Below are 128,091 nucleotides of genomic sequence, written 5' to 3'. Positions count from 1 at the left end.
GTACACGCTGTCCTAAGAATCTACGAGACCTAATTGTGAAGGCTGACATAGGCCCCTCCAAGACTATCCTGAGACAGACCTTTATGCACAAACAAAAGACAGGAACATTTCCCTGTATACACTGCCTTCAGTGCTCGAATGTATTAAAAGGACCCCAATTCTATCATCCCCAGTCAGGTAAAAGCTTCCCTATACGTGGCTTTTTTACATGTGACACCAATTTCGTGGTATACCTATTAAAATGTCCTTGTGGTAAGGTATACGTAGGAGAGACAACTCAAAAGATACGTGATCGCGTATGCCAACACAAATCGAATATCAGACGGAAAAATCTACTACTCCCAGTACCAGCACACTTCGAGTCAGCAGGACATAATCTATCACAATTAAAATATCAAGTGATTGAACAGGTGACACCGAGTAGAGGAGGCGATAGAGTAAAATTGCTAAAGACTAGGGAAGCGTACTGGATTCACACTCTTGATAGCCTGGAACCCAAGGGACTAAATAGGGAATATGAAATTCACAGCCTCATCTAATTCCTCAATTACATATAATATAATGAATTGAGAAATAATATAATGAATTGAGAAATATTATCCATTTTCCGGTATCTAAATATCTTCTCTTTTTTACTAACGTATGTCATTCCTGTCATTGTCTCTCATACAACCCATCACTCTGTATCCATAGACTCTCTTATGGTACCCTATATATGACAGGTCCTTTTGGAGTTTATGTACTCTTATACTTTAGATTTATGTATGTTTAAACATGTGTAGGCGTAATTTCCACCACCATCTTATTTATCATGTCATTTTTTTCTAGATGAATTAATAATACTGCCCTTCCTACTCTGGGGTCATCCATAGTATCCTTTTTCCATAATGGTATGTTATATGTTTTATGTCTTATGTCCGTATGTCCTATGTCCGTATGTCCTATTCATCTCTTTTATCCTTTCCTGTCTACATCCTGTCTACAACATCTAGACATGCTTTTTGCTATTATTCCCTACCCCTTATTTCCCTTCGTTCCTGCTCTGTTCAAAGCGCTAGGACTGGGTGCGCTCTAGATATCACTCACAACCAAAGCGAGGCTTGACACGCATCGGCGTACTCTGCGCATGCGCAACACCCCCTGACACCGGATATCACTCACAACCAAAAGCGAGGCTTGACACGCATCGGCGTACTCTGCGCATGCGCAACACCCCCTGACACCGGATATCACTCACAACCAAAGCGAGGCTTGACACGCATCGGCGTACTCTGCGCATGTGCAACACCCCCTGACATCGGACGCGCTCCCTTGAATAAGGGAGCGCGTCCTTTCTCACACAGGCGCTTTCTAGTCAGTGCGAATGCACTCTTACCCTGACGCCCGCATCCTGGACATCAATTCAAACAAGCGGCACAAGATAGGAAATACTTCCATCCTTCACAGACAACGATGGATACCTGCTATATACCCCCTCATATATAAGTCCAGGTTGCTGGTGATCTCAACTAGGTCTTCCCTGTACACTATGCTATATACGACTAAAAGCTAAACTGCATACTAATCTACCTATCCCTCATCCCCCCTTTTCTTTGCCTACCCATGGATCCTGTTCTGCTTATTTCATATATCTATGCTCCATTAATATGGAGATATTGACCCTTAAGCCCAGCTGGTGACTGAATTACAATATAATGATAATGCTTGGTAATGATGTTGCTCCTGTAATGCTGCTGATGTTCACGGACTATTCATGTGTGTTATGGACTTCCTTTCATCTGGACAATATACCCCTTAACATGATTCCAGCGGAGGTAGCCCTACTATGGGACCTGACCGAAATGCCTGGATCTAGGACTTATGTCTGATTATTGACTGAAATGCGGATATGATTTATGTCTGGTTATTGACTGACATGTGGATGTGATAACAGAACCTCCTGGATGCCATTCATTATGTATCATGCTTCTCTGGTTTTTTTATCTGTTTTTCCTTCTTTTCATTTTTTCATTTTCTTCATTTGCCATGGTATATTATAAAAATGTATGTAATATTTGATTACACTATTTATTTTGTTTTTTTCTTTTGCTGCAGTCTGATGAAGGCCAATGTGTGGCCGAAACGTCACATTGTACACAGCCGCAATACCAATTAAAAATATCCTTTCTTGCAACTCAATTGCTGGAGTTTCTATATTTTTTATCACTGTACATAGGCAATGTGGCCTAGGCAGAAACTCAGTCCCATTCACATGAATGGAGCTGAGCTGCAACACCAAGCACAGCCACTATACAATGTACGGCGCTGTGCTTGATAAGCTGAGAAGAGACCACAGCGCTCAGTGAAGCTCTGGTGAGCACAAAGGCCTGCTCAGAACAGCTGATAGGCAGAGGTCGCAGGCGTCAGTCCCTTGGCGAACTGATATTGACGACCTATACTGAAGATAGGCCATCAGTATGAAATTCCTGGACAACCCCACACAGCTTGTGCAATGCATATTCTAGTAACAAGAGATATAGGAAAAACAAGGTCATTTTCAAACTCACATTTGCAGAACGTATTAGGTGCATCACAGACAGAAGACATATAAAGAGGATCTGTCACCAGATCTCACAAAATAAACTGCATACTTTATTACATTTCTTAGACCTGATAAGGTTGGTGCTGTAAAAATCCATGGTAGAATGGCGGTATTATTCGTTCTTAAAGGGAACCTGTCACCTCCAACAAACATCCAAAGCCGGCAGAAGTACCCTAGAGTAGCCAGCAGCATGTTTGTAACAGAAGCAGTAAAAACGTTCTTTAATCCCCTGCCCGGCGCGCTTCTCTAGTCAGGCTTGAAGTCACGGAGGCAGCGGCCTCCTTCCTTCAAGTCACGGTAACCACGCCCCCTTCCCTGCCCATTCGCTGTCGTGTATAAGCCGAACTGTCTTGCATAAGCGCTGTCAATCACAGCAAAGGGGCAGAGAAGGGGGCGTGGTCACAATGACTTGAAGAAAGGAGGCCGCTGCCTCCGGGACTTCAAGCCTGACAAGAGAAGCGCGCCGGGCAGGGGACTAAAAAACGTTTTTACTGCTTCTGTTACAAACATGCTGCTGGCTACTCTAAGGTACTGCTGCCGGCTTGGGATGTTTGTTGGAGGTGACAGGTTCCCTTTAAAGTTTTCCTGTGGAACTAAGAGAGATGATGAGAGTCCAGGGTAATTACGAGTTAAACTCACTCCCCACCCACCGAATCTGATAAGCTCCTTACAGTGTACCTCTTCTCCTGCTGCTGCTCAAATCTCATACTTCTCAGTATACGCTGCAGTCTGTTTCTGTAGTTTTCCAGCAGAAGTGTTGGCATCTAATTACAGTTTCTAAATCCATCTACCGATTTCTTTTACTGCAGAGTCACCAGATGTAAGGCAGCTATCCAATGAGTCAATGTTCTACCCTTTAAATAAGCTTTGAGACATGACTCGGATAATAAATAAGCCAGCCTCTCATCTGCAGATAAGGTGCTGGCTTATTTATTACCCGAGTCATGTCTCAAGGCTGATTTAAAGGTCTAACATTGACTTACAGGATAGCTGTCTTACATCTGGTGGCATTAGAGGCAGAGCTTGCTATGACCTCAGTTGCATACCTTCTTCCCATAATTCCAGAGGAGCATGTATGGCCTATAAGCCTCCTCAAGGCGACTAAGGCGCTCTCTGTAAGGAGACTACAGCTTGGACAGAGCAGTGTAAGGTTTCCGCAGCTGCAGGAGAAGAGGTACACTGATAGATGCGTGGTGGAGACAGCAGACTCTCACCTCTCTCAGTCCCTAGCTGGACTCATAAAATGCTCATTATAATATCAGGCAGAAAGTATCATGCCGCCATTCTGACATGGATCTATGCAATAACGTATGCCGATTGTCTTGTGAGATCTGGTAACAGACCCTCTTTAATACGGCTGCTTCATAAAAAGTTAGCATTCATCTTCATTAATTTATTTTATGCATGATTTATTATTTCATTTTCTTTAAAAGGAGGTTATTTTACATGTCTAATATATTGATTTCAATAGTCATTTCTGTCCAGGTAGGACCGCCATTAAAATGAATGGGAAACCTAAAAGCTAATGCTTGCATTGCTAACTCCCAAGGTGCACGTGGACCCCCTGCTACTACGGGAATATGTCCTAACAGGGAATGAGATGAGCTCTTTAAAACTGCCCTCAACCCAATGATTACTACTTGGCGTACTGCATTATTATAATCAGTGTCCTGCTCCAACAGATTTACTTTAATAACCCTAAAGGTGACCGTACACATTAGATTAAAGTTAATCAAGATAGATTATTTTAACCAAAATGATCCTTTAGTGAAATTTATTGTAGCACTGAATGATCTTTTTAGCTGACTGATGAAAGCAGCCATGATTGAAATTTTCATCCATTAGTGAATACCCTAGAAAGAGCTTTCACCCCTCGCACGGTTTCATTGACTATACAGTCGGGTCCATAAATATTGGGACATCGACACAATTCTAACATTTTTGGCTCTATGCACCACCACAATGGATTTGAAATGAAACAAACAAGATGTGCTTTAACTGCAGACTGTCAGCTTTAATTTGAGATTACATCCAAATCAGGTGAACGGTGTAGGAATTACAACAGTTTGCATATGTGCCTCCCACTTGTTAAGGGATCAAAAGTAATGGAACAGAATAATAATCATAAATCAAACTTTTACTTTTTAATACTTGGTTGCAAATCCTTTGCAGTCAATTACAGCTGAAGTCTGGAACGCATAGACATCACCAGATGCTGGGTTCAGTTCCTGCTTGTTCTTGGGGCATTTTCCCTTCAGTTTTGTCTTCAGCAAGTGAAATGCATGCTCAATCGGATTCAGGTCAGGTGATTGACATTGCCATTGCATAACATTCCACTTCTTCCCCTTAAAAAACTATTTGGTTGCTTTTGCAGTATGCTTTGGGTCATTGTCCATGTGCACTGTGACGCGCAGTCCAATGAGTTCTGAAGCATTTGGCTGAATATGAGCAGATAATATTGCCCGAAACACTTCAGAATTCATCCTGCTGCTTTTGTCAGCAGTCATATCATCAATAAATACAAGAGAACCAGTTCCATTGGCAGCCATACATGCCCACGCCATGACACTACCACCACCATGTTTCACTGACGAGGTGGTATGCCTAGGACCATGAGCAGTTCCTTTCCTTCTCCATACTCTTCGCTTCCCATCACTCTGGTACAAGTTGATCACGGTCTCATCTGTCCATAGGATGTTGTTCCAGAACTGTGAAGGCTTTTTTAGATGTCGTTTGGCAAACTCTAATCTGGCCTTCCTGTTTTTGAGGCTCACCAATGGTTTACATCTTGTGGTGAACTCTCTGTATTCACTCTGGTGAAGTCTTCTCTTGATTATTGACTTGACACACACACACCTACCTCCTGGAGAGTGTTCTTGATCTGGCCAACTGTTGTGAAGGGTGTTTTCTTCACCAGGGAAAGAATTCTTCGGTCATCCACCACAGTTGTTTTCCGTGGTCTTCCGGGCCTTTAGGAGTTGCTGAGCTCACCGGTGCGTTCCTTGTTTTTAAGAATGTTCCAAACAGTTGTTTTGGCCACGCCTAATGTTTTTGCTATCTCTCTGATGGGTTTGTTGTGTTTTTTCAGCCTAATGATGGCTTGCTTCACTGATAGTGACAGCTCTTTGGATCTCATCTTGAGAGTTGACAGCAACAGACTCCAAATGCAAATAGCACACTTAAAATGAACTCTGGACCTTTTATCTGCTCATTGTAATTGGGATAATGAGGGAATAACACACACCTGGCCACGGAACAGCTGAGAAGCCAATTGTCCCATTACTTTTGGTCCCTTAACAAGTGGGAGGCACATATGCAAACTGTTGTAATTCCTACACCATTCACCTGATTTGGATGTAAATATCCTCAAATTAAAGCTGACATTCTGCAGTTAAAGCACATCTTGTTTGTTTCATTTCAAATCCATTGTGGTGGTGTATAGAGCCAAAAATGTTAGAATTGTGTCGATGTCCCAATATTTATGGACCTTGCTGTATTCTGCCAGTCTGAACAACTTTAACGGCCAATACGAACTAATATGTGTAAGGCTGCATCTGCAAAATCATCGTTAAATGGGTTGTGCAATGAAAAATATTCTCCATTTTTCACACCAGCACCTGCATCTGAATACTTTTGTAATTGTATGTAATTAAAAAAAAATTATAGTCACCAAGTTATTCAATGAAACATATCTGTATAGCACCACCTGCTGTTTGCGCTTTTTCTAAATTCCCTATCCAGCTAACTGAGGTTGACATATATGCTCAGTTCCATCCTTCAACTGCAACACTGTCATGGTCTTACCTGCTTGCTGCTCTCCTTCGTTTGACATGTGCTGGCGGCCATCTTGGTTTCTGGGTTTCTTGTAGCCTTCCACCCTGCGGCTCCTCCTTCCCCTGGGAGGAGCTGGATGCCTAGCTCATATATATAGAAGGTCTGTGGCTTCAGTTCCTTGCTTGGTCCTCTTGTGTTCACATGCTTCTAAGACTGCTGCTGCTTCTGGTTCCTGATCCTGGCTTCGTCTGACTACCCTGCTGGTTCCTGATCCTGGCCTCGTCTGACTACCCTGCTGGTTCCTGATCCTGGCTTCGTCTGACTACCCTGCTGGTTCCTGATCCTGGCTTCGTCTGACTACCCTTCTGGTTCCTGACCTCTGGCTTCGCAAAGACTCTGCTCGGTTTCACCATCCGTTTGGACTTTTGCTTTACAGCTTTATTTTCAATAAAGCCTTCTTATTTTCACTTATCTCTTGTTGTACGTCTGGTTCATGGTTCCGTGACAAACCTGAGCTGCTTCAGAAAGGGCATGTCCCCTAAGCTTCCGGATTGAAAAAAATCTAATTGAGCATTGGTGCAATGAATGTGGAGATCTCTGGAGCCATGTGAGTTACAGGGCTGGTTCTAGCTTTGTTAGAACGAGATTGTTATGTCATACAGTTGTGTTCAAAATAATAGCAGTGTGCTCAAAATCCTTCTAATAGCTTTTATTTCCAAACACACAGATGCATTGGGAACACTACACATTCTATTCCAAATCAAAACATGAAGAAAAATATATCAAATTTGTGTTGTTCCTCTAAAAAAATTGAAGAAAAGTGAATATTACACTGTTCAAAAAAAATAGCAGTGTTTGTATTCTTCTTTACAAACTAAAACATTCACTATATAAACTGAAAAATTAAGATTTTGCTTTCCTTTAGTTGTATAACCGCTGTTTCTGAGAACTGCTGTACATCTGTGTTGCATGGAGTCAACCAACTCCTGGCCCCTGTGAACAGGTATTCCAGCCCAGGATGATTGGACTACATTCCACAGTTCTTCTCTATTTCTTGGTTTTGCCTCAGAAACTGCATTTTTGATGTCACCCCACAAGTTTTCTATCGGATTAAGATCCGGGGATCGGGCTGACCGCTCCATAACGTCAATCTTGTTGGTCTGGTACCAAGATGTTGCACGTTTACTGGTGTATTTGGGGTCGTTGTCTTCAACGCCATTTCAAGGGCATTTCCTCTTCAGCATAAGGCAGCATGACCTCTTCATGTATTCTGATGTATTCAAACTGATCCATGATCCCTGGTATGCGATAAATAGGCCCAACACCGTAGTATGAGAAACATCCCCATATCATAAAGCTTGTGCCACCATGCTTCACTGTCTTCACTGTGTACTGCGGCTTGAATTCAGTGTTTGTGGGTCATCTGACAAACTGTCTGCGGCCACTAGACCCAAAAAAAGCAATCTTACTTTCATCAGTCCACAAAATGTCTCTTTAGGCCAGTCAATGTGCTTTTTGGCAAATTGTAACCTCTCTTTTTTTCAACAGTGGGACTTTGCGGGGGCTTCATGCAGATAGCTTGGCTTCACATAGGCGTCTTCTAATTGTAACAGTACTCACAGGTAACTTTAGACCTTATTTGATCTTCCTGGAGCTGATGGTTGGCTGAGTCCTTGCCATTTTGGCTATTCTTCTATCCATTCAAATGGTAGTTTTTCGCTTTCTTCCACATCTTTCAGGTTTTGGTTGCCATTTTGAAGCATTTGTGATCATTTTAGCTGAGCAGCCTATCATTTTCTGCACTTCTTTATATGTTTTCCCCTCTCCAATCAACTTTTTAATCAAGGTACGCTGTTCTTCTGAACAATGTCTGGAGCGCCCCCCTGTTCTTCAGAATTTCAGAGAGAAATGCACTGTAACCAGCATGTACAACATTTGCTGCCTTCCTTCCTTAACCACCTCAGCCCCCCTAGCTTAAACCCCCTTAATGACCAGACCACTTTTTACAATTCTGCACTACACTACTTTCACGGTTTATTGCTCGGCAACTTACCACCCAAATGAATTTTACCTCCTTTTCTTCTCACTAATAGAGCTTTCATTTGGTGGTATTTCATTGCTGCTGACATTTTTACTTTTTTTGTTATTAATCGAAATTTTGGCAAAAAAATGTCATTTTCACTTTCCGTTGTAAATTTTTTTTTTAAAAACTACATTTCTACATAAATTTTTCTAAAAATGTATTGTTCTACATGTCTTTGATAAAAAAAAATGCAATACGTGTATATTTATTGATTTGCTCAAAAGTTATAGCGTTTACAAACTATGGTACAAAAATGTGAATTTCCGCATTTTGAAGCAGCTCTGACTTTCTGAGCACCTGTCATGTTTCCTGAGGTTCTACAATGCCCAGACAGTAGAAATACCCCACAAATGACCCCATTTCGGAAAGTATACACCCTAAGGTATTCGCTGATGGGCATAGTGAGTTCATGGAAGTTTTGATTTTTTTGTCACAAGTTAGCGGAAAATGATTTATTTATTTTTATTTTTATTTTTTTCTTACAAAGTCTCATATTCCACTAACTTGTGACAAAATTTTTTTTTTTACATGAACTCACCATACCCCTCACGGAATACCTTGGGGTGTCTTCTTTCCAAAATGGGGTCACCTGTGGGGTATTTATACTTCCCTGGCATTTTAGGGGACCTAAAGCGTGAGAAGTAGTTTGGAATCCAAATGCGTAAAAAATGCCCTGTGAAATCGTAAAGATACTCTTTGGAATTTGGGCCCCTTTGCGCACCTAGGCTGCAAAAAAGTGTCACACATGTGGTATCGCCGTACTCAGGAGAAGTAGGGCAATGTGTTTTGGGGTGTATTTTTACATATACCCATGCTGGGTGAGATAAATATCTCTGTAAATTGACAACTTTGTATAAAAAAATTAAAACACATGTGTGACACATTTTTGCAGCCTAGGTGCGCAAAGGGGCCCAAATTCCAATGAGAATCTTTACGATTTCACCGGGCATTTTTTACGCATTTAGATTCCAAACTACTTCTCACGCTTTAGGTCCCCTAAAATGCCAGGGCAGTATAAATACCCCACAAGTGACCCCATTTTGGAAAGAAGATACCCCAAGGTATTCCGTGAGGGGCATGGCGAGTTCCTAGAATATTTTTTTTTTGGCACAAGTTAGCGGAAAATGATTTTTTTCTTTTTTTTTTCTCTTACAAAGTCTCATATTCCACTAAATTGTGACAAAAAATTAAATTTTACATGAACTCGCCATGCCCCTTACGAAATACCTTGGAGTGTCTTCTTTCCAAAATGGGGTCACATGTGGGGAATTTATACTGCTCTGGCATTTTAGGGGCCCTAAAGCGTGAGAAGAAGTCTGGATTATAAATGTCTAAAAAATTATACGCATCTGTATTCCGTGAGGGGTATGGTGAGTTCATGTGAGATTTTATTTTTTGGCACAAGTTAGTGGAATATGAGACTTTGTAAGAAAATAAATAAATAAAATGTCCGCTAACTTCCTGTCCTATGCAAAAAAAAAATCTATGAACTCGCCATGCCCCTCAAAAGTGATCTTTTTATAACGCAGTAGCGATTTTACGGTGTTTTTGCAGTGATCAGAAATTTTTTTATTTCTGTCACTGCGGTGGGGCGGACTGAACTCAAGTGTGCGCACAAGATCAGGCCTGATCGGGCGAACACTGTTTTTTGTAGAGCCTATAGAAAATGTCCTATTCTTGTCCGCAATTGCGGACAAGAAAAGGCATTTTCTATATAGTTCTGGCAATGTGCAGATCCGCAAAATGCGGAAAGCACATTGCCGGTGTCCGTGTTTTGCGGATCCGAGGTGTCCGTGTTTTGCGGATCCACGGTGTCCGTGTTTTGCAGATCCGCAAAACACATACGGATGTCTGAATGGAGCCTTACAGGGGGGTGATCAATGACAGGGGGGTGATCAGGGAGTCTAATTAATATGGGGTGATCAGGGGTTAATAAGGGGTTAATAAGTGACAAGGGGGGGGTGTAGTGTAGTGGTGTTTGGTGCTACTTACAGAGCTGCCTGTGTCGGGTAGCAGGTATATTAGACGCTGTTAACAAAACAGCGTCTAATATACCTTTTTGGGGTTAAAAAAATCGCATCTACAGCCTGCCAGCGAATGATCGCTGCTGGCAGGCTGTAGATGTACTCGTTTACCTCCCGATTCTGTGAACGCGCGCTCCTGTGCGCGCGCGTTCACAGGAAATCTCGCGTCTTGAGAGATGACGCGCCAGCGCGTCAAGGAGGAACAAATCGACCGCCTCCGGAACGCAATCCTGCGTTAGGCGGTCCGGAGGCGGTTAAATAAGGGCAATAATTGCCACCTGTTTTTCAATGAATGAATGACCTCACTCATTGAACTCCACACTGCTATTATTTTGAACATTCCCCTTTCAATAAGTGATTGAATTACAGAGAATCAGCAGTATGCATGTCATGACTGTTGGGTCTGTTTGATTTCTATTACTCTACTACACCTGCTAGTAAATTATTTGCCATGTAGAAATGTCATTTCTACCAAAAACAGTGATTGATCAGGTTAGTGATGTCTGACTGCTATTATTTTGAACACAACTGTATATGATTTCTGGTGTAATATGTATGGCCACCTTAATACTACTACATTTCTCCAAGCATGATAACTGCAGCCATGAATCAGTCGCTATTAAAGGGCAATTAAAGTGTCCTGAGATACGTTATATCATCAGAATACATTATATTCATTTGGAGGACAGCATTAAAACTTCTAAAGTCATACAGCAATTCATGTAAAAATGTGAAAGCAGCGATATACCTGGGTCTCATGTCAAGCAACGTGAACTCTATAGCCCTTCAGGCAATAAATGCTGAACGTTGTAGGAACATTTCATTAAAAGGGAATGTGCCATCAGAAAATGACCGATTGTTTACATCACGTATTTATGTTTTTAGAATTTTAGCTAAGATTTTTTGCGAAGATTTTTTTTTTATGTTCCATGTCACCATATTTTTAATAAAAATATATTTATTTCTGCAATTTTCACACTGGCCACTAGGTCTAATAATAGGTCATGATTTCCTGTAGCTATTATCACCACTACAGGAAGAATCACAATGACAAGTAACACCGCTGTATAGATAAGACAGGATCCACCATTCACAGAAGGTGATATCACAGCTTATCTACTCCCTCCTGACCTCTGCACAGGTCACAGAACATGCTTACGAAACTCTCCTATAGAAGTCAATGGGTCAGCTCTTGTCCACTGTGTTTGTGGCCCATATAGCTGCTCTTAAAAGACAGGAAGTCCTAACATATGTTAAGCCTAGTGGCCAGTGGAAAAACTGCAAGACTAGATACATTTTCTTAAATATAAATAGTAACATGGAAAAGTTAAAGGTTTATTCTGGTTATAACACATTATCCCGTCCACAAGATAGCCTAAAATGGGAAGCACATACCTTGTGGAGCCCCCCGGAAATGAAAGAGGCGGCTGGTCGGAAAAGCACGCCGCTGGTCCATTCATTTCTATGGAAGTGACGGAGATAACCAAATATTGCGCTCGACTAGTTGCATCATTCCCACAGACATGTAAATGAGCACTAGTGTGCAGGCATGACCATTGCTCCAATTTAATGAGGGACTCGGGAATGCTGATCATACATGTATTTCCTGTCCTATGCATAGGTGATAGATGTTGTTCCTGATCCAACCCCATTAAAAGGGTTGGCTAACCTGGGACAGAGATCGGACCCACACTTATCTCCAAACGTAGTCCCCGAAGTGAAGGCGAGCACACCGCCCATGCTTTACATTCATCACTATTGTAGTTCTGAAAATAACAGAGTGATCACCTTTAGAGATGTCCCGAATAGTTCGCCGGCGAATAGTTCCCGGCGAACATAGCCTGTTCGCGTTTGCCGCGACGGGCGAACATATGCGATGTTCGGTCCGCCCCCTATACATCATCATTGAGTAAACTTTGACCCTGTACCTCACAGTCAGCAGACACATTCCAGCCAATCAGCAGCAGACCCTCCCTCCCAGACCCTCCCAGCTCCTGGACAGCATCCATTTTAGGTTTATTCGGAAGCTGCATTCTTAGTGAGAGGAGGGAGAGTGCTGCTGCTGCTGCTGCTGATCTAATAGGGAAAGCGTTAGCTAGGGCAGTGTTCTGTGTCCACAGACTCATCTGCTGTAAGGACAGCGTCCTGACAGCACCCCAAAAAGCCCTTTTCAGGGCTGGTACATCAGTCTGCTTTTTTTTATTTTTTTATATTTATATATAATGCAGTTGCCTGCCCGTGTGTGAGAGGCTTCAGGCTCACAGACAGTACTGTGTGCACACCATTCATACAGGGTGTGACAGAAAATACCTTGCAGATAAAAAAAAATGAAATGTATTATTTCTCTGTGATATAATAGCAGTTGCAAGCCAGTGTGTGACTGTCTGGCCTACAGACAGTACTGTGTGCACACCATTCATACAGGGTGTCACTCACACATACCTTTTAGATAAAAAAAATTCTATTTAATAATTTTCTGTGATATAATCCCAGTTGCAAGCCAGTGTGTGTCTGGCCCACAGACTGTACTGTGGCCACTGGCTAGCCCACCACTCATACCGTTACAGGGTGTCACTCACAAATACCTTGCAGATAAAATAAATTCTATTTAATATTTTTCTGTGATATAATCCAAGTTGCAAGCCAGTGTGTGTACTGTGCCCACTGCCCACCACTTATAGGGTGGCACAGTACCTTGCACGCATAGTACCACTTATCTAAAAAAAAATGACAGGCAGAGGCAGGCCACCCCGCAGGGGCCGTCGTGGTCGTGGTGCTGTGATTTCCACTGACCCTGGAATAATGCCCAGTGTTCAGAGGCCACGTACCCTGAACCCAAAGAATTCTGAGAAAATAGTTGACTGGCTTACACAGGACACCCAATCTTCAACAGCTTCCGCTAAGAACCTTGACGCACCATCCTCCTCCAGCTCAGCTTTGGTCACCTGCTCTCAAGTTACCACTCTCCCGGCCGCCGCCACCACCCCCACTACCACCAAAGCCACCACAGCCGCTTCAATGGATCCCTCAGAGGAGTTATTTACACATCAGTTGGATGAAATTAGTGATGCGCAACCATTATTGACAGAGGATGTAGATAACAGGGATATGTCTCAGTCAGGCAGCATTACACACATGGACGTACAGTGTGATGATGATGATGATGTTGTACCCGCTGCTGCTTCCTTTGCTGAGGTGTCAGATACAAGTGAAGTGGTTGATGATGACGATGTGTCCGTGGATGCCACGTGGGTGCCTGCTCGAAGAGAAGAAGAGGGGGAAAGTTCAGAAGGGGAGACAGAGAGAAGGAGGAGACGAGTTGGAAGCAGGGGGAGGTCGTCGCAAGGAGCTAGTGGCACAGTCAGACAGCATGTATCGGCATCCGGGGTCAGCCAGACAGCACGCCAATCAACGCATGCTGTTGCCACCACCAGAATGCCGTCATTGCAAAGCTCAGCAGTGTGGCATTTTTTTTGTGTGTCTGCCTCTGATAACAGCAATGCCATTTGCAACCTGTGCCAAAAGAAACTGAGACGTGGGAAGTCCAACACCAACCTCGGTACAACTGCTTTGCGAAGGCACATGATCGCACATCACAAACGCCTATGGGATCAACACATGAGTACAAGCAGCACACAAACTCAAAGCCACCATCCTCCTCCTGGTCCAGCATCTTCAGCCACGTCAACCACTGCTGTCCTCCTTGCCCCCTCTCAACCACCCGCCACTCCGCCTCTCACCTTCAGCAGTTCCATCTCATCTGCCCACAGTCAGGTGTCTGTCAAGGAAATGTTTGAGCGTAAGAAGCCAATGTCACAGAGTCACTCCCTTGCCCGGCGTCTGACAGCTGGCTTGACGGAACTCTTAGCCCGCCAGCTTTTACCATACCAGCTGGTGGAGTCTGAGGCCTTCAAAAAATTTGTCGCTATTGGGACACCACAGTGGAAGGTACCCGGACAAATTTTTTTTTCAAAAAAGGCAATCCCAAACCTCTACTCAGTGATTGAAAAGGAAGTCATGGCATCTCTGGCATACAGTGTTGTGGCAAGGGTCCATCTGACCACTGATACCTGGTCTGCAAAGCACGGTCAGGGCAGGTATATCACGTACACTGCGCATTGGGTCAACCTGCTGACGGCTGCCAATCATGGAATGCGTGGCTCTGCAGCGGAGTTGGTGACACCGCCACGACTTGCAGGCAGGCCTACTGCCACCTCCTCTACTCCTCCTACTCCATCCTGTTCGATAACCTCCTCGGCTGAGTCCTCTTCTGCTGCGGCATCTGGCTGCATATCAACTGAATCCCCCCAGCTTCCCAGGGGCTATTCCACATCCCGGATACGACAGTGTCACGCTGTCTTGGGGTTGACTTGCCTGAAAGCAGAGAGCCACACCGGACCAGCACTCCTGTCCGCCCTGAACGAACAGGTGGATCAGTGGCTGACCCCGCACCAACTGGAGATCGGCAAAGTGGTGTGTGACAATGGAAGCAATTTGTTGGCGGCATTGAATTTGGGCAAGTTGTCACATGTGCCGTGCATGGCACATGTGTTGAATCTCATCGTACAATGCTTTGTGTCTAAGTACCCAGGCTTACAGGACGTCCTCAAGCAGGCCAGGAAGGTGTGTGGCCATTTCAGGCGTTCCTACATGGCTATGGCGCACTTTTCAGACATTCAGCGCCGAAACAACATGCCAGTGAGGCGCTTGATTTGCGACAGCCCGATACGTTGGAATTCAACACTCCTAATGTTCGACCGCCTGCTCCAACAAGAAAAAGCCGTCAACGAGTATTTGTATGACCGGGGTGCTAGGACAGCCTCTGCGGAGCTGGGGATTTTTTTGCCACGTTACTGGACGCTCATGCGCAATGCCTGTAGGCTCATGCGTCCTTTTGAGGAGGTGACAAACCTAGTCAGTCGCACCGAAGGCACCATCAGCAACCTCATCCCATTTGTTTTCTTCCTGGAGCGTGCCCTGCGAATAGTGCTGGATCAGGCTGTAGATGAGCAAGAAGAGGAAGTGGAAGAGTTGTGGTCACCATCACCACCAGAAACAGCCTTGTCATCATCGCTTGCCAGACCTGCGGCAACGCTGCAAGAGGAGTATGAGAAAGAGGAGTCAGAGGAGGAATGTGGCTTTGAGGAGGAGGAAGACCAACCACAGCAGGCATCCCAGGGTGCTCGTTGTTGTCACCTATCTGGGACCCGTGTTGTTGTATGTCGCTGGGGGGAAGAACAGACCGTCAATGACATCAGTGAGGACGAGCAACGGGAAATGAGTAGCTCGGCATCCAACCTTGTGCAAATGGGGTCTTTCATGCTGTCATGTCTGTTGAGGGACCCTCGTATAAAAAGGATGAAGGAGAACGACCTGTACTGGGTGGCCACGCTACTAGACCACCGGTATAAGCAAAAAGAGGCGGAAATGTTACCAAATTACCGAAAGTCAGAAAGGATGCAGCAGTTCAAAACCAAACTAAAAAATATGCTTTACACAGCTTATAAGGGGGATGTCACAGCACAACGGGAATCTAACTGGGGAAGAGGTGAAAGTAATCCTCCTCCTACCACGACCACGGCGGCAAGGACAGGACGCTTTACAGATGTGTTGTTGATGGAGGACATGCAGAGCTTTTTCAGTCCTACACATCGCCACAGCCCTTCGGGATCCAGCCTTAGAGAACGACTTGACCGACAGGTAGCAAACTACCTCGCCTTAACTGCAGATATCGACACTCTGAGGAGCGATGAACCCCTTGATTACTGGGTGTGCAGGCTTGACCTGTGGCCTGAGCTATCCCAGTTTGCGATAGAACTTCTGGCCTGCCGCCCTTCAAGTGTCCTGTCAGAAAGGACCTTCAGTGCAGCAGGAGGCATTGTCACTGACAAAAGAAGTCGCCTCGGTCAAAAAAGTGTTGATTACCTCACCTTTATTAAGATGAATGAGTCATGGATCCCGAAGGGACTGACAGTGGGGGTTACATTTGACTAACAAAAGGCCTGATGACATGCCTTGGCCTCAAAATGGTCCCCATGCTGCTGTATTTAATGTCTGCATACCGGATGACTTTCGTGAATTCTCCGCCACCAACTAGGGTTCAAGCCACAATGTTTTAGTCACCTTTCTGCCTTGAAAACATAAACTTTTCCGGCCGCTGCAAGAACAGCGGCTGCAACAATACCATTGTTTTTCAGGCATGTGTACATGCCTAATTTTTCTGGCCTCTGGTGCTGCACTGTGGCTGCAAAAACAAAACAAAAAAAAAAGGCACATGCAAGTGTCAATTCCCCTTCGTGATCGTTACCTTGTTGTGGTGAAGGGGCTTGCGTATCACAATGAAGCGATCATCACCTCTATGAGTGTGTTGGCAATGTTGCCACACCCCAGATGATAAGGCCGTTGCTTCATTATGATCAGACCAAAAGCGATTGGCTGGATAATTTTTCATAGAAAAAACATTAATGTTTTTTTTAAAGTTGTATGGGTTTTTAATACATAAAATAAAAAAATCATAATAAAGTCTCTTAATAGTTTATTAGAAATAATGCAGACAATTAAAAAAATCCCAATCAATTCCAATACAAAGCAAGTACAAAGCTCAGAACTAAATTATTGCAGGATGTCGTAATGGTTTGTTAATTCAACAATGGATAATCAATTCTACACACGTCCCCGGATAGGGGATGTAACAGGGATTAAACTGATAGGAACAGTACTAGTTAAGACACCACTCATATAGGGTGTCACAGCACATTGCTCCGTGCCCCAACTTGGGAGTAAGAGGACCGACCAAGCTGCTTTTTCCATCTCCCGGTTACTAAAATCAATTCATTTTGGTGTATCAGAGTTTGGTCTGTCACTGTGAATGAAGACAGTCGAAGGTACCCGGCCTAAATTTTTTTTCACAAAAGGCAATCCCTGATATGGGACGTAACAGGGATTAAACTGGTGAGAATAGTACTACAGAAAATACCACTCATATCGGGTGTGAGAGTAAATTGCACAGCGCAGACGCAGTGACCGTGGCATGGATTCAAACAAAGGGGAGGGAGCCAGCGTTTTTTAACCATCTCCCCGTTCGAAAAATCAATTTAATAAATGGACCCCAGATTGGGGACGTAACAGGGATTAAACTGATGAGAAGAGAGAACTACAGAAAATACCACTCATATCGGGTGTGAGAGTAAATTGCACGGCGCAGACGCAGTGACCGTGGCGTGGATTCAAGCAAAGGGGAGGGAGCCATCGTTTTTTTAACCATCTCCCCGTTCGAAAAATCTATTTAATAAACGGACCCCAGATTGGGGACGTAACAGGGATTAAACTGATGAGAAGAGAGAACTACAGAAAATACCACTCATATCGGGTGTGAGAGTAAATTGCACGGCGCAGGTGCAGACGCAGTGACCGTGGCATGGATTCAAACAAAGGGGAGGGAGCCAGCATTTTTTTAACCATCTCCCCGTTCGAAAAATCAATTTAATAAATGGACCCCAGATTTGGGACGTAACAGGGATTAAACTGATGAGAAGAAAGAACTACAGAAAATACCACTCATATCGGGTGTGAGAGTAAATTGCACGGCGCAGGCTCAGACGCAGTGACCGTGGCATGGATTCAAACAAAGGGGAGGGAGCCAGCGTTTTTTTAACCATCTCCCCGTTCGAAAAATCTATTTAATAAATGGACCCCAGATTGGGGACGTAACAGGGATTAAACTGATGAGAAGAGAGAACTACAGAAAATACCACTCATATCGGGTGTGAGAGTAAATTGCACAGCGCAGACGCAGTGACCGTGGATTCAAACAAAGGGGAGGGAGCCAGCGTTTTTTTAACCATCTCCCCGTTCGAAAAATCAATTAAATTCACCTTTCGGGGACCCTTGGTGTTGTACGGGGCTGGGTGGAGGAAGAAACCTTCAATGACATCAACGGGACATGGCTAGCTTGGTATCCAACCTTGTGCAAATGGGGAGTTTGCGGTTGGGCAAATGGACTGTTTGCGGTTGTTTGCGGTGCATTAAAAGGGGAGTTTGGTCTGTCAATGTCTGTGAAGCGGGCGTAACCCTTACACTACCTGATCGATACAACATCATACCTGATCGTATACACACACTGGATGTTTTAAAAAACGTTGCTCAAAAAAATTTAGGATTGTTAGGTGATTTATGCCCTTTATGGATTAAAACCCAACTCTGCATCAACTATGTAATTTTCCATGGGACTTTTGCCATGGATCCCCCTCCGACATGCCACAGTCCAGGTGTTAGTCCCCTTGAAACAACTTTTCCATCACTACTGTGGCTAGAAAGAGTCCCTGTGGGTTTTAAAATTTGCCTGCCTATTGAAGTCTATGGCGGTTCGCCCGGTTCGCCCGTTCGCGAACATTTGCAGAAATTCACGTTCACCGCTCGCGAACGGAAAATTTTATGTTCGCGACATCTCTAATCACCTTCAGCTATTCTCAGAAGTCCCATAGCGGTAAATGGAAAACGCACCACACAAGTGCGGCCACCTCTTCATTCGCCTCTACAAGACTGACGGAAATAGCTGATCCAGCGCTTGGTTATTTTAAGATCTCCTATAGCAGTAAACAGAAAGTGACCACGCATACACGGCTGCTCTATGTTTGCTTTGGGTGTCCCGTTCTGGACATAGGAGCGTGTCCCAGACATGGTACCTGCACCTACTTGATATTGATGGCATATCCTAGCAATATGGCATCAATGTCCCAGATAGGCCAACCCCTTAACTACAGCATTACCAAACCCTGGTGTTTCCCCCAATCGTACAATAAATAATACTGTATCTTCCATTGTAAAACTGATGAAAATGACATTGTAGAATTACAGTGGATATGTTAAAATACTCAATAGTACATTAATTAAAAAGGAAAGGAAGCAACCCCATTCCATGTTAACCCCTTCACAATAGGTTGCTGTGGAGTATGCACAGTACCAGTCACGTTCAGATTATATCATTATTTCTAGCTCACTTTTCTGTATATGGCACGGGCTCTACGTCAGGGTGATTAGTGGCCAGTCAAAATTTGTCATACCTCTTATATTTACATAACCGTGAGAGTCCTGCAGGGTGAGTAATATGTGCACCCAATGCTTGCTTCTGATGGTGTGCCAATGATTACCACCCAACTCCATAACAAACACAATACTTGTGGTCATGGCTACGGCCAAGAGAAATCCGAAGAACCCTAGGGAGAGAAACAACGGGAACAACCTAACCGAGCTAGGCGTGTCTTAGCTGACCTGACTAAATGGCTTGTTGTGTGCCCTAAGCCATGATCGTGGGTAGGCCTGTAAGTGGGCATACCCTGTGGAAATGAGAAGATATGGGAGGGAGGGTGGGGCACCTGAGAACACACGCCTGTGAGTGAGGCTGTGGCTCGTATATGAAGAGCCTCCGCCCCTCCCACAAATGCAGGCTGACTAACCAGCCTTACCAACTTGTGGTCATGGCTACGGCCAAGAGATATCCGAAGAACCCTAGGGAGAGAAACAACGGGAACAACCTAACCAAGCTAGGCGTGTCTTAGCTGACCTGACTAAATGGCTTGTTGTGTGCCCTAAGCCATGATCGTAGGTAGGCCTGTAAGTGGGCAAAAACCAAGCCAAGTAGGATAGAAAAGGAACTCTAATGGCATGTGCAAACTAATCCCCAAGCCAACTGCAAGGCGTCAGGGATCTAGAGCGAAAAATTCGGGGTGTATGAGGCAAGGTCAGAAGGAGACCTACAACCCATTTTGTGGATGACAAGGCCAGAGACATGAGGCTCAATATTGCGGATACTGCCCCAAAGCGGAATGGAGGACCGGGAATACGTTGTGAAATGGATCATGAAAACCAACTGAACCTTGTAAAGTTTTGGTTCTAGGGAGTACTGGCAATGCCCTAGCCTCAGGAGATCGTGGGACCGAAACCTAACTGCCTAGACTATGCAGGAATGAGGGCCAAAAAGAACTATGTAGATAGGAAGAGAATCCTTGAATAGTTCCCCAGACAACAGCTATCTGCTAGCCGTGGTCCGCGCGTTGTTCTACTGTGTGCCCCTGAGAATTGTTTTAACGCTTGAGACGTGAGGACCGACCTACTATCTGAATCTTCTACTGTGAGGAAATGCTGAACCTTGTCCAAAACACGATTTAACATGGTTGTAGAGAGTCTGAGGTTAGTGCGGCAAGAAGCTACGAAGCCATTATATACAAGATTCTGTCTGTGACCTCCCATGAGTGAGGGAATGCAATTGCAATGAAGCTACCGGCGAAAATGAATTCCTAGTCATGGTAAAAAGGCAAAGACTTTGCGCGGGGACCTGGTTGACAAGATATGGTCGACTACGATCGGAGACTGAAATGCTAGAGGGAATTACCCTACTTGTTCCTCCTCTGGCAGGACCTGAACGAAAGCATGAACAATTAAAGCAAGACGAAATATCTGCGTAAGACATGACAATGATGCTGTAGGGCGAACCGGACCAGTTTGCGGTCAAAACATAAAGTGAGCGATCAACATGGATTATTAGGAATTTAGGGAAGCAGGTATGTATGTGATACATACGGGCCAAATCAGCCCAGATGGACAACCAACCAGGCAATCAGCCCAGCAGGACTAAAAACAGTCATCGGGCCCCCGAAGCCATGGGGCCGAAGCAGTCATCGGGCCCCCGAAACCATGGGGCCGAAGCCATCATCGGGCCCCCGAAGCCATGGGGCCGAAGCAGTCATCGGGCCCCCCGAAGCCATGGGGCCGAAGCCGTCGTCGGGCCCCCGAAGCCATGGGGCCGAAGCCGTCGTCGGGCCCCCAAAGCCATGGGGCCGAAGCAGTCATCGGGCCCCCGAAGCCATGGGGCCGAAGCAGTCATCGGGCCCCCGAAGCCATGCGGCAGAGTTTTTTGTTTTTTTTTAAATCAAGAAATTATGACTATAATAAGTGACCTTAATAAGGTGCAGGTGAAATTAAACCATGAGCCTGACCGATGTGGCAGGCGATACCTAAGATAAACTACGTGGCCTGAATAACATGCAAGGCGAAATATCGTTAGGAACGAGACCTGACCGACGTGGAAGGTGACCCCCAACATGAATTCAACTGCATGACCTGAAAAGACGAAGGGAAACGTGACAGAAAATGGAGATAATAACGGACATTAACTAAAATGAAACCTAAATAACATAAGTTGGCAAGCAAATAAAGATGTGAGTCATTCAAAACCAAAAGCATAGCTGCACAGGTGGACAGACAACCATTGGTCGGACCCCTGAAGCCATGGGGCCGAAGCAACCACCAGGGGCCCATGGGGCCGGGCAGCTGCCGGGGTGCGAACCTAAGAATTGAGGACGGCTGGGGAAAAGATTGGGGCTTAACCCGACGGGTTTAGTAATCAACTGGGACTCCATAACCTAGAAAGACAAAGACATGGGGTAAAGCTTCTTAATGAAATGAGGCTGAAATTAACCGCAAGTACTAATGTGTAAAATATAAATGAACAAAAGAAAACTTCTGAAAGGTGTGCCATGGAAAATAGTATCAGATGGCCGTATGACCTACCAATGTCGATGACAATTGTGAAATCCTCTAAGCCAAAAGCCACTCCAGCGAGTCCCTTATGGCGCGAGCCATGCGTGCGAGTCCCTTATGGCGGGAGCCATGCGTGCGAGTCCCTTATGGCGGGAGCCATGCGTGCAAGTCCCTTATGGCGGGAGCCATGCGTGCGAGTCTCTTATGGCGGGAGCCATGCGTGGGAGTCTCATATGGCAGAAGACATGCGTGCCAGACTCTTATGGCGGAAAAAAGTATCAGATGGCCATGCGAACTACAAGTGTCAGTGCCAATCGTGAGGTCCTATAAGCGAACAGCCACTCGGGCGAGCCTCTTATGTTTTTTTTTTTTTTGTTTTTTTTAGACCACTTATGCAGCACCAGAATGCCTTGGGGACTCGCATAGCCATGACTCCCTCCAACCGCAAACCTGGGACACTAACCAGCCTACAACCATGTTGTACCCCTAACAAACAAAACAAAACATGAAAAACGGTCAAGGGGCCCCCGGAGCCATGAGGCCGGATCAATCATAGGGCCCCCGAAGCCAGAGGGATGACGTTGCAGTGACCATAAGTAATTAAAACGTAAGCCGGACCTGATAGGATATGCAGAGGCTTGAATGATTGGATTGGCTAGAAGGTGGCCTAAGGAACATAACTGCCAACAGGCGTTGAAAATATAGACATTAGAAATCCGAAGCACATGCATACATAACACTAACCACCGCAAACCATAAATGTAAACATGAAATTGAAACAGAGATGGGAGAAAAACAAGAGCCTGAGTCATTGCAAGTTCGCTAAGAGAAGTCTCTTATCGTGACAAACAAATGAACAGCTTGTGAAAACATAGCAGGAAACTTACTCCTATTGGCCGACTGAACTCCGCTGAGGAGCTGTTTGGTGAACTGGGGCAGGAGACCAATCTAAGTAAATACGAACCAGAAGTAAAAGGAGACCAGTTTGAGTGAATATGAACCAGGATTAAGAACCAGAGCGGTGGGTGCAGACTGCCCCGGTGAGACTATTGAGTAAAACCATGACGTAGCAATGAACAGGAGAATGCAGCTTTGAGTGGAAGCAGAGTACAACACATGATGTAACAACAAATGGATGTGAGTGGTACCTAAAAACATGGTATGGGCGCAGCTCCGAGTATGGGTAGCGCATGAAAAGCATGGTATAAGCAGACGTATGAATGCAATTTGAAAGTGAGCAGAGTATTGACGTGATGCGAAGGCAGACACGTGAACGCAGCTCTAGTAGTGAATGGAGTATAGGACAAGATGTAAAAGCAGACATGCGGACGCAGCTTTGGATGTGCACGGAATATTAACTTGATGTGACAGCAGACATGGAAAGCGGCTTTGGTGAGTGGGATATACGACCTGGTGTAGCAGTATAAGTGTGAACACAACTCTGGGTATAAGCAGAGCATGAAATTTGGTATAACAGCAGCTCTGGTTGTGAACGGAGCATAACATAGATGTAACAGCGACATAAATGCAGTTCTTGAAATGGGCCTGGAAAGAACCTGTAGTAGTATAGGACGTGTGAACGCAGCTCTGGGTGCGAGTAGAGTAAACCCGATATACCGATAGAGTGGGGTATGGCAGAGACTTATTCTAACAACAAAATATGACATATAGCGTAGTATCAGCAGCGGCTGAACCTGACGGTCCAGTTGTCACCCAACATTTAGCTTGTCCTGGGCGATCCAGGTAACAAGACAAATGACATAACATGGTATCTGCAGTAGCTGAACCTGGGCGATCCAGGTGACATACAACATTTAACTTGGCCTGGGCGATCCAGGTGGCATACAACATTTAACTCGGCCTGGGCGATCCAGGTGACATACAACATTTAACGTGGCCTGGGCGATCCAGGTGGCATACAACATTTAACTCGGCCTGGGCGATCCAGGTGACATACAACATTTAACTTGGCCTGGGCGATCCAGGTGGCATACAACATTTAACTCGGCCTGGGCGATCCAGGTGACATACAACATTTAACGTGGCCTGGACGATCCAGGTGACATACAACATTTAACGTGGCCTGGACGATCCAGGTGACATGCAACATTTAACGTGGCCTGGACGATCCAGGTGACATACAACATTTAACGTGGCCTGGACGATCCAGGTGACATACAACATTTAACGTGGCCTGGACGATCCAGGTGACATACAACATTTAACGTGGCCTGGGAGATCCAGGTGACATACAACATTTAACTCGGCCTGGGCGATCCAGGTGACATACAACATTTAACTCGGCCTGGGCGATCCAGGTGACATACAACATTTAACGTGGAAAAAAGATAGATTGGTGGTTGGCTCACACCCAGGTGGTTATGGGCAGGTGCTACTAACTCGTAACTTGGGTGCCCGAACCCAAAGAAATTGTAAATAGTAGAAAAGAAAGGGAGTGAGCACTCACACCATCTGGACCATAGGATATATTTATTAAATGGTATCCAATATATCATTCATATAAATGCACTCAAATACAATAAAACTTCATAAAAGTAATGGTTGGCACCAACATATAAAATAACACTGAAAAATGGTAATTATGCAATCCTTGCGTAATTGGTATTCAAAATTAGCACTTCCACGAGAAGCAAGTGATGCCGGCTGCTACGGCGTCTCACGTCGCAAATCTCGGGTTGCTGACGTCACTGTATCGCGGGATCACGAAATTCGGCTGGTAAGAATAATAATTCGTTGGTGGCACCTGTAGTTGTATCCTGTATCCTGGAGCGGTATTCGTATTAGTGGAATTCCTTATCGCATGGCCATGCAATATCTTTAATCAAGGTCCAGTGGGTAAGGTAGTCAATCCTATTATGTTTTCAACCTAATTTTTGAAAAAACGCAACTAGGTTGAAAAAAACACAGTGTTACCGCATGAAAACCGCAATGGAGTGTATATGTCCAAAATCCGGATTTTCCAGAATACCGAATGGACTATAAAAGGTGGAGAAGGAGGACTTGCGCTTTTACCACTGAGGAAGGGGTGTAGACGCCCCGAAATGCGTCTGGTGACTGGAAGAAAAGCGCCTACCTTACCCACTGGACCTTGATTAAAGATATTGCATGGCCATGCGATAAGGAATTCCACTAATACGAATACCGCTCCAGGATACAGGATACAACTACAGGTGCCACCAACGAATTATTATTCTTACCAGCCGAATTTCGTGATCCCGCGATACAGTGACGTCAGCAACCCGAGATTTGCGACGTGAGACGCCGTAGAAGCCGGCATCACTCGCTTCTCGTGGAAGGACGGCTCAGCGTGGAACAATTTGGAATAAGGTATGAACTTGAACTGTGCATTAAGTGGCGTGAAACCTATAGTCCTGGGCTGTTACATCTAAAGAATCCTGGAGAGACTTTTCTATTGAAATATATATTTGCATGCACGAGGAGACTTGAATACCATTTTGGAGTCACAGGTACTTTTCTACGGGACATTCTAATTGCCGACTGCGGTTTGCGGTATTACCACTACCATTAGTGGTCTACTTACCGCATAATTCTAGGCGGTACAAAGTGCTAATTTTGAATACCAATTACGCAAGGATTGCACAATTACCATTTTTCAGTGTTATTTTATATGTTGGTGCCAACCATTACTTTTATGAAGTTTTATTGTATTTGAGTGCATTTATATGAATGATATATTGGATACCATTTAATAAATATATCCTATGGTCCAGATGGTGTGAGTGCTCACTCCCATTCTTTTCTAACATTTAACGTGGCCTGAGCGATCCAGGTGACATACAACATGTAACTCGGCCTGGGCGATCCAGGTAACAAGACAAATGACATAGCCGTGATCTGCCGTGGCTGAACCTGGACGATCCAGGTGACATACAACATTTAACTCGGCCTGGGCGATCCAGGTAACAAGACAAAAACATATAGTATCATCCGTGGCTGAACCTGGACGGACAAGGTAACATGCGGCCTGTGCACCTGAGAACACACGCCTGTGAGTGAGGCTGTGGCTCGTATATGAAGAGCCTCCGCCCCTCCCACAAATGCAGGCTGACTAATCAGCCTTACCAACTATGTACAAAGAAAATGGCGTGTTAGCGCGTATAGCAGAAAGCCCTCACTGCATTTCCCGTTACTTAGTAAAAGATGTTCTTTATAACTGTACATCACCTCATCTACTGTAGTAATAGTGTTACATGGAAAGCAAACTAATTAATCACCTATCATGGAATGGAGGATACAAATGTAATGGCCTGTGATTCTGTGTCATACGCCTGAATCCCAAAAATGGCTGGTGTCTGATGGCCAAGAGGGTTCCTACAGCAATTACTGTAGAATGCTGTAGGTGGGTACACTCGCTAATGGTAGTCATTAGTCCCACCTGGATCATGTGATGGGCTCCAAGAAATTTTCATTAGAGCCAAATGATCCCTCTAGTTGCTCCTACTTGACAAGAGGGATCATGAAGGAGGTGAGAAAAGCCACCGTCTATAGTGAGTGGCAGTGAGCAGCTTCATGTCAAGCCCATTAAGACTGGCCATAGATATGAGGCAGTCTCATGTCAGTTGTAACTAGCAGACCGCCCCCCGATGAAAAGGATTAGACAAGTCTGCTTTCAATCTGCCCAACCTGTCCAAATCTGGTGCCCTCTTATTCCTATGCCCACAATTATATATCCAATCCAAGGTAGTGGAGGTTGGCCATAGTCTCTTCAGTAGTAGAGTATTGAGGACCTATCCTCAGGATAGGTCATCCATATCTGATCGGTGGGGGTCCGACTCCCAGCACCACCTGATCATCTATTTGAAGTGGCTAGCTTGAGACTTCTAATGTCACCCTGGTGTGGCCTATTTCCTGGGTACAGAAGGACAGATTGGTAAAATGGTGCCAACATCCAACAGCCCAATGAGAAAAATCATACGGAACGACAAATATGTACATACGATTAAACATATAAATAAATAGGACTAAACCCCTAACATTTCAGTGATTGTTTTTTAGTCATAAAGCAGAAAATTACATTCTCTATTAAAACTCCATTTCATGAACTAAAATAGTATAAAACTGACTAAATAAAAAATGTAAAAATAAATTAGACCCATAGGCTAACCTTGTCATTATTCCTGTGTCAGTTAATGCCTGCCGGTTACAGTAACGAAAACCCTCAGAGACAAGTCTTTTTAAAAGAAAAAAAAAATCCAGAACCTAAAAAGACCCTAAAACAGTGACACAGATGAACCTCGCTAAAATGCTGTGGACTTCAAGAATGATTATTGCCAGCCGCGCTGGGGCAATCCTGGCCGCAGTGGAAACGGTGTACCAGGTCCTGTAGGAAAACCGGCAAAGGCGTCTGCTTGTGCGGTGCAATGAGCTCAAAAACAGTACTGCATGTGACTACGTAAAGAAGGAGGACAGTCCACCCGGTTTCAAGAATAAGAGTCCCTGACTTGTCTTCTGCTGCCAACTTCTCAAAATTTTTGTTTTATTTCTTAGCTTCACCGGTTTACATGACAGAAATTGACTGAACACCAATATGTCAGCCAATACAGCTCCCACATCGGGAGGTCATATACCATGTTGTTTCCTGCACTCCAAGTCTGAGAAAATATGCAAAGTCAAATAAAACAAAAATTGTAAATTCTACTGTGGGCGCTGCAGGTTTCTGGAGAAGTGGGTTCCGTTCACACCAAACTAAATTCTGAGGCAGAGCAAACCCCGCTGTTCTCAATATGCGTGAACATGCCAAACTAGTCCGAGATTCAGGAAAAGTTTAAGATTTTTCTCCGGAGTTGCCATTCACTGGTCTGCACACTATCAGGACGGCAAACCGGTTTTTAATCTTTGTTACATGCTTGTGATTTTATCCGTTCTGTAAGCACAGTAAATGCTGGATGCTTAATGGTGGTTGCGGTACTTCACTATTCTCTGCTCCTTTCTCTGGTTAATATAGGGAAATAAGGAACAGAGATTTGATTGGAGTCTACATTGTGCAGAGCAGTGATTCACTACTCCAGAGAAAAATCTTAAACTTTTCATAAATCTCGGACTGGTTTGGCCTGTTCCCGCTTATTGAGATTGAGTATTTCTCTGACTCTGAACTGAGAGAATATGCTTAGTGATGGAGCGATTTAGGAGCAGATGATATACCGTCTTTTTTGCTTTATAAGATGAACTTTTTTCCCCCCAAAAGTGGGAGGAGGGTGCATGGCAGTGCGTCTTATAAAGCAAATACTAGTGATTGCTTCCATTATGTTTAACACTCACTAGTATGTAGGCGGCACGGGGAGTGAAGCGCTCTATTCATCCTCCCTGGTCTTCCTCCAGGTACTGCGCTGCACTATCCTGACTGCCTACAGTGTCAGGACATAGGGCGCACTAGGGCCTGATGCTGTACACAGTCAGGTTACAGTGCAGTGTGGTCTCAGAGAAGACCTGAGAGCGGCGAGTGCAGTATAGACCGCCGGACATGGAAAGTAGTGGCGGAACAGGAGAGGTAAGTTAAAGAAGAGCTCCCGCCAAATATTAATTCAAAGTGTGTGGCAGGCGCAGCACTATGAAGTGACTTTTGCGCTGTGGCAGTAGAAGAATTTTGGTATCTGACTTTTAGTCTAACCAGACTGTCTATTACTCTGTAATTCCTCTAGCGCCGTTCTATGGAAACAGTAGGTTTAAAGAGCACACCAAATGCTTGAAATAACTTTTTTATTAACTTCAACTTTTCTACATATAACACTGCCGTCTCCGCAGCAGATAGTCCATTTACAAAACACGTGTTGCATAAAGATTCATAAAATGGCAGTATGCATAAGATCGTGGTTCAACTGTTCTATCTTGTCATTTAAAATAAAATGGTGGATATATTTCTCTCTTGAGTATCTGTACTCTTACTTTAAGTTATTTAAGCACTTTATGATCTCTCTGAGAGTTATATCTGAGGTCTAACTAATAGTTCACTTTCTGAATTTGGTCGCAATTTGCAATATGCAGTTAGCAGTAACTATTTGCAGATTGGTTGAGTATGATCTGGTATGGGTGTATGCAATTTGGATTGCAATATGCAATTTGGATTGTGAACTTTGTAGTTTGCAATTGTATGGTATTTGCAATTGGTGGAACTGTAAGTAAACACACATATAACTGGTTCAGTATACAGTTCTAATCACTATATTGACAGTAGGAACATTATATAACTGTTTTAAATACCTATTTTGGCCTCTCTGCTTCCATAAAACACAGCTCTTAGTGGAGTGAATGTCTGTTCAGCTTCTCTCTTTGGTGAATAATAATTTCTAGCAGCTCCTGCTAGGGAATTTCCCACACAGGCTGTGTGTGAGGCTGGCTGTGATTGGCCAAGACTCTTGCTGTGTGTGATGCTGGCTATGATTGGTCTAGACTCCTGCCCAGAAACAACTGTTTAACTCTATGCTTTCTGTTGTTTTTGCTGTGTCATTGAGCTTACCTCACATCCATATAATGAATCTTAAACCCATATTATCTTTTCTGCGTTTTGTAAACACAATATTTACAACAGTTATATGACATCCAAACATGAAGTCACTGTAAATAACTCTGCTTTTGTCTTTAACCACTTAAGGACCACAGGTTTATACCCCCCTAAAGACCAGGCCCTTTTTTACAAATCGGCACTACACTACTTTCACCGTTTATTGCTCGGTCATGCAACTTACCACCCAAATGAATTTTACCTCCTTTTCTTCTCACTAATAGAGCTTTCATTTGGTGGTATTTCATTGCTGCTGACATTTTTACTTTTTTTGTTATTAATCGAAATTTAACGATTTTTTTGCAAAAAAATGACATTTTTCACTTTCAGTTGTAAAATTTTGCAAAAAAAACGAGATCCATATAGAAATTTTGCTCTAAATTTATAGTTCTACATGTCTTTGATAAAAAAAAAATGTTTGGGTAAAAAAAAAATGGTTTGGGTAAAAGTTATAGCGTTTACAAACTATGGTACAAAAATGTGAATTTCCGCTTTTTGAAGCAGCTCTGACTTTCTGAGCACCTGTCATGTTTCCTGAGGTTCTACAATGCCCAGACAGTACAAACACCCCACAAATGACCCCATTTCGGAAAGTACACACCCTAAGGTATTCGCTGATGGGCATAGTGAGTTCATAGAACTTTTTATTTTTTGTCACAAGTTAGCGGAAAATGATGATTTTTTTTTATTTTATTTTTTTTCCTACAAAGTCTCATATTCCACTAACTTGTGACAAAAAATAAAAACTTCCATGAACTCATTATGCCCATCACGAAATACCTTGGGGTCTCTTCTTTCCAAAATGGGGTCACTTGTGGGGTAGTTATACTGCCCTGGCATTCTAGGGGCCCAAATGTGTGGTAAGGAGTTTGAAATCAAATTCTGTAAAAAATGACCAGTGAAATCCGAAAGGTGCTCTTTGGAATATGGGCCCCTTTGCCCACCTAGGCTGCAAAAAAGTGTCACACATCTGGTATCTACGTACTCAGGAGAAGTTGAGGAATGTGTTTTGGGGTGTCATTTTACATATACCCATGCTGGGTGAGATAAATATCTTGGTCAAATGCCAACTTTGTATAAAAAAATGGGAAAAGTTGTCTTTTGCCAAGATATTTCTCTCACCCAGCATGGGTATATGTAAAATGACACCCCAAAACACATTCCCCACCTTCTCCTGAGTACGGAGATACCAGATGTGTGACACTTTTTTGCAGCCTAGGTGGGCAAAGGGGCCCATATTCCAAAGAGCACCTTTCGGATTTCACTCGTCATTTTTTACAGAATTTGATTTCAAACTCCTTACCACACATTTGGGCCCCTAGAATGCCAGGGCAGTATAACTACCCCACAAGTGACCCCATTTTGGAAAGAAGACACCCCAAGGTATTCCGTGAGGGGCATGGCAAGTTCCTAGAATTTTTTATTTTTTGTCACAAGTTAGTGGAAAATGATGATTTTTTATTTTTTATTTTTTTTCATACAAAGTCTCATATTCCACTAACTTGTGACAAAAAATAAAAACTTCCATGAACTCACTATGCCCATCAGCGAATACCTTGGGGTCTCTTCTTTCCAAAATGGGGTCACTTGTGGGGTAGTTATACTGCCCTGGCATTCTAGGGGCCCGAATGTGTGGTAAGGAGTTTGAAATCAAATTCTGTAAAAAATGACCTGTGAAATCCGAAAAGTGCTCTTTGGAATATGGGCCCCTTTGCCCACCTAGGCTGCAAAAAAGTGTCACACATCTGGTATCTCTGTATTCAGGAGAAGTTGAGGAATGTGTTTTGGGGTGTCTTTTTACATATACCCATGCTGGGTGAGATAAATATCTTGGTCAAATGCCAACTTTGTATAAAAAAATGGGAAAAGTTGTCTTTTGCCAAGATATTTCTCTCACCCAGCAGGGGTATATGTAAAATGACACCCCAAAACACATTCCCCACCTTCTCCTGAGTACGGGGATACCAGATGTGTGACACTTTTTTGCAGCCTAGGTGGGCAAAGGGGCCCATATTCCAAAGAGCACCTTTCGGATTTCACAGGTCATTTTTTACAGAATTTGATTTCAAACTCCTTACCACACATTTGGGCCCCTAGAATGCCAGGGCAGTATAACTACCCCACAAGTGACCCCATTTTGGAAAGAAGAGACCCCAAGGTATTCGCTGATGGGCATAGTGAGTTCATGGAAGTTTTTATTTTTTGTCACAAGTTAGTGGAATATGAGACTTTGTATGAAAAAAAAAAAAAAAAAAAAATCTGCATTTTCCACTAACTTGTGACAAAAAATAAAAAATTCTAGGAACTTGCCATGCCCCTCACGGAATACCTTGGGGTGTCTTCTTTCCAAAATGGGGTCACTTGTGGGGTAGTTATACTGCCCTGGCATTTTCCAGGGGCCCTAATGTGTGGTAAGTAGGTAAATGACCTGTGAAATCCTAAAGGTGCTCTTTGGAATATGGGCCCCTTTGCCCACCTAGGCTGCAAAAAAGTGTCACACATGTGGTATCGCCGTATTCAGGAGAAGTTGGGGAATGTGTTTTGGGGTGTCATTTTACATATACCCTTGCTGGGTGAGAGAAATATCTTGGCAAAAGACAACTTTTCCCATTTTTTTATACAAAGTTGGCATTTGACCAAGATATTTCTCTCACCCAGCATGGGTATATGTAAAATGACACCCCAAAACACATTCCCCAACTTCTCCTGAGTACGGCGATACCAGATGTGTGACACTTTATTGCAGCCTAGATGCGCAAAGGTGCCCAAATTCCTTTTAGGAGGGCATTTTTAGACATTTGGATACCAGACTTCTTCTCACGCTTTGGGGCCCCTAGAATGCCAGGGCAGTATAAATACCCCACATGTGACCCCATTTCGGAAAGAAGACACCCCAAGGTATTCAATGAGGGGCATGGCGAGTTCATAGAAATTTTTTTTTTTTGGCACAAGTTAGCGGAAATTGATATTTTTAATTTTTTTCTCACAAAGTCTCCCTTTCCGCTAACTTGGGACAAAAATTTCAATCTTTCATGGACTCAATATGCCCCTCACGGAATACCTGGGGGTGTCTTCTTTCCGAAATGGGGTCACATGTGGGGTATTTATACTGCCCTGGCATTCTAGGGGCCCTAAAGCGTGAGAAGAAGTCTGGAATATAAATGTCTAAAAAATTTTACGCATTTGGTTTCCGTGAGGGGTATGGTGAGTTCATGTGAGATTTCATTTTTTGACACAAGTTAGTGGAATATGAGACTTTGTAAGAAAAAAAAAATAATAATTCCGCTAACTTGGGCCAAAAAAATGTCTGAATGGAGCCTTACAGAGGGGTGATCAATGACAGGGGGGTGATCAATGACAGGGGGGGTAATCAATGACAGGGGGGGGATCAATGACAGGGGGGGTGATCAATGACAGGGGGGGTGATCAATGACAGGGGGGGTGATCAATGACAGGGGGGGTGATCAATGACAGGGGGGGTGATCAATGACAGGGGGGGTGATCAATGACAGGGGGGTGATCAATGACAGGGGGGTGATCAATGACAGGGGGGGTGATCAATGACAGGGGGGGTGATCAATGACAGGGGGGTGATCAATGACAGGGGGGTGATCAGGGAGTCTATATGGGGTGATAACCACAGTCATTGATCACGCCCGTGTAAGGCTTCATTCAGACGTCCGTATGCGTTTTGCGGATCCGATCCATCTATCAGTGCATCCGTAAAAATCATGCGGACATCTGAATGGAGCTTTACAGGGGGGTAATCAATGACAGGGGGGTGATCAGGGAGTCTATATGGGGTGATCACCACAGTCATTGATCACGCCCCTGTAAGGCTTCATTCAGACGTCCGGATGCGTTTTGCGGATCCGATCCATCTATCAGTGGATCCGTAAAAATCATGCGGACATCTGAATGGAGCTTTACAGGGGGGTAATCAATGACAGGGGGGTAATCAATGACAGGGGGGTGATCAGGGAGTCTATATGGGGTGATCACCACAGTCATTGATCACGCCCCTGTAAGGCTTCATTCAGACGTCCGGATGCGTTTTGCGGATCCGATCCATCTATCAGTGGATCCGTAAAAATCATGCGGACATCTGAATGGAGCTTTACAGGGGGGTAATCAATGACAGGGGGGTAATCAATGACAGGGGGGTGATCAGGGAGTCTATATGGGGTGATCACCACAGTCATTGATCATGCCCCTGTAAGGCTTCATTCAGACGTCCGGATGCGTTTTGCGGATCCGATCCATCTATCAGTGGATCCGTAAAAATCATGCGGACATCTGAATGGAGCTTTACAGGGGGGTGATCAATGACAGGGGTGTAATCAATGACAGGGGGGTGATCAGGGAGTCTATATGGGGTGATAACCACAGTCATTGATCACGCCCCTGTAAGGCTTCATTCAGACGTCCGGATGCGTTTTGCGGATCCGATCCATCTATCAGTGCATCCGTAAAAATCATGCGGACATCTGAATGGAGCTTTACAGGGGGGTAATCAATGACAGGGGGGTAATCAATGACAGGGGGGTGATCAGGGAGTCTATATGGGGTGATCACCACAGTCATTGATCATGCCCCTGTAAGGCTTCATTCAGACGTCCGGATGCGTTTTGCGGATCCGATCCATCTATCAGTGGATCCGTAAAAATCATGCGGACATCTGAATGGAGCTTTACAGGGGGGTGATCAATGACAGGGGTGTAATCAATGACAGGGGGGTGATCAGGGAGTCTATATGGGGTGATAACCACAGTCATTGATCACGCCCCTGTAAGGCTTCATTCAGACGTCCGGATGCGTTTTGCGGATCCGATCCATCTATCAGTGCATCCGTAAAAATCATGCGGACATCTGAATGGAGCTTTACAGGGGGGTAATCAATGACAGGGGGGTGATCACCACAGTCATTGATCATGCCCCTGTAAGGCTTCATTCAGACGTCTGTATGCGTTTTGCGGATCCGATCCATCTATCAGTGCATCCGTAAAAATCATGCGGACATCTGAATGGAGCTTTACAGGGGGGTGATCAATGACAGGGGTGTAATCAATGACAGGGGGGTGATCAGGGAGTCTATATGGGGTGATCACCACAATCATTGATCATGCCCCTGTAAGGCTTCATTCAGACGTCCGGATGCGTTTTGCGGATCCGATCCATCTATCAGTGCATCCGTAAAAATCATGCGGACATCTGAATGGAGCTTTACAGGGGGGTGATCAGGGAGTCTATATGGGGTGATAACCACAGTCATTGATCATGCCCCTGTAAGGCTTCATTCAGACGTCCGGATGCGTTTTGCGGATCCGATCCATCTATCAGTGGATCCGTAAAAATCATGCGGACGTCTGAATGGAGCTTTACAGGGGGGTAATCAATGACAGGGGGGTAATCAATGACAGGGGGGTGATCAGGGAGTCTATATGGGGTGATCACCACAGTCATTGATCACGCCCCTGTAAGGCTTCATTCAGACGTCCGGATGCGTTTTGCGGATCGGATCCATCTATCAGTGGATCCGTAAAAATCATGCGGACGTCTGAATGGAGCTTTACAGGGGGGTAATCAATGACAGGGGGGTGATCAGGGAGTCTATATGGGGTGATCAGGGGTGATCAGGGGCTAATAAGGGGTTAATAAGTGACGGGGGGGGGGTGTAGTGTAGTGTAGTGGTGCTTGGTGCTACTTTACTGAGCTACCTGTGTCCTCTGGTGGTCGATCCAAACAAAGGGGACCACCAGAGGACCAGGTAGCAGGTATATTAGACGCTGTTATCAAAACAGCGTCTAATATACCTGTTAGGGGTTAAAAAAAACACATCTCCAGCCTGCCAGCGAACGATCGCCGCTGGCAGGCTGGAGATCAACTCTCTTACCTTCCGTTCCTGTGAGCGCGCGCGCCTGTGTGCGCGCGTTCACAGGAAATCTCGGCTCACGCGAGATGACGCCTATTGGCGTTAGCGTAGCCTGGGGGAGCCGCCGCAATGACGCCTTTCGGCGTTACAGTTGCGGGAAGTGGTTAACACACAAGCATAGGAACTGTATTAAGGTTATTGGCAGGTCTAGCTTTATAAATATATAAGCTATGTTAGCAACCTAGGACAGGTCTTAGCTGGCCAGCTACACTCTGACCTTTTATAAAGGTACATGATGTAATCTAGAGTGAATGTAATCTTCTTACCAGTGACTGTATTTGTGAGTTATAACCTCCCTTCTGCTTCTCACCTCTGTCATGTGACCAGCAATCAGACTCTCTAAATGACACATCTTATGTGTGGACTTCCTGTCCTGTGTCCATTGGAGATCAGAGAGTTGGTCGCATGACATCACTTTCTAGCGGGTCAGAGAATAAACTGTTTGCCAGGAGTTCTACTTTAATTTATTTATTTTAGCTCTGATGTGGGTCTGATCTGAGGTTTGATATGGGGGTCTACATCTGAGGTCTGATATGAGGGTCTAGATTTGAGGATCTGATATGGGGGTCTGATCTGAGATCTGATATGGGGGTCTGACTCAAGATCCGATATGGGGGTCTAATCTGAGATCAGATATTGGGGTCTGATCTGAGAATCTGATATGGGGGTCTGATCTAAAAATCTGATATGGGGGTCTGATCTGAGAATCTGATATGGGGGCCTGATCTTAGCATCCGATATGGGGTCTGATCTGAGAATCTGATATAGAGTTCAGATCGAGTATCTGATATGGGGGTCTGATCTGAGGATCCGATATGGGGGTGTCATCTGAGCATCCGAAATGGGTCTGATCTGAGGATCTGATATGGGGGTCTGATCTGAGGATCTGATATGGGGGTCGGATCTGAGGTCTTATAAAAAAAATAGATTTATATACTTACCGTAAAATCTGTTTCTCTTCCGTTTATTGGGGGACACAGGCTTGACCATGGGTATAGTGTAATGCCCCACTCTTTTTTCCCTTCCGCTAAGATTAATGTGAATCCTGTATTATCCTGTATCATCCTGTGTCATCACGTGCATTTATTTATATGTCCTGTGAAATGTGTATGATTTCTATACAACTGTTTATGTTAAAATGCAATTGCCTGGTTCACCAGCAGGTAGCAGCAAACTCGGCAGAGCTAGTTTCCTGGAGAGGATGCATTTTGTTCCAATCCAGCCCTCTCTAGAGAGGAGGAGTTTAGTTAGTGGAAGGTCAGTCTAGCCTTCCCCTCCAAGTGGAGAAGTTGTACAGAAGTCTAGCCTCCCCCCTTCTGGGGAAAGGTCATATGTTGGCTAGCAGAGCACTTCCTGCTCTGTTAGGCCCAGAGGCCCAGCCTCTGAAGTCTACATGGTTTCTTGACCCCTCCCGGGCTAGCATTGCCTTAAACCCTAAGCTAAGAGAGCTTGATGCCAGGAGAAGAAGTTCCTAGGATAAGAGTAAGAGACAGACTACAGCTAAACTAAGTTCCAGCAGAAGAGGAAAGTTCCTATTTAAGCCAGCCAAGCATAGCAGAGCCGAGAGAGCTACCGCATAGCAGAGCTGAGATTGCTTACATGCCAAAGTTAAGTCAATACCTAATGAAGACCAAAATACTGTTTGGATTACCGTTTATGCCAAGTAAAGTCAATGTTACTACAAGTCTGGACTCCATTTATTCTACCTCCTACACATTCCAAGTTCAACAACCCCTTTTTGCACTGCTTTGGACTACACCACTTCTGGTATCCAAAGATATCCAGGTAGGAGCACCGTGATACGTGCATACAACATGTACAGAGACATTGTAGGCCACTCTAAATCACTCTGGCAATCCTATCCTGGGTACCAACACTACCATCTACAAAGGGGACTCCAAGTCCTCGGTCCCTAACTGCAACTGGCGTCACGACTACTTGCTCTATAAGAGGGACATATTTCGTAGAAACCTCCCAGGGATACCCCAGACGCTGGTAGTGGGTCAGTTGCAATAGCTGTTGCAATTAGGAGGCGGACACTAAGCACAAAGGTGTGAGCTCCTCCCTTCAGCTATACCCTTCCTACAGGGACTAAGCTAAATCAGTTAGTGCAAAAGCAGTAGGAGAAGCAAAAACAAACAAACAGGAAGACCAAATTATGTACAAACCCAGAACCACGCAGGCCAGAAGAGGCCCATAAAAGAGAGAACGGGTGGGAGCTGTGTCCCCCAATTAACGGAAGAGAAACATATTTTACTGTAAGTACAAAAATTGTTTTCTCATCAGTATCATTGGGGGACACAGGCTTGAGCAGTCCCAAGGGTGGGCATAAACAAGAACCCGCTGGCCAATCTGAGAACCACCATCTGCAAAACTCTACGCCCCAGAGAAGCGTCAGAAGACGCAAAGGTGTGTACACTCTGTAAAATTTGGAAAAGGTGTGCAAAGACGACCAGGTAGCTGCCTTGCATACCTGAAAGGCCGAAGCCCCATGATGCACTGCCCAAGAGGCCCCCACTGCCCGAGCAGAATGAGCAGTAACCCGGAAGATTGGGGCCTGGTCACTGACGCTTCCACAATGGCCAAATTAATCCATCAGGAAATAGACGTTTTAGACGCAGCCAGCCCTCGTCTCGGCACCTCTGGAATGACGAACAGGGAATACGTCCACCGGAAAGATGACGTCTGGGATATATAGATGCGAACGGCTCATACCAAATCCAGAGTGAGGAGCAACTGCTCATGAAGATGAGATGGGGCAGAACAAAAGGAAGGTAAAATGCACTCTTCATTGAGACGGAATGCCGACACAACCTTCAGAAGGAAGGACTGAACAGGGCGAAGGACTACTTTGTCCTGATGGAGGATCAGGAAGGGCGACCGACAGAAAAGAGCCGCGAATTTCGACACCCTACGGATGGAAGTGATTGCCACCAAAAAGACCACCTTGTAGGACAGGAAGCGAAGCGAAACCTGCTGCAAAGGCTCAAACTGTGAAGACTGGAGAGCGCTGAGCACTAGATTAAGATCCCAAGGATTCAACGGAGGACGGAAAGAAGGTGCAGCATGCGCAACCCCCTGCAGAAAGGCACGAACCGCAGAAAGTTAAGCCAAGTTCCGCTGAAAAAGAATGGAAAGAGCCGTAACTTGCCCTTTGAGGAAACTGAGACCCAGATTGTGACGCTTGTACCAACTAAAGTAGGACTTCCAGGTCCGGTGTTAGATTCGGGAAGATGACGGCTTTCTGGCATGAATCATGGTCTGGACAACAGCATCCGAGAAACCCAAAGCCCTTAGTATGGCGGCTTCAACAGTAAAATGTAAAGACCCTAAATTCGGGTGGATGATCGGTCCTTGCGACAAGAGGTCCTCCAGGGTTCATCGGCGAGGAGGGTGACTAGAGATGCGTGCCACACTCCGTGTGGCCAATCGGGAGCCATGAGAATGACGGGCAGACCTTCGGACCTGATCTTCCGGAGGAGACGCGGAATGAGGGGAAGAGGAGGGAACACGTAAGGAAACATGAACTGACTCCATGGAATCACTAAGGCCTCGTACGCCAGGGCCATGGGATCCTTGGACCGTGCAACAAAGTTCTCGACCTTATGGGTGAAGCGGGAGACCATAAGATCCACGTCCGGCCGACCCCATCGCTCGCAGATGGCTAGAAAAACTTGCGGGTGAAGAGCCCATTCGCCAGGATCGAGATGCTCCCGGCTGGGGAAGTGGGCGATCTAGTTGTCGATGCCGCAGATGTGAACTGCCGACAGCGCCAGAACATGGCTATCCGCCCATCAGACCTGTTTCCGCCATGGCTGCCGGGCTATGGGTGCCGCCCTGGTGATTGAGGTACACCACAGCCGTGGAGTTGTCGGACTGAACTCGAACCGGAAGTCCCCGGAGATGGTCGGTCCAACGAAGCAGAGAGCGACGAATCGCTCTCAATTGCAGAATGTTGATTGGGAGTGAGACCTCCTCGCGTGACCACCTTTAACAAATAGATTTCCCAACACTCCACCCAACCCCTGAGGCTTGCCTCCGTTGTCAGCTTCGTCCAACGGAGAGGAAGGAAAGAGCGGCCCAACGTCAGCATTGAGGAAACCAACCACCACCTCAGGGCCCTTCGGGTCAGGGCAGGGAGCCGTATGAGCCGATACAGGGAGGCTGGAGAACGGTCCCAATTGGTTAGAATGGCTCGCTGAAGAGTCCGGGTATGGAACTGAGCATACGGAACTGCTTTGAAGGCAGAGACCATGTGACCCAGAGCCCGCATGCAGTGACGAATGGGAAGAGGACGGGGCCGCAACAAGGGGAGAATCTGAAGACAGAGAGTGGATAGCTTCTCTGGGGGAAAGAATACCTTGACCTGGAAGGTGTCGAGTAACATGCCCAGAAAGGTTAGCCACTGCGATGGATAAAGACATGACTTTTGCCGGTTCAGGATCCATCCAAAGTGTTCCAGGGTGTCCAGGACTATGCGCAGGCTGTCCGCCCATGCCCGGAATGACAGACTCTTAATCAGGATATCGTCCAAGTATGGAATTGCCACTATACCACTGGCATGGAGCAGGGTCATGACCGCCACCAGTAGCATCAGAAATTATCTTGTCATGGGTTTTGGCAAAAAGTCTGCTGCCGGTAAAGGGGAGGGCCGTCAGGGTCTGCTTTAAAGCATTATCTGCCACCCAGCAGGAGAGCCATAGGGTACGGCGAATAGCCACCAAAAGGGCTGACGAGCGGCCAATTAGCTTGGCTGTGTCCAGAGAGGCTTCCCAAATATACGCACTGGCATGGGAGAGCTGCAGGGCAATATCGGAAAGTTCCTTCGAGGGGTCCCTTGAGGAGAGACCCTGATGTAGATTGTTTGCCCACTCACCCATAGCTTTGCTCACCCATGTAGAGGCAAAAACCGGTCGCAGTGCTGTGCCCACTGCTTCAAAGAATGATTCTGCAAAATATTTCAGTTTTTTTCCCTGAAATCAGAGAAAGAAGTCCCAACCGCCATCGGCAAAGTGGTATGTTTTTCCGAGCGGGATACTGGCGGGTCAGCTATAGGTGAGGAAAATCACTTCTTAGTCAAATCCTCCGGAAATGTATAAAGGACGTCTAAGCGTTTTGGTAAGGCAAAACGTCTATCAGGAAAATCCCACTCCTTGGAAAGAGAAGAACCAAAATCCTGGTGGATGGGGAAACATTTGGGCGAGCGACGGGACCTCCTGAAGGAAAAACTCGAGCCGGCCGATGAGGGTGCGGGATCCTCAACCTGTAAGGTCGCTATAACCGCCGTAATGAGATTGTCCACCAAGGAGGACAGTTTTCAAGACTGACCCTCAGGAGAGACAAAATCGGCATCTGAAACCCTCTCCTGGGAACACGCCTTTTCCAAGGAGGACACGTCGGTGTGAGACTCTCTGGGAAGTGGTGGGGAGGCAGAGGAAATGGGAGACGCAGACACCCTTTTGGGGGAGGATGGTCTTGCCCATTTAGCGGGACGACTGTCTTCAGATTCTTACCTTGTTGAGGCCCCGTCCTCTTCCCATTCGTCACTGCATCCTGACTCTGGGTCACATGGTCTCTGCCTTCGAAGCAGTTCCCTATGCTCAGTTCCATAACAGGACTCTTCAGCAAGCCATTCTAACCAATTGGGACCGTTCTCCAGCCTCCCTGGATCGGCTCATACGGCTCCCTGCCCCGACCCGCCGGGCCCTCAGGTGGTGGTTGGTTTCCCCAAGGCTGACATTGGGCCGCTCTTTCCTTCCTCTCTGTTGGACGGAGCTGACAGGATCCCTAGAGTCGGACTGGTCAGAGGACGGTGTGGCGGACAAACGCCCCAGTATTTCCACAATGGTTTGGTTGATATGGGAGACGTCCTGTACCATCCTTGACAGGGAGCGCGCCCACTCTGGCTCTATCATAGTCTGGGCAGTAGGGGCGACTGTGTCAGGGTCAGAGCCACTTGGCGGTGGAGCAGAGCACGAAGAGCAGAGGGGATCTAACTGACCGAATCGAAATTTTGAGCGACAAGAAGAACAAGCAAAATGGCACACAGAAGTGACCGCCTGCTTTGGGGTCTGGGCTCGGACATAATGAGAACCCTGTAGTGACAGGTAGGAGGATGAGGGGTTAGGTTAAACCCTGTAGGAAGGGGAGACAGAGCTTACCCGGCCTGTGTCCCTCAATGCAGCTTGTCCAGAGGTGCCTTGAACCAGAGTCGCGCAGAGGTCCACTTGAAACAGGAAGTGGGCGGAGGCAGTAAAGGTGCCAAGATTCGCGCCAGTATACAGATGAAGGAGGGGGAGCAGGGCAAACTTCATGCCCTGCCCCTAAAATGGAGTCGGTCCCCGATGGAAACGCAGGGAAGCACAAGCCCGACCCTTCTGCTGTCCCTGCTAAAGAGGTCTCCGCCTAACCCCCCTCCCCCTCCACTTGCGGGATAGTGAAGCTACTGCTAGAGCCCCAGCCGAACGGAGATTCCAGCCGGGAGAGAAGAACCCGCGGGGAACCAATGTGGAGTAGGCCACAGAGAAGCCGGGGCATGAATTAGCAGCAGCCCCGGCGGATCACAGGACCGGGAACGCAGAGAAGAAGGAAGGGCCCTGAGGAAAGGGGGCATTGAGCTCCGGAGGCTTCTCCAGCCCCCCCAACCCCCACTCCCGACAGAAGAAAGACTCATGGAGGGGACAAGGCCTACATGGGGGAAATCACTGAAGATAATCTGAGAAGGGGAGGGAGGAGGAGGGGAGCACTTTGGGGGCCAGAAATACTCACGCATCAAGCGACTTCTGCCCCCCTGGCTCCAACCAGATCATCACCTTCGGTGTGTGGCCCCTTGGGGAGTGCCGCTTCACGGGAAATGGAGGGGACTTGTAGTGAGCAATCGTGGTGATCCGAAGGCTGGCAGGATGCAGAGGCTTTAGAAACCTCTGGATCCTCCTTGATTTCTGGACACCGGGAAGGAGCAGCGGGCTTAGGGAACCCCTGGTCTCTAGGGTGACCACATTTCCTAACTGCCATTCAGGGACACTTACTTTCACAAGTGCATTTGACCGATTCCAAACTCTCGCCTACACAGAGTACAATATGCTCTATAATTGTTACCAATCACTGCGGTTATGCAAGTGTAAGTTGTTTTCCATGAGTCTCGGAATCGGCACATTCGCTTTATCTTTTTTGATTTTGCTGCTTCTGAAGAAGTCGAAGGCCCCTGTTCATCACTGCTGCTACCCATATTGGAATGGTTTAGCACCAGTTGCGTGATTCACGTAGCAGTTGGTTCTGATCAGAAGACAAAGACAACAGAAGAGATACTTTAGGAACTTCCGGCTCTCTAACATCATGCTTCCTAACAGTCCAGATTTTAGGTTCCTGTCCCGCCATCCCAAACTTGTTCCCTGGTGTCCTGCTTTTGGAACCAAGGAACTGTCCCCAAAAACTGTAGCCAGACACACTACATCCATGTACCCTGCCAGCAAAATTATTATTATTTTATTTTTTATATAGCGTCAGCAAATTCCGTAGCGCTGTACAATGGGTCGACTAGCAGAACAAAACAATATTCCAGACTTGCATGCCCTAACATCTACATATCCATTGCTTATATGTTGCCTGAGCCTCTCTACATTTATCTTTTAATTTGCACTTACATTCCATTTCCTGCCTCTAATTCCATGTAGTAACTAACTTACTACATGTTTCACAAGTCACACAACATCCGATCCAACTTTCTAAGAAATAAATATTTGCTGCCCTAAACCCAAAGAAGAGGCAGACATCATTATTCATTGCAAAGTTAAACTTACATTTTGTCCTCTTTAATGCTGATAACGGCCGCACAGTTACAGGCACAGTAGAGATCCTGGCCAGTCCGAAGTCACGTGAGTCTAAGATCATCACGCGGCCGCGCAGCAAGGCAGGGGAGGAGCCACACACACACAGGACAGTACTATGCGATGCCGATCTGATTCGGCGATCGCATAGTATAAAGAAGTGACTGTCACAACAGCAGTGGTCGGTGGCTCAGGTCATTCCGGGACACTGCATTGTTCCGGAATGAGGGTGACCGGGACCTGGGACAGACTCTCCAAATGCGGGACTGTCCCGGGCGTTCCGGGACACGTAGTCACCCTAAGTTCTACTTGTGCAGATAACAGTCCAAGATCTTGGTGTCAGGTTCCCTTTAAAGGGGTTATCCAATAGTACAAATAACCCCCCCCCCCCCCCCCCCAATGCCAGGCCCCTCCGATACTTACCTGGTCCCCGGCACCCGCATCCCTCCGGATCTCTGCACGGCCACCTCTGAATCTCCCCGTGGCTCGGATCAAAACCTCCGGCGACGAGGGGAGCAGCCAATAGCAGGCCGTGACAGGGACCAGACTCCCTAGAGTCACCCGCGATGCTAGGGAGGCTGGTCACGGTCACAACCTGCTATTAGCTGCTTATTAACCCCTCCGTCGCGGAATGTTTTGATGTGAGCAACCAGGAGATGGAGCTGTGGCCATGCAGGGAACCGGAGGGACGCGGGTGGCAGGGACCGGGTAAGTATCTTCTATAGGAGGGGCCCGAGCATTGTGGGGTGTATTTTTACTATTGCATAACCCCTTTAAGGAATTTGTGTGTTATTTAATAATACCAATGCTTTTATTTGTTAATATGCTATTTATCAGTCTTATTTATTTCAATCATTTATAGTATTTTACATCATTACTTTAGTATAGTTTTATTTGTTTTAGTCTTTTTTTTCTTCCTTGCCCTGTGTTGCTATTGTATGTGTTTGTTTCTGAGGCTTAGATGTATTATATAAGTGTTTAAACAAGCCAGGCCACAGCCTTCACACATGTTTACAAGCTTCTGGGTCAGAGGTGCCTGTCACTTACAGCGTTTTCATCAAATAAAGCTTTGTTTGGCAGAATAGAGGTTAAAGTGATTGATGCGATTACACGAGATAACCCTATTTTCTCGGTTTTGTAAGCGTTTTATGACATATTGTGCAACTGTGTAAATAACATTTAATCCATGTATTTATTGTTTTGATAAATTTAATTTTATAAAATATCACAAGCACGCTGAAAACTTCCCAGAAGCCTCTAATTGTCTTATGAACATCTCCTCAACATATCCAGTTATGGCATATGAACGTCATAGAGAGGGATCCCCTGCTCAGCGCCCCCTGTGTGAACCAGAGAGGATAGCTGCTAACAGAGAGTAGCTCTCACTCTGGCAGGTGGGGCCCAGCTGTTTCACGGTCGGCCATATGTTTGAACAGCCAGCTTGTAATACCACACTTCACCTGCAGGACAATTGTATGGCTAGTTCAAAGGGGTTATATGACAGTAAACTTTTTTAACAGACCTCTTCAAAGTGGCTGGACCCACCATGGGGTTCATACTTACCCGGTCCCCCGTTGCTCGATTCCGGCTGCATTGCTCCACGGCAACTTCCGCAGGTCCACGGTCTCTGGGAATCAACATCACGTTGAGGGTCATCACCTGACCGTTGCAGCCAGGCACCGCAGTACGTCACGGTGTCATGTGCTGCATGGGTGACTGGTCACCACTGCAGCCAGTGATTGGCTGTAGTAGTCACGTGACTTGTCAACAGGATGTTGCGGAGGTGGCCATAGCGCAATGCAGCTGAAATCCAGCAGCGGGGGTTCAGCCACTCTGAAGAGGTCCAAGAAACAAGTTTATTGTTGGATAACCCCTTTAAACTTTCCCCAGCAGTGTCAGCTGTTCTTTTGGTGTTTCAGAATCCGATCTTATGGCCAGTGGACAATGTAAAATGTGATTTGTCTGTCAGTCGGCGGCTCAGGTCTTTCCGGGACACTGCATTGTCCCGGAATGAGGGTGACCGGGACCCGGGACAGACTCTCCAAATGCGGGACTGTCCCGGGTGACACGTGGTCACCCTACGTGGGATTTCGGACCATGCCTTCGCACCACAACATAAAAAACCTGTCCTATTTGTTTGCAGTGCGGACTGTATCTTTTTGGATCGCGGACCCATTCAAGTCAAAGAGTCCGCATCTGCAAACAGCGTGCACACGGCCAGTGCCCATGCATTGTGGATCACTATTGGCGGTCCTCAGAACGGGGCACACATGCTCGTGTGCATGAGCCCTCAACTCTGTGTCAGTCACCTACCCTGAGTGCTGTGTCTCCCATGTGTACAGAGGTGTAAATGTGACATTCCGCTTTGGAGGCCGACACCTTGCTTGCAGCGTTTTGATGTCCGTCTGACAAAACTGAGCCAAACGGATGCGTCCTGACACACAATGTAAGTCAATGGGGACAGATCCATTTCACTGACACAATCTGGTACAATGTTAAAGATAATATGGATAATGGATATGTTAAAGATAATACAAACGGATCCGTTCTGAACGGATGCATGTGATTGTATTATCTGAACGGATGCGTTTGTGCAGGAACAACACTCGGGAACAAAGTTATGATATAGTATATCCCTATACAAAACCCCATCTAGGTGTGAATTCTTACTCGTATACACTGTTTACCCTATTAATAGGGCTCTATGGGGTCTTTGTATGCATTTGTGATATAGCCACGGACTAGTACAGTGTAGGTATGATTGTGTCATAACTAGGGGATATCAGCGCCATTAACATTCTTGAGGACTATTAAAATTAAAGCAGCCATAGGCTATAAAATATTTTAACCTCTCTGGTTTCACAGATCTTAAACCTTAACTCCATTAGGATTCTTTTCTAAGTAGGCAGTCATTTCATTCCAATCGCCCCTCCTTGGGTCTTCCGATGTTCTTCACGTCACCTTGATGAGCAGTCCTTGCAGGTTTGGATATCACGCACCTGTTCCTTTATTCACCTCCAAATTGTCTTATTGTTTACCTGACGGTTCATCAGGTACAAGGAAGTTATGAGCTACACTGCCCATATGGTTGGTCAAATCTGTGATACTGTATTTTTGACCTGTAGTCTGACTTTTAAAGGTTCTGTCAGTTTGTATGACAGTGGATGGAGCTTTCTGCTTCCATCGCAGTCCATTGTGCTATTTCTGATAGCAGTGGCTGCTTAGAACAGCTTATAGGTGGAGTTGCTGTGTGTCAGACCTCTACTAACCTGATCTTGATGACCTAATGTGAGGATAGGTCATCAATGTCTAGATCCCGGACAGCCCCTTTAAGGACCCCATACACATTAGATTAGAGTATTGTCGACCAAACCTGTCCTTTTGTATGGGGATCTCCCAACTCTCTGACAGATGATGTCAGGGATGAGTAGGATCAGACACATTGAATTCAGTTCTCTCAGGAGATAAGCCACCTCCAAAGTCGGCTGACAGAAGCTTTCGCCTCTTTCCCATTGAAAACACATACGCAGCCATTCACGTTTCTGTATGGGGGAGTCCAGAGAGATTACTTTCTGGCTGACAACTACTGAAGGTCTCCAATAGGCACCATTAGTCACGATTTCACCAAGCTGCCTCCTACTTGTGTTAACTAGCATTTGGTAGGTTAACAAGTAGAGGACAGATGTTAAGGTGTGTGACTGTAGGAGACACCATGAAGATACATAGGGTCTACATAGATGCTGTAGGGAAAAGACAACGGAATATTTTTAATCAAGTTTTTGTAAAGTCGCTTCATTTCTTATTTTGCATGCAGTGGAGTAATAAAATAAACTGGTTGCAAAGTTGGACATGCTTAAAGTTGAACTTAAAAGGTAACTATTTTATAAGATTTTTTTGTTTTTAAGCAACTCCCCAAAGAACTGAGTGGAACCACATTGACTCTAATGCATCAAAGCTAGTACAGAAGTGGAGGAGTTCTGCAACAACTAACCCTATCCACCACTTTTTCTGTGCGCTAGTTATCATACAAGACTCTTTACATTTTTACATTTAGCATTATTCACATAATCCGCAGCCCTGCATGAATATGCCTACCCAACCCTCAGAGATCCATTCCATAAAATATTACACAATACCCTCCTCTGAAGTGGCTCTAGAGCCCCGTGGCCAATCATTTTTTAATAACGCCTTGCAATAGGTCAATGGGGATGGGGAATATAATTGTGGAATTGTTCTCTGTTGCAATTGTGTTCAGAGTCTGCAGGTAGCGCAGTTGTAGAGCTGCAGGGGATTCACATATCACCATGGAGGCTTCTTTCAGGGCTCGAGAGGCATTCATCTCACCTTCTGCAGCCACAACCTGTAATGGAAAACATGGGTGTTACTTTATAGTGTTCATCTCAGTCTCAGATATTTTCTTTATTACTGGTTTGTGTGACAACGTTAAGCTCGGCTTATAATCCTTCCAGGAGCACCCATAAAACCTCCAAGAAATGCCTACTTCTGGGCATATTGGCAAAGGACCACTTCAGTTTGAGTTCTGTGTCAAGGGATGTTCTAGTGAAGGACAGCATGTTTAGGAGGCACAGAATGATGTGTCCACCCTTACTGTTCCACAAATTTCAATAAGGGCCTAAATTTCTCACAATTCTAATTGTATGCTCTTAGCAAACCCCTTGACGGGCTGCAATCCACATCTCAACCATTAGGTGGCCACATGTAGCATAAACAAATTCTGAAGGAGTAGCACAAAAGCATGTCTTTTTTTTTCAAAGCTGATCATCTTGCACACACATCTCTGGATATGTCAAGCCAAGAGGACAGATAAGGAGGGAAATATTTTTAGCCTGCATGCATACTTTCCAAACAATATTATGGAGTACCACTATACAGGGTGCATTATCATGCTTCATAATGATGTCATTGCACCTGGTCATGCAATACACTGGACCCCGTATAATCCACCTTAAAGCGGTTGTCCGAGAAGCTATGATTAGGAAACCTAATAAAATAATTAATTAAACTATACACACCTTTTACAAGTCTTGCTATCCAGAAGTGATAACGTCTCATTTGTCTTTATGTCACCTCTGCAGCCAGTCACTGGCCTCAGAAGTCATGGAAAATGATTGGCTGCAGCAGTCACATGAAGACACTTGGACATCATCACTTCCGAACAGCTGGGACTGAAAATGAGGACCATAGAGCAGCAGTGGAGTGACTGGACTATTAAAAGGCTTATTTAATTATTTTATAAGTCATCCCGGTCATAGCCACCTTTGAAAACATCTCAGCCAACCCCTTTAACTCTTTTTGCTTAGACCTAGAAGATCTAGGTAGTGGAACAAAATGTATATGGGAAACATGGAATCAGTGTTAAGTAGATGAAGCTCCAGTGGATGTGAGGTGACATTTGCAGCTTGTATAGTAAGACAGTTACCTTGGCTCTGGCCTCTCGCACAGCTTCTGCCTCGGCAGCCATGGCTCTCTGCATCTGCACAGGAAGGCGCACGTCCCTCATCTCTACACGTTCCACGTTCACTCCCCATTGATGTGTAGCGTTATCAAGTATTGACTAGAAAACAAAGCATGGAATCAGGAAAGACTACAATGGTCTAGGAGAAGAGAAGTAAACCATAATACCCTAAGATTACAAATTTACGTCAGTTTTATCTAGTATACTTTATGTCGATAGGATGGGAACCAGATGTACTTAGCTTACAGGCAGTTTTAATGTTCTAATCTCTGCCCTGTTCACAAGACAGGCGATCTTTGCACATTAGGCATGGAAATAAATTCTCTCCAGCCAATGCTGTTTTATAAGAACAGATCTGCTGCAGCTATAGGTAAATCCAGCCCTGGACAGCATGAAACAAATATTAGTATCACTGCTGGGTATGAGTAGAAGTTGTTTAAATGGTTACTAAATCTTTGAGAAAAATGAAGGGGGGGCACTCTAACCCTTCAGCTTTTAGCGACTCTGCTCAGCTATGGGAGCATGCAGAGAACGGATCTAGAGAAAATATATGAGATTCATATCCATACTCTTCACGCTCCAAAAGCTGAGAATGGGCAGACGGCTCTGAACAGCACTGCTAACCCTTCAACTTTGTCATCAAACCAGCCGTTACAATTTAGTTAGACAAAGACATTATATGGAAATCTGACTATGCAAAATAAACGTGCACCCCCCTATCACCTAAACATGTTTAGTCTGTATTTAGTCTAGTAAGGCCTGGTTCACATTGGCGTTACTCATTCCACCAGGCTGTTTCGGCAGGGGAACTGCCTGCTGGATCCGTAACTACCATGTACAGCCGTGTGCTGCCTGAAGTCTGCACGGCCCAATTCGCTGTATTGGGGACCAGCGGAGATCCGGCCGCAGCACAGCAAATATGCCTTGAGGCGGCCGGACAAAAATTCATATATTACTCTTAACAAATTTTCATGAGATTAGGCTGGCCCTAATAGCCATGAACACTTACATAACCTGGACCAGATCAGATAAGAGTCATTTACTGTAAGTAGATACCATAGAAGATCACTAAAGCTACAGTGTCACACTACAGGCATAGTAAACAGTTGTGTCACAGTACAGGGATAAAAGAAAAAACAGAGTGATGTCACACTTCAATCATAAAGAACACAATGATGTCATACTACTGGGGTAATAAATACTGTGACATCACGGCACAGGAATAAACACAATGATGTCACAGTACATGGATAATAAACACAGCGATGTCACAGTACAAGTATAATAAACACAGTGATGTCACAGTACAGAGATAATAAACACAATGATGTCACAGTACAGAGATAATAAACACAGTGATGTCACAGTACATGGATAATAAACACCAGAATGTGACAGTACAGTACAGGCATCATAAACACAGTGATGTCACAGTACAGGTATCATAAACACAGTGATGTCACAGTAGAGGGATGATAAATACTGTGATGTCATAGAATACTGTGCAGCTGAACTAGCTGCACAGTTAATATGACCCCCACCCCCAAGGGTCCCCTGACTTGCTTGATTTGCATAGTGTAAAGTCTGCCCACAATTGAACAGAGCAGGCATTCTAAATTGGGACTTACCTGAATGTTGTGGGCAATCTCCTCACGGTTTGACAGGATGCTGGAAAGAGTTTGTGTTCCTAAGATGTTCCTCAACGTTGTCTGCGCCAGCTGTGCAGTGGCTAAGTGAACGTTGTTGACGTTTGCCACAGATCTGATCGCATTCTCAATCTTGTAGTACACGACCCCATCAACTGTAGTTGTCACTGAATCCTTAGTAAGGATCTAAAATAAATCACCACAGACTCATGTCACAAGAAGAGGCCTCAGAGGATATACAACCTGACCTGGTCACATACAGCCCTCTGCTGTTTTTAAAGAAGCACTTTATTAAAGACCACCAAAACTTATATTGGCCAGGCAGAGGAAAAAAGGCCAAAATATGTCTATCAAACCTAGGGTCCCAAACTCAAAAGAAACTTAAAACCAAGAGCAGTAGTGTTGGCCAGGGTTTGTACAACAAGTCCTAAGAACAAGAACATATAAAACCCAACTCAATGGTAGACATACATTATTATAAGTGCAATGTGTGCAACGGTATGAGGGCCCATAGAAAGTAGGACCCTTCTTTTAAGGTGACAATTAGATAGCATGTGAGGTACTAACTTTCATGGCTCACAATAAATGGTAGGATGTGAAATGACCTTTATTATGACCTATTAGGGGCCATTCTGCGCATTGTTTCCCTGCTGTCTTTTTTCACCCCTGAAGCAAGGGAGCAAATTATCTTTACCCGGTGGGGCTGAGTAGTTGTAGGATCATCCCAGGAGATAAAGAGCATATCTCTACAAACCTACCTCTTGTGGAGGGATTGCAAATGATATGACCCTGAGATCCACTTTAATAAAGTTATCCGTGCAGGGGAGAATGAACATCAGCCCTGAGTAGAAAGAGAGGAGTGTAAGTAAAGCACATTGTGGGCGCATATTCTTCAAGGTACAGTCAGGTCCATAAATATTGGGACATCGACACAATTCTAACATTTTTGGCTCTATACACCACCACAATAGATTTGAAATGAAACAGATAGGATGTGCTTTAACTGCAGACTGTCAGCTTTAATTTGAGGACATTTACATCCAAATCAGGTGAACGGTGTAGGAATTACAACAGTTTGCATATGTGCCTCCCACTTGTTATGGGACCAAAAGTAATGGGACAATTGGCTTCTCGGCTGTTCCATGGCCAGGTGTGTGTTATTTCCTCATTATCCCAATTACAATGAGCAGATAAAAGGTTCAGAGTTCATTTCAAGTGTGCTATCTGCATTTGGAATCTGTTGATGTCAACTCTCAAGATGAGATCCAAAGAGCTGTCACTATCAGTGAAGCAAGCCATCATTAGGCTGAAAAAACAAAACAAACCCATCAGAGAGATAGTAAAAACATTAGGTGTGGCCAAAACAACGGTTTGGAACACTTTTAAAAAGAAGGAATGCATTGGTAAACTCAGCAACACGAAAAGACCCGGAAGACCACGGAAAACAACTGTGGTGGATGACCGAAGAATTCTTTCCCTTGTGAAGAAAACACCCTTCACAACATTTGGCCAGATCAAGAACTTTCTCCAGGAGGTAGGTGTATGTTTGTCAAAGTCAACAATCAAGAGAAGACTTCACCAGAGTGAATACAGAGGGTTCACCACAAGATGTAAACCATTGGTGAGCCTCAAAAACAGGAAGGCCAGATTAGAGTTTGCCAAACGACATCTAAAAAAAGCCTTCACAGTCCTGGAACAACATCCTATGGACAGATGAGACCAAGATCAACTTGTACCAGAGTGATGGTAAGAGAAGAGTATGGAGAAGGAAAGGAACTGCTCATGATCCTAAGCATACCACCTCATCAGTGAAGCATGGTGGTGGTAGTGTCATGGCACGGGTATGTATGGCTGCCAATGGAACTGGTTCTCTTGTATTTATTGATGATGTGACTGCTGACAAAAGCAGCAGGATGAATTCTGAAGTGTTTCGGGCATTATCATCTGCTCATATTCAGCCAAATGCTTCAGAACTCATTGGACGGCGCTTCACAGTGCAGATGGACAATGACCCAAAGCATACTGCAAAAGCAACCAAAGAGTTTTTTAAGGGAAAGAAGTGGAATGTTATGCAATGGCCAAGTGAATCACCTGACCTGAATCCGATTGAGCATGCATTTCACTTGCTGAAGACAAAACTGAAGGGAAAATGCCCCAAGAACAAGCAGGAACTGAAGACAGTTGCAGTAGAGGCCTGGCAGAGCATCACCAGGGATGAAACCCAGCGTCTGGTGATGTCTATGTGCAATGAGCCGGACCGTAGGTGCAGTTACACGGACGCTAGATTATGCAGTGGGTCAGGATATGGGTATACAAGTCTATGGTTTTTGTTTGTGACGCCAATTGCAGCGTGCGCAGGGTACAGTCACAGGGCCCTTTAAGGTGTTGCAACTCACGTACCAGGTGAGGAATGCCAGAGTGGTGTAATGTCTCTGTGTGGTAGTAGTAATAGTGTCAATGGTGTCTCCTACCTTGGTACGGCTGGACTCCTGGACCCTGGCTCACTTGCAATAAAATGAGTGTTGCTAGTAGGAGTAATTGAGGAACTTGGTAGCAATGAATGAGATCCAGACTTGAAATATAATTCAAACTTGTCTTTACTTGATGCAGCAGTAATCCATGTGAGATACAGCAATAGTCTTGGGTCCCAGCAGGTATTGGCAATAGGTGGCAGGAATTACTATCTTCTGCTGTGTATGGGACTGACTAGCTGAGGAGGAATTTAGCTTCTCCTGGTCTCTGGACGGTACTCACAGTTATGCTCACAGGGTATGGTTCTTTCTGGGGTTCTGGAGGTGGCTGCTTGCTTTCTACCAGCTGAGGCTGAAGGCTCAGGCTGGGAATGATGATCTTTGGTCTCAGCCGAGACAAGATTCTGGCTTGGAACCCTAGAACGGGGAGCTCCTAACAAGCACAGCCTTCCCCATGCAGGGAGAGCTGGAACACACTGTATCTAACTGGTTTTTCCCTCCCTTGCTGCAGGGTGTGGGAAACTCCACTTCCCTTAAGCAGGGGGGCAGAACAGAACTGGAATGTTCCATTCTGAATGGCCATAACATTAACTATTCCTACCAACGATGCAGCCACCTGCTGGTAGACCTGAAACATTACAAAGAAAATATCACATTTAAAATGGTTTCATCTGCTCAGTTGTGAATGACATGAGGGAAGTCACATCAAATGACCGTGTTGATGCCCTAAGCAGATGGTAGCGGGGTAAAAGCGCTAGTAACCCCACTCTGGGGTGTTACTTTCCCCCTTACTTTGAATCAAGCAGTCCTCGGCTTGTGCTTGGGATAAGAGGAATGAGCTCTGGGGGTACCCAAATTAATACAAAGGGCTGCCTGACATTACACATAAGACAAACAAAGACCAACATAAAACGGCTACCCTGAGGTTCCTGCCCGCATGAGTAGGGTGTCCTTAATTAACAGTTTCCCTCTCGGTATAACCAGTGAACCAAATACTGCACTAAGCAAACATTACTGACTGACTATGTAGTGTTCTGGATCCTTTAAACACCAAAGGAAGCATGGGGGTGTCCTTACTCTGTAGTGCCACCATGGTGTAATGGAATGCTGGCAAATGGAAGGGTGGCTTTATCCTGTATTCCCTTTCCTGCACCAAAGTCTGAAAAATATGGCTTATAGCACGATCACTATGGTGACTAAGGGGTAGCTAAAAGGCACTAAGGCTTGAGGTACCATACCTTAGGCAAAGGCTCAGAAGAGGAGGTATTAGCGTCTCCATGCGCTTCTGGCAGTATCACAGGAGGAGGGTATGATCATCCCCTGAAACTCCTGGAAGACACACCAGGATGGGGGTTTAGAAGACCCATTACTATTCCCGGTACATACAGGGAGTGCAGAATTATTAGGCAAGTTGTATTTTTGAGGATTAATTTTATTATTGAACAACAACCATGTTCTCAATGAACCCAAAAAACTCATTAATATCAAAGCTGAATATTTTTGGAAGTAGTTTTTAGTTTGTTTTTAGTTTTAGCTATTTTAGGGGGATATCTGTGTGTGCAGGTGACTATTACTGTGCATAATTATTAGGCAACTTAACAAAAAACAAATATATACCCATTTCAATTATTTATTTTTACTAGTGAAACCAATATATCATCTCAACATTCACAAATATACATTTCTGACATTCAAAAACAAAACAAAAACAAATCAGTGACCAATATAGCCACCTTTCTTTGCAAGGACACTCAAAAGCCTGCCATCCATGGATTCTGTCAGTGTTTTGATCTGTTCACCATCAACATTGCGTGCAGCAGCAACTACAGCCTCCCAGACACTGTTCAGAGAGGTGTACTGTTTTCCCTCCTTGTAAATCTCACATTTGATGATGGACCACAGGTTCTCAATGGGGTTCAGATCAGGTGAACAAGGAGGCCATGTCATTAGATTTTCTTCTTTTATACCCTTTCTTGCCAGCCACGCTGTGGAGTACTTGGACGCGTGTGATGGAGCATTGTCCTGCATGAAAATCATGTTTTTCTTGAAGGATGCAGACTTCTTCCTGTACCACTGCTTGAAGAAGGTGTCTTCCAGAAACTGGCAGTAGGACTGGGAGTTGAGCTTGACTCCATCCTCAACCCGAAAAGGCCCCACAAGCTCATCTTTGATGATACCAGCCCAAACCAGTACTCCACCTCTACCTTGCTGGCGTCTGAGTCGGACTGGAGCTCTCTGCCCTTTACCAATCCAGCCACGGGCCCATCCATCTGGCCCATCAAGACTCACTCTCATTTCATCAGTCCATAAAACCTTAGAAAAATCAGTCTTGAGATATTTCTTGGCCCAGTCTTGACGTTTCAGCTTGTGTGTCTTGTTCAGTGGTGGTCGTCTTTCAGCCTTTCTTACCTTGGCCATGTCTCTGAGTATTGCACACCTTGTGCTTTTGGGCACTCCAGTGATGTTACAGCTCTGAAATATGGCCAAACTGGTGGCAAGTGGCATCTTGGCAGCTGCACGCTTGACTTTTCTCAGTTCATGGGCAGTTATTTTGCGCCTTGGTTTTTCCACACGCTTCTTGCAACCCTGTTGACTATTTTGAATGAAACGCTTGATTGTTCGATGATCACGCTTCAGAAGCTTTGCAATTTTAAGAGTGCTGCATCCCTCTGCAAGATATCTCACTATTTTTGACTTTTCTGAGCCTGTCAAGTCCTTCTTTTGACCCATTTTGCCAAAGGAAAGGAAGTAGCCTAATAATTATGCACACCTAATATAGGGTGTTGATGTCATTAGACCACACCCCTTCTCATTACAGAGATGCACATCACCTAATATGCTTAATTGGTAGTAGGCTTTCGAGCCTATACAGCTTGGAGTAAGACAACATGCATAAAGAGGATGATGTGGTCAAAATACTCATTTGCCTAATAATTCTGCACGCAGTGTATAACAAGCGGGAAGGAGGGGTACCTTATTCCCCTAGCCATTCCCGAGCAGCTGGGTTAACCTTGCTGGACCTGCCTAGGACTTACCACAGGGTCCTACCCTGGGTACCTAGGATATATAACACCGGGTGTAGGCCATTACAATTAAGCGTCCAGATAGGCAGTCCGTGTAAAGAGAACAGAGCTGTAAGGCAAGACACACAAAAGTAAGGTGCTACTGTTCTGGCTAAAGGCAAAAGTTAGAGCAGTTTCACAAACAGTGCATAAATCCACATTGCGGCGTCTGTAAAAGAGTCCATACAATGGGCACAAGTACTTGAACGTTGCTCAACCTGTAAACATGTAAGCAAAATTAGTGAAATATTTCAACAGTATAAGTCACAAAGAGCTCAGGTACACGTCTGAGTCCTTTCTTTGGGTGCAAGCTTATAAACGTTGCATAACTTGTATCAAGTAGGAAAAAACACAAAAATCAAAAATAATTTGTAATCCAATATGAAGCATGGTTTGGCTGATAGATGGAGTCCATTAAGTCCAGGCACAAAAAGGTGAGATGAAAAAGGCCAAAATGTCAACAATAAATAGTAGGCAATGTTTCTTACCAGTCAAAATGTGTCCATGGCTTGACTCTTGTAGTCTCTGTAGCTAAATATTTACTTTGAGAATTCCCGATAACGGACAGGTGGCACACCCTTGTTGGTCCGTTGGGATCTCCGCAAGGATAATCCAGAGTCGCCGAGGGCTGAAATAGAGTCTGGGCCTTGTGAAGGAGGATCAGCCGATGAACTTGGTTCCATAGGCGCAGTGGTCTCTGCAACTGGCATCAGGACTCGGATTAGAGGCTGAAAGAACCACTGAAGGGGGTCAAGCATGGAAGGCAACTCTGTTGGAGTCTCACTTTCTGAAGACAATGGCAGCTCAGGTGATGTATCCTCTTCTCTTGGCTGCTCTTGAACAGGTTCCTGTAGGCATTTCTTAAGTCTATTGCGATGGACTCGCTGAGTACCTTTATCCTCTCTCTGGATTTCGTAGACCTCTGATGAGGGGATGGCCACTATTGTATATGGTTCACGCTCCCAGCGACTATCCAGTTTGCTTACAGGGTGATTGTTTTTCAGCCAGACCTGGTCTCCAGGTTGTAAGGGCTCAGCATGTGCATGCATATCAAAGTCCTGTTTTTGTTTTTGTTGAGCCTTCTCTATTTTAGAGTCCACTATTTCTTTGGCGTCCTCCAGGCGTTTCTGATGCTCTTTGACCCACTCGGATTGGGGAATGAGTGGTTCAGCGCCCGGCACAGGGACGTCAAGGGCAAGATCTGCGGGTAGACGGCCATGTCTTCCGAACATAAGGTAGTATGGAGTGTACCCAGTGGAGCAATGGGTTGTATTGTTGTACAGGTACACTAGTTCAGGGAGGAGTAACGGCCATTCGGCTCTCTGGTTAGGCGGCACAGCCTTGAACATGTTGATCAGTGTCGGATTCATTTTTTCGCACAGTCCGTTTCCCTGAGGGTGGTATGCGGTAGTTCTCAGTTTTTTTGCAGTTGTACAGGGCACAAATTTCATAGAATAACTGAGACTCGAATGCAGATCCCTGATCAGTGAGTATTTTGTCAGGACACCCATATGGCAGAATGAAGCTCTTCCACATGGCAGAAGCTGTAGTTTTTGCAGTTAAGTCCTTTACAGGTACAGCCACAACGAACTTGGTATAGTGGTCTATGATTGTCATAGCATAGACATACCCGGATCTGCTGGGTTCCAGTTTCACGTGGTCGATTTCCACGATTTCAAGAGGACCTTTACTCACTATTGGATGAAGGGGGCTCTCTGATCATGTCTTTCCCCTTTTGCCACAGCACAGGTGGGACACTGTCGACACCAGGTTTCAATGTCACTTCTCATGCCAATCCAGTTGAAACGTCGTCTGATGGTGGCTTCCGTTTTTTGGATTCCAAAGTGACCAGACCGGTTATGGTACATGTCCATCACCATCTTGGCATCTCTTCGAGGCACCACTATCTGATGTAGGCGCTCACAGGTGACTGGATCAAGCGTTCTCCTGAGGAGTAGGTCTCTTTGTAGGAAGAGTAGTTTCCGTTGTCGCCAGAGACGAACTAGCTCTGAGTCAGCTCTCCGCCGTCGGATTCTCTCCAGTATGCGCCCGCAGTAAAAATAATCCAACAGTTCTCCAATGGCTCTGCTCTCTGATTGTAGTTTAATCCAGAGCTCTTTCTCAAATGGAGGTGAGGGGTCACAGGTCTGTGGAAAACAAGTGACTTTAGAGGTTGGGCGCCTAGTGTGTAGGGCCTCCTGTCGGGCAAATCGAGAGTAGAACAGTGGCATCTCCACATCTTCCCACTGATCATCGGTAGAAATTGGTTATTTCTGGGCAGGTAGCCTAGACAAAGCGTCGGCATTGTCATTAGATTTCCCAGTTCGGTACTTAATGGTAAAGTTGAAGTTCGCCAGTCTAGAGGCCCATCTTTGTTCTAGAGCTCCCAGACGTGCAGTGTTCAAGTGAGCTAGCGGATTATTGTCGGTGTAGACCGTGAAAGGTGTAGCAGCTAGGTAGTCCTTGAATTTCTCAGTTACAGCCCAGACCAAGGCTAAGAACTCCAGTTTGAACGAGTTTTTGTGTCCAAGACATCTTTCCATGAGTCTCTGAAATGTCCCAGGGGCGTTGCATAGCCCGAATGGCATGTTGTTGAACTCAAACAGACCCATTGGGGTGGCAAAAGCTGTTTTTTCTTTATCTTCTGATGCCATGGGAACTTGCCAATAGCCACTGGTTAGATCCAGCGTTGAAAAGTAAGCAGCAGATCCCAGAGCTGCCAGGGATTCTTCAATTCGTGGCAGGGGGTACGCATCCTTGTGCGTAATGTTGTTGATCTTACGGTAGTCCACACAAAAACGGATGGTTCCATCCTTCTTCTTTACCAGGACTAAGGGGGCAGCCCAGGGGCTGTGACTATCCTGGATGACATTAGCTGTCTTCATATCCTGCACCATCTTCTTCACTTGCTGGTACATGGCAGGAGGGATTGGTCGGTATCTCTCTTTGATTGGAGAATGAGTGCCGGTTGGAATGGTGTGCTGTATTAAGCGAGTCTGACCATAGTCCAGAGAATGTTTGCTGAAGACTTGATGGTGTTGTTTGACTAAGTCCAGCACACGGTTGATCTGCTCGGCAGAGGTTGTGGTATCCCCAATGTGTAGTTCGGCCCACCAGGGCTGTTCTGGCAGGTCTTTGGCTTCCTCCACTGTTTGGAGTGATTGTTGAGCCGCAGCAGTGGGATAATCCAGGATATCCTGCGGACGGATGTGGTATAGACAGGCCACTGGATAGTGCTTTTTTAATTTCACAGCTTCATCACCCAGATTGACTAAGCGTATGGGTACCTTTCCTTGGGACACGGTGACCACGCTCCTGGCGGCTAGGACAAGAGGGTGATCCTGAAGATGTATTGGCTCCACAAGGGCCTGATAATCTTGACTTTGAATACCGATGCAAGCCTTGCACCATATCAGAGTCTTTGCTCCAGGCTGGAGTTTGATAGGGTGAGCATCCTTGATGCGGACATGGCAGATTTCGCCCCGTTGATTGAATTTTTGTTGGGCGGCTAGCACTCAAATGGTCTGGTGTATAACCCATTGAGTTTCATGGGGTGTAGTCAGCAGGGTTTTCTTTAGGGCTTTCAGCACTTCAGGGTAACAGTTGCCGAGTACATTTATCCCCAGGACCACAGGGCAATTATCATCATCTGGGACCTGAATCACGACTACTCCTTGGCATGAGAGTTCAGTATCTTCAATCTGTAAGGTAGGTTCCCAATAACCTAGTATAGGCACTGGTTTGCCATTGGTAGCTATGATCTGGAGCCAAGATTCAGGAGGTTGTATTAGTTGGGCTCTGTTTCGGCATGTGTCAAATGCTGCTTGGCGGATGGTAGTCACTTGAGATCCGGTATCAATTAAAGCAGGAAACTTCACTCCGTTGATGACAACTTCCACCACGGGGCGGGCGCCCACATACCTCGGCATAAAGGCTGGATCTTTGGGACCTAGTATTCTTCCTCCCGAGGGGCGGTCCTCGACCTCAGGGGATACCGGTTTAACTGACGGCAGTCCTTTGCAATGTGTCCATACCTCTGACAATGCAGGCATCGCTGTTTCCTGATGTTTTGATAACCGGGGTCTGGCAGCCTACTGACCGGCTGGCGCCATATTCTTGTGGACCGGGCGTAGGGCGGCCTCTGTTTGCAGAAGTCCCTTTCCCCACCTTGCTGTTCTAGTCGCTCCAGCTGTTTCCTCATCCTCTCCATATTCTCAGCTAAGAGGGAGACTTGAGCGGTCAGAGCTGCTACAGTATCTGGAATGGGTGCCTGAGCCCCATGCTCAGCTATTTGACTGTGAGTAGCAGGCCGTAGTGAGGGCCCTGCCTTCTTGTTTTCAGGAGGTTCGGCTTGGTGACTTTCCCCTAGAATGGCGATAGCAAGTTCCTTAAAGTCCAAGAAAGGGGTATCTGGGTGCTGAGCTGAAAGCATCTTCAGCTGACGTTTGAGGGATTCATCAAGGACACCTTCAATAAACTGTTCCCTGAGGGTTTGATCCTGTCCCTCAGCTTCACGGGTATCAATCTAGATAACAGCTCGCAGGGCTTCCTGCATGGACAGGGCAAAGTCTCTCAAGGTCTCCTTTGACTGCTGCCGCTTTCCAAAGAAACGCATTTTAAGCTCAGAGGCGGTCCTAGTCTCAAAGGTGGTACTGAGTCGGTCTAGGATCTGCTCAGCGGTTTTCCGCTCTGGCTGGGGCCAGGACTTGACGTCCCGGAGCGCAGCTCCCTGTAACTGGACAATCAGGATTTCCACTTTCTGATCCTGTGATACAGGATATAGCTTAAACGTGACTAGCATTTTATCACGAAATTCCCTGAGTGAATGGGGTTCTCCTGAGTAACTTGGGAGCCAAGGTGCCCCAAAATGGTATGGCATAGTGAGAGGCATAATGCAGGTGGCTGTCGCTGCTGCTGGTGGATCGCTGCGGTCATAATGGGTGCTATCTTCGTTGTCAGACATGTCCCTTGATGCCCAGTACCAGATTAGAGAGATTAGTACTGGCTACAATGCAATTTTAGATGCAGGTTGCTATGGGTGACTGCAGCAGAATTGGTGCATGGCTCCTTTAAGAGTCATTGCAACTGCTCAAATTCGGAACGTATGGTGCTCTGGCAGACAGATAACAACTATTAACAGTCTTTAGCAAGGTTATTTGCACAATAGTACTCACTCAGGTTCAATAACAGACGATTCTCCAACATTCAATGAAGACAATACTGTATTTCCCTATTTTTAAATGGCCGCCGCTTTACTTCCTGCTTCCTGTATGGGCAGCGATCTCTTTGTCCTCCTGGGAACTTGTATTCAACACTTTTGTTCCTGCTGCTGTAGGAATGCTTTGTCTGTGGAGGCAGGCTGTTTGGTTCCCTCCCCTCTGCTGGGTGGAGATATCTGGGATAGTTGCTTAACCCCTGCGCTGCCACTGTGCTGCAACTGATGCAAACAAACACTCCTCAGCAATAAGTACATGCAGTAAGGCACAAAGGTAAATCCACGGACGCCAGATTATGCAGTGGGTCAAGATATGGGTATACAAGTCTATGGTTTTTGTTCGTGACGCCAAATGCAGCGTGCGCAGGGTACAGTCACAGGGCCCTTTAAGGTGTTGCAACTCACGTACCAGGTGAGGAATGCCAGAGTGGTGTAATGTCTCCGTGTGGTAGTAGTAATAGTGTCAATAGTGTCTCCTACCTTGGTACAGCTGGACTCCTGAATCCTGGCTCACTTGTAATAAAATGAGTGTTGCTAGTAGGAGTAATTTGGTAGCAATGAATGAGATCCAGACTTGAAATATAATTCAAACTTGTCTTTACTTGATGCAGCAGTAATCCATGTGAGATACAGCAATAGTCTTGGGTCCCAGCAGGTATTGGCAATAGGTGGCAGGAATTACTATCTTCTGCTCTGCCTATCTTCTGCTGTGTATAGAACTGACTAGCTGAGGAGGAATTTGGCTTCTCCTGGTCTCTGGACGGTACTCACAATTATGCTCACAGGGTATGTCACGAGGGTGTCAAGAGCCACGCCTGACTCCGTTGTACCCGGGGTCAGGAGGTCGCAGCGGTTGGCTGCGCGCTCTATGTAAGATAGGGCTGTTTCCTTATTGTAGCTTTCTGGGTTTGCTTTGCAAACCCTTTTGGCTCACTCAGGGATCCGTAGCTCCTTCTCCTCAGCTGTTCCTTGTCCAGCACTCCCAAACCTCCTTATATTCCCCTCTCACACTTCTCTGGTTGCCAGATATAGAGCTTCCTGCCTGGACATCTATTCTGACCCTCTGGAGCTGTGTTACTGCGTTCTCTGGTTGTTGATCCAGAACGCTACCCTCCGGATCCCTGTTGGACCTTTGTGGACTGCTGTGGTCGCCCACCTGGGTGTATGTGTTTGTCTGTGTTGTCTGTCCTCTCCCTGGTGTTTCCCTCTTAGTTCAGTGGTGCGGACTAGCGATCCCACCGGCCCGTTCACTATCTAGGGCTCATTTCATGGAAAGCCAGGGTTTAGGCACGTGATCGCCGCACGGGTGAGGAACCCGTCTAGGGACGTCAGGGCAGTCAGGTGCCAGCTGCAAGGTGAGTCAGGGGTCACCACCTTACCCTCTCCCTTGGGCAGGGCTTTCCCTTTTCCCTCCCTGTGCGTGACGCCGGTCATTACATTATATCTGGCCCTTATTTTGTGTAGGTAAAAAAATAAAAATAAAAAATATATATATTTTTTTTTACCTACTTAGAATCCAGTATGGATCAAATTGCTGCTCTGTCCAAACAGTTTCATGGCCTGTCTTTGGAGGGGGCAGGATTGAAGGCGTCGGTCCTCCAGCAACAGCAGCAATTACAACAGACCGCAAGCCCAGCGGTTGCTACTGGTAACCAGGTTGTTGCGGAACCCAAGGTCCCTCTCCCTGACAGATTTTCTGGGGGAAGGGACAAGTTTTTGACATTCCGTGAGGCCTGTAAGTTATATTTTAAACTGCGCCCTTACTCCTCTGGTAATGAAGAACAGCGGGTGGGGGTTGTTATTTCCCTGCTGCAGGGGGACCTGCAGTCCTGGGTGTTCTCTTTACCTACTGATTCCCAGGCGCTTCGGTCAGTGGATGAGTTTTTCGGGGCCTTGGGTCTCATATATGACGACCCTGACCGAGTCGCACTGGCTAAATCAAGATTACGGAGACTCCTACAAGGAGAGCAGCCGGTAGAGGAATATTGCTCTGACTTCCGTAGGTGGGCTACGGATACCCAATGGAACGACCCGGCTCTCAGGAGTCAGTTCTGCTCTGGGTTATCCGAAAGGGTTAAGGATGCGCTTGCATTATATGAGACCCCCTTTTCCCTTGATGCGGTTATGTCCCTTTCTATCCGAATAGATAGACGCCTTAGGGACAGGTTGAAAAAAACGGAGCCATTGGTTACCCCTCCCAAGCAGCAGTTAGTCTGTACAGGCTTAGACGAGCCTATGCAGCTAGGAGGAACTACTCGTCAGGTCCGTCCTCCTGTGGCTCGCCGTAGGCGTGGGGTTTGTTTTTTTTGTGGGGAGAGGGGTCATTTCATTAATGTCTGTCCTTCTTTCCTCAGAAACAAAAGACCGTCGGAAAACTACTAACCCCAGGCTGTGTGGAGGATGTCAGCCGGGGGGTATACGTTTCCTCCATACGTACATTGCAATTTGTGTTGCCAGCGGTTATTGTTTTTGGTGATAAGACAGAGACTATTTCTTTCTTTCTAGACAGTGGAGCAGGGGTAAATTTGATAGATGCCCATTTTGCCCGCACTATGCGTTTGTCTCTCTGTACGCTACAGAGACCTATTCCCATATTTACTATTGATTCTGCTCCTCTGTCTCAGAGAAACCTCACCCACATTGTTCATAATTTACACCTTCGGGTAGGGGACCACCATAACGAGATGCTTTCATGTTATGTTCTGGAGGGGCTTCCCACTCCGGTAGTGCTGGGTCTTCCCTGGTTGGTAATGCACAATCCAGTGGTGGATTGGCAGGCCAGGGAGATATTGGAGTGGAGTGAGCAGTGCAGAAAAAAATTCCTTAAATAGCAATTGCTTAGTCGCCTCCATAACTACCCTACCTACATTTATTTCAGATTTTGAGGACGTTTTTTCTGAAAAGGGTTGTCAGAAGTTACCACCTCATTGTCTTTATGATTGCCCGGTTAACCTTATTCCCGGCGCAAAATTACCCAAGACCAGGTTATATAATCTTTCAGGTCCAGAGAGACAAGCCATGAAAGATTATATCTCCGAGAGCTTGGCTAAGGGACACATTAGACCCTCTTCTTCACCCGTGGCTGCAGGGTTTTTCTTTGTTAAAAAGAAAGATGGGGGCCTGCGTCCTTGCCTAGATTTTCGCGAATTAAATCAGATAACCATCCGAGACCCATACCCTCTTCCTCTCATTCCTGACCTGTTTAACCAGATTGCGGGTGCTAGGTGGTTCTCCAAACTTGATCTTAGGGGGGCCTACAATCTGATTCGTATTAAGGAGGGGGATGAGTAGAAGACAGCTTTTAACACCCCTGAGGGGCATTATGAAAATCTAGTTATGCCTTTCGGTCTGACCAATACTCCTGCCGTCTTTCAACATTTCGTTTATGACATTTTTAGTCATCTAATCGGCAGGTTTGTGGTAATATACCTAGATGATATTTTAATTTATTCGTCTGATTTGAGAACACATGAGGTGCATGTCAGACAAGTACTGCATGTCCTACGGACGAATAAATTATATGCTAAAATAGAAAAATGTGTCTTCGCCGTTCAGGAGATACAATTCCTAGGTTATTTTTTATCTGCTTCAGGTTTCCGTATGGATCCTAGGAAGGTCCAGGCAATTTTGGATTGGGATCTTCCTGAGAACCTCAAAGCACTACAACGGTTCTTGGGCTTCGCGAATTTCTATAGGAAATTCATTAAAAATTATTCACTTATTGTAAAACCCCTTACTGACATGACTAGGAAGGGGACTGATTTTTCTAAATGGTCTGACGCCGCTAAAGTTGCTTTTTCCTCTCTAAAAGAGAGGTTTACCTCAGCACCTGTACTAGTCCAACCTGATGTCTCTCAGCCTTTTATTGTTGAAGTCGATGCATCAGAGGTGGGAGTGGGGGCTGTACTGTCTCAGGGTCCGTCTCCTGGCAAATGGCGTCCTTGTGCTTTCTTTTCTAAAAAAAAACTATCTGCAGCAGAAAAGAACTACGATATTGGCAATAGGGAACTGTTAGCTATTAAACTTGCGTTTGAGGAGTGGCGTCACTTTTTAGAGGGGGCAGTCCACCCCGTCACTGTGATTACGGACCACAAAAATCTTCTGTACCTCGAATCAGCTAAGCGTCTCACCCCTAGACAGGCTAGGTGGTCGCTATTTTTTACCAGGTTTAACTTTGTGATTACCTATCGTCCTGGGGCAAAGAATACCAAGGCTGATGCACTATCTCGTTGTTTCCCTGGAGGGGGTAATGTGAGTGATCCGGTGCCCATTCTTCAAAGAGGAGTGGTTGTTTCTGTGGTACACTCTGTTCTGGAGGGGAGGGTGTTAGAGGCCCAGGGGGACGCCCCGGTCTCATGCCCCTCAGAGAAATTGTTTGTACCGTTGAACCTACGTTTCGAATTATTAAAGGAACATCATAATTCGGCACTTGCTGGGCACCCGGGTAGTAAAGCAACCTTGGAGCTATTGTCTCGTCGTTTTTGGTGGCCAAGGTTGCGTCAGGATGTATTGGATTTTGTGTCTTCTTGTTCTACCTGTGCGCGCGCAAAATTTTTACATACACGTCCTGCAGGGTCTCTATTACCACTCGTCATTCCCAATAGACCATGGACACATCTGTCAATGGATTTTATCACTGACTTACCTTTGTCTGCGGGTAAAACAGTTATTTTGGTAGTAGTGGACAGGTTTAGCAAAATGGTACACTTCATTGCGTTACCCGCACTACCTAATGCTAAAACTCTTGCTCAGGTATTCATCAGTGAGATCGTGAAGCTTCACGGGGTCCCCTCCGATGTTGTTTCGGATCGGGGAACCCAGTTTATTTCTAAATTTTGGAAAGCTTTTTGTTCCCGTTTGGGGGTACACTTGTCCTTTTCCTCAGCTTTCCATCCTCAGTCAAATGGACAGACTGAGCGTACCAACCAAAACCTGGAGACATATCTAAGATGTTTTGTGTCTGAAAACCAAGAGTTGTGGTCATCATATTTACCGTTAGCTGAGTTTGCCATAAATAATCGTCGTCAGGAATCCACTGGCAAGTCACCATTTCTTGGTGCATATGGTTTTCCTCCCCAATTCTGTACTTTCAAAGAGGGGGGGTCTTCTGGGGTTCCCGAAGAGGAACGGTTTTCATCATCTCTTTCATCCGTATGGCAGAAGGTGCAAGCTAACTTGAAAAATATGGGAGGTAAATACAAATGCATGGCTGATAAGAGACGGTCGCCAGGTCCGGACCTAGGAGTGAATGACTATGTGTGGTTGTCTACTAGGAATATCAAATTGAAGGTTCCCTCTTGGAAACTGGGTCCTAGGTTTATTGGTCCTTACAAAATTGTAGCCATCATCAACCCCGTGGCTTTTCGTCTGGAGTTACCTCAGACTTTTAAAAAAATATGTTCCACCTCTAGAACCGTCACCGCTGCCACCCCCTCCTGTTGTCGTGGATGGTAATCTAGAATTTCAGATATTCAAAATTATTAATTCTCGTCGGGTCCGCCGCTCTCTTCAATATCTGGTGCATTGGAGAGGTTACTTTCCCAAGGAAAGAATGTGGGTTCCTGCGTCTGAGGTAAACGCCGACAGGCTAGTTCGGGTTTTTCATGCCTCTCATCCTGAGAGACCTGGTCCTGAGTGTCCGGAGGCCCCTCGTAGAGAGGGGGGTACTGTCACGAGGGTGTAAAGAGCCACGCCTGACTCCGTTGTACCCGGGGTCAGGAGGTCGCAGCGGTTGGCTGCGCGCTCTATGTAAGATAGGGCTGTTTCCTTATTGTAGCTTTCTGGGTTTGCTTTGCAAACCCTTTTGGCTCACTCAGGGATCCGTAGCTCCTTCTCCTCAGCTGTTCCTTGTCCAGCACTCCCAAACCTCCTTATATTCCCCTCTCACACTTCTCTGGTTGCCAGATATAGAGCTTCCTGCCTGGACATCTATTCTGACCCTCTGGAGCTGTGTTACTGCGTTCTCTGGTTGTTGATCCAGAACGCTACCCTCCGGATCCCTGTTGGACCTTTGTGGACTGTTGTGGTTGCCCACCTGGGTGTATGTGTTTGTCTGTGTTGTCTGTCCTCTCCCTGGTGTTTCCCTCTTAGTTCAGTGGTGCGGACTAGCGATCCCACCGTCCTGTTCACTATCTAGGGCTCATTTCAGGGAAAGCCAGGGTTTAGGCATGTGATCGCTGCATGGGTCAGGAACCCGTCTAGGGACGTCAGGGCAGTCAGGTGCCAGCTGCAAGGTGAGTCAGGGGTCACCACCTTACCCTCTCCCTTGGGCAGGGCTTTCCCTTTTCCCTCCCTGTGCGTGACGCCGGTCATTACAGTATGGTTCTTCCTGGAGTTCTGGAGGTGGCTGCTTGCTTTCTACCAGCTGAGGCTGAAGGCTCAGGCTGGGAATGATGATCTTTGGTCTCAGCCGAGACAAGATTCAGGCTTGGATCCCTAGAACTGGGAGCTCCTAACAAGCACAGCCTTCCCCATGCAGGGAGAGCTGGAACACACTGTATCTAACTGGTTTTTCCCTCCCTTGCTGCAGGGTGTGGGAAACTCCACTTCCCTTAAGCAGGGGGGCAGAACAGAACTGGAATGTTCCATTCTGAATGGCCATAACATTAACTATTCCTACCAACGATGCCGCCACCTGCTGGTAGATCTGAAACATTACAAAGAAAATATCACATTTAAAATGGTTTCATCTGCTCAGTTGTGAATGACATGAGGGAAGTCACATCAAATGACCGTGTTGATGCCCTAAGTAGATGGTAGCGGGGTAAAAGCGATAGTAACCTCACTCTGGGGTGTTACATATGCGTTCCAGACTTCAGGCTGTAATTGACTGCAAAGGATTTGCAACCAAGTATTAAAAAGTGAAAGTTTGAGTTATGATTATTATTCTGTCCCATTACTTTTGGTCCCTTAACAAGTGGGAGGCACATATGCAAACTGTTGTAATTCCTACACCGTTCACCTGATTTGGATGTAAATACCCTCAAATTAAAGCTGACAGTCTGCAGTTAAAGCACATCTTGTTAGTTTCTTTTCAAATCCATTGTGGTGCTGTATAGAGCCAAAAATGTTAGATTTGTGTCAATGTCCCTATATTTATGGACCTGTCACCTGAGGCCATCAATAGCTGCCACGTTCTGTCCTCCTCCCATCGTCTCTATTTAAGATATGGAGCAGGGGGCTGAAGTGAGAAGTGGGCAACAATACTAAACCAGTACTACCTTCAGCCCGCAGCAGAGAGGAGGGCTTGGGTGGCTCTATGGGCATGGGCCCACCAGGAAAATTCCCTGTAGGGTCTATGGCCGGTCCACCTCTGCGCATGGGGGAAATTTATCAAGACAGGGGTTTTCTAGGCCGGTTATTCTCTGCGACACCAGTGGATGAGCTTAATTTATGACAAGATGCACATCTTGCCAAAAATTTACCACATCTTCCAACAGTCCGTACGCCAAGAATGAAATCTACGCTGATTTCAGTCATCATTTACACCGGAAAACTAGATTAAATGATGATAACTGTGCTGGAATCAGAACATTTAAATTAAGTGAAGTTTCGCAGTATAAAATACTATACTATCCAGAACACTGCTAAAGCCACAAACTGTGAAAATCGCAAAATACAGTATATTGGTTATTACTAACGTACAATACATATATATGTACATATATCCCTTATGACAGTAGTAGACCTTACCTGGCCCTCTGGCTTTTCCAGAGACTATACGTCCCAGTCTAAACACCACAGCACGTTCATATTCCTTAATTATCTAGGGAATACACATGATAAAGTAAGCATGACGGCTCCGCAGAAGGTTATAGCTCTTGATACGAATCTGCTGATTACAGTCACCTTAACACAGAACCAGATGGAAAAAGGGAAGGTGATGGCAGAAAACAGAGCAGATACTATCAGAATGATCCAGCCGCAAACACCAATATCTCCTTTTATTGCATCTAAAAAACAGAAGCGATATCGTTATAATAACTGGTGGAAATGGACAAACCAAAAACATAATAAAATGTAGGATCGGACATCCTGTAACCGAAAATGCAGTTTAGCTCAAGAGGCCCAGCCCTAGCGCTTCCTGTATATTCATTATATTGTTATCATCCTACTTTCCGGTTTATACACTGTAGTAGTTGGATCGTGACTTCCGCTCCACATTTTGACATCAGTCTTAGCTTTTTCTATAATAAGGCCTCATGCACACAACCGTATCTATTTTGCAGTGCGCAAACCACAAATCTGTAAAACATGGATACCGGCCGTGTGCATTCCACAATGATATCACTCCCATCAGTAGAAAAACCTATTCTTCTTGTAAAACGGACAAGAATAGGACATGTTCTATGACCTGCGGAAAGGCCACACGGATGTGGACCCATAGAAGTGACTTCAAAGAAGTAACATGGAACTTCATAAGCGGATTTGAAATCAGTAGCAGAAGGAAAAGCCTCCATGTGCAAATGATGGCGTTTTTCGCCACTGAAGTCAATAGGAATTTTCCACAATGGAATCCGCAGTGGATTTTAGCCGTGTGAACATACCGGGGAAGTTGATTATAACGTTGGAGACTTAGGCTGGGGCAGCAATTCGCTGTATGTCATGCTCTGCAACACAAAATCCATCAGGTCTCTATGTTTTTAATTCTTGCGTTGCAGTACGTCGTGTATCGCATTGCGACACCATAGTCATGTGGCGCCTATCGCCATGTAGCCCCAGCCTAATTCATATATACAAAGATCAAAGGGGTATTCTAGTTATATCCGCAGGATAAGAGATAACAATAGGGGATAACTAATAGATCAGTGGGGGTCTGACTGCTGGGACACCCACCGATCATCATAACTGAGGCCTGTACCTTGCGGCCCTTGTGAATGAATGGAGGGCTCTACTCAGCTATCTCCGGCAGTCCCTTAGAGATGAATGGAGCAGCAGTGTGTATGCTGGACCTGCTGCTTCATTATTTTGAGGAGGGAGGACATGTTTTCGTGATCTGTGGGGATCCCAGAGGTTGGACCTGAACAGTCTAATAGTTGTCCCCTGTGGATAGGAGATAACGTAAAATAATTGGAATATCCCTTTAAAGGCTATGTACACCTTTGGGGGCAATTTTTTGTTTATCATTGCATTGTACTTATTTTGAGCTACAAATATTTTTTTTCAGTTGGTCTTTATTAAAAATATGTAATCCTTTTTTGTGTACAGAGCTGACATACTCACTTACTCAACTTTCTTGCTCTGTCCAGCGGCCTGGACCTGCTGTACCTCCTCTTCCTCACCCACAGTTGGCCTTGTTGCTGGAGTCTTGTGCCTTTCCTGCAGGCCGCAGACTGCACTTCCCTGTCTGGCCAGTTCTTCTCACCCCAGGGCCTGCACTCTCCCTGGCTTTTAAAGGGCCAGCGTGCATGTTTTAATACTTCCCCAGCCTATAGCTGGCTGTCTCAGGGTCCATAGGATACCTTCTCCAGTATGCCTAAGCTTAGGTTCCTAGCTTTCTAGTTTACCAGTGATGTGCTATTCTGATTGTCTGCCAATGTGCCGTACCTCTGCCTGTTAACAGATTCTAATACTGACCTTAGCCTGACTATCATACTGACCCACTGCTGCCTGCTCGGACCTCACATTATTTTCATGGAAGCTTACGCTCCTAGCCTGCTAGCTTACTAGTGAAGGTGTGCTATTCTGATTGTCTGTCCATGTACCTTACCTCTGCCTGTTGTGACAGTATTATTAATACTGTAAGGCTCTTCTGAGGGGTTGTGTCTGGCAAGGTAGGTATTTTCCTCCCAGCATGTGCGGCTGGGCTGGTTTCCAGGCAGGTGAGGTCAAATACCGGACCGGAGTTTAAGTGCCGGTCCAGGTTTTGGCAGCACCTGGCTGTCCTTAAATAGGCAGCTGAGCTTAGCAGAGATGTCTCTGTTTTTGGGATCTGAGGCTTTATGCCTTGCTGGAGGGCTGAGAGCCGCACGCTGGGGAAACAGGCCCCCTAAAGCCTGCTGTGGACTACTGGAGGCAGAATTGCCAGCAAGGTGATTTGTGTTATATGAACTTTCCATTGTGTGTGAATTAATATCAAGACTGCAAAGTTACGTGCCGTTTTGTGCAATTGCCTCAAGTGTGAATAAACACTGACGTTTTGAGTTAAGAACTTGTATTTTTCCTCTGTACTGCGCCCGCTTACCCTAACAACCAGAGCGAAACCTCACAATGTTAACAGACTCTAATACTGACCTTAGCCTGTCTACTGTCCCAGGGGCATTGCTAGGTTAAAACATTCGGGGCCTGGGTCCCTGATGTTTTGTCCCATGGCCGAATGTCCTGCCTGTCAGCTAGATACAACTGTAAGTCCTCAGGATGGCAATACAATTGAATCTAATGCCCTGCAAGAGCTGAAGGACCTGTGATGACATCACAGTCCATGTGATCAGTTCTAAATGCAGTAGCTGAAAAGGACCTGTGATAATGTCACCATCATGTGACCAGTGCAGGAGAGGAGGGCAGTGAAGAGGAGAAGTCCTGGGGGAAGAAGCTGTGGTGATGTCTGCTACATGAGGAGAGGTAAGTGAAGGGAGAGGCAGAGCAATGCTGGGAGTTGTGGTTATTTAACTGGGACTGTATGTTAGGGCTGAAGGGAGAGAAGTTATTTACATGGGACAGTGGGGTGGAGTGATGTTATTTACATGGGACTGAATATTGAGGGGGTGATGTTATTTGCATGGGACTGTATGTTGAAGGCCTTGTAACGATAGATGTGGTGAGCCTCTATACCTCTATAGAGCATTCTAAGGGTGTGGAGGCCACCACCACTTTGTTGCAGTCGAGTGGCTACTCCAGTGAACAACAGCAATTTTTGGGGGATTTGTTACATTTAGTTCTCCATGAGAACTATTTCCTATTTGGCGACCAATTTTTATGTGCAGCAACGCGGGACGGCGATGTGCTCGAATGTGGCCCCGCCCTACGCAAATATATATATGTCGTCATTCGAAAAGCACCATGTTTATACACATGAATACTAAGAGTTTTGTCATGGTATGGAAAAGATACATTGATGACATTTTTTGCGTATGGGCGGGGCCACTCGAGCCCCTCCTCGTTCTGCTGGAACATCTAAATAACGTCTGGGAAGAATTAAAATTTACTATGACGTATGATTGCCATACCATTAGCTTTTTGAACGTCCAAATATCCAAACAGACGGATAGGTGTTTGGCCACAGATAGAAATAGCGTACTACACTACCAGAGTGCACATCCACTTCCCCTGAGAAAGGCTATCCCCAAGTCCCAATTTTTAAGGGTTAAAAGGATAGTGTCAACTCCTAAAACACAAACCTTGAGAATGAAAGAGATGTTTTCCAGGTTCCGGGACAGAGGTTACCCAGAGGGGATACTCAGGGAAGCTAGGAGTGCTAGTGAAGGTATAATTACAGCAAGGGACAGGGATGCAGGTGCACGCATACCATTTGTTCATAAATATCATCCATACAACCATCTTTTTGATAATATTGTGCGCAAACACTGGCACATCCTGGGTAAATCTTATCCAATGGTAGAGGAGTTTAAAAATCCACCTCTCATATGCAATAAACGTAGCCCCAACCTGAGGGATCATTTGGTTCACTCAGATATTGGAACCAGAACGAAAACACAGATTCAGAGAACTTTGGTCAGTCATTAGTCAGACATTTCCTTGTCTCCACTGCATGCCATGCAGTAATGTACAAAAAGGACAATATTTCTATCATCCACGCACTGGGAAGGCCTATAAGATTAGAGGCTACTACACTTGTGACACAAAAAATGTCATTTATCTTATCAAATGCCCGTGCGGGTTATTGTATGTGGGAGAGACAATTCAAATGGTGAAAGATCGCATATCTAAACATAAATCCACAATACGGAAACAAAATTTGCTGTTACCCATTCCTTCTCATTTTCACAACCATAATCATTCTATCGCACAATTGAAATATCAAGTCATAGAGCAGGTAGGTCAACCAAGGAGGGGAGGTGATGTGAAGAGATTGTTGTTACGCAGGGAGGCCTTTTGGATTCATACGTTGGATACGTTATATCCAAAAGGGCTTAATAGGGATTATGAGGTCATGTGTTTTTAATTTGGTTTTCACATTTGTTATTTTTCGCAGACTGCAGTGCCACGAAGTTAGCTTGGAAGGACACGAATCAGGACGTCAGGTGTTTGTACCATCAGTTAGTGATGTCCGTTCCTGTGTTACTAATTGATTGATGATGTCATGATCATGTGACTGCGATTCATGTCTATAAAATGTGAGAAAGTGTCAGTTTGTACTGTGCAGTTGAGGAAGGCTGACATGCCGAAACGCGTTCTGTGAACCGTTTAATAAAGCATATTCTGAAGAGGAAATACGTCTGCTGGGATCATTTCTTATGTATGTTGAAGGCGGCTGAGGAGGGAGTGATGTTTTTTACATGGGACTGTATGTTGAAGGCGGCTGAGGAGGGGGTGATGTTATTTACATGGGACTGTATATTGGAGGGTGCAGGAAAGATCATGTGATGTTATTTACATGGGACTGTATATTGGAGGGGGCTGGAGAGATGGTGTGATGTTATTTACATGGAACTCTATGGCGGAGGGAGGGAAATAATGTTGTTTATATGGGACTGTATGGTGGAGGGGGTGAGGAATTATAATTTCTGAGGACAGTAAACAGAGGAATATAACTACAGGGGGCACTGCAGGAGTGATATAAATACTGGGGCTGCTTCAGGGTGAGCATTATAATAGTAGGGGGCATTATAAATACTGGGGCACTTTAGGGTGATCATTGTAATCGTAGGGGGCAATAAAAATACTGGGGGCACTGTTGGGGCATTTTAAATCCAGGGGACAATATAGGCGTTCTTATTACTACTGGGTGCTCTATAGGAGGGACTTATAGATCCACATTATTTCTACTAAGAGCACTATGGGGGGCCTCATTACTACTGAGGGGTCTGTAGAGAGCTTTATTACCACTGGGGGAGCAATAGGAGGGCCTTATTTCTACTGGGGGCACTGTGAGGGTATTATTAATACTGTAGGGCTCTTCTACTAATGGAGGCACTCTTGGGGAGCACTATCACTGTAGGGGGCAGTATTACCAATGAGGGCATTCTAGAAGGGAATTACTATTGGTGGGACTATGAGGAGTACTATTACTATGGGGGGCACTTATTTTTCTTCAGGATAGTATTTGGGGGTACAGAAAAGGGAGGAAGCTAAGACGTCTGTGTTTCACATTCTGCAGAGACGAGGTGCGGCTGAGAGAAGTTGTCTGGACCGAGTGGAGAAGACGATGACAGAGAAGATCTATATCAGAGGAGACGTCACCTGGAGGCCCTGGATGTGAGAGGTAAGTGCTGCTGTATAGAAAGTACAGCAAAATGTCTTCAGTGCTAGTGTTTCCGGGGGGATGGGGGTCGTTTGGTCGAATCAGACCCCCAATGTTAATAAGACCCTCAATCAGACCTCATATCAGACCCACATGCCTCAGATCAGCCCCCCAACCTCATGTATGCAGCCCCCAGCCTCATATATGCAGCCTGCAGCCTCATATATGCAGCCCCAGCTGAGCCCCGGATAGTTTGAGACCCTAGCAACGCCCCTGTACTGTCCTGACCCATTGCTGCCTGCTCGGACCTCAGATTAGTTTCAGGGAATCGCACAAACTCTACCTGCCTTGACCTACATGAGCACCACACAGTTAACTGAGTTTTAACCTATCCCTTATAAGTAATCCATATGTACCCAGATGGCCATACATAACAGGTATGTGGTCCCTAAAAATATCCTAAACCTACAAAAAATAAAGACATGTTTTTCTATTAAATTATACATTTTATTAGAATATATCACAAATAGTTAAAAACATTAAGAAGGAAGGCAGGAAAATGACAGCACCACTGGTCGGCATTCGCAAACCTGATAAGTACAGGGCAGTGTTAATACATGGAAGCATACGACATTTGATATAATTGAATAAATATATGTGTATATAAAAATGTAGTAAAGAACATCAGAATCCTCAAGACGTAGTTCTTAGCTATATACACAGTAATAACCACAACAGAAGACAATATGTTCCAGATCCACATAGCTATGCTGCCACAAAAATGCCTAAGCTAATCATACAATACTGTGAGGTTATATCACCCATAGCTGATCCTTCAGCCAGGATTAGTGATGGACGAAGATCTGCCGGGACGGTTCGCAAACGCGATCAAATGTTCGCGAACCGCAAGTTTGCGGCTGGTCCCATTCATTTTAATGGCAGGCAAAGCTGAAAAACTTTCAGCTCATATTTGCAGCCAAAAAAAAATTACTAGAAGTGCACAAATAGTCCCACAACATGGACACTGACATACCAGATGTATTATTCGAATTTGCGATCTCCATTCATTATTTTTTTTAATGCAAAATATCGGCAATATAATTTTCGCGTACGCACATGCGCAAATGCACTATACAGTACCCAAATGAACTATAAAGAAAGTATACTGGTATATAACACCCCGCTTCAATCAGTTCTTTTGGGGGGGGGAGATTGGTATATCACACCAGTAGAAATGATTTGTTCCAATAACGCTTGTCCCTCTATATACCTGCAGTATCGCAGCAGAACCGCACACAACTGCCGCACAATACAAATGCACTATAATATACTTTCTAACATAGAAAGTATAACATTGTACAAGGAAGGCAATCCATTAGAATATACATGAAGATAAAACGTAACCTTTAATAATTTTACTATGAGGGTCCATTCACACGTCCGTAAGTGTTTTGCGGATCCGCAAAACACAGACACCGGCAATGTGCATTCCGCACATCGCCGGCACTATAATAGAAAAATCCTAATCTTGTCTGCAATTGCTGACAAGAATAGGACATGTTCTATTTTTTTGCGGAAACAGAAGCACAGATGCGGAAGTGCGGATCCACAAATGCGGACAGCACATTCCGGCCCCATTGAAAATGAATGGGTCTGCACCCATTCTGCAAAATTGCAGAAAGGATGCGGACCTATTTTGCGGACGTGTGAATGGAAAAGATATCCCTCAAAATAAAAATAAATTAAATGATTAAAGTTAAGCAAAAAGCATAGATGTGGTCGGCAATAACAAGTGCTCGGCGGCACTAAATCATGTGCTCGGCGGCACCAAATCAGAAACCATATGTCCTACCACAATCCGGGGGGTTCCAGTGCACATCCATGAATCCCGGAGGGAAAGCAAAATACATCTATCCCTGGGCTAGATGATGATGTGGTATTGAAGGAAAGGTGGGCAAAGAACTGTCCCTGATATTGCCCTACAGGGGGTGCTATTCTGGCCCTAATAGCCTAACCACAGACCACCTGCCCTGATAAAAGCGACCCCGTCCGGAACCTTACCCTATATAAAAATGGCCCTAGTAAGCCCCTAGGCCCCTGACTTCCAGGTGATCACTATATAGATCTATGTGTTTTTGACTCATTATAAAAGTATATTATAAGTATATCTCACCCCTCTGTGTATCACACAGATATATAGCACACCTATACCAGTCCTTAAAAAGACTTTTGTGGCCCTATTAGCTAGCGTTTGGTGTCCCTAACAGTCTGTCCCTGCTCCACACAGCCACCTCTCCCTACACTGGCAAAACACTGAATGTAAAATGTCTGCCAGATCAGGTTTATTTATAAGGTAGGGGGTATGTCCATGTGCTGAAACGTCTCAATTGGCTGTCCTGTACCACCTGATGGATGTGTCATGGGTCAAAGTTCTTCATAATGTAAAAGAATATGGCGGGAGCGAATATCTCGATATGTTCGGCGAATCGCGAACACGCAAAGTTTGCGGCGAAACGACCGCAAGGCCATCTCTAGCCAGGATGGTGCACACCCTGACGCTCGTTTTGAGGTACCTTTGTCAGCAGTGGCATCATCATTGCAGGACACACCATTTAAATTGACTCACCCCAATCAGCTGTTAAAAAGGAGCTTTCACCTCTCCTGACATGCCAGTTTCAGTAACTACTTGTATTCCCCATTTAATAACAATTCGTATGGCTCTGTGTTGTGCCATTCCTCTATTATTCCTGCTAGAAGTTTACACATAAATTACCAGCAGTCTGTGATGGGGTATAAGTAACTCCATTTTGTCTTATTTAACAATGTGTACTGTGATAATATCTAGGTCAATGCACTGTTTCAAGATTCCCTTTTTTGTGGAATGTGAGAAACTTCCTGTCCAGTTTCAAGATACCCATACATTCCTTAGTTAAATAGTCATACCTTATAAGGTCATCCTCACTCTATACATACTAGCCCATATGTGTCTATACCTGATTGGTTAAATGCTGTTACTATGAGTCATCTATTATGTTAATGCAGAGCTCATGTGTATTCATGCTATAGGTTAAAACAAATGCTAACATATGATTAGATGTAAAGGAAGTTCAACCCCCCCCCCCTTTATTAAGCATTTACATGCTGTTAATAAACAGAGTGAATTTGAACAAGACACGTGTTTAGTGTTCAATCTGATTCATTCTCCTGGTACCAGAAAAGACTTAATTCAAGCTTACCACCGAAAGTCTGGTGTCAGGGACACCATAGGCAAAGAGTCTAATTTGCCTAACAGTCTGCAGTGTATTACTAGTAGCTGGTGTATCAATCAGTGCTGCTGGTGTCAGACTGTACAGGGACACCCCCCCAAATGGTAACACCCATCTGTACCATTACTGCAAGCTGCTGACAATTCATTCATAACTTCTAGTAGAAATAATAACGGAATGGCACAACATAGAGCCATAAGAATAGATTCTCCAGAGTTGTTATTACATGGGGAATGCAAGTAGTTACTGAAATAGACATGTCAGGAGAGGCGACCGGTCCTTTTTAACTACTATCAGATTCATCTGAGCCATATCAGTGACATGAACAAAGCGCCAAACTTGCCAGGAACTTCCGGCTCACCATGTAACGGGTCCCGTAACCAGTGAAACATTACATGACCGCCGCACACTGGCACATCATGTAAAGACGCAGGGTCTGAAGACCCAGTAAGTCAACCAAGGTGCATGTGCACATTTTAGGAGAGCAATGGTGACACCTGGTGATAACATATAAAAAATGCACCCAAGAAATAAAAATGGGGAAAATATTATTATTATTATTATTTATTATTCATTCCATAGCGCTGTACATATGCAGAGGGGTGCACATACATAATACAGACAATTGCACTAAGCATGAACAAGACCAGTTACAAACTGGTACAGAAGGAGAGAGGACCCTGCCCACGGGGCTTACAATCTACAAATATCCTGCTATATAAAGAATGCCTGCGCACAATAGAAAAAAAAATCCCAAAAAGTGAAGCGTGAATACATAACTAAATGCAATAGTTCATTATACACTCACCTAAAGAATTATTAGGAACACCTGTTCTATTTCTCATTAATGCAATTATCTAGTCAACCAATCACATGGCAGTTGCTTCAATGCATGTAGGGTTTTGGTCCTGGTCAAGACAATCTCCTGAACTCCAAACTGAATGTCAGAATGGGAAAGAAAGGTGATTTAAGCAATTTTGAGCGTGGCATGGTTGTTGGTGCCAGACGGGCGGGTCTGAATATTTCACAATCTGCTCAGTTACTGGGATTTCCATGCACAACCATTTCTAGGGTTTACAAAGAATGGTGTGAAAAGGGAAAAACATCCAGTATGCGGCAGTCCTGTGGGCAAAAATGCCTTGTGGATGCTAGAAGTCAGAGGAGAATGGACCGACTGATTCAAGCTGATAGAAGAGCAACGTTGACTGAAATAACCACTCGTTACAACCGAGGTATGCAGCAAAGCATTTGTGAAGCCACAACACGCACAACCTTGAGGCGGATGGGCTACAACAGCAGAAGACCCCACCGGGTACCACTCATCTCCACTACAAATAGGAAAAAGAGGCTACAATTTGCACAAGCTCTCCAAAATTGGACTGTTGAAGACTGGAAAAATGTTGCCTGGTCTGATCAGTCTCGATTTCTGTTGAGACATTCAAATGGTAGAGTCCGAATTTGGCGTAAACAGAATGAGAACATGTACCCATCCTCTGATGGCTACTTCCAGCAGGATAATGCACCATGTCACAAAGCCCGAATCATTTCAAATTGGTTTCTTGAACATGACAATGAGTTCACTGTACTAAAATGGCCCCCACAGTCACCAGATCTCAACCCAATAGAGCATCTTTGGGATGTGGTGGAACGGGAGCTTCGTGCCCTGGATGTGCATCCCTCAAATCTCCATCAACTGCAAGATGCTATCCTATCAATATGGGCCAACATTTCTAAAGAATGCTATCAGCACCTTGTTGAATCAATGCCACGTAGAATTAAGGCAGTTCTGAAGGCAAAAGGGGGTCCAACACCGTATTAGTATGGTGTTCCTAATAATTCTTTAGGTAAGTGTATATTACCCACATAAATAAGTAAATTGATGAATTATAGGGGTTTTCCGAGATTTTTTAACTGATGAGCTATCGGGAAAGGTCATCAGTATCTGATCTGTGGAGATCGAACACCCAGGATCCCTGCTGATCAGCTGTTTGAGATAGCATCAGCTTTCACAGCAGCGCTGCAGTCTTCTTGCAGATTTGCCTAGGCCACGTGACGTCACATTCATCGGTTACAAGGCTTAGGCACAGCTCTATTGAAGTCAATGGGGATGAGCTGCAATACCAAGTACAGCTGCTATACAGTGTACGGCGCGCTGTGCTTGATGAGCTGTCAGGAGGCCGCCTCGCTACTGCCTTCTCAAACAACAGATCGGAGGGGGTCGACTATTGCCTGATCCCCTGGTGCTTAGCACTGGTGTCTCTGAACCTTGTGGGTCAGCTGACAACTACATTGGGACTATTAGAATACGAAGCGGCCTGGTGGCTCCCCTTCAGTGCAGGCCTGATCTCTATATACTTGTAGGTGTTAAAGAGTGAAAACCAGAGGATGGTCAGAATAATGCCCTTAGGACTATCCCAAAGTCAAAATGGTTAGTTGGCACACTGGGTCCACACCCACTCCCTATAACAACTACCCAAGGTAGTAGTGGTAAAATTCCCATGGGCCCGCTGTGCAAACTTCATTTAGACCCCAGCAGTAATAATTCTCCAAATTAAAGGGGTTGTGTAGCCAGTACATATTGTTGACCTACTTCTCTTCAAGACTACACTGCACGTTCGCTCACTTGCAATGGCGGAACAGTCACTTGTAATTACTCTGCACTTCCCAGATGATGCGCAGTGTCATTTTGAAGAACAATTAGCTCCTCCTTCTCTTCAAACAGTTGATCGGTAGGGCTGCTGGGGGTCAGACCCAACCCCCCCCCCCCCCAATCAGATACTTATTACCTATCCTGAACATAGATCAGCAATATTACTGGCAGCACAACCCATTTGTGCAGTATTGGAATGCATTGTAAAGGATTAGACCCCCAAAAGTTCAAGTTCCAAAGTGGGACAAAAATAAAGTGAAAAAAAAGTTGAAAAAATAAAGTTTTCCCCCCAAAAAATTAAAAGTTTCAAGTAAAAATAAACAAAAACTTCATTTTCCCCAAATAAAGTTTAAAAAAAATGGTAAAAAATAAGGCAAAAATCTTTTTTTATACATATTAGGTATCGCCGCATCCGTATCGACCGGCTCTATAAAAATATCACATGACCTAACCCCTCAGATAAACACCGTAAAAAATAAAAAATAAAAACTGTGCTAAATAAACCATGTTTTGTCACCTTACATCACAAAAAGTGTAATAGCAAGCGATCAAAAAGTTATATGCACCCCAAAATAGTGCCAATCAAACCGTCATCTCATCCCGCAAAAAATGAGACCCTTCCTAAAATAATCACCTAAAAACTGAAAAAACTATGGCTCTCAGAATATGGAGACACTAAAACATGATTTTTTTTGTTTCAAAAATGATATTATTGTGTAAAATTTACATAAATAAAAAAAAGTATACATATTAGGTATTGCCGCGTCCGTATCAACCGGCTCTATAAAAATATCACATGACCTAACCCCTCAGATGAACACCGTAAAAAATTTAAAATAAAAACTGTGCTAAATAAACACTTTTTTGTCACCTTACATCACAAAAAGTGTAATAGCAAGCGATCAAAAAGTCACACGCACCCCAAAATAGTGCAAATAAAACCGTCATCTCATCCCGCAAAAATCATACCCTACCCAAGGTAATCGCCCAAAAACTGAAAATATTATGGCTCTCAGACTATGGAAACTCTAAAACATGATTTTCTTTTGCTTCAAAAAAGAAATCATTGTGTAAAACTTACATAAATAAAAAAATATATACATATTAGGTATCGCCGCATCCGTGACAACCTGGTCTATAAAAATATCACATGATCTAACCTGTCAGATGAATGTTGTAAATAACAAAAAATAAAAACGGTGTCAAAAATATTTCTAATGTGACTAAAGCTATTTCTTGTTATCTTGCCTCAAAAAAAGTGTAATATAGAGCAACCAAAAATCATATGTACCCTAAACTAGTACCAACAATACTGCCACCCTATCCCGTAGTTTCTAAAATGGGGCCCTTTTTTTGGAGTTTCTACTCTAGGGGTGCATCAGGGGGGCTTCAAATGGGACATGGTGTCAAAAAAAAACGTCCTGCAAAATCTGCCTTACAAAAATGGTATGGCATTCCTTTCCTTCTTCACCCTGCCGTGTGCCCGTACAGCTGTTTACGACCACATATGGGGTGTTTCTGTAAACTACAGAATCAGGGCCATAAATATTGAGTTTTGTTTGGCTGTTAACCCTTTGTTACTGGGAAAATTGGATTAAAATGGAAAATTTGCCAAAAAATTTTAATTCTGAAATTTCATCTCCATTTGCCAATAACTCTTGTGGAACACCTAAAGGGTTAACGACGTTTGTAAAATCTGTTTTGAATACCTTGAGGGGTGTAGTTTCTTAGATGGGGTCACTTTTATGGAGTTTCTACTCTAGGGTTGCATCTGGGGGGCTTCAAATGGGACATGGTGTCAAAAAAACCAGTCCAGCAAAACCTGCCTTCCAAAAACCGTATGGCATTCCTTTTCTTCTGCGCCCTGCCGTGTGCCCGTACAGCGGTTTACGACCACATATGGGGTGTTTCTGTAAACTACAGAATCAGGGCCATAAATATTGAGTTTGGTTTGGCTGTTAACCCTTGCTTTGTAACTGGAAAAAAAAATTTAAAATGGAAAGTCTGCCAAAAAAGTGAAATTTTGAAATTGTATCTCTATTTTCCATTAATTCTTGTGGAACACCTAAAGGGTTAACAAAGTTTGTAAAATCAGTTTTGAATACCTTGAGGGGTGTAGTTTCTAGAATGGGGTCATTTTTGGGTGGTTTCTATTATGTAAGCCTCGCAAAGTGACTTCAGACCTGAACTGGTCCCTAAAAATTGGGTTTTTGAAAATTTCTGAAAGATTTCAAGATTTGCTTCTAAACTTCTAAGCCTTGTAACATCCCCAAAAAATAAAAAATATCATTCCCAAAATGATCCAAACATGAAGTAGACATATGGGGAATGTAAAGTAATAACTATTTTTGGAGGCCAAGCTGCAATAAACATAGAGACACCACTAGACATATAATAACAACAGAACATCTATGTCTAAACATTACTTATGACCACAAGGGTGGCCCACACTGGGCAGATGGTGTATGAGACCAGGAGGATGACTCCAGCAAACACCATGGCTGGAGTACCTCTCAGCTACTGGCATCCTGCAGGAGCTAAATAGCCCAAGTAGCCACACCCACACACAGACACACCCAGTGTTCACTCACTAGAAATGGAATTAACCCTTCCAACACCAGGCAAGGGAAGAAAGCCACTTAAAGGGGAAGTGTACACACAAACATCACACTCCACCTGTTACCGCCGGCAACGACATGCATGGCAACCATGTCCTGGGAAACAGCCAGAAGGCCGAGACACTGCCTCCACATGCACACAACACCACACGTTGCCACGGGCAACTGCATGTGAAGGAAAGTGTCACAAAACACACCATAGTTGAAAGAGGATCCCAGCAGACGTGACTTCAATGCTCATGGAGTTTTATTGCACATAACAATATGTCCCATAGAAAAGGACGCGTTTCGGCTCAATTGCCTTTTTCAACAGGTAGATGTACATAGTCAGTAGCTCATATATATACACATATCAATGATTGGAGAGGGGAACCTCCCTGTGACGTCAACGCCCTAAAAGGGGGGCGGTACATGCATGGTCACATGATAACATAGTCAAAATTATCAATCAAAAGAATCAATCAAAAAGCGGAACAGGTATCAGAACACATGTCAGTAGTAATTAAATGTTATTAAATATTATTAAATACCAGTACAGCTGAGATACTCCTTCATTTATGTGGTCGATGTCTATTTTCTAGACATCGACCACATAAATGAAGGAGTATCTCAGCTGTACTGGTATTTAATAATATTTAATAACATTTAATTACTACTGACATGTGTTCTGATACCTGTTCCGCTTTTTGATTGATTCTTTTGATTGATAATTTTGACTATGTTATCATGTGACCATGCATGTACCGCCCCCCTTTTAGGGCGTTGACGTCACAGGGAGGTTCCCTTCTCCAATCATTGATATGTGTATATATATGAGCTACTGACTATGTACATCTACCTGTTGAAAAAAGCAATTGAGCCGAAACGCATCCTTTTCTATGGGACATATTGTTATGTGCAATAAAACTCCATGAGCATTGAAGTCACGTCTGCTGGGATCTTCTTTCAACTACACGTGGAATCAATCCTATCCCGTGCGGCGTGCATCTCAGCGTGTGCCGGCCAACTTCTTTCCACAAAACACACCATAGGCCGTGACACAAACCATCTAAGTGTTATCTACTGAAGCCAGAAGTCAAATACTTAGGGCATATTTTCAGCTCTGAAGGTGTTAAACCGGATCCAGAGAAGATAGCCGCAGTCCGAAATTGGCCTACTCCTACTACGGTGAAAGAAGTGAGACGTTTTCTCAGTTTCGCAGGATACTACAGATGCCAGTAAGAAAGGCCTGGGAGCTGTCTTGTCGCAAATACAAGAAGGTAAAGAAAGAGTCATTTCCTACGCTAGTAGATCTCTTAGAGGTACTGAAAGAAACGACCAAAACTATAGTTCCTTCAAATTGGAATTCTTCGCACTCGTGTGGGCTGTGTGGCAATGTGAACATTGAGGTGGTGTTTCCCCAGGTTCCAGTCCAGGACTTAGGGCATGCTCATGTCCAGGGATCCTATTTAATCCTGCTACTGGATCTTGGGTGTGTCTCACTCTGGAGAGTGTGCAGACAGAGGCCTGGTGAGGCTCTGTCAGTGTGGTCTCAGCTAGGCAAGGCTGAGGGGACACGAGGCTAGGCAATAGCCTGGACTTTGGGGGACTTGCACACAGAAGGCTGGAGTGGCTCTGTGTGGTCTGAGCCGGGAGGGCTGAGAGACCACTATCCCACAAGAGACACTGGTGTGGGAGCAGCCTGGAGGCTGCTGGAGGTTGGGCTGGGAAAGCCGCATCTCATCACGGGTGTGAACTGTGGCACGCTTTAGGTGAGTCAGGGAAACCTATGTGTTTAGATAGGGCCCAGACGGGCAAGGTATTTTATTTTGGCTTTGTGTGTTTTTCTTTATGCCGTGTGCCACAATAAAGCACAGTTTGGGCCCTAAATCCTGGTGTCTGTGAAGAAGTGTGTGATTGCAACCACCGGAAAAGAGCTAATCCCCCACAATTGGTGTCGGATGCGGGCACATGTCCGTGCTGAAAAGTAAAAAAACAATCTGGTTACTAGGGACAACAACATCACTGAAAGGAGCAGGTGCTGCTCATGCTGTTCTGGACACTTTTTGCTGGGTTGCAAAGGAGTTGCTGTGCAGTGAATTAAAGGGCCAGTAGCCCAGCAAAAGTGGACTCGCTGCTGAAAGTTTTTCCTGCTACGAGACAGTTTGTTGCCATGGGTCTCGGGGAAGAATACATCCGACGGACGTGGGAGATTAAACAGCAGGAAAAACTGGTAAAACAGATGGGTTGTACCCCACGTGAGTTAGCGAAATTTGATGCTGAGCGAGAGGCTCTGGAGGCGCAGCTGCAGCTAGCCCTGAATAGAGGGTCCTCAACGCTGTATGGACCCTGCACAAAGTTCCCAGAGGTCGGCAGTGTGCTGGGAACGCCGGAGAAAAAGCAAAGATATGCTGTTGCCAAGGACAACCGTCGGGAAGAAAAGGAGGTGGAGAGTGGTGCAGCTCTCAGGAGATCCTATGTTTCCTGCACGTGTGCGCTAAGTCCTAAAGAGTGCGGATGGAGTGACTGTCTGGATAAAGGCTGGAGTCAAGGCCAAGGCGTTTCCCGTGGCAACTACTGTATTAAGGAGAAGGGTGATGACCGTGCTGGAGATATTCCTGGACTCCCCTCATCTCCCGTGAGTGCCGAATCCGTGACGACAATCGGTAAGATCGTTCCGATTATCCAGTGTGTAACAGACCCAGTGACATTGAGCAGGCGGCAGTTGCTATCCGCTGGGCCGGTGGGTGATATGTCACCGAGGCTAGAAACTGTCTCAAAAGTGTGTGACCATATGGAAAGTAATATAATGCTAAGTGTACGGGACAGTCATGCAGTTAATAAGAATTGTCCGATGATTCTCACTGAGTGTGAGACTACCGTGAGAACTGGGACTTATGGACTTGCCGGTAGAACTACGTTCATGCATGAGGGACTGTTGGGCCATGATTTCCCGTTGTTCTGTGACTTGTGGGGAAGTGGAAACACTCCTGCAGTCAGGGACGAAACTCCTGCAGAACTGGTACCTAATCCTTTAAGTGAAGTGACCATTAGAGACAATGGTGCGGATAAGGTGCAAGGTGATTGTGCCAGGTTGGCGGAAATGCATAATAAAAGTGGGATGTCATGTGAAATATCTGATGTTGATAACATGCCTTTTCCGTTGCAGGCTGTGGTCAGGGGAAAAGTGCCCCCTGGTGGTAAAAATGTAAATGATGATGAAGCTTTATTTTCTTCATCTGCTATTTTTCATGAAGAACTTTATGACATGCTCAGGGTGTTTGAAGAATTGCATATAAGTAATGTGAACCAGGCACCTGAAAGAGAGCCTGAGCAAGTGCAGGTGGTTCTCACTGAGAGGGAGTCTCCAGTAAGAACTGGGTCCTGTGGACCTGTTGTTACAAATATGTTCTTATATGATGTGATGTTGGGTTGTGATAACATTTCGTTGTTATGGGGCAAGGTAGACACTTCTGCAGATAGTGACGAAACTCCTGCAGAACCTGTACTTGCCCGTGTAAATGAAGGTCTAAGGGAGCTGCACATTGACTGCCATGGGGAAAGAATATTGCCTATTGAAAACAATGGTGCTGATAAGAAACATGTGAATGATGCAGAAGTGCAGATAAATGTCGTGAGCACCGAGTGGAGCAATCCTACTCTGGTAAACGTGCAAGAAAGGGTAGCAGTCCTAGAGGGAGTATCACACGTACCAGAGGTGGACATGCAGTCTCCACAGTGTTTTATGGTCAATAAAGTAATGTCCCAGGTAGGGATTAACTCGGCAGTGCCCCTAGAGGTCAGCGTTAATAATGACACCAGTGACATAGGCGATATATGCGCTGTGACCATTAGCAACTCCGAGAAGGAAGCTACCAAGTCAAGGTATTGCAAAATTCAGGTGGTCACTAGTAGCGACCAGACGACAGTTATACATGACGTGACGAGAGCTGAGTGGGGAGATGGCAGCCTAGTGTCTGAGACCCATACCCAGGCAGGGGTAGATGACCTGACACGTCAGTACAGCTGCAATCCTGAAGATTTTTCTCTCTCCACACAGTCCCTAGATATGATAGAGAAGGGACTAGATGTCTTCACAGAGTCACCGAAGAAGACTGCAGTAGATACAAACAAAGTGCTTAAAGAGACCCTGCGTGAAACCCCCACAGGGGGTAATGGTGATACTCCTACATCGGCTGCAGCAGAGTCAAGTGAAGAGCATCTGGAACAGGAGACCCTCTCCTCGGCTCGATCCCTTGAAGAAGCGCTTGAGGAGCGAGATGAATGTGAGAGGCTGAACAGACAACTCAGAGCAGGGATGGAAGATCTCATGAGCTCAAAGGATGATGTCAGGAAGAACGTCTATGAGTTGAAGAAGTCTAAGCCAGAGCCTGTTAAGAATGGGTCTGGAGATGGTGGCGCCGTGGTGCCGACCGAGGCGGAGAAGACGGAAGATCTTTCTGCTCACCCATTTGATGTGAATGCAGAGGCCAAGAGACTCGTGGCAATAAGTAGCCAGGACCTGGTCATGAAAGATGTTCCCTCTGCCGTCAGTGCCTTACAGAAAGCCAGCGGTCTGCTGGAGAAGGCAACGGAAGGAAACGAGTCTGGTGAAGATCCTGATGTCCCCAGTGCCTCCAACCTTGATGAGAAGGAGGAGGAGGAGTTAAGAAGGCAAGGATATGAGGCCAAGTCCGTGAAGGATAAAAAGGATAATAAAGTAAGTGGAGACTCCAAAGAAATAGAGGCCAAAGAAGCTAAGGCAGAAGTCTTGAAATGGGAGAAATCCTTGGATGTTCCAGAGATCAAGGGTAAAGCCGAAGTGGGGAGAGGCAGTGAAGAGGCAGAAGACCCTGAAACTGAGGCACCATCTGAGAAAACCACTGTTGGAAAAGAAGCGAGCGGGGGCAAGCCAGCTCTGCTGACGGAGCTTCGCAAAGACAAGAAGAAAAGGCCTAAGCGTCTGCAAGAGCCAGCGAAGTCAAACAGAGAGTCTGTCGTTTGCATAAAAATATATTCTGAAGGGAGTTCCAGAAGCCGAGAGCGAAATTCTAAGAGTAAAGGAAAAAGAAATGTACGATCTGCTGTTAAAATAAAGAGACAAAAAGAGGCGAGTCATAAGAAGCGTGCTCGGCTGAAGCAGCTGTGTGAGTCAAAGAGAGAGAAAGATAAAAAAAATAGAAAGAGAGGGTCTGCCTGTCACATGGACATGGGAACATTGTAGACAATGTCTCTTGGGCAAGATGTCAGTGTGGGTAACAAACCAAGCATTGATGGCATGGGTCTGGCAAAATAAAGGGAAGCCTCTGACGCTGACCACATCTTCCAGGGGGAAGGTTGAGCCAGGTGATGGCAAGAAAATGTGGATGCCCTGTCATTAGCATCCAGTTAGTACATGTGTTCACCCCCACAGGTTTGAACAGAGGGGGGGGATATGTGGCAATGTGAACATTGAGGTGGTGTTTCCCCAGGTTCCAGTCCAGGACTTAGGGCATGCTCATGTCCAGGGATCCTATTTAATCCTGCTACTGGATCTTGGGTGTGTCTCACTCTGGAGAGTGTGCAGACAGAGGCCTGGTGAGGCTCTGTCAGTGTGGTCTCAGCTAGGCAAGGCTGAGGGGACACGAGGCTAGGCAATAGCCTGGACTTTGGGGGACTTGCACACAGAAGGCTGGAGTGGCTCTGTGTGGTCTGAGCCGGGAGGGCTGAGAGACCACTATCCCACAAGAGACACTGGTGTGGGAGCAGCCTGGAGGCTGCTGGAGGTTGGGCTGGGAAAGCCGCATCTCATCACGGGTGTGAACTGTGGCACGCTTTAGGTGAGTCAGGGAAACCTATGTGCTTAGATAGGGCCCAGACGGGCAAGGTATTTTATTTTAGCTTTGTGTGTTTTTCTTTATGCCGTGTGCCACAATAAAGCACAGTTTGGGCCCTAAATCCTGGTGTCTGTGAAGAAGTGTGTGATTGCAACCACCGGAAAAGAGCTAATCCCCCACAGCTGTTACAAAGAAATTTTAAGATTACCTTGCCGCAACACCATTTGTGGCCTTCACAGATAACAACTCGCTAGCGCATCTTAACACCGCCAAGTTGGGAGCATTAGAACAAAGATGGGCCTCACGCCTTGCTAACTACAATTTCACCGTGAAATACAGAACAGGAAAAGCAAATGAAAATGTGGATGCATTATCCCGTCTGACGACCCAAGAAGACCCTACTACACAAGAAGATGTTTGGGAAGAGGTAGAAATGCCAACCTTCTACAAAAATTTTGCCCACCAAGACATTATCACCATCAAAGGGAAAAAGGTCCTTAACCTTCAACATCAAGTGGATACAAAATCTCAAGTGGACAAAAAAAGATGGATCAATCTGCAAAATGAAAGCAGAGTGTTGGGTGAACTGCAAGATTTCTTCACCAGCGGAAGAACACCAGAAAGAATCCACTGGAGGAATGCTGATCCAGAATTGTCAAAACTATGGAGACACAGAAAACACCTCTTTCTGCAGAAGGGCCTACTATTAAGAAGGACCTTAGATCCAATTACCTGGGATCGTCTGTATTAAATCTTAATACCGCGCCGAGATGCAAGAATAATTCTGGAGATGTACCATGATCAATCAGGACACTTTGGCGTGCAGAAAACAGAAGCCACCATCCGTAGAAGATTCTACTGGATCGGGATCAGAGGAGACATTGAAAAGTGGTGTCGAGAGTGTTGCACCTGTGCTGTTGGAAGAAATGAAAAACATGACCAAAAAGCACCCTTACATCCCATTGTTCAACATCGCATGGAACATGCTCACGAAAAGCAACAAAAAGATTATAACCAATCTGCCAAAGCAGAACCTCTCAAAATTGGTGACCATGTGTGGTTAAAAAACAACCATCGTACCAGCAAATTAGATAGCAAATGGGAGAGAGAACCTTACACCATTACCGCTATTCTCAATCCAGAGACTGATACTTATGAGATTACCCAAGAGGACAAATCACATGTAGTGCATCGAAATCGCCTTAAGTTGTGTCTCAAGGAAGATACTCAAGAAGAAACTCTTCAAGAAGAAGCTGTTCAAGAGGAAACTCTATCCGTAGAACCAGAGCCTGTAAAATCATCTGATTCAGAAGGACCAATACAGTCTTTTGGAAAAACGTTATTAGACTCTGATCCTTTACAATTGTTCTTTACCCCATGGCTCAATATCTTAGTGTCTGCCAAGACCAACACAACCGCACTTCAACCGGAAGAGCTATCTCGAGAAGTATCTACTACAGCTCAGGAAACACCAAGTTCCCTTGAAATAAGGCTTGTAGAGTCTCAGCCTCTTCGTAGATCCGACAGGATTACAAGAGGACAACCACCTGCCCGTTATAGGGATTTCCTGCACCAGCAGCCGAGAAGACAACTTCCAGCCCTGCCGTTTCATCGTTGAGTGCATCCTTACATCGTCTGGAGTTCCAGAGTTTAAGAAAGAGACTGACCTACGTCTATTATGTTTTATTTCCTTAAAGGACTTTTAAGGGACTACTTGCCTTACCCCTGTTTTGCAACGTTCAAGCCTGCACCCGGAGATAGACTTTCACGCACCTGAGCCTCCGTTATATGCTATTTTGACATTTTCCTGTGCCCAAGGAACGGACTCATACCCTGTGAGCCTCCTGAGATGTTATTTTTGTTTTTTCCCATTTTTTTTTCACATCATTATGGACTATCCTGGTTTTCCCATTACATCACCAGTCTTCAGAGGAAAAATTACAACCCTGTTGTCACCTTTTGTCACATTTCGTTGTTGCCTGAGATATGTTTGCCTAACCCATTTTACTTTCAGATACAAGGAGTACAATAATGGGGTTATGGTGTTATTTCCTATGCATGCTTTCCTTTCTCTTATATCTTACAGGAAGACACAACATCGAGTCAAAAATGTGTTGAGGTCGACACACATTTTACCATGGGTGTATGCAGCATCCCACTCAGGACACGTGGAACTGCAAATGTATTGCTTCATTGTCATTGCTGTATTGCATGTCATTTTGCATTGCTACATCTGTTGTATCCCTGTTCATAGGCTGGTCAAGTTTGCTTTATACATCCCACCACTAGATGGGGATAGCACCACCCTGGGATATCTAGCCTAGCTCAGGTCTAATCTGTGTTCAGTTTTTTGCCAGTTAGTGAGTGTGCAGATCAAGCACAAGTCTGCTCAGGAGTGAAGTTTAGTCCAAGAAGGGACAAAGTAGAAAAAGGACTTAAAACAAAGGATAATAGCCACTACCCAGGCATCAAAGACCTTTGGGGAGTCTAGGTGAAGGATTCTCTAGCCACGGGCAACCTCACCAAACTTCACTGGATTTAAAAGGGACCAGAAGCAAAGTCACCTACCAGTAAGAATTATACTGAACCACAGCCTGAGTCAGGACCTAGCCAAAACCTATTAACAGTGGATCAACAGAATTCCTCTATATACCCAGAGACTGTATTCTGTCTGGATGTTTATGCTGCAACTTAAACCAGCTACAGTAAAAGTTGTGAGTTGTATCCTACCAATGTCTACCTCATTCTTCAATACTACCATTACAACTGGTTGTACCACCATAAACGGCACTGGCGTCACGACAAATACCACCAAGGGACCCAGCCGCCACAAGCACCCTAAACACCGCAGTCATCAAGGGCACCTCAACCTCCATCTTGGCTGGTGCTCCCCTACCACATAGTGTGCCCCGGAAGGTTTCGTGCTGTCTTCCTCATCACTGTGCTGCCGGCCCAGGGAGGCTTTCTGCTAACCGTGAGTAAACCGATGAACTGTATTACTACTCCCCCTCATCGGCCCACCGTGCACCTCACGTATCGCCCCTGCGGTTCTGGCATGTCGCAGAATCGGCTATGCCACTGCTTCTAGTGGACCCAGCAATCACGTGTCACAAGTTAGGGAGGTGCAATACTTGGCTGCCCTGCATGCCGGCAACCTACTCTACGCTACTGGATAGACTTTAGATATGTTTTTAGGTATATATGAGAGCACATGTGACAGGTCTCGTGATCTGGTTTGTGATTAGTTTTTTTGACTTCGGTTCTCCTAGTATCGGTTTATTGATAACAAAACTCTACAACCTGAGAGGGAATCGCGGGGGATATCAGGGATACCAGCAGGCAGCCATTCCAGGTAAGAGCAGCATGGTGCAGCGCTGGAAGCAGTATGGAGCTGCGGGGAGGGTTGGGGGTGGTCAGGGGGAGGTGACTGGTGCTGAACTGGTCAGCACCTGTCACCTCCGAGGTGAGGCAGGGGACACCAGTTTTGGCGTCCCCTGCCAGCGCTGCGATTGGCTGGAACAACGCTCTATCCAATGGCAGCGATATAGCTGCACAGGAAAGGGCTGAACCTCCCTGCATGCAGCCATTCTAACTGGTGACTGCATGCAGAGAGGTTCTGTGCTTTTCTGTGCTGCTTTCTGGCTTGCTGGTGCACCACCACTGCTATTTCAACTTTTCCTGCTGAAAGAAGAAAAGAAGAACATCTATAATTGCTGCACTGATTTTTTTTATTTTTATTTGCATCTATTCCAGATCCATAAACCACCCTCCATCCCTGTCCCTTCCCCTTCCACCAATCTGTGTGCGTGCGCGCTGCAGATTTACATTTACATCTGCTTTTTTTTTTTTTAAATTGTGAAAAAAGACCTGCACATAGTGGTAGTTAGTTAGATATATATGTCCAGTGTCCATTACTGATCGTGTCTGCTCAGTTTGCACTGCAATTGTAGAATACCTTTTTAGTGCAAAAAAATTTTTTTTTTACAAATTTTTTTTTCCTTCTTTTTTTTCTCTTCTAAATTCAATTTCAAATTTATTACAAGCCCCTTCACGTGTGAAAACACAACATACACACACCTCACACGAAATAAAGGTTTACACATTTCACACGTCACACCCCAATAAAATAAAAATGGCCCATCCATCCCAACGAGTATACTTAGCTGAAGAGGCATAAGCCATGCTTGCTTCCGATACTGAGTCTGCCAGTGAGGGAGAAGAGGATGCCACTTTCCTCTACCCCCTCAACATCATCATCTGCTGATGAGGGACCCTCTAGAAGGCGCCCCAAAACAACAGCTGAGGCAGCCCCCCAGAGTGGACCACATGGACCCCACCCCCTGATGATCAGCCACAAATTCCGGATTTTGTGGGCAGCCCTGGAATACAGATAGATAGTGTGGGCTTCACTGTAGTAGATTTTTTCAAAATCTTCTTCTCTGAAGATTTTGTAAATTTATTGGTGGCCCAAACCAATTTATATGCCCAACAATCTATTGATCAGAACTCTACATCGGCATATGCTAGTCCCCTGGGTTGGACCCCAGTAAGTGCAGCAGAGATGATGAAGTTTTGGGGACTCGTCCTGCATATGGGCGTTGTAAAAAAAACAAACGTTAGACAATATTGGAGTTTGGACATTTTCTACCAGACTCCAATTTACAGTAAGATCATTACCCGGAAACGATTTGAGTCAATTAGGAAATTCATACACTATAATGACAATGCACAGTGCCCTCCCGAAAATGACCCGACATTTGACCGTCTGGTTCAAGGTTAGGCTTGTCATTGACTACTTTAACACCAAGTTTGCTAAGGTGTACAACCCAGATAAAAATGTCAGTGTAGATGAGTTCCTATTAATTTTCAAAGGGAGGATTAGATTCCGCCAGTACCTGCCTAGCAAACGCGCAAGGTATGGCATAAAGATTCATAAACTTTGTGATAGTAGCTTCGGGTACACTCACAAGTTCCGCATTTACAATGGGAAAAAATTCTGGATAGAACCCCCAGAATGCCCCCCCCCCCCTCCCCCCATCCTAGGAGTAAGTGGGAAGATTGTGTGGGACTTACTGCACCCACTGCTGGGTAAGAGTTACCACCTCTATGTGGATAACTATTATACCAGCATACCCCTATTCATGTCCCTAACTGCCAGAGGTACTGTGGCTTGCGGCATAGTGCGCAAAAATCAGAGAGGCCTCCCTAGATCCCTGGTAGGGCAACCACTGAGAATGGGTGAAAGTAGGGCTCTCCCCCATGAGAACATGCTGGTGGTTAAGTAAAAGGACAAGAGGGACGACCTTGTACTGACCACCATTCACACTAACACCAGCTCCTCTGCTCCTGTACGAGGTACCACAACCACTACCCCCAAACCAGTTTTTATCCTGGACTACAACAGGCACATGGGAGGGGTGGATCTTTCAGATCAACTTTTGAAGCCCTACAGTGCCACATGAAAAACTAAAGTGCGGTACAAAAAGCTGGCCGTACAGATGGCAATGTGCAATGCATACGTGCGATTTCAATCTGCAGGACACACAGGAACTTTCCTTCAGTTCCAAGAGGTGGTTATCAAGGCCCTAATTTTTCAAAGCCAGGCCGGGGAGGGTCCCAGTACTTCAGGAATCATGGTGCCCATGTTGTACCAGGGCAACATTTTCAAGGTCAAGTCCCCCCAGACAGCAAGGAAGGGAAGGACCCAAAAAAGATGTTGGGTGTGTTCCAAAAGAGTGATAAGGAAAGACACCAGTTACCACTGCAAAACCTGCCCTGAAAAACCTGGCCTGTGCATGCAGGAGTGTTTTATAATCTACCACTCATCCATGGAGTATTAATTTAATTTCATCCATGATGTACCCTGTAGTTGTACCACCTTATATCTCTGATTTAGTCCGCATAGCTAACAGATCCACTTTTCACCAACCACTACATATTCATTTCTGTGAAACACCTGTTAGGTCAAAAGTGCCCTTTCCACCACTTAAAATGTTCTTATGGGTGTGCTCTTTCCAAAATGGAGTCACTTCTTTGGGTTTTTAATTTCTGGGGACCTCAGCAATCTTTTAAATCAGGGGTGCACAACTTTTTTTGGTCTGAGGGCCGCATTGTCACATCACTCTATTTCAAGGGGCCGCAATGTACACAGGCCAATGTAAAGTGACTGGGGAGGAATGATCGCTATCACAGTCATTGCTCCTTCATTTAGTTACATTGATTATCAGTAGCACATCCCTGATTACACAGAGAGATATGCGGCACGATTATACAGGCCAGTTATCATGAAAGAGCATCCCTATGAAGACTTGTTCCCAGTAATTGACCTGAATATCTCGCAGTGTCATAAGGGCTTAAAGCAGGGGCGAACTGGGAACTTAAAGTGGCCCTGGAAAAATACTAAAAATGGCCCCGTTTTGTAGTTGGGTCCAAATTGATGGAAGTCAGGGCCGGCAATACCATATTGTGGCACATTATACCTTCCTAACAGAGCCAAAAACCACAGTCCATCACAAAATGCTGCCCCCATGAGCACAATATACCCCCCTAAAAACCTTCACTGCCCAGCCGAATCTTCTGTTTCAGGGGCCATGCTGCAGGTACTTGTTCATAAATCAGTAATTTCCTTCACTACAGAGGATGGCGCTCCCTGGTTATTACCACTGCCTGCCAGTTACAGGCGCCATGCAATAACCAGTAAGCATTTTCCCTTACTAGTGGGGAAAGCGCTTATTGGTTAAAAATTTAATAACCAGACCTGAAAAGACACTTTTTTGTGTGATTTAGCACATGTGGTGATTCGAACGGTTGGGACTACAAAAAACATTTTTTTAAAAGTATTTTTTTTTTTCAAACTATAGCTACTTATTCTATAAATATGCAAACTGACACCAAAATAAATTATTATAATTAGTTAACTATTTTGTGTCGCTCGTTTTGTTATATAATATGTATAGTTTCACGTGAATGGGGCGATAATGGCAACAGTTTTGGTTGGTGTGGGTGTTTTTTCTTTAATGTATTTTTTTTTTCTTTTTTAACTTAATTTTTAATATATTTCTGCTACAAATATTATACCCCCAAAAAAGACATTTTGGGGGACACTGGCACTTTTTGTAAATTTTTCACTCTTTCCATTTTATTTATTACTTTTATTTGTTTTTTAATAATATTTTATTGTATGCTTTTTTTATAATTGGATTATTACTTATTATTTAAATATATTTTTGCCACATATTATCCACATTGCCACATAATTATTATTATTTTTTTATATGCATTTTTGCCACATGTGTCCCCCAAGGGATCATAAAAAGACTGTTAGGGGGCAGTGAACACTCTTTTATTTAGCAATTATTCCTTTTAATTGTATTTTTTTAATATAATTTTCTATTTTTATTCCACATCATATTTTATTTCTTTTTTCTTTTATTTGTGATTTATTATATATATATTTTTTTAAATAATTTTTAACTTAGTTTTTTATATATTTGTTCCACATAATTTGTCCCCAAGAGGTCACAAACTTTTTTTTGCACTATTTCCACTGTAACTGGGGCATCCAAAGGAGCCCCAGTTACAGGGGAAACCAGCCTGCTATGGGAGCTTTGTTCACAAGCAGAGCTGATCAGGGTCTTCTAACCCTGCAGCTCTGCGCTCCTCTGCCCCCAAAAGCAGGGTCCACCCTGCATAGCGCTCACCTATCTGACGAGAAGGCAGAAGCGTTGATATACTGCTTCTGCCTTATCCTCGAGTCTCGGTCTGTCACTGACAGCCGGGCAACCGTCCTGCTCCTGCTACAGTGCAGGAGAAGGAGCTGTAATAATCCATCGTGCAGCGCTGTGGGCAGAAACACAGCTGATCTCACGATCTGCTGTGTTTCTGTCCAGGAGGACGGGGGCCGCAAACCTTGGCTCTGGGGGCCGCATGAGGACCGCAGGCCGCGGGTTGTGAACCCCGGTTTTAAATGCAACATGGCACGTAAAATACATATTTTGCTGTTTGCCTGCTGTGCGCCCGTACAGCAGGCTACAAGCACATATGGGGTGTTTCCTGAATGGGAAGAAAATGGGGAACACATACTGGGGTGCATTTTCTCCTTCAACCCCTTGTGAAAAATTGGGGTCTGCTAGTAATTTTTCATTTTTACAAATATGTGCTTTGAAATCCTTTAACAAGTGTTTCTGCCTTCTGTGAGTCACCCATTTGCTGAAAATTACCCTATCCACCACTTAAAATGTTCGTACGGGGGTGCTCTTTCCAAAATGGGGTCGCTTCTTGGGGTTTTTAATTTCTGGGGACCTCATGAATTATTTAACATGCGACATGGCACCTAAAATCAATGTCTGCCAATTCAGGTCAGCAAAATCCATATTTTGCCGTTTGACTCTAGGGGTGCATTTTTTCCTGTTACCCTTTGGGAATGTGAAAAATGTGGGTGTAAAGCAACTTTTTAGTGAAAAAAAATTCAATTTTTCATTTTCACTGCCAAGTGTTTCCAATTTCTAAGAAAAACCTTTGAGGTCAAAGTGCTCACTACACACCTTAAAAGATTCCTTTAGGGGTGCAGTTTCCAAAATGGGGTCACATTTTGGGGGTTTCCGGTGTAGGGCCACCTCAGGGTGTCTTCATATGCGACATAGCTCCCAATTACCATTCCAGCTAAATCCGCTCTCCTAAAGCCATATGGTGCCCCTTCCACTCTGAAGCCTGCTGTGCGGCCATACATCAGTTTTTGAGCACATATGGGGTGTTTCTGTAAACTGCAGATTCAGCGTAATAGATGAGTTTTGTTTGGCTGTTAACCCTTGATGTGTTGCAGAAAACATAGATTAAAATTTAAAATCTGCTAAAAAAAAATTAAAACGTTATTCCCCTTTTACTTTAACTCCTTAAGGACCGGGCTCATTTTCACCTTAAGGACCAGGCCATTTTTTGCAAATCTGACAAGTGTCACTTTATGTGGTGATAACTTTAAAACGCTTTGACTTATCCAGGCCATTCTGAGATTGTTTTTTCGTCACATATTGTACTTCATGACACTGGTAAAATGGGAGTAAAAAAAAAATCATTTTTATTTAAAAATCATTTATATATAAAAAAATACCAAATTTGCAAATTTCCAAGTTTCAATTTCTCTACTTCTACAGGGAGTGCAGAATTATTAGGCAAGTTGTATTTTTGAGGATTAATTTTATTATTGAACAACAACCATGTTCTCAATGAACCCAAAAAACTCATTAATATCAAAGCTGAATATTTTTGGAAGTAGTTTTTAGTTTGTTTTTAGTTTTAGCTATTTTAGGGGGATATCTGTGTGTGCAGGTGACTATTACTGTGCATAATTAGTAGGCAACTTAACAAAAAACAAATATATACCCATTTCAATTATTTATTTTTACCAGTGAAACCAATATAACATCTCAACATTCACAAATATACATTTCTGACATTCAAAAACAAAACAAAAACAAATCAGTGACCAATATAGCCACCTTTCTTTGCAAGGACACTCAAAAGCCTGCCATCCATGGATTTTGTCAGTGTTTTGATCTTTTCACCATCAACATTGCGTGCAGCAGCAACCACAGCCTCCCAGACACTGTTCAGAGAGGTGTACTGTTTTCCCTCCTTGTAAATCTCACATTTGATGATGGACCACAGGTTATCAATGGGGTTCAGATCAGGTGAACAAGGAGGCCATGTCATTAGATTTTCTTCTTTTATACCCTTTCTTGCCAGCCACGCTGTGGAGTACTTGGACGCGTGTGATGGAGCATTGTCCTGCATGAAAATCATGTTTTTCTTGAAGGATGCAGACTTCTTCCTGTACCACTGCTTGAAGAAGGTGTCTTCCAGAAACTGGCAGTAGGACTGGGAGTTGAGCTTGACTCCATCCTCAACCCGAAAAGGCCCACAAGCTCATCTTTGATGATACCAGCCCAAACCAGTACTCCACCTCCACCTTGCTGGCGTCTGAGTCGGACTGGAGCTCTCTGCCCTTTACCAATCCAGCCACGGGCCCATCCATCTGGCCCATCAAGACTCACTCTCATTTCATCAGTCCATAAAACCTTAGAAAAATCAGTCTTGAGATATTTCTTGGCCCAGTCTTGACGTTTCAGCTTGTGTGTCTTGTTCAGTGGTGGTCGTCTTTCAGCCTTTCTTACCTTGGCCATGTCTCTGAGTATTGCACACCTTGTGCTTTTGGGCACTCCAGTGATGTTGCAGCTCTGAAATATGGCCAAACTGGTGGCAAGTGGCATCTTGGCAGCTGCACGCTTGACTTTTCTCAGTTCATGGGCAGTTATTTTGCGCCTTGGTTTTTCCACACGCTTCTTGCGACCCTGTTGACTATTTTGAATGAAACGCTTGATTGTTCGATGATCACGCTTCAGAAGCTTTGCAATTTTAAGAGTGCTGCATCCCTCTGCAAGATCTCTCACTATTTTTGACTTTTCTGAGCCTGTCAAGTCCTTCTTTTGACCCATTTTGCCAAAGGAAAGGAAGTTGCCTAATAATTATGCACACCTGATATAGGGTGTTGATGTCATTAGACCACACCCCTTCTCATTACAGAGATGCACATCACTTAATATGCTTAATTGGTAGTAGGCTTTCGAGCCTATACAGCTTGGAGTAAGACAACATGCATAAAGAGGATGATGTGGTCAAAATACTTATTTGCCTAATAATTCTGCACGCAGTGTATAATACATAGTAATACCTACAAAAATAGTTATTACTTTACATTCCCCACATGTCTACTTCATGTTTGGATCATTTTTGGAATGACATTTTATTTTTTGGGGATGTTACAAGGCTTAGAAGTTTAGATGCAAATCTTGAAATTTTTCTGAAATTTTCAAAAACCCACTTTTTCAGGACCAGTTCAGGTCTGAAGTCACTTTGTGAGGCTTACATAATAGAAACCACCCAAAAATGACCCCATTCTAGAAACTAAACCCCTCAAGGTATTAAAAACTGATTTTACAAACTTTGTTAACCCTTTAGGTGTTCCGCAAGAATTAATGGAAAATAGAGATACAATTTTAAAATTTCACTTTTTTGGCAGATTTTCCATTTTAATAATTTTTTTCCAGTTACAAAGCAAGGGTAACAGCCAAACAAAACTCAATATTTATGGCTCTGATTCTGTAGTTTACAGAAACACCCCATATGTGGTCGTAAACCGCTGTACGGGCACGCAGCAGGGCGCAGAAGGAAAGGAATGCCATATGGTTTTTGGAAGGCAGATTTTGCTGAACTGTTTTTTTGACACCATGTCCTATTTGAAGCCCCCTTGATGCACCCCTAGAGTAGAAACTCCAAAAAAGTGACCCCATTTTAGAAACTACACCCCTCAAGTTAGGTCATGTGATATTTTTATAGAGCAAGTTATTACAGACGCGGCGATACCTAATATGTATACTTTTTTTTAAATGTAAGTTTTACACAATGATTTAATTTTTTAAACAAAAAAAATCATGTTTTAGTGTTTCCATAGTCTGAGAGCCATAGTTTTTTCAGTTTTTGGGCGATTATCTTGGGTAGGGTATGATTTTTGCGGGATAAGATGACGGTTTGATTGGCACTATTTTGGGGTGCGTAGGACTTTTTGATCGCTTGCTATTACACATTTTGTGATGTAATGTGACAAAAAAGGCTTTTTTTACACCTTTTTTTTTTATTTTAATTTTTTGCGGTATTCACCTGAGGGGTTAGGTCATGTGATATTTTTATAGAGCAAGTTATTACGGACGCGGTGATACCGAATATGATACTTTTTTTTATTTATGTAAGTTTTACACAATGATTTCATTTTTTAAACAAAAAAAATCATGTTTTAGTGTTTCCATAGTCTGAGAGCCATAGTTTTTTCAGTTTTTGGGCAATTATCTTAGATAGGGTCTCATTTTTTGCGGGATGAGATGACGGTTTGATTGCCGGGCGGCGGTGATCGGAACTACACACGACGTACCGGTACGTCATGTGTCCGTAAGAGGTTAATTCTTGTGGGACACCTAAAGGGTTAACAAAGTTTGTAAAATCAGTTTTGAATAGCTTGAGGGGTGTAGTTTCTAAAATTGGGTGATATATGGGTGGTCTCTAATATGTAAGCCCCACAAAGTGACTTCATATCTGAACTGGTCCGTAAAAAATTGGGTTTTGGAAATTTTCTTAAAAATTTTAAGATTTGCTTCTAAACTAATAAGCCATCTAAGGTCCCCAAAAAATAAAATGTCATTTTGTAAATTTTTTATTTATTTTTTATAAATAAAAATGAAATATTTTGATAATGTGGTAAAATAAAGTGAGTGTAATGATATAACCAAAAAAAACTATACTCACTTATTGGACCCCTGCCACTTCCAGAACCATGGCTCCTCTCCCTCAGGTGTTTGAATATCTGGATACAGCTGTGACGTTCCCATATACAAATATGACCTCTGCAGCCTATCACTGGCCTCAGTGGTTTCATGAAACAGAACAGAGGGCCTACTTTGATATTTTCTGTGGGGCTCCTTCTCTTCTGTGTACACCACTGTATTTAGGACATACATGAAGAGAGGAATATACAATATGGGGTTGTCTGGGTTCAGAGCTGAACGCGGATGTAACCCTTTCTTCACCCAATTTCATGCTCCGATGCTATCCTTTGCCCTGCACATATCGCGCATGGCAAGGGCTTTTTCAGTAGATCCAGTGACGTACCAGGTCTCACTATGGGAATGCTAGGTGGAGGCTTCCGCCTAGCAGTGAGCTCTGTGACGTCACTGGCACTAATGGGTTGGCTCTGGGCTGTTTCTAGGGGCGGGCAGGCCGGGCGGCCGCCCGGGGCGCTGTCAGAAGGGGGGCGCCGGCAGGGGCGCCCTCTTGCCGTTTCTCTGCCTGTTATTACTGTCGTGCCGTGCGCCCTGGCTCCCTCCCTCTGAGATCTCGCCTGACCTGCGCCCGAGTGCCGAGTCCTCTCACTCTTATCTACAGTGTCCACAGCTCCGGTACGTGCGGGCAGCACTTACTGACGTCACGCGCCTACTCCTCCCACTAGGCGGCGCAGGCGCGTGACGTACAGTGAGTGAGTGAGCGCCGCACTGCCTGCCTGTTACCGCCCGCCCTGAGCAGTGCTGATGCTGAAAAGAAGCCTACTGTGAGGCGAGCCTGACAATTTTTTTACAATGGGGACACTGTGGATGGTCTGGGGGGGGGGAAAGTGGCCCCTGTCACTGTGGGGGACATTAAGTTTAATAAGGATCACTATGGACATTATTTAGAATGGAGGCTGCTGTGGGTGTCATTACTCATTATAACTATAATGTCTGATAGGCCTAGTCCTGAGCTGAGTTATATTACCCTGCCCATGCCCTGTATAATAATGTACCCATCCCTGATACCCCTTAGTTATATTACCCCGCTGGGGTATAACTAAGGGGTATCAGGGTACATTATTATACAGGGAAGGGTAATATAACTCAGGACTAGGCCTATCAGACATTATACAGTTATAATGACACCCACAGCAGCCTCCATTCTAAATAATGTCCATAGTGATCTTCTAAATAATGTCCAATAATGTCCCCCCACAGGCAGGCTCTGCGGGCGGCGGCGCTCACTCACTGTACGTCACGCACCGCGCTGCCTGCCTGTTACCGCCCGCCCGGAGCAGTGCTGAGAAAGAAGCCTGCTGTGAGTGAGAGCCTGAGTCTGTGGGACAGTGGGTCACTGGGTGCGTCACTGTGACCGTCCGTGCAATGTGGTTACACATTATTTACAATGGGGAGACACTTATTTCAGTTTTTTTGACAGGGGGGGGGGGGGGGGGGGTGCCGATGATGTCACCGACAACACTGCTAGGCAGAAGCCTCCACCTAGCAGTGTAAAAATGTAAACAAAAACGTAAGCAAAAAAGCCTCAGATCCTCCACTCAGAGGGGCTGCCTGGGTGAAGAAGGGGATATGTCCATGTTGAGCTCTGAACCCGGACAAATCCTTTAACTATGATATATTTTTCTATACACTTTCTAGATGTCATTATTATTTGATTGCTGAAAATTCTTTACATATTTAAGAAGTCGGAATTTCCAGAATGTGAACATACAGGTATTTCCTGCTGCAGGAGAATGTTAGCTCTTGACTTGTTAGAAATAGTTACCATTTACATATATGTATTAAATATAAAGGGAATACAGTAACATAAATACTGCAAGGGTAATATCAAAGGTTAGAAAAAATATCAGATAACATGTAGTCCTGAGTACAACAGCATGGCTGGTTGTTGACCAAAAACATTGCTGAACCATGGACCGCCCACTGGGCCCTTTACACTTAATTTGCATATAACATATCAAACTTACTTTTTGGGAGGGTATGGAACCACTAGCAAGGGAAAGACATGCATGCTCTTGTTATGTCCCATGTGTTTGTGGTTTTATATGTTTTATTGCTGATATTGCAATGTGTTTGCTGTTTGAAGTTTGTCCCTGCTGTCTCCCTGTAGTCAGACTCTGTATTAAGCCCCTCCCTTCTTCCTGTGACTGGCTGCCATGTTTCATGATACGCTGTACTGTTAACATCTCTATTTAACCCTGGCTAAAAAATAATCTTTTTAACTTCTGTTTGCACATAATTACAAGCAGTGAGCCTGGAACTTGTTCTCTTAGCCGCAGCCTTTTTCATTTTTGTCCCTCTAATGATTTTATACCTAAGCAAAAATAATTCTAAACCCTAAACATGAAGCAACATGTTCCTCTCAGCTGATTAACAAGAACAATGAATAGTATCAAGGAAATATGCCCGGCCCTGCTTATCTGCATCAGATTCATGACTACTTTGTTTTTGTTTTTTTTATTTTACATATATTGCTAACTCAACACCAGTATTCTAGGCAAAAAACAAACCCTGGAGTGCAGGGGCGTAGCTGAAGGCTCATAGGCCCCGGTGCAAGAGTTCAGGTTGGGCCCCCCTTCCCTCAGTGCTTTGTGGCCAGGGTCAGGGGAGCACATAGCCTTCCTGCTGCCTGAGGAAAAAACTGAAACGGCAACCCCCTCCCCCCATGCCAAATTCTTGACCTAACCCCTTTCCTCCAGCCAGAGGTGTAACTTGACCATCATGCACTTTATATAATGCAGGTGTCTTCTTATGTGGCATAAGGGTCTTTGGCCCCCTTAGGCTCCTGAGCCCGGTAAAGACTGCTACCTCTGTATCCCCTATAGCTACGCCCCTGCTGGGGTGTTTCTTTAAAGGGCATCTGTCAGCAGATTTGCACGTGTGAAACTGACTGACCTATTGCATGTGCGCTTGGCAGCTGAAGGAATCTGTGTTGTTCATATGTGCCGGCATTTCTAAGAAAAATAAAGTTTTAATATATGCAAATAAGCCTCTAGGAGCAACGGGGCGTTACCGTTACAGGAGGCTCAGCTCTCTCCGCAACTGCCACTCCCCCTGCACTTTGATTGACAGACCTAGGCGTGATCACGTTTACACTGCCCGTCCTGATAATCAATGCGGAGAGTTTCAGAGAGAGCTTCTTCCATTGAAAAGGGTGAAATCTGCATATTTCAGAATTCGCACAGCAGGTCAATTTCTGCACCTACTTAAAAAGACAGAGTGTACATGAGATTTGTCTAATCTCTCACACTTTGCGGGTTGAAAATCCACTCTGAAAAATTACAAGTGATTCTCCTCTTGTTCAATTAGCCTCTAAAAAACCGCTCACACTCACCTCATCGATCCTTCAATGAGAGAAAAAGTTATAGGCAACCCTATAGTAGATGTCATCAAAGTCACACATGAGCAGCAGAAGGCACTTACCAACCAACTCAACTTTTGACTGCCTCTTGTGCTCAGGAACGTGAGACTCTGTGTTCATTTCCATGGTGACCTGTTCAGATGACAAAGATTATATTTTGATGAATGATTGACATTATTCAGAATTAGATATCACAAGGTTACAATAATATGTACATTATTAAATAGATCTTAGACCTGATGAGACTGGAGGACATAACCATCTCTAATTTTCACATGGATTTTCAAGGTGAGTCCACCAGGGTCATCAGTAATCTATTTATTAATGTATGCAGTTTGTTTTGTGAAGACTGGTGACAGATGCTTTTAAAAGCTATGTACACCTTTGGGGGCAATTTATTATTATTATTATTATTATTATTATTGCATTATACTCATTTTGAGCTAAAATTAATTTATTCAATTGGTCTTTATTACAAATTTTGAACCCCTGTCTTTGTGCAGGCTTGAGTTTGTCTAGTAGCAGGATCTGAATTTTCACTGTTCCATCAAGCAGCTCAGCTGATGGCTCCTTGTCACTAATCTATGACTTTATAGCTCAATTCTTATTTTACTGATAAAAATATGGCTTAAATAAGTGTTTATGACCTTTTAGTAATGTAGAGATAAGGTTTATTAGATGACCGGCACAAAGTGAAAGCAAAAAGTATTATTCACAAAGCTTGAAAAACAGTTAACCCTTTGTGACAGAACAGAACTTTATTTTTAAAAATGAATAAAATGCAAACATAAAAAACTTGCCCCCAAAAGGTGTACATAATCTTTAAGGAACCAGTAATGTACCTACCATGGAGGCACACCACATAATTGCTATGGGCCCTATTGGGAGAGGGGACAGGGATAAACGACGTCTCCTGTTCCCAACAAATATTCACTGCATTTTCTGGCACCCATCAGTAGGGGGGAGCTCAATGCAAATAAATTATATACAGCTTCCACTGATATCAATGAGAACTGTATAAATTCCTATGCACTGAGCTCTACCTAGTGGTTTTATAATACACTGTGTGAAGGAAACTGCCTATTTAGAGCTCTAGAGGAGATGTATCAATTGATTCATGTCAATTGCCTGGTGTAAATGCATTGAGAAATATGGGGGGCATTTATAAAACCTTTTACGTCACTATTGTGGCATAAAAAAGTTGCAAACTATGATGCATGGCATATTTGCACCATAATTTGTGACTGTTTGAGCTTTAGAAAAGTGGCAAGAAAAGGGGTGGGGTTTAGGGGAGGTGACGGGGCTTCCTTCACTATAACTAATGCCAGAAACTGGTGGCGTAGATTTGAGTTTTTGGCACATGGAGGGCCAGAGATGCTGCTAATTTATTAGTGGTATTTCAGTTTTAATTATAAAATATTTGATGTAGAAAATAAGATGTTGGGCAATTTTCTAACATACATCTATTTAATATTTTGCTCACAGACCTATATTATAATCATACAGTAGCCTGTCCCTACAGAAAAAAAATGGTACAGCCTGTAAAATGCATCCATAGGAGAGCTGGATAGGACTAAACATGGCGTTAGTCCTATGAGCCGTCGTGTGACCAGCTTTCTGTTAACTTCCCAGGTATCTAACAGGTGAATAGTAAAGTATTGGGGAGCAGAACATGCACAGTATATACAGTATTACCACCTGCAGCAGTATCCCATCATGTCTGTCAGTGTCTGTGTATAAACAGATGTATACAGGGACTGAACTGATGCATCCTGATGCATACTGTACGGAATGCTCTCCATTCAGAATGCAGTAGGATAAAACTGATCAGTTTTTTTCCGGTATTGAGCCCCTAGGACGGAACTCAATACCGGAAAAGAAAAATGCTAGTGTGAAAGTACCCTTAGAAAATTGTATTTTTCCTATTATATAAGCAAATAAAAGAAAAAAAGAAAAGAAAAACTGGAATTCCCCTTTAACTAGCAATAATAAATTAGGTGCATCTCACTCCAACACACAGGAGATCAAGACTGGCTTATGGGAACACCAGCCTTCATAAACCTCCCCCCTGGTGTTCAGAATAAGCACCATATTTATCAAGCACCTGTTCAAGTTTTATCCGATAGAAGCCGGATAGAATGGCTGAGGCAGAGGAGACTTTTAAAAGTAAACATTTCTTCTACTTAAGGCTCATGTACTGTACTCGAACGCGTGCCGAATGGGCCCATGATGCGGACCACAAAATTGCGGTCCGCAATGCACGGGCACTGACCGTAGGACCGCTGTTTGCGGGCTGCAATACGGGCCCACCCAGTCAATGGCATACATAGAGAAGTAAGGGCCCCAAAGTAAGGATCAAACCAGGCCCCCCACAGGACAGAAGGGTTTCTGCCTAAACCATTTTCAATGACCCTTGGGCCATTTTTCCACTGCCTTATTTGCTAAAAGATGTTTCTTTAGAGCAGGGGTACTCAGCTGGCGGACCGCGGTCCGAATTTGGCCTTGGAACACCAGCTCTCCTGACCCAATGAGAAGAGAGAAGCAGAAGAGAAAGGACCTGCCGTACAGCCAGTAAGGGGAAGAAGCAGGACAGGACCTGTGAAGTGTTCCAGCCAATCGATGTGCTGCACACAGGCAGCTTTACCCAAACTACCAATCACTGGTAGGGAGGGAGGAGTTGGCTCCGCCTACATAGTTTCTGCCCTAAGTGAGTCTGTGATGGCAGTCTGTGGATGTGCAGAGCAGGTTTCTTCAGCTCCTGCACTGGAGAAGTGGCTTCCACATGTAAGGAGGAGAGGTCTCCACCAGACCAGGGTTGCAGGGTAGAGGAGGGCTGTCCAGCACTGGGAGGAGTAGGAGAGGTCAGTAGCTCCACCAGGTCAGGGCTGCAGGGGAGAGAATGGCTGTCCAGCACTGCGAGGAGGAGGAGAGGTCAGTGTCTGCACCAGGTCAGGGCAGCAGGGGAGAGAATGGCTGTCCAGCACTGCGAGGAGGAGGAGAGGTCAGTGTCTGCACCAGGTCAGGGCTGCAGGGGAGAGAATGGCTGTCCAGCACTGCGAGGAGGAGGAGAGGTCAGTGTCTGCACCAGGTCAGGGCTGCAGGAGAGAAGATGGATGTCCAGACCTGGGAGGAGGAGGAGAGGTCAGTGTCTGCACCAGGTCAGGGCTGCAGGGGAGAGAATGGCTGTCCAGCACTGGGAGGAGGAAGAGAGGTCAGTGTCTGCACCAGGTCAGGGCTGCAGGGGAGAGAATGGCTGTCCAGCACTGGGAGGAGGAAGAGAGGTCAGTGTCTGCACCAGGTCAGGGCTGCAGGAGAGAAGATGGCTGTCCAGACCTGGGAGGAGGAGGAGAGGTCAGTGTCTGCACCAGGTCAGGGCTGCAGGGGAGAGGACTGCTGTCCAGCACTGCGAGGAGGAGGAGAGGTCAGTGTCTGCACCAGGTCAGGGCTGCAGGGGAGAGGACTGCTGTCCAGCACTGGGGGGAGGAGGCTTCCCTCTCTTGTAATACATTTGCACATGTGCTGCCAGCAATCATCTCTACTGTGTTATCTGTGGGCAGAACTGAGGACTGTGGATGATCTCCCTGTGTGTATTACCTGTATGAACCTGTCTGAGCTGTCATGGACATGCCCCTAAAACACAAGCACTAACCTCCCATAAAATTAGCCAGAGTGTCCCCATAGTCAGTGAGTGGTCAGATGTATGGCAGCATCAATAACAGCAGAGTGTCCCCACTGTTAGTGAGTGGTAAGTGGCCCTCCTAGTGGCATGCTAGAAATGTGAGGTACTAGAAATGTGAGGTAAATAGGACTATTAATTTAGTGGCCACCAATGAGTGCGCGTTACCCGCACCTCTTGGTGTTTGGTCTGGACCTCCACCTCACAGCAGATTTAATTAGAGGAGAAGTGAACAGAACTTGACAGGAGTCACCCATCCCACCAGCTAAGTTCTCCACTGCCCCGGTGACAATACAGGGGGTGACAGGGGGTGACAGCAACACAAATGACAAGAGGACATAAAGAGGGGGGGGGGGGGGGAGAGACACAAAACTACAGAAGGGACACACAGAGACAGAAGGGGCTGAGATTAAAAAAAGGGGCATCCCCACAGCACCTGTCTGCCTGTGTAAACACCAATCAGCCATAACACTGAAACCAAATGAAATAACATTGATTATCTCATGTCAATGACTCCTGTGTCAGTGGTGGGATCTACTAAGGTAAGAGCGAGACTGGGTTTACATGTCGCAGCAGTGCACCACATGGTCAATTACTGGTCAGCAAATCGTATGCGTTTGGTGCAGTGTTGCAAAGGGGCTGTTTTTACAGGTGTTTGCAAAGACCGCCTGGCCGAAAACCACATCGTAGAACACATGCAGTTTTGCCATGTGATAATTTGCAGCGTGGCGCAATGTAGCAATGTGTAAACCCAGCCTAAGGTGACTTTGACAGGGAGAATTGCGGTGTCTGGGTGACTGGATGAGAGCATCTCCAAAATGACTGGTCTTGTGGGGTGTTTGCAGTATGGTGGTCCTTACCGAAAGTAGTCCAAGGAGAACAATGGATAATGTATGTATATAATTCCCTACTGCATCGGTACAGACCGTACAGACACTTTAGTAAGGAGCAATTTAGTTAATTTATTAATCCACATTTAAGCACTAATTGTTCAGGTCAAAAAGAGGAACATTTAAGGTTCAAAGAGGGACAGAGGAACCTGGGTCAAAAAGAGGAACTGTCCCTCCAAAAGAGGGACACTTGGGAGGTGTGTGTCAGGTAACAAGTGCTTACTGACTGTCAGGGGTTATATGATTTACAGACTGTCACATGACTAATGCTATGGATGTTTCAGTGAGGCCATGGATACATTACACAGGACTGATACATGGGCTATACCATTCTACTGCATATAGGGGTCAACTGTCTTATACTGTATATGTCCGATATAAGTAAGGTAGGTATGCTGAATTTTAAATACATGTATATTAGAAAACTGTATTTTTCCTATTATATAAGCAAATAAAAGAAAAAATATATATAAAAACTGGAATTCCACTTTAACTAGCAATAATAAATTTGGTGCATCTCACTCCAACACACAGGAGATCAAGACTGGCTTATGGGAACCCCAGCCTTCATAAACCTCCCCCATGGTGTTCAGAATGAGCGCCATATTTATCAAGCACCTGTTCAAGTTTTATCTGATAGAAGCCGGATAGAATGGCTGAGGCAGAGGAGACTTTTAAAATAAAAAATGTATTCTACTTAAGGCTCATGTACTTGAAAAATTCTCTACTGCACCGGTGCCTTCTCAAACAGCTGATCGGTGGGGGCCCAGGTGCCAGACCCCTACCAATCAGATACTGATGACGTATACTGAGGATAGGTCATCAGTAGAGATGAGCGAAGTTCAAAATGCGTCATCACGAAGCTCAATTCTTTGTGAGTACCGGGCGCAATGATGGTAAATGGCTATTTTGCCCTCCCCTCCACCCTAAGGTCTTTGCAACCTCCAGCCCCCATTTACAATATATACTCATGTACACCACATTATATATATCCACTGAAAATTACAAATCAACATTATCGAAATAAATTAGCAGTGGTTCATTATGTCAGGAGGATTCTAGTTCTCTGATGCTTACTCTGCCGAATCTATCCAACTAACCCATTGCTTCTAAAATTTAGAGAGTGCATCTCTTCAGGTACACTCCCCTTTCAGCACTCCTGTCACCTCATCAATCTGGGGGGGTATAGGATGTAGCCAGTGTTTAGCCAGGGCTTTCTGGGCTTGATACAGAACCTTAGCAACAGCAAATTTCACCACTGTCTATTGGGAGGTCATCTATATAACCCAACAGCCCACGCAGGGGTTTATTAGGAATCCTAAGATCAAACACCATGAGAGGCAATTGATTATAGACCAGCATAAAATGCTAATCTATGATATTCCCTGCACTGCCAGAGGATGCGCTTCATTTATGATGAGGCGCACAACTCGTCACAAATTAGCAGCATCCTCTGACAGTCCGGGTGCCTAAACTGAAATGTACAGCAGCTCTGAGCTGCCATAGATTTGTCTTCCTTTACACCAGAAGACTGGCCCCACCCCTCCCTCGCCATACCCTCTTTTTGTAAAAATGGTGGGGGCTGTGTAGAAATGCCACCTCTGCCTAGATTTAGGCACATTGAGGTTAAAAAAGTTGTAAACGTGAGGTTTGCTGTGCGTGAAATCATATACTTTTTCCCAGAAATCTGTAAGTGTCGAGCATGCCTATGGCATATGCTCAATATCTGCACTCAGCATCTGTTCTAATACCCTTTTTACATAAAAGTAATAGGGTTCCATAAACCCTACATAGTACGCTAAGAGACCCACAATATGGCCGCACATGTGTCACCAGAAATTGGCCCCACATCTGCCTCCCATTTCTCCTTTAAACCACACAGAGGCTTCTCTAAACACCCCTCCAATAATTTCTGATAAGCTAATGAAATCAAACCACAAGAATTAGTGGCACTAGTAATAGCCAAGCCAGAAGCCATTAAAGGGGTAACACGATGCTGACTTTGAGCTGCACACCCCAGAGCTGCACATTTGTAAAAAGAAGAGTGCTGAAGGTTAAATTCTTACAGTACCTGGAATGTCTTAGGCTGGGTTTACAGCACGTTTTATGCCTCCGTTTGACATTTATGTTAGAAAAAAAAGATACAAAAACACAGCACACCTCGTTCTTGTATCCTGCAGAGTACGATAAAAAACGTATATGTTTTGGAACTCTGTGGTGAACAGATGGCACTGTATGGCATCAGTCGGAGGCCACCGTTTAATATATACCTTTTTTGTATACGTTAAACAGATGGGAAAAAACGTGAACCCAGCCTTACATGTCTCATTGTCATACAGATGATATACACATTTAACAACCACTGGAATCCAACGATAAAAGCCCACCAGTCCACTAAACTCCCATAAACAGACATTATCCCAGACAGGCATAGACTTCCTACACCCAGTGATACCCAAAACCTCTCTACACCTCGGGGAAACATTTCTCATTCTATCCGCTCCTAGGGAGTCTAATAAGTCCAAGTATGTTTCAGCAATTTGTGCTCCAGAAGATCTTCCTAAGCATCAGACCACACAGGCTAGCCTTCACTCCCTGCACACACTAGTGAGATTTGGGAGCCATCATCCTGTCTCCGGTGCACTGGTTGCCCTTCATTGGGCCATTTTTGGTAAGTTCTAACCACTGTATCTCTGTATACCTGGAACACACCATAAGACCTGCAATGAGAGTAGGGGTTCCTCAGGAAAAGAAACATTCTTCAGGGGTTCTATTATGAACTGAAGATTTTTGCGGGGGGGGGGGGGGGGGTTCTGAATTTTTTTCAATGATTGAAGTCAAAAGGACAAAAATTGCAACCAAACCTCACACATAGATCACACTATGGTAACAACTGTTTCTACAATTACTGCAAAATCTTTAATTCCACACAGTAGAAATGCTACTGTAGAAAAAATAACGGAAACACTCAGACTGCAAATATGGTTACTGTATATAAATCCTTCTAGGAGTACAACTTGGAGCTTGTACGGAGCTGCAGTACACGGTCACTACGATGCCTAACCACCTCCCGACCGCCTAACGCAGGGATGCGTCCTGCGGGCGGCCAGGTTATTCCTCCTGGACGCATACACGCGTCATCTCGCGAGACGCCAATGATCAGCGCTGGCAGGTTGGTGACTTTTAAAATAACGAACCACCAGCCATATAACACATTATATTTATAAATATAATGTGTTAAATGGCTTCTGTGCTCTCTGCTTTTCGTCGGTTGGTCCCAGAAGAGAGCACAGATCACAGTGAGTACACCAAGCACTACATATTTAGCCCCAGATCACCCGCCATCACCCCAATTAACCCCGTGATCACCCCTGTCAATCACTAGTGAAAGGGAAAAAAGTGATCAGTGTAAACTGTCACATTTTTTTTCCCACCAGTATTGACTGTTAGGTTTAGGTTAGTTTAGGCCCCTTTGGTAGGTAGTTAGCTTCAGTTAGCACCCAGCCCACTGCATTAGCGTATCGCTAATCAGCATTGGTACTTTATAGTATCTGTAAGTGATCAGAACTGATCACAGTCAGATCTATAATAGTATTAGTGTCACCTTAGCTCGCCCTCCACCCAAAACGCAGTGTTTGCCCGATCAGGCCTGATCGGTCGCCCACACGTGCGTTCACCCACGCCGCTGCAGTGACAAAAAAAATAAAAAAAAAATAAAAAATTTATCACTGCACAAGCGCTGCGGCGATAAAAAAAATCAGTTTTGATATTTTTTATCAATCGCAGCGGCTTCCTGTACTTCGCTAGCCTCCCATTTGTAAGACAGGCTTGCTTTTTTTCTTGGGTAGTCTCAGGGAATACCCCCTAAATTTAGTTGACCAAATGGCAAGTAAGGGGTATTCTTCTGAAGATACCTACAGGCTTCTGACCCAGTCGGATGAGGAATGGGAACACTCATCTGACAAATCCAGCGGGTCAGAATACAAACCTGTAGAAAGCAGTGGCAGTCTGACCCAAAGTTCGGACGATGAGGTTGAGGTCCCTGATACCACCAGGCGTACCCGGCCCCGTGTTGCTAGACCACAGGTTGCGCAGGATCCGCTTCAAGGGCAGCAGAGTGGGGCTGGCGCTGTCGGATTACGTGGTGAGGCATACACCAGCAGCGCAGCCCATCCTGGACCTAGTACCAGCACTGCCGTAGAACATGGTGAAGTGGTGAGCACCAGAAGGGCAGTTGAAGCTGGTACGGTGGCACGTGCAGTAGATCCCCCGTCGCAGCCACCGCACAGACAGGCACGTAGAGTCCCTGAGGTGCTGGCAAACCCTGATTGGAAGCCCCCATCTTCAGCCGCACCAGTAGTTCCCCCTTTCACCGCCCAGTCTGGAGTTCGGGTTGAGACAGCTCAGATCGGATCGGCACTGGGTTTTTTTGAGCTGTTCTTCACTGCGGAGCTCTTTGACTTAGTCGTGGCAGAAACAAACCGGTATGCCACTCAATTTATAGCCGCCAACCCGGGAAGCTTTTATGCCCAGTCTTTCGGGTGGAAACCCGTCCAAGTTTCCGAACTTAAGATTTTTCTGGGCCTTCTCCTCAACATGGGCCTGACAAAAAAGCATGAATTGCGGTCATATTGGTCCACGAACCCAATTCATCACATGCCCATGTTCTCTGCTGCCATGTCCAGGACACGATTTGAGACCATCCTGCGTTTCCTGCACTTTAGTGATAACAGCACCTCTCGTCCCAGAGGCCACCCAACTTTTGACTGGCTCCACAAAATTCGGCCCCTCATAGACCACCTTAACACCAAATTTGCAGATTTGTATACCCCTGAGCAAAACATCTGCATAGACGAGTCCCTGATACATTTTACCGGGCGCCTTGGCTTCAAACAATACATCCCAAGCAAGCGCGCCCGATATGGGGTCAAATTGTATAAGCTCTGTGAAAGGGCCACAGGCTATATGCACAAATTTAGTGTCTATGAGGGTAAAGATCAGACCCTGGAGCCGGTCGATTGCCCTGACTACCTGGGGAGCAGTGGGAAGACAGTCTGGGACTTGGTGTCACCCTTATTTGGCAAGGGGTACCACCTTTATGTGGACAATTTCTACACAAGTGTGCCCCTTCTCAGGCATTTGTTTCTAGAACGGATTGGCTGCTGTGGCACCGCGCGACCTAGTTGCCGGGGCTTCCCCCAACGGCTCGTTACCACCCGTCTTGCAAGGGGGGAGAGAGGGCTGCCTTGTTTAACGAAGAACTGCTCGCGGTGAAATGGAGAGACAAGCCATTTGTCTCCATTCACGCAGACACGACAATCCAAATTGAACGGGCAACCAGTGTCATTGAAAAGCCCCTCTCGGTCCACGACTATAATTTGCTCATGGGAGGGGTAGACTTCAATGACCAGATGTTGGCTCCTTATTTACTCTCCCGCAGGACCAGACGCTGGTATAAGAAGGTGTCTGTATACCTAATTCAATTGGCTATGTACAATAGTTATGTTCTCTACAGTAAGGCTGGGAGAACAGGATCCTTCCTCAAATTTCAGGAAGAGATCATCGAGAACCTCCTGTATCCAGGAGGTTCCGTGGCCCCAACCACCAGTGTAGTGAGCCGTCTACACGAGCGACATTTCCCCAATGTCGTTGCTGGTACCTCAAACCAAGCGTCACCCTGAAAAAGATGTCGTGTCTGTAGCAGGAGTGGAATAAGGCGTGACACCCGCTATTTCTGTCCTGAGTGGCCTGACCACCCTGCCCTATGCTTAGGGGAGTGTTTCCGGAAGTACCACACACAGGTACACTTAGTATAGGGATTGCGTGACACAGGACAGGCACACAGGGGTCTTAGGGCCCTTTCACACAGAGCTGCTGCAAACCTCTCCTTTCACCTGGAACAAAGTGCATAATGTACTTCGCCACATCTCTGGGCGATTTGCCCTTTGCACATTGTCCCATGGGGAAGGAGAGGTTTGTCCTCTAAAAGGTAAAAAAATAAAAAATAAATCACAGGTAAGCAAAAAAGTTAATGTTCCAAAAGTTCAATAAAGTTTATAAAAGTTAATGTTCTGTTTCAAATGTTATATAAAGATAATGTTAATAAATTTATTGCGTTGCTGCCTGTTTTTTTTTTTTACCTTCTAGGTGGACCAAGCGGTCAACAACCTGCTGCAGCACTGATGTGCATTCTGACAGAAGCATTGTGCTGCTGTCAGATTACACAAAAGTCGGTGTATGCGGCGCTGCAAGACGAGATTTCTCCTCTGCAGTAAAAAATATACGTTTGCCGAGGCTTATGAGCTGAGGGGCAGTGTTCATATGCTTTGGCAAACACTTTGTATATAAAAAAAATATATAAAAAAAAATTCCGGCAATGATTTATTCATCCACATCGATTGATGTGAATGGATAAATCTGGTTTGCCAGGGCATACGGGCTGAGTGGGTTTGGATGTTGGGCGGAGCTCCTATGTCCTGGCAGACGCCTTTCCCCTCTTTTTTTTTTTGCACATTTTTTGGCAGAGATTTTTTTATCCACATTGATCGATGCGAATGAAGACATCTGTGCCGTTCATTTTTTCTTTCAGCCCAGAGGCTGAACGGAAAAAAAATATCTCATTACCCGTATGCTCAATATAAGGAGAATAGCAGAAACTCCTAATGCTGGCCATACATGTAATGATTGCGGAGACCCTCAAATGCCAGGGCAGTACAAACACCCCACAAATGACCCCATTTTGGAAAGAAGACACCCCAAGGTATTCGCTAAGGGGCATATTGAGTCCATGAAAGATTTAACTTTTTGTCACAAGTTAGCGGAAAGGGAGACTTTGTGAGAAAAAAAAAAAACTATTTCCGCTAACTTGTGCCAAAAAAAAAAACTTCTATGAACTCGCCATGCCTTCTTTCCAAAATGGGGTCACATGTGGGGTATTTATACTGCCCTGGCATTTTAGGGGCCCTAAAGCGTGAGAAGAAGTCTGGAATCCAAATGCCTAAAAATGCCCTCCTAAAAGGTACTCATTGGAATTTGGGCCCCTTTGCGCACCTAGGATGCAAAAAAGTGTCACTCATGTGGTATCGCCGTACTCAGGAGAATTAGGGCAATGTGGTTTGGGGTGTATTTTTACATATACCCATACTGTGTGTGAGAAATATCTCTGTAAATCAACAACTTTGTATAAAAAAATGTAAAAAGTTGTCATTTACAGAGATATTTCTCACACACAATATAGGTATATGTAAAAATACACCCCAAAACACATTGCCCTACGTCTCCTGAGTACGGCGATACCACATGAGCGACACTTTTTTGCAGCCAAGATGCGCAAAGGGGCCCAAATTTCAATGAGTACCTTTAGGATTTCACAGGGCATTTTAACGCATTTGGATTCCAAACTACTTCTCACGCTTTAGGGCCCCTCAAATGCCAGGGCAGTATAAATAACCCAAAAATGACCCCATTTTACAAAGAAGACACCCCAAGGTATTCCGTGAGGGGCATGGCGAGTTCATAGAAGATTTTTTTTTTGGCACAAGTTAGCGGAAACAGATTTTAAATTTTTTTTTACAAAGTCTCATATTCCACTAACTTGTGACAAAAAATAAAATTTTACATGAACTCACCATACCCCAGTAGTTTGGAATCCAAATGCGTAAAAATGCCCTGTGAAATCATAAAGGTACTCATTGGAATTTGGGCCCCTTTGCGCATCTTAGCTGCAAAAAAGTGTCATCGCCGTACTCAGGAGAAGTAGGGCAATGTGTTTTGGGGTGTATTTTTACATATACCCATGCTGGGTGAGAGAAATATCTGTAAATTGACAACTTTGAATAAAAAAATGGGAAAGGTTGTCATTTACTGAGAAATTTTTCACACACAGTATGGATATATGTAAAAATACACCCCAAAACACATTGCCCTACTTCTTCTGAGTACGGCGATACCACATGTGTGACACTTTTTTGCAGCCTAGGTGCGCAAAGGGGCCCAAATTCCAATGAGTACTTTTAGGATTTCACAGGGCATTTTTACGCATTTGGATTCCAAACTACTTCTCACGCTTTAGGGCCCCTAAAATGCAAGGGCAGTATAAATACCCCACAAGTGACCCCATTTTAGAAAGAAGACACCCCAAGGTATTCCGTTAGGGGTATGGTGAGTTCATGTAAAATTTTATTTTTTGTCACAAGTTAGTGGAATATGAGACTTTGTAAGAAAAAAAATATATATCCATTTCCGCTAACTTGTGACAAAAAAGAAAAACTTCCATGAACTCACTATGCCCATCAGCGAATACCTTAGGGTGTCTACTTTCCGAAATGGGGTCATTTGTGGGGTGTTTCTACTGTCTGGGCATTGTAGAACCTCAGGAAACATGACAGGTGCTCAGAAAGTCAAAGTGCGTAAATTAATTTTTTTGCACCATAGTTTGTAAACGCTATAACTTTTACCCAAACCAATAAATATACACTTATTGCATTTTTTTTTTTATAAAAGACATGTAGAACAATAAATTTAGAGAAAAATGTATATAGAAATGTAGTTTTATTTGAAAAATGTTACAACAGCAAGTGAAAAATGTCATTTTTTTGCAAAAATTTCGGTCATTTTTGATTAATATCAAAAAAAGTAAAAATGTCAGCAGCAATTAAATACAACCAAATGAAAGCTCTATTAGTGAGAAGAAAAGGAGGTAAAATTCATTTGGGTGGTAAGTTGTATGACCGAGCAATAAACCGTGAAAGTAGTGTAGTGCAGAATTGTAAAAAGTGGTCTGGTCATTAAGGGTGTTTAAGCAAGGGGAACTGAGGTGGTTAAAATGGTTGTGCCAGGACTAGAGATGAATCAATTCTAAACAAATTAGGCTCAAGGCAAATTTTTGAATATACGTGTAACGGATCTCCTGGCACCCCGACCCGGTACCTCCGTCGATGGATGCTCCTAGTGCTTCCCGAGGTCTCCAAGCACTCCACTTGACACCGTAAGCACTGCAGACCCCACGAACCGCTGAAGCTTGGTTGAGGTCTCGCCGTCTCCTACCCACCCTGGACCTACGACAAGGCTCCAGGCTCTAGTGGGTGAACCTCTCCTAAATCCAGAGAGCAGGAACAGCTCTTACAAGAGCTAGTAGTTATAGCCAGGGGAATATACAGAGTATAGCAATCCCCATACACATGAGACGAGGCTCTATGATTAATGTAAAACAGGAACTCTTTAATGGGTTATTTTTCAGCCTTTTATGCAGGTCTCCTAGCAAGGGGCACTCCCCCTGCGGTCCTTGTAGAAGACTGTGACAGCTGATATTTTAGCCAATCAGATGCATTTACAGTATTGAAACCTTCCCAGCAATTGTACACAAAACCCCCTTCCCTCTGTCTGTAACGCAATCAACAAAATACAATAGTCATTGTCTTTGACGCAATCAACAAAAAACAATTACCAAAACACATTGGGCTCTGCCTGTGATACAATTACCAAACATAATGGACTAACTTAATCACTCACAGACAGAAAACACTCATTTTTCCCAAAACACAGATAACACCTCAACTCCCCATCCCCATAATGTATACATCCATGGATAGCTCTGATCTGGGTGAACAACATATCCAAGAATCACCCAAATCCGAACAGGGGTTCCCGAATTCCATGGAAGTCACATTTGGCCGACCGCAAGCATGGCTTTCCTGCCCAAAACAGTTCCACAGATTTAGGCTGTGCAGCCGGTCTGTCTTCTCCTTCAAAGTTAGGATATGGGCCATAATCCTGAGGCAAGAGGCTGGCAAACAGGCCCCTCTAAAACCCAGTGGCGAGGTTAGTTTCGCCACAATACGGATTTTGGGGAATTTGATTTAGACAAATTTTAAGTAGAGAGAGGGGAAAAAATGTATAACATTTTTAAAAGTGAGCAACTAGAGAGAAAACTATGACTCTTCGGAGACCTCAGAGCATCATACACCAATTTTCAGGCCAATTGGAGCACTTTTGATTCGGTTGACTTGAAGCGATTGGCTCATCTCTAACAAAGACATCAGCCTATCCCTGGTAACTTTCATGCAAAACTTTTAACGCTAGCTCTAAATATACAAAAGCAAATATGTCAGACTTTGCTATACTTTGAGTTGTATGTACTCACATGCAGCAGCTGCTTGAAGTCCTCGGGCTGTGAAGGTGTGACTGCCCTTTGCTTGCTTCAACCTCTTTTCCATGATGTGTACACGCCTCTTACACAGGAGTGTGTTTTCACCAACACAGATATCATTCACTTTGTTTTAGAGCGCCACTGAGAAAGGGGAATTCATTTCTATAGAGACCGCAGTCACCATAGACTCATACACTAACCTCGCAGGAACAGTACTAGCAGTACATTAGAGTCAGGTGTTACAGAATCACCACGCACATTTTTTTCAAAATTGCATTCCAAGAGCTATAACTTTTTTGTTTTTTCATCAATATACCTTTATGAGGCCTTATCTTTTGCAGGACAAGTTATAGTTTTTAATGCAGCATTTTGGGTACATACCGGTACATTTGCAAGAAAAAGTATATGAACCCTTTGGAATGATATGGATTTCTGCACAAATTGGTCATAAAATGTGATCTGATCTTCATCTAAGTCACAACAATAGACAATCACAGTCTGCTTAACCCCTTAAGGACTCAGCCCTATTTCACCTTAAAGGGGTTCTGCACTTTCATTTAACTGATGATCTATCCTCTGGATAGATCATCAGCTTCTGATCGGCGGAGGTCCGACACCTGGGACCCCCGCCGATCTGCTGTGTCAGAAGGCAGCGGCGCTTCAGTAGCGCCGCGACCTTCTCACTGTTTACCGCCGGGCCACCGGCCCACTGACGTCACGACTAGAATCAACTAGCGTGGGCGTGGCTAAGCTCCATTCAAGTGAACAGAGCTTAGCCGCGCCCACCTTAGTTGATACTAGTCGTGACGTCAGTGGGCCGGCGGTAAACAGTGAGAAGGCCGCGGCGCTGCTGGAGCACCGCTGCCTTCTCACTGTTTACCGCCGAGCCGCCGGCCCACTGACGTCACGACTAGTATCAACTAGGGTGGGCGCGGCTAAGCTCTGTTCACTTGAATGAAGCTTAGCCACGCCCACGCTAGTTGATACTAGTCGTGACGTCAGTGGGCCGGTGGCCCGGCGGTAAACAGTGAGGTCGCGGCGCTGCTGGAGCGCCGCTGCCTTCTGACACAGCAGATCGGCGGGGGTCCCGGGTGTCGGATCCCCGCCGATCAGAAGCTGATGATCTATCCAGAGGATAGATCATCAGTTAAATGAAAGTGCAGAACCCCTTTAAGGACTTGGCCATTTTTTGAAAATCTGACCAGTGCTGATAACTTTAAAACGCTTTGACTTATCCAGGACATTCTGAGATTGTTTTTTCGTCACATATTGTACTTCATGACACTGGTAAAATGAAGTAAAAAAAATTCATTTTTATTTATAAAAAAATACCAAATTTACCAAAAATGTGTAAAAAATTGCAAATTTCTAAGTCTCAATTTCTCTACTTCTATAATACATAGTAATACCTCCAAAAATAATTATTACTTTACATTCCCCATATGTCTACTTCATGTTTGGATCATTTTGGTAATGATATTTAATTTTTTGGGGATGTTACAAGGCTTAGAAGTTTAGAAGCAAATCTTAAAATTTTTAAGAAATTTTCAAAAACCCAATTTTTAGGGACCAGTTCAGGTCTGAAGTCACTTTGCGAGGCTTACATAATAGAAACCACCCAAAAATGACCCCATTCTAGAAACTACACCCCTCAAGGTATTCAAAACTGATTTTACAAACATCGTTAACCCTTTAGAGTTATTGGCAAATGGAGATGAAATTTCAGAATTTAAATTTTTGGGCAAATTTTCCATTTTAATCCATTTTTCCCAGTAACAAAGCAAGGGTTAACAGCCAAACAAAACTCAATATTTATGGCCCTGATTCTGTAGTTTACAGAAACACCCCATATGTGGTCGTAAACCGCTGTACGGGCACACGGCAGGGCGCAGAAGGAAAGGAATGCTATACGGTTTTTGGAAGGCAGATTTTGCTGGACTGGTTTTTTTGACACCATGTCCCATTTGAAGCCCCCCTGATGCACCCCTAGAGTAGAAACTCCAAAAAAGTGACCCCATTTTAGAAACTATGGGATAGGGTGGCAGTTTTGTTGGTACTAGTTTAGGGTACATATGATTTTTGGTTGCTCTATATTACACTTTTTGTGAGGCAAGGTAACAAGAAATAGCTGTTTTGGCACCGTTTGGCACTGTTATTTACAAAATTCATCTGACAGGTTAGATCATGTGATATTTTTATAGACCAGGTTGTCACGGATGCGGCGATACCTAATTTGTCACTTGTAAGGTGACAAAAAAATGGTTTATTTATCACAGTTTTTATTTTTTATGGTGTTCATCTGAGGGGTTAGGTCATGTGATTTGTTTATAGAGCCGGTCGATACGGACGCGGCGATACCTAATATGTATACTCCCCCCCCCCCCCCCCTATTTTTTACCATTCTTTTTAACTTTATTTGGGGAAAATGACGTTTTTGTTTATGCATGGTGTAATGAAAAGAGGGGAACTGGGGGAGGATCGCAACCTGTGATGGAACAGGGGGACAAGCGCAAGTGTATGCATAAGAAATATAAAGAATGATTGATGATAAAAAATGTATACACATCTCTAGACCAATAATATGTGTATATACAGGTGAAACTTAAAAAATTTAAATATTGTGCAAAGTTCATTTATTTCAGTAATGCAACTTAAAAGGTGAAACTAATATATGAGACTCATTACATGCAAAGTGAGATATTTCAAGCCTTTATTTGTTATAAATTGGATGATTATGGCTTATAGCTTATGAAAACCCCAAAGTCACAATCTCAGGTCCCCTTTGGATTAATTAGCTAACTAGAGTGTGACACTTTGAGGCTAGAATATTGAAACTTTTCACAAAATTCAAATTTTAAGCTGCATTAATACAATTCCTTTTAATTTGCATTACTGAAATAAATGGACTTTTGCACAATAGTCAAATTTTTCAAGTTTCACCTGTATATAGATATATATGTGGGGAGATGATGGGAAGTATGATTAGAGGGTTGTGGCTACTGATAGATAGGGAGAATATATGGGTGGATAATAAGAGGGTGAATGTGCTGGGGATTGAAAGTGGAAGAGTTAATGATAAAAAATTTAAGGAAGGGTTAAATTGTGAGCTATTTGGGGATTATGAGAGGTGGAGAATAGGAATAAATTAACAAAGCCAGTTGGATTATAAACTATAAAGAATCATGGATGGGGGAAAGGAATGGAATAAATAGTGGGATCTATTGGGTATAAGAAACTGAGGTCATAAATAGATCATGAGCTGTTATGAGTAGTGAATGGGTGATAAGGATGGGTGACTTATATGATGTATTAAGTAACTGAAGCCAAATGTAGGGTCATAAGGTCGTAGGGTCGTGGTGTATGTGGCTTAGGGGAGCAGAGTGGGGAGGAGGAGGGGGGGGTGTCAAAAAGATGTGTTCACTACGGTTTTAAAAGCACTTGCTTTCAAGGCTCTTATTCAATCCATATGGTTCTAGGGTCTGTAGTTTGAAGATCCAGAACACCTCTCTTTTCTGCAGCGTTCTGAATCTATCTGAAGAGTTTTCGGTAATGCATTCAATGGGTGTAATGGTCAGTTTGGAAGGATCTTTATTGTGGGTAGAAAAGAAATGTCAGGAGACACTATGCTTAAGTTACCCCCACGTAATGTTCCATCGATGTTTGTTCAGTCGCTCTCTAAATTACTGGATTGTACGGCCCATATATTGCAGTCCACATTCACATTCGAGCAGATAGATGATATATGTGGAGGAGCAATTCCAAAAACTTTTTATGGGGAATTTTTCTCCTGTTGTGTTTCTCTTAAAATTCCGTACGCGGTTTAAAATGCTGGTGCAGCATTTACAAAGATTGTGACTACATTTGTAGCTACCAACGTAATTTGGGAAGCGTCCCACACTGGTTGAAAATGTGACACCCTTCTCCTTTTTTAGCTTGGTTGGTGCTAGTATGTTTTTTAAAGTTTTTGCTCTCCTGAAGGTGATCTGTGGTCTGGAGGGTACGATTCCCTTGAGATATGGATCATTTATTAGTATATGCCAGTGTTTAGTAAGGATGGTTTTAATGGCCTCCTGATTAGGATTATAAGTGGTGATGAAAGAGGATTTATATTTTTTCGTGTTCAACGACTCTAGAGATGTTCCCTTCTCTTTTATATTCAGGCATTCTTTCTGGCTTTGACTGCTTGCTCGCATGAAGGCGTCCTCTATAATCCTCCTAGGATATTTTTTGTTGATGAATCTGGACCGTAAGATCTCACTCTGAGAAAGTCACTCTTGTCACTACAGTTTCTCCTGATCCGTTTAGTCCTTTCATTTCTTATAGTGGGCGCTTCTGTAGTCAAAGTAACTGCTACCATTAACTTTTTTTAAATAGTTCTTGGACGTGATGGTTTTGTCATCTGAGCATAGGACCAAATCAAGGTATTCGATAGAAGACGTCGACGCATTGGCTGTGAAAGAGAGGTTCTATGTGTTTGTATTGAGGTGGGAAATGAAGGCTTGGGCTTCCTCATCGGTGCCTTTCCAAATCAAGATCAGATCGTCAATGTAACGCCTGTAAAAGACGATCTTGTCTCTCCAGGGGTGGTTGTAGATAAATTAATCTTCAAAACTACCCATATACAGGTTTGCGAAGCTCAGCGCAAAGCACATCCCCATCACGGTCCCTTTCCGCTGCCTGTAAATTTTTCCCTAGAATAAGAACACATTATGTGTAAGGATGAAGTGAATATTATCTAAAATAAAAATTGTATGTTTGGGAGAAAGATGACAGTTGGTTGCCAGATATTGGCTCGTAGTATCGATACCAGCTTCATGTGGGATATTGGAGTAAAGAGCCGCCACGTCTAGAGTCAGCCAACTATATTGTGGCTCCCACTTGATCTCTTTCAGCAGAGTGATGAGTTGTGTCGAGTCTCTTAGATAAGAGGGGAGGTCCACAACATCTTTTTGCAAAAAAATGCCCACGTAATGAGAGAGATTACTAGTTAGTGAATTTATCCTGGGGATAATTGGTCTCCCTGGTGGATTTCTAATGTCCTTGTGGACTTTCGGTAAATGGTAAAAAAAAAAAAAAAAAAAAAAAAAGAGTGCAGTGTTCGGGTGTTCCACTGTTATATATTCCTTCTCTTTTTTTTTTTTTTTTTTTTAGATAAAACCGGTCTTCTTTGGCCTGTTTCAAAAGGACGCCCAGGCTCTTTTCATCTTCTATGAGCAGATTGGCAGAGAGGGGTTCATAGTATAATGGGTCATCTAAGATCCTGTTTGCTTCGTTTATATAATAATTTTTATTTTGTAGGACAATTCCACCTCTTTTATCTGCGTTTCTGATGACAAGGAGTTCATTATTATTCAGCTTGGTCAGTGCGTCTTTTTCATCTCTAGTCAAGTTATTCTTGATCTTGATATTTTTATTAATATTTCTCATGTCTTTCAGCAGCAGTGATTGTGGCACCTCAAATAAGAAATGGCTGAGATCAGAGGTTTCTCTGGCCATCAACAGTGATCACTGTCAAAAAATGCTGTGTCTGAGTGATCATAGTACCATAAATGTACCTTGTATTAAACGGACACTTTCATTAGAAAGGGATTTTTTTTAAACAATATTTATAGAAAACTATTATGTTTAGATTTTTTTGGCAGTTTTTTTATTTTAAAAATACTATCATATTGTCCTTTTGCAGCAGGCAGAACAAAGAGCTAACACTGCAATAAAGATTAGGATCCCACTGTTATTTTATGGCTACTGTGATGGGAAGATCTGTTAGTATAATAGTACATCAGTGGAATTGGGATAACAGTATGACAGCTGCATTGTTCTCTTGAAAGACCTAGATAAAGATGCCCACAGAAGTGCGTTGCACTTATAAGCGTAATGTGTGACGCTCTAATTGAGTCACTCAGCTCCTTTGCTTGGCCAAACAAAGCGTGTATGTGGAAGTCGACAAACATTCAAGGTGTATAAGCACCCAAAAGGGAATGGGTCATCAAAAAATTACCTATTGTTTAAATCACAGAATCCTGCAGGTTTCGCACTAGCCACTAAGCCTAATAATAGGCACCACTTCTCGGTCTGTACAGATTACTTTACTGCAGTTACCTGCTTTTCTGTCATTCTAATCCTGCCTGTATTGATATCACCTCTGTGTACAGATAAGACAGGATCCACCATTCACAATAGGTGATTGTCAGAGCTTATCTATTCTTTCATTGAACAATGACCTCTGCACAGGTCACAGAGCATTGCCTAAAATACTCTCCCATAGAAGTCAATGAGGTCCCCTTCTGTCCATTGTGTCTATGGCTTATGTGGCTGCCGTAAAACAATTTTTCTTAAAGGGGTTGGCGCAACTTGTACATTAGGAGCATATTGTTAGGACTTAAACCTATCTTTAGAACAGAGCCCACAAAGTCAAGGAGGGTGCACCATGCATGTATAGCCACCCTCTATTCATTTCTATGGGAGTGGCAAAAATGGCACTCCAATAGAAATGAATGGAGAGTGGATGCACATGCGTGGTGCACCCTCCTTGACTGTGCAGGTTTAATTCTAAAAATAGGAGTCAATCCCAGAGGTGGGACCTGCACCTATTAGACATTGGGGGCATCCTAGTGATATGTCCCCAACGTACAAGATGGGCCAACCCCTGTGCTTTCTAAATGCTGTTAAGAACAGCTCAGGCAAGATGGCCACCCCCATAATCATGTTCAGTAAAATAGAATAAATAAATCTGAAATCAGAAAATAAAAAAAATTAGAAAAAAAGGATATGTGTTGCTATCTGGTTTTAACTGGCAGATACAATTTTGGGTGACACATTTCCTTTAAGATAGTTTTCACAGGACTCAGGAGTTTACTAATACAGAATGAGATTAGGCAGCTCGTGGTGACGTGTTACTGATAAGTAAGAACTTTATCTGAGGTCTGCTGTTTGCTCTGTTCGGACGTGACTATTTAATGTATTGCTTTGTCTAATCACGTAACGTTGCGTGTCCTGCCACAAATAAATATACAAAACGTTAATGCAATAAAAAGGTCACCCATAGTAATAGTTCAAGGAGTCAAACAGGGTCCAAAAGTAAATTGATACCAAGGTTATTCTTCTGTTGGTACCTCCAGCCATCATCTGTAATCTGCAGAAGAAACTGCCAGCAAGTGTTCACATCCCCTACAGCGCCACCACTGGGAAAATTAAGCATTACATGATATTTATTGAAAGTGATTGTCCATATATGACATGGACATGCTGGGTCCTCCAGAAAGAGACACCATCTTTGTAGCCACTCTCCACTTTCAAATTAATGGGCGGCTCTGAAATAGGGACAACCTCTAATAATTCAGAATTCCCTAATATGTTATATGAAAATGACAACCCCTAAAATAATACTGTGAATAAAATGTAAAGCTTATTCCAGTAAAAAAAAAAAATCCAAAGCCATTCATTGTTCTATTACTGTATTAAAAGGGTAACGGTCATGTTTTCATAAGAAAATCAATTTTAGCATGTTACTGTTGCAGCAGCATTATGCATAAAGCAATCTTTAGTTTCTTCACATACCACTGTTTTCCTTGAGTTTTTCCTCTTAGTTACGGCTGTTGAAACATTTACAATATGAGGACCTTCTCAAAATGGCTCCTCTGCGGCCAAAACTGCTTTCCCTCACTTCCCATTCATACTTGTTGTAGCCAGCAGCTCCCTGTCAGCCAATCAGATTGGATTACTGAGAGACACGCCTCCTCACTGTGAAGCCTAATGCGGGCATGCAGTGTGAAGGACCGCCCCTCCGTCTTCTTAGCCAGAGACAGACAAGACATAGCAACTGTCTTTTAAGGGAGCAGTGGAAAGAGACAGGGGACATTGATGAAGCTGTTATTATAAGGTAATTGCAGATATTTTGACAATCGTTGACAGACTAACTCAGATATACATGCCTAGCTCTAATAAACTAGCAAATTAAAAAAAATATGACAGTGACACTTTAAGTGGTTTTCCCATCAGCGTATGAGATGATAGATCACTAGGATATGTCAGAATTTCCAGATAGGTGTATGACTTCAGGCATCCCCAAAATCCACCGAATCAAAGAGGCAGAGTGCTAGTTAAATGATGTGGCTCCTTCACAGTTTTCACCACACTATGATGATCATACTCTCCTGTTCTGCCCAACATGCTTTACTCATTCCAACTGAGCTGTCACGCTGTAGAAATATACTGCTGAAAGGGCCTCCTGCCACTTTGTTCTCGAGATTAGTGGGGGTCCCACAGGTCATACCACCAATGATCAAAGTAAAGATATAGCCTGGTTATATGTCCCTACCAAAGTGGCTAATGATCTTCTGAGAGTGAAAAGGAACGGCAACTACTCTACTCATTCTTCTGGATCTCACTGCAGCATTTGATACTGTCAACCACAAACGTCTTCTTAGTATGTTTCACCTATTGGCCTCAAAGACACTGCTCTCTCCTGGTTTTATTATTCAGCTCTACTTCTTCTAGTCTTCCTGTTGAGGTTCCTCAGGGGTCAATCCTAGGTGCTGTCCTCTTTTCTCTCAGCAGAGCCCCTATAGGACAGACCATCAACAGATTTGGTTTTCAATACTTTCTGTATGCTGACACCCAACTTTATAACTGATCCCATGTCAGGCATTTGACTTTTGAATCCAGCCCGCTGGAAGAGGGTCTGCCCACTATCTCCTGATACTGGGGATCATCCAACCGTCTACCCATCGTCCATCAGACTGATTTACTAACTCTAGTAGCTTACTTGGCTTTAT

General features: G+C 44.6%; 1 protein-coding gene across 1 annotated transcript; it reads right to left on the bottom strand.

Annotated features, from left to right (window-relative positions):
* Window positions 1–47,469: 47,469 nt before the first annotated feature.
* On the bottom strand, window positions 47,470–119,347 carry LOC120996276 (stomatin-like). Its single transcript, XM_040426091.1, has 8 exons — window positions 119,312–119,347; window positions 104,667–104,736; window positions 69,017–69,120; window positions 68,861–68,933; window positions 51,179–51,261; window positions 50,403–50,606; window positions 48,739–48,873; window positions 47,470–47,658 (listed from the first exon to the last, which is right to left on the bottom strand). Exons 2-8 carry the CDS (start codon window positions 104,728–104,730, stop codon window positions 47,470–47,472), a joined length of 852 nt encoding a protein of 283 aa, XP_040282025.1. The 5' UTR covers window positions 104,731–104,736; window positions 119,312–119,347.
* Window positions 119,348–128,091: the final 8,744 nt, after the last annotated feature.

This window comes from Bufo bufo, chromosome 3, assembly GCF_905171765.1.
Source record: "Bufo bufo chromosome 3, aBufBuf1.1, whole genome shotgun sequence".
In the NCBI taxonomy this organism is placed as follows: domain Eukaryota; kingdom Metazoa; phylum Chordata; class Amphibia; order Anura; family Bufonidae; genus Bufo; species Bufo bufo.
The sequence above is the reverse complement of the archived record's forward strand: the minus strand, read 5'-3'. Positions and strand labels throughout refer to the sequence as shown.

Excerpts from the sequence above, each read along its gene's own strand:
- LOC120996276 (XM_040426091.1), bottom strand. The coding sequence starts at position 104,730 with ATGGAAATGAACACAGAGTCTCACGTTCCTGAGCACAAGAGGCAGTCA. Across the intron at positions 69,121-104,666 it reads GTCAAAAGTTGAGTTGGTTG|ATGCAATAAAAGGAGATATT; the intron begins GTAAGTGCCTTC and ends TCTGTTTTTTAG. Across the intron at positions 47,659-48,738 it reads TGCGAGAGGCCAGAGCCAAG|GTTGTGGCTGCAGAAGGTGA; the intron begins GTAACTGTCTTA and ends TTTCCATTACAG.